This window comes from Pongo pygmaeus, chromosome 15, assembly GCF_028885625.2.
Source record: "Pongo pygmaeus isolate AG05252 chromosome 15, NHGRI_mPonPyg2-v2.0_pri, whole genome shotgun sequence".
NCBI classification, from domain to species: Eukaryota; Metazoa; Chordata; class Mammalia; order Primates; family Hominidae; genus Pongo; species Pongo pygmaeus.
The window spans coordinates 51,526,845-51,629,420 of NC_072388.2; the positions used below are offsets into that span (position 1 = coordinate 51,526,845).

The 102,576-nt window shown below is 39.3% G+C and overlaps 1 protein-coding gene across 3 annotated transcripts; it reads right to left on the bottom strand.

Moving 5' to 3' along the window:
• Nucleotides 1–1,033: 1,033 nt before the first annotated feature.
• Nucleotides 1,034–94,741, bottom strand: FERMT2 (FERM domain containing kindlin 2). Of its 3 annotated transcripts, XM_063651600.1 has the most exons (17): nt 94,556–94,687; nt 94,048–94,213; nt 62,465–62,698; nt 36,956–37,090; nt 24,992–25,217; nt 24,784–24,886; nt 22,328–22,435; nt 18,996–19,130; nt 17,948–17,997; nt 16,572–16,696; nt 8,493–8,599; nt 8,139–8,360; nt 5,323–5,346; nt 4,767–4,787; nt 4,094–4,218; nt 3,331–3,472; nt 1,034–2,302 (listed from the first exon to the last, which is right to left on the bottom strand). In XM_063651600.1, the coding sequence occupies exons 2-17, from the start codon at nt 94,202–94,204 to the stop codon at nt 2,129–2,131; spliced, it is 2,088 nt and encodes a 695-aa protein (XP_063507670.1). In that variant the 5' UTR covers nt 94,205–94,213; nt 94,556–94,687; the 3' UTR covers nt 1,034–2,128. The 3 variants fall into 3 exon arrangements, with proteins under 3 accessions (XP_063507670.1, XP_054303347.1, XP_054303348.1); XM_054447372.2 differs by lacking the exon at nt 5,323–5,346; XM_054447373.2 differs by lacking the exons at nt 4,767–4,787; nt 5,323–5,346 and having other exon boundaries at nt 94,556–94,741.
• Between the last annotated feature and the right edge of the window lie 7,835 nt (nt 94,742–102,576).

Consider the following 102,576-nt stretch of genomic DNA (forward strand, 5'->3'; position numbering starts at 1 on the left):
TGATAGATGGATGAGTGCAAAGTGGAGAATGTGAGCTGCCCAGCTGGACTGGAATGCAGATTGTTGGGAGATAAGGATGAAAATGTGGGCTCGGAGACCATACAAAACCTCTGAGCACTTTACTTTGGTTTTTATCCTGTAGACAATAAGGAGTCGTTAGCGCTGAAATGCAGCCAGCACTATGTTGGGGCTGGATTAATCTCAAAATCACTGGGAAGGCAGTGGGGCAAACCAGAGGTGTGGCAATCAGCACGGAGGCTACTCTCACTTGTGTGGAGGCCATGGGACTAGAAAGCACTTGAATAGGTGTGGTTTCAATCAAACATGTTTTGGGGCTTTTAGTAAGTGACATTTGAGTTGCTGACTATGTAAGTTGGTGACTTGCAGTCACTTACTAAAGATGAGGAAAGGGAGTATATTTTAAAACGTTTAGTGGAAAGGAGCTCTTAGATTTTGGAGCAAGGCCTGTTACGGCTTTATAGTACAAAGAAAAGTCATGGAGAATGTCATCACAGCCTTAGCTTAAGATGGTGCCACACTACAGCAGGCACAGGACAAAGAACTGAATTTGGATGATGGTGACCACAATGACAAGAGAAAAGATGCAAGGCTGTGTGAGGGGAAAATCAACAGGAACTGATTACATGCGAAGGGTAAAGGACTAGACATCTGAGTCTTGAATGATGACAGCAGTAATGACTGGGAGTAAATTCATAAATGTATTTTTTTTTTTGTAAACCAAGAATAATTTTGTTATTTAAAACAAATTCTGCCACAGCCAACTTCTATTTATAAGTACATTTCTAACATTTAGATATTACACATTCATTTTTAAGTATTAAGAAAATGAGGGTTTTTCAATTGAGGTGAAAGACTATCTTTGAGATAAAGTATCTCTATCTGGCGATGCTGTGGAATACTAACCAGTTGTTTTCACAAAATAACATGCAGGCAAAGCAATTCCAAAAGGCAGAAGTTCATTTCTACTAAATTAATACTATGTAAACATTAAAAACAAGTACAAAAATAAATATTAAATAAAAGTTTTGCTTTTATTTAAAATAAAATGCATTTATACAGTCTTTGAACCATGGATTATTGAACAATACTGGTAATCCACCTCTCCCTCGCACCCTTTTGGGCTATGTGAGCTAGGAATTTTCTGACTAGCACCAATACAGATTGTAACAGCGCAACAGACTAGAACATGGCCAGTCCAGGCATTAGAGTTAAGGACATTGTGGCAAATCATGATCATAATGAAGTCATTCTTAATTTAGTAGATATTAAAACTGCACGTTAATTATATCTCTTAAAGGCATTTAATTAATGCAGAGATTGCTACATTTAAGCCATTTGCTAGTTGTGAGTAGTTTTTAAAAAACTGTACAATTTTATAAAATTTGTGTTTGTACATTAGTTACACAAAATGCATACTTCATAGAACTTTACTTCATATTGTAATGCAAAGAGTTGCATATTTTAGGCAGACAGTGATTATGCTGGTGAATACTAAAAGTGTAATACAATATGGTGTAAAAATAAAAACACGAGACAATATACATAACATGCTTATTCAAGGACAAAAACAAATCAAGCACGACGGACTAATAGCATTTTCCTTCAAGGTCAAACACAATGACATTACTAAATATCAGGCCTCCTGCATGCCTGATTTATTTGGGGGTAGGGGGAGGAATTAAATGGCTACCAGAAGTATGATATTTTAAAACATGATATCAAATTAAACATACATTAAATCACATGCATTAGACATGATAAATAGAGTTCATATAGGTTAAGCCCTGGATAGCTTTAAAATAGATGGCTTGTTTCTTTCTTACAGTTTGGCTAGCTTAAATCAGTGATGGTTTGTTCCTGATTTGCCCACTATTTCAGTTTTCAATTCATGGCCCTAAGGAATGTGTGCCAAATTCAAGTTTATTATATCATGATAGATTAATAGTCGTGCTTGTTTAGTGCACATATTAACTGGTCTGGTAAGGCAAAGAAGTTTTCATGATAAAATGATAAATTTCAAGCTTACTTTATTAAGCAGCATATAACAAACAGCTTTTAAAGTTAAATATTGTTATGGCCGTGGAGTTTCATTAAACAGTATTTCTATTCACACCCAACCACTGGTAAGTTTGTAGAACATCTCTTCATCTAAACTCTCATTTTGGTCTTTTGCACGTGTTGAGAGAAATATGTAGCCACCAATGAATTCATGAACCACTTTGCAATCTACTTCAGTACAAATGAAGGACAATCGTACTTCATCTGCAAACTCTACGGTGACCTGGAACAAAGACAAGAACCATCAGTGCTGTCCCAAATGCTAGGTGGCTGGGTCCACACAAAACTACTGTGCTACTTAAAGTCTGTCCTATCACAAAACACTTGTTGATCCTCAAATAATCAGTCTGTCTAAAACCTAAACTAATAATGCCTTTAAGTCCCAAAGAAGAAGCTAAGTTTATTGCCCTTCCCCTACACTTTTAAGTTTTCATGTTCCGAAAAGGAAGACTAGGAATGCAAGGGTTTTAGGTCGTTCAGTTCTCAAATGGTCTCTGGTGATTCAATTAATGTGAATGCCTCTCTTCAAGTCGTGGAGGAAAACCTACTTCCTGTGTTTTAATATTCGCTTCAGATATTTAAACTTTAGGTATCACCTTTGAGTATTTCAGAAATATAAGATTCTTTGAAGTAATAGGAATTGATACAATAAATCCAATATGATCCTAAATCAAATGACTTATTAGTAAAAGATGGTTCATTTTAAATGATATTCGTATACTCCAAGACCGGGGGCAACATGATGATGTACAGTGGTAAATGTGCCAGGTTTTTAAGCCTAAAGCAGCTGAGTTTGAAATGATTCTGTAGTTACTTTGTGCGTGGTCATAGATGGCCCTCAGGTCTCTATATTGCAGTGTCTTCATTTGTAACGTACGGTAATCCAACTACCTTAAAAGGCTGTGATGAGGTTTAGAGACAGGGTACTAATGTAAGCCTCTAGTATCATGTCTGGCACAGGGTAGGCATTCAACAAATAGCAGCTGCTATTTCTGAGTAGACCGGCTTTATCCATTACAGAAAGACAAAAAAGGCAACACTCTAAGCAAATTATGCACTTAGAATTTTAGTAACTGGGCTAATTATGAAATAGGCAAATTTAAGTGAGAAATGAATAGTCAACCATGGTCTGTCTGTACTTTAAGAGGTGGTGGTACAAATAATCATCAGAATTTATAGGCCTTTTTATTCTTAATGTACTAATTTGTATCAGAGAAGGACTATATTCAAGTAACATTGTTACGAGTTTACCATTTTGATTTCCCAGTTGACATTCCACTGTTTCATGTTGCTGAAACGCCATGTTTTAATTGCATCTCCAGTGCTGGCGTCCATCCGAATCAGTCTGTTGTATGCAATTCCAATAAGCTCTTCTTTTTTGCCCCCTTGGAACCTATAACATTTAAGAAAAGAACAGTTAAAAACATGTTGTGGGGGAACATGTTGGACTGCTTTTCTTCAAGATAAGTGTTCTCTCTAACCCTAAAAGAGTACTATTTTTTTTTTTTTTTGAGACGGAGTCTCGCTCTGTTGCCCAGGCTGGAGTGCAGTGGCGCGATCTCGGCTCACTGCAAGCTCCGCCTCCTGGGTTCACGCCATTCTCCTGCCTCAGCCTCCCGAGTAGCTGGGACTACAGGCGCCCACCACCACGCCCGGCTAATTTTTTGTAGTTTCAGTAGAGACAGGGTTTCACCATGTTAGCCAGGATGGTCTCGATCTCCTGACCTCGTGATCTGCCCACCTCGGCCTCCCAAAGTGCTGGGATTACAGGTGTGAGCCACCGTGCTTGGCCGAGTGCTGTTCTCTTAGTAGTAAAACAAACACAATTATCTTGAATTTTTAATGTAGAAATTAAAAGCTTACAAAATACATTCTAACAATCTTAGAATTCTACTGTAATATGAGTTAATGGGTCTACATAGGTATGCTTTAAATGTTTAATATCTAATTACATGATGTAGATTAAGCAAAAATGCAGATTAAGGTTTACACATAGATGCTTAGAACCACTGACCTTGCAATGAAGTGAGTGATGCCAAATTCAGGTAATGACTGCCAAGCTTGAATAAATCTCATCTTGGCTTCAATTAGACTCATCTGAGCTACATTCTGATGGGCCTCCAAGATTCTCGCTGTTATCTAAACATGATTAAACATCACCTTTACCATTGAACATTATTCTCTCATGGGAGAACTGAGACGAAAGATCAAAAGATTGAATTACGCACCTCATACCCCAAAATCATATTGTTTAAGAGTTGAAATCAAAATATCTGAAGCTACATTTGGACACTGTAATAACGTAATGTATAACGATTTTTCAAAATAAGTCAATTTCAGTTTTCATATATCAACAAAAAGTACTACTAGGAGTACATAGTTGCCACACTTGAGACATATTCCAAATGCATACACATAACGGTACTACTATTACAGAACAGCACATTCTAATCCACATATACATGAGTTTTAATTAAATTTAGCACTACATCTATAATCAGAATGAATACCTGGAATACATGTTTCTAGCAGGAATATTTGTTAGCAGCTTTAAGGTACTTGAAATCACCATAATCATTTCTATTTTAAATTTAAATTTCACTACTGGGGTAAATTCCATGAGGGAAGGTTGTGGCTATGAATTTTTATTTATTCTTTTTCTTTTTTGGTAAATATGGTGAACTTACCAAATCTCTTATATAGCCTGGCTGTAGATGGCAATGCGAGGAAAGAAAAAGGAAGCAGAAAGAAAAAAACAGGCAATCAGAAAAAATGGCAATGAAGCAAAGAAAAAGCTGCGGTCACCTGCAAACCAAAATTCCAGCCAAAAGTCATGCAAAAAACTACTTTAGGTAGAAACCAAGCAAAGTAAATGCAAGAATGAAAAATGAAAATGAGGAAGCAGCAATTACTTTCCATTTAGAACACTGAGAAACGCTCCACATTATTTTAGAATGTTAAATGTTGCTAAAGAACCTAAGGGTAGAAATTTGTAGGGAGAAGATAAAAAGAGCAAATACTTCTTTCCCCCTACATCGTGTACCCAGTTCTCACTGGTTAGGGTAAAGCCAATTATTTTAGTAGCAAAATAAAAGTATCCAAAAGCCTTTAAAGTCTTCTCAGATTTAGTCAGATAATATAATCCATGCACTGCTTTTCAGAAATAAGAATTTGAAGGCATAAAATAAGTGCAGTGCCCATCTGTTTCTTTTTTTCCACAAGAAAAGCAAACCTCTCAGTTACCATGTGTTTTTTGCATCCTTTTTCCTGGAAGGGAAAATAAAAAGATGCCGTATACTACATGAGGAATTTCAGCTTTATGGCATTAGTCATTTCCATTTAGATGAACATAAATCAACATATAGAATAATTCTTCAAAATTTAAAAATCCAGTTTGAGAGTCATATTTATATTTAAAAATACCCATAGCATGTTTAGTTAATATATGTATAATTGAAGGCAATTAAAGTAGGTTAAATACAACAGGTTATTTTGATAGACCCAAAAGAAAACTACGAGTCTATGCCCTGGTAGAGAAGAATGTCCTTGTGGCCAGCACATCTTCCTACAGCCTCCAGAATGCAACTGGATATAGCTTAATAATTACTGAGCACTACGTCCAGGTGACTAGTGTGGTATCTGACACACAAATGTCACTACTTACTAGGCACCAGGGCAATAACATCATGGTCGCTACTCTCTGGAAGCAATTTTTTTTTCTTTTTTTTCTGAGACAGAGTTTCACTCTTGTCACCCAGGCTGGAGTGCGATGGCGCCATCTTGGCTCACTGCAACCTCCACCTCCCGGGTACAGGCGATTCTCCTGCCTCAGCCTCCCAAGTAGCTGGCATTATAGGCGTGCACCACCACTCCTGGCTAATTTTTGTATTTTTAGTAGAGATGGGGTTTCACCAGGTTGGCCCGGCTGGTCTCAAACTCCTGACCTCAAGTGACCCACCCGCCTCGGCCTCTCAAAGTGCTGGGATTACAGGTGTGAGCCACTGTGCCTGGCCAACAATTTATAAGTCTATTCCAGCAGAGTGTGGTGGCTCACACCTGTAATCCCAGTGCTTTGGGAGGCCAAGGCAGGCGGATCACTTGAGCTCAAGAGTTTGAGACCAGTCTAAGCAACATAGCAAGACCCCGTCTCTACAAAAAATACAAAAATTAGCCTGGAGTGGCAGTGCGTGCCTGTGGTTCTAGTTACTAGGGAGGCTGAGGTGGGAGGATTGCTTGAGCCTGGGAGATGGAGGCTGCAGTGCGCTTGAGCTATGACGGTGCCACTGCACTCCAGCCTGGGAGACAGAGAGACTCTGCCTCAAAAAGAACAAAATACACACCAAAAAATCTAACCGATAACTCTAATGAGAGAAAGGAGGGTTAAAAATGTGCATTTGATTAGATGGCAACATGAAAGGCAAGGCCAGAAGGATCTTTAACCATGGACCACACACAAACTGTCCTCCTGTCAGTTAAAGATAAATCTTCAGTTGATAGTTTCTAGTCAAGAACTATCATTTAAAAGGCATCTGAGAAAACAAATAGTTGACAGTGAAAACAATGTGTGGCAGTTCTCGTTTAAGCTCTTTCATCTCCCTGATACCTTACTGTGAAATGATAAAATTGGTCAGGTTTGAAATTACTTATTGCCTTTGAAGGCAAATAAGTTCACTTTTAGAAACAAGATTCTGTATAAATAATTTTAAAATATTTAAATGACTACGAATGAAAAATGAAATTAGCACTTGCTTTACTTTCCCTTTTTAACTTACAATCTACATTCCATACAGTTCCCCAGGGCAGCATTTCCTCCATTCCTTACTACTCCCACATCATATGAGCATGGGATAAACAATTTCTAGGCTTACACAACCTCTGAGACTTAAAGACAAACATTCTGTGATTAAAACTTCTGAACATTTAGGTAGAAATAATTTCAGACCCATATAATAAATATTATATTTAAAGTTAAGGAATTAATAAGTGTTCTGGGCATTTCATTGAGCCTTTTTAGTATGTTTTAAAATTATTCCTTAACAAAGATTAAAGCAAAATCAGATAAAAACAAAATGTTTATTTTAAAGGTCTTCGTCCCCCCACCCCCAAACTGAAGCCTTTTCCTTTTATGGCATGATGTTGGGGGCAGAGAATACCAGGGCCTATCCCAAGTGAAATTCCCCTGTAAAGAACTTTTTATGTTGTACCAAAGAACCATTTTCCTAAGTAGCAGCCCTTTTATGGTATTAATTTCCAAAGAAAAGAATTCTAAACAGAGTGAACAAAAGCCAATTTCAATGAAAATTTACCAAACTGTGTAACTTTGTAACTATGTGTAAAATTTTGGTTAGGTTCTGACTGATAATGTTAAGAAAAGACATGGCTAAAAATGTACTCTTGTAAAGTTTCTAAAGCTGGAAAAGCCAATTTCAACAAGAGTAGGTATTATAGATTTTGTTGAGAAATGCTAGCTGCACTTTATGTCACATTTACTTAATTATATACAGAATAAAATTAAATAAATTAAGGAACACAAAGCATTGAGACCATATTCAATTCCCTAAAATGTCTGAAAGAACACCATGTTAACCGAATGATTTCTGCAAGTTGTTTAGAGTAAGTTAACTATTCTGCGTCCTTATCTGTTCTATTAAAATGATAAAGATTTTTTTTTTTAATGACCAATTTAAATTGACTAAAGGTTACTTTATTTTCTACAGATTGAGTATCCATTATCCAAAATTCTTGGGACCAGAAGTGTTTTGGGTTTCAGATTTTTTTGGATTTTGGAATATGTGCATTATACTTACCAGTTGAGGATCCCAAATCTGAAATCCAAAATGTGCCAATGAGCATTATCATGTTGGCACTCAAAAAGTTTCGGATTTTGGAGGATTTCAGAGGTTTAGATTAGGGATACTATAACTGTATTTTATATTCTAACCACCTGATACAAAATTAAGACTAAAAAGTTTTGTTCAAGAGCGGAAAAACAAAGTTATGTACAAAATTATAAAAACAAACCAGCAGAAAACAGTAGATGAAGTAAAATGAGCAAGTACCTGCTTGTTCTTATACTTTTTTAGATAGCGGGGAGACACCAAACATTCAGGATTTATATCAGTCGTGATCTGCTCTGGTATTAACTGAGGATCTGGGTTTAAATGCTGCATCTTCAGAAAGGAAAGGATATTCTGAACTTCTAAGTTGTAAGAACTGTCCGCCATGGTCTTGCCTTTGGAGGCTAATCTGCAGGCTGCCATCCAGTGTGCATACTGTTTTTCCTGGAGAAAAGAAATACTGATGTGTGCAATGTATCACGAGGCGGGTCTTTCAAGTATAAAATATAAGGATGACTGGTCAACTCATTTAGAAATACAAGAAAACTGAAGTGTATTTTTAACTGGAAAACTTACATTGTCACAACGAAGCCAGATTTCATTCATGCCTTCTGCAACTGGAATCAGGAGTTTAATGTTAAATTTTTGGCCTGAAATGTTTACATCTGGGGTAACTTCACATCCTGTAACAAAAAATTTTTAATTATTAAAACGGCTAAATTTACTTTTAAGAAATCTCAAGTCAATATAAGCAGCCCTAATTTTGTGGCATCTTAACATGTTGGATTTTGCCATAGTATTTTATGAAGGCATCTGCTGCAGAAGGTAACATACACATATACTTGGGAAGCTGGAATGAAAACAACTGTATTCAGGCCAGGTGTGGTGGCTCACGCCTGTAATCTCAGCACTTTGGGAGGCCGAGGAGGGCGGATCACCTGAGGTCAGGAGTTTGAGACCAGCTGACCAACATGGTGAAACCATGTCTCTACTAAATACAAAAAATTAGCCAGGGGTGGTGGTGGACACCTGCAATCCCAGCTAACTGGGAGGCCGAGGCAGGAGAATCGCTTGAACCTGCGAGGTGGTGGGTGCAGTGAGCCGAGATTGCGCCGTTGCACTCCAGCCTGGGCAACAAAAGCGAAACTCTGTCTCTTCAGAAATTCACTTTGTAGGAGGCTTTACAGAAAGGAGTGCAGATTTACTGAACTAGGTGTTAGATAATGGCATAATAGTTGGCATAAACAAGTAGTAGTAACAGTATAATAAATATAGCGAAGTAGAGCTCTGCAGTCAGAGAGACTTGGGTTCCAGACCTTTCTTTGTCATTTATTAATAATCATTATGGGCCATTTAACTTCTCTAAGTCGACATTTCCTGACCTTGAACTCTACCTCACAGGGATGATTTAAGGATAAATAAGATAATACACATGTCAAAGCTTCCTAAAGCTTATTCCAATTGTCCGAGAATGACATGAACAAAGCACAATGTCATATGATCATGCAGTAAGCTCTACGAAGAAAATTTTAAACTGTTAGTAGGGCTTGATTTTTCAATTCCTCTTGGCACAGAATATAAGAAGATCATACACACTCCATATCCAGAAGAACAAATGTTAAAATTGTCATTTTCCCTGTCTACATAAATATTTTAGTATTAAATAAAAAGAACACTTTAGATAAAGGAGAGGCCATCTTTATTCTCCTCCCCAGAAGCAACTCCTACCATGAATTTGGTAGATTCCCCCCTGCCCTTTGTTTTCTTTTTAAAATATTTACTACATATAAATTTCTTCTTTTATATCTCCTTTTATACAGGCTTTAGAATGAAGAGAACATGTGTGACAAACTGTTTAACATGCAAAGTTGAAAACAGTTGTTTGAAAGTACACAATCTGTTGCATAAATATCATTAATAATTCAAGAGGATTTACAGTACACAATTCCATAATAATTAGGCCTCTTTTAAAAAAACAAGAAAACTAAACAGGGAGAGACAAAGTGGGTGGTAACTCAGGCACTAGTGTAGGCTCAGAGGCCTACAGGGGCCACATCTCAAACACCCATTCCATGCCACCTCGGCTACCTACTTCCACGGCAACCACTGGACTTCCTCAGTTACCCAATTAGTGTACTTCTGAAAGATGAAATGCAAACAGCCAATTCTGATCACAATCTCTAATCCTAACTCTCATCAAACTCTTTGAGGAACCCTATGCTGCAACCCCTCCACTTTCTCCCCAACAGCAACAGAAGGAAGCAACAGCCCCCTCCTTCCCAACGAGCCTGGACCACATTCACTGGACAACAACTCCAACTGCCGAGACTCACTGTCTCTTCACATTATACATTCTCCTAGCAAAATCTGCACCCTAGGTAAATAAATCCCTCTAACTTTTCCTTGCCTATACTCAGGCTGCTTAGCACTGCAAGATGGGAAGGAGCAAGAAAAAAAGGTTTCACTAGAGACTCATGGATACCAACCTCAACTGGACCCTTTATGCTTGCATCCTTCCGTGCTTATACAGACATTTTCAACAATGCCTATTTCAAATCTTCTCAGACATTCTACAATGTCACTTAGTCTCAAGGGACAACTCTACCTCTTATGTCTCCAAGAAAATGAAAGCCACCAGAAGTCCATCCATTTCCTGCCACCCTACAAGATAAACTTAGCTGTCCTTGCTTCTACGCAGTGCAAGAGGCATCCCTCATCCTCCAGCTTTCCTATCCGAGTTCATTACCATCCCAGCAACCCTGCTCCACCGAGATCCTCCCTCTCAGACACTAGATTTCCTTCTTTCTACTACCACATTTCCATCGGCATTTAATTTCCTTGAGTCTCTCCCATCTTACACCACAACATACCTCCCTTTTCTGTTACCTCTTTCCCCCTTCCTTGTCATAGATAAGGTTCATTAAAAAGCTTTGCCTCCTTTTTTTTTTTTTTTTTTTTTTTTTAATTAGAGACAGGGTTTCACCATATTACCCAGGCTGTTCTCAAACTCCTGAGCTCAAGCAATCCACCACCTGCCTTGGCCTCCCAAAATGTCAGGATTATAAGCATAAACCACCGTGCCCAGGCATTTTTGTCTCTTATTTACTTCTCAATGACTGTACTTTGGCTCCATACTCAATAAACCACTGAAGTCTACTTAACTTGTTCTTATCAAGGTCATGAACTACATGGCTAGATACTATGTTGGCCTAATTACCTTACTTTACTACAGTACTGGACACTGTTGACTACTCTGTCCTTTTGAAACAATTTTTATCTTAGCTTTCATCATACTTCATTGCCATAGTCTTCCTTTGCATTTTTTTGTTTCCTTTGCAAGGTCCCCTTCTTCTAACCTGCCCTGTCTCTTAAACATGGGTGATCTGCAGGGTTCTATTCTTCGTCTTGTCTTCTCACATTACAGACAACCATTGCAATGGCTGCACTTACCATTACTGCTAACTGCTACCCTAACAGTATCTGTAGCATGTGCATCTCTCTCCTAATCCAATGTCTACAGGCTAGCTCCAAACAGATATCCCACAGGCACCTCAAATTCAAAATATCCCCAAATTAAACTCATCTTTCCCCCCAAACCCAGCTCCTTTTTCTACATTCTTCTCATCTTCTACATTATCTCAGTATCACACTATCCACCCAATTGCACAAGTCAGAAAAATGACCTCACTTCAACCTCCTCCCAAATAAATCACCCAGACTATTGACCAAACTTCCTCAGTATCTATTCAATCTGCCCCTTTTCTCATTCCATGTTGATTACCTTAATTTGGATTACTATCATCTCTCTAAAATGACTCCTTTGCACCACAACTGGTATAAATATGGATCTTGTCATTTTTGTGTTAATATTCTTTCAGTGACACGTCACTGCTGCCAGTTCAAAAAACAATCTCCTTACCATTTTTATCATCTAACGTCTGCCAGTTTCTTCTGCGACTATCTCTCATGTTAGCAGGAATAAGATTCAATAGCTATTAAGGAAGTATTCATCCTTCCCCTTAAATTCTATTTTCCAGCAGCACAAAACTCTCTAGGCTTTTTTTTTTTTTTGAGATGGGGTCTGGCTATGTTGCCCAGGTTGGTCTTGAACTCCTGGGCTCAAGTGATGCTCCCACCTCAGCCTCCTGAGTAGCTGGGATTACAGGCATGTGCCACTGTGCCCGGCTCTCCATCCCCGATGAAGTCTCTCCATCCTCACTGAAGATTAAGTTATAGAACACCCTTACCCCTTGCTCCTTTCCTTTCCTTTCCTTTCCAAAGTACTATTTATTACCCCAATTGTAATTTTATCTCCCCAACATGCTCTAAACCATCCTGAGGATTGAGACTGTAAGTGGTTCTTCCTTGTATCTCTAGTACCCAGCACAGTTTGTGGCACAGGAGTTCACTTAGTATTAGCTGAAATGAATTTTTAAGAACTTTGCATTTTAGATCTCTATGAAGCCTTGGCATCCAGTCTAACACTCTCATTTCTCAGAAGAAGATACTATAGGCCCAGATGTGCTATCTTTCCAAAATCACAGATCTAAACCAGGTGTAGTAGTATGCACCTGCAGTGTCAGCTACTTGGGAGGCTGAGGTGGAAGGATCGCTTGAGCCCAAGAGTTTGAGATAAGCATGTACAACATAGTCTCAAAAAATGAAACAACAAAAATCATAGGGCTCGTTTAGTAGAAGAGCAGCATCCAGGCCATTTGATTCTTGGTCAAGGTGTTATCAGTGTGGTGCCTGTGATGAGTGTGATGATCAGTGTGATGAGTCCTTCGAGAGGACTTGGGAGCAGTGGGATGAAAACTGAGAACAGCTTATAAACTTATTAATTCCATGCCAGGACTTGACCTCTTAGTTATACAGGAAGAAGGTTAAGATATAACAGGGACAGTGAGAACAGGGGCCAGAAGATAGATCTAGTCTCAGAGTCAATAGTGGATCATTTATGCTGGTCCTGGGCAGCTGAAGACGGAAGCAGGAGAAGGCTGCAACAGATCCTGACAGCCAACAAAGAATGACAGAGACCCAAAAGTGAAACGCCCATGACTGAGAGAGAAGGTAGCGAGCCTAATTAAGAGTTTCAGGTAAATTACAGAATTCCAACATGTGGGAATAGCAATTGTCTACCCAGGACTGAGTTTTTCTATTTTTTTAAAATTTGTGTAACTTTAAAAGCAACAGTTTAAGTGACTACTAGGCAGAGCTCATGTACTAGGGTACAGATTTCAACACTGTGTTGAACTACAGTAAGTCTATCCTAATGTACAATATACAGTCACACATTGCATAACAGCATTTCGGTAAACAACAAACTGCATATACGACAGCGACAGTGCCCTCATAAGACTATAATGGAACTGAAAAATTCCTACTGCCTAGTGACACTGCAGCTGTTGTAGCATCATAGCTCACATCTGTGTAAACAAACCTATTCTGCTGCCAGTCATAGAAAGATGTAGCATGTACAATTACAAATAGTACATAATACCTGTTAATGATAAATGACTACGTTACTGGTTTATGTATTTACTATACTATTCTTTTCATCATTATTTTACAATGTACTTCTACTTAAATAAAAAAGTTAACTGTAAAACAGCCTCAGACAGGTCTTCAGGGGGATTCCAGAAGAAGGCATTGTTACCAGAGGAAATGACAGCTCCATGCTTGTTCCTCCCCCTGAAGACCTTCCAGTGAGACAGGATGCAGAGGTGAAAGACAGTGATACTGATGATCTCAATCTCATGGAGGCCTAGGCTAATGTGTGTGCCTGTGATTTAAGCTAACAAAAGGTTAAAAAAAAAATGAAAAATCTAAATACAAAAAAAGCATATAGAATAAGGATATAAATATTTTTGTATAGCTGTACAATGTTTAAGCTAAGTGTCATTAGAAAAGGGTCAAGATGTTAAAAGTAGTTATAAAGTTACAGTAAGCAAAGGTTTGAAGAAAGAAAATTATTGAATAAAGTCTATAATAGTGTATAGTAACGTCCTAGGCCTTCATATTCACTCACCACCCACTCACACCCAGAGCAACTTCCAGTCCTGCAAGCTCCATTTATGGAAACTGCTCTATACAAGTGTACCTTTTTTTTTTTTTTGGAGACGGAGTTTCGCTCTTGTTGCCCAGGCTGGAGTGCAACGGCATGATCTCGGCTCACCGCAACCTCCGCCTCCCGGGTTCAAGCAATTCTCCTGCCTCAGCCTCCTGAGTAGCTGGGATTACAGGCACGCACCACCATGCCCAGCTGATTTTGTATTTTTAGTAGAGACAGGGTTTCTCCATGTTGGTCAGGCTGGTCTCCAACTTCCGACCTCAGGTGATCCGCCAGCCTCAGCCTCCCAAAGTGCTGGGATTACAGGCATGAGCCACCGTGCCCAGCCAAGTTGTACCTTTTCTAGATTTAGATATGTTTAGATAACAAATACTTACCATAGTGTTACAGTTGTCTACAGTATTCAGTACTGTAAAATGCTGTACACGTTTGTAGCCTAGGAGCAATCAGCTATACCATATAGCCTAGGTGTGCAGTCAGCTATACCATCTTGGTTTGTGTAAGTACACACACTCCATAATGTTCACACAATGACAAAATCACCTGCTGACGCATTTCTCAGAATGTATCCCTACTGTTAAATGATACATGACTGTACTAAGTACAATTCAGAAATATGAATCAGGAAAAGCACCTCTGTGTTTTAAGTGTTAAATGAAATTGTTTTGGGAGTCATTTTTGTGAAATCAGTCTGGAGCCCCTTTCCCTGGTGCTGTTGTCAGGTCCACATCTGAATACTTCGAGTTAGAAAGGAATATACTGCCTTATCTACAAAAATATGTGTACGTACAAATGTACCCAAAGAAGAGATGGGCTGGGCCACTAGGAATAACTCAGAACTGGCTTGCCAAGGGTGGTGCAACCTTTGCTATAATCAAGCAGGTGGGAAATCAGGAAACTATGGCTGCAGGTGTTAGCTCCAGTGCCTAGAAATACCTCCCTCCTTTCATTTTCTGTGTCTCTAACCCCTTAGCTCTATTCCGAATTTAAGTCTCCCATGAATGCACCTGACTGGAATCTAAGTCTCATTGGAGGTGAGTCTAGAAAGTGTATTTTAGTTTTTCAGTCTTTGCTCTAAGGGAAGATACAGTAAGAGGACTGTGGAACAGACAATGAGGAGCCAGCTGATTGCATCATCCAAAAGGCATGCCACGTGCCAAGGGTGTGTGCTCACGGGAGAGTGGTCCTCAGGGGATACAGCTTTCTGGAGAAGTGGTATCTAAACTGAAAGTGAACCAGGTGATTTTATTGAAAAGTATTACCCCAAGCGAGAGGCTCATTAACGCTCTGCAAAGAAATCACAGTGAGCAGCAGAATGCCATCTACCTGCAGAAGAACCAGACTAATCTGGAGAGGAAATTCGCCTACCAGCTGAGCCAGGGCATCATCAGATGAAAAAGGTGAAGAAGCAGTATGAAGAACCAATAGAAGAAATCACTGAAATAGAAAATTAAGCTGTAGGTCATAGACCTTACTGAAGAAAAGGAAAAACAAAATCCAAAACAAAGCCAATAGCTGAGGCTTCATCCAGGCTTAGCCCAGGCTGTAGGAAGCAGGCCTGCCACAAACGCCCTGAAGGAAAGGAAATGAGCAACCCAAATACCAGCCCCTAGTTCTGAGATTGCTTTGGATTTGAAAAGACAGGACAAGAGAAAACCAGTGAGACTCAAGGTGTCAGCTAGAAGCCTCCGAGGAATATGCTGAAGTGGCCTCAGAAGCCAGGATGAGAGCAAAGACAAAACTGTGTGAGGAAGAGGTGTTGGGAAAGGGAAAGAGGAAGGACTTGCCCAAACCCTGAAAGTGTCAGCTACCCCACTGGCGAGCCAGGAAAATTCAGAGGCTGAGGACCCTGAGTGGGACCAGCCTGTCATCAGTGAGGGTGAGGAAGAGCAGGATGTCAAAGACGAAAGCCCAGGGATGACTACAACGTGGCTTAAAATAAGGCAGAATCCCAAAACAGACAAAGAGGCAGCCCCTGCAGAATAAGGAAACTCTAAATGTCCTTAATGCTGAAGATCAAAAGACAACGTAAGCTTACTTGACAAGTTAGAAATGCAGAATCAGCTTGGCGTGGTGGCTCACGCCTGTAATCCCAGCACTTTGGGAGCCTAAGGTGGGCAGATCAATTGAGGCCAGGAGTTCGAGACCATTCTGGCCAACATGATGAAACCTTGCAGCTGGGCATGGTGGTGCACACCTGTAATCCCAGCTAATGGGGAGGCTGAGGCACAAAAATCGCTTGAACCCGGGAGGCAGAAGTAACAGTGAGCTAAGATTGCACCACTGCACTCCAGCCTGGGCAACAGAGCAAGACTCCCTCTCAAAAAACAAAAAAGAAAAGTTGAATCATACATTTCAGGTCAAGTCTGCACAGAGATTACAACAAGATATTTATGTGCAATTGAATACTTCAAAACTGTGAAAAAGGACTATGTAAGAGAGACATATCTAAACATTTTTCAAGTACCCAAAGGACTAAAGAAACTGATTTTTAAAAAAACTTGTTTATACCAGCAAGTGGCTCATTGACTATTAGGCCAATGGGGATGCCACCATCAACAATAGCCGTGCCAGGCTCTCCTTACCCCTGAGGTTCATCTGATGAGCTGGTGTGCCACTGGATTCTTCTTTGCTCTTATAACAAGAAATGGATGTGTCTTTGAAGGTGCACCAATATTGCTTGTAACCTTTCAGAGTCAGCTTTTTTGGCCTATGTATCAAAGAGAATTAACAACAACAAAATCACTTTGAAGTAACTTTATTAACACTATATTAGCAAAGTTTCACACTATTAAGTCTGGGGTCAAGTTTTACATGTGCTGAAATCGATCCCCCTTGGTCAGTGTCTTATAGTCAGTGCTACTGTTACTGGATGCGAGCCTCTCTTCTCAATCTACTCTAGAAGATCACACAAACAGCGTTCAGAAGAGAAAGGCAGCAGGGCCTGTGTTCCAGTATTCTGCAGCTGTAGCCATCACATCTATCACTAACTAGCAGATCACATGGGAAAGGTAGGAAAAGAAAGGTGAAGTAAATGTCAGTAATTGGAAAATTCCTAGATCCTGTAATTACCTCCAGGTTTATGGGTGTCTGCAGGATTGCCTTGGAGCCTCTATAAAGATGCAAATTTACCGGGCAGGACTGAAAGTGGGGGAAGTGCTTCTTTCTCCGGGGTAAATTCCAATGGTGACATTAACTTGCCACTCCAATATCAAACACAGAAGGAAGATGACAGAGCGGTCATGAGGGTGTGTACGGAAAGGTGCAGGTAGATGAGAACGGGGGGTCACGGAGGAAGGAGACAGGGTAGGGTAGTGGATCTAAAATCATGCCCTTATCTCAGAAGTTCCATATTTTGAACTGTTGTATGTTCAGCTATGGTAAATGGTTTATTCTAGAGTAGTTCTATATCTTATATAGTAGAAAATAGTACTTTCCACATCACCTCCTTTCCTTTTTCTCCTCTCTGCCTTAATGCCGAGCTCTCTTGATTCTGTGGAATATAGCTGGATAGAGTGTTAAAAATCTTGATCAGATACACTAGAACTTTATATAAAATGTTCCATGAACAAATGAACAGAGTTCAACAGAATCTTGCGCTCTGAACGAGGAAATAATCGCTGGCAGTGACACAGTTCATTATGTACTGCTTCCAACTGAGGCCCGGAGGGGCTGTGCCACTGTATTACTACGTTTCAGCATCTGTATGATGCAATCTAGATTTCACAATCTTTTTTTTTTTTTAAACAAATATGTTTATCTGATAAAAGAATGAGCATTGTGATTTTAATTTCGTAAAGTGGTTATTTTCTCTCATGGTAATTTGGTGTTCACCTAACTGGTAAATCCTTTTACAGTAGATGTGTTTGTTAGTCAAACTTACAGTTAGTTTCAATAATGTGACCATGACTATAAAACTGACAGTATTAATATTTGGAATCCCGCCTCTTTTTGTACTTACTTGAAAACTTTAATGTAGTCAGCAAGTTCAGGAATAGAAGTAATGTCACCCTGGGAGAGAGTTAAATCCTTTTTTAATTTTTTTAATATTTGAAATTCTTTCTAATATTTGGTATCCGGTATCAAGAACTAGCTTACTTAATAAACAGGACAAAATATAGATGATAAAGATTTAAACAACAAAATCACATTACATAGTCTTATGGACCATATTCTTCTTGGTATAAAGGCATTTTCAAATAGCATAAAAGGTTAACAAAATTTTCATCAAAATGGCAATTTATACAACCCATAAGAATATGTGATCTTTAATACTGCTGAAACTATTTGTAGCTGCATATAAATCTGTACCTTGTAAAAGGCCTGAAGTGTTTCTTCAGCAGTAACTAATCCCTATACTTAAAAACCAAACCCAGCGTTTCACAATTTTCCCGAGATCTATTTTTTTCTTTTTGTAGTATTTCAAATGTGCACATCGCTAAGTGGATTTTTACCATGACTTGAGATTATTTTCCTCTGCAGAAATGTCTTCCCACCACTTGTAAAAGAATTTGCAGAGTATTAGAGTATTAGATCTATTCTTACTGTTGAATGCATTAGAGACTAATACATTATTACTTTAAAAACAAACAAACTTCCCAGTGGTGGCGGGAGCACTGCTTAAGGCCAGGAGTTTGAGATCAGACTAGACAACACAGTGAGACCCCATCTCTTAAAAAAAACAAAAAATTAGCCAGGTGTGGTGGTGCATGGTTGTAGTCTCAGCTACTCAGGAGGCTGAGGTAGGAAATGGCTTGAGCCCTGGAGTTTGAGAATGCAGTGACCTATGACGTGTGCCACTGCACTCCAGCCTGGGCAACAGAGCGAGACGCTGTCTCAAAATAAAACAACCACTTTGCTCAAAGTTCCTGAAAAATTAACATCTAATTTCTCTCTCTAAAGCATTAAATATTTCTCTCCACCACCCCCAAATACTTTGAACCTAAATCCACAAAATGGAATGCATCAATTCAAGCTAAATTAGTAGGTAAAAAGAAGATTCACCCTACCAAAATTGTTGACGTTTTACCCCCTTCCAGAGTAATCTCCAGGTCTGAAAGGGCAGCATCAACTTCATCAACTTCTTTGTCACTGTTGTTCAAATGATTCTCTGATGTCATGATTGACAGCTTATTGATATGATACTGAAACCAGAATTATTTTATTAAAATAATTGCTATAACTGTAAAACTCTAAAATGAAATTACTATCTGAATCTATATTTAATGCTTTTCAGTACCTAATTTGAAAAGACAGAAACGTCTGGGAACTAGAACGATAGGAAATAAAGGAGATGGCACCTGAAATCAATATCCTAAACCTGCTAATAAATATTTATCCAAAAGAAGTAGGGTCTTTGGACACATACCAATGAATTCATCATTTGGGGGCCCTAAGACTTAAGAGAGTTAACTGGTCCTCAACTGTACTTCACATTAACAGAGATTTTTGACTTTTTTTTTTTCATTGTATTCTGCCCTGTGTCTATAACAGGGCCTGTTATCAAGAAATATTGAATGGACATACAGAATATGCATAAGGTCTTTTGTAGAAACTGATGAACACTGAATGCTGTACATTGCTATTACCCAGGAGAAAGTCATCATTATTATGTCGAAAGCTAAAGCTCCCCTTTTTCCCCATCCTTGATTCATGCTCTGTATTCTCACATGTAAGAATGTTTGTACGTGAGTACGCACATGGACACCCACATAAACGTGGGTGGGGAGGGAGCAGAGAGAGAGTAGTGAGTAGTGATGACTACTCATATGTAGACAGGAAAATTTTGGGATACAGAATAGTTATTGATTTTAAATATACTTCAGTAAGTGACTTAGAACAAATATTATGTTAAGCCGTAGGTTTTCTACAAAGGTCAGCAGAACCTTTAAATTTTAATCAGTTACCTTTCAAAGCAACAAGTGGCACTCCAAATGTCTAAAGTATTCATTTAATACATTCATTTCATGGGAACATTTAGTGAACTAATCTGAGGCCACTTACCAATGTTCTTCTGTGTTTTAAGGTTTAGTGATTGGTAATGAATAGTCTCTGACTACTTCAATTGTGCTGAAATGAGATCTTACAACGGTAGAAATGTCAATGTTCATAAATTATGGGAAATGAGGTAGAGGTTGAGGCCCTCAGGTCCCAAATGTCAGAGTATATTAAGAGTCAGGTGAAGAATTGGTCAAAAATACAGATCCTTAAAGGGTTTACTCCAGAGATCCTGATTCAGGAAGTCTGGGGTCCAGCCTGGAATTTGCATTTTTACTCACTGCTCTGGGTAATTCTGATGCAAAATGTCTTTATGAGTCATACTGGAGAAATCCTGGCTGTGAATGGGACTTAAAAAATCCAGCTTTGCTTTCAAAAGTGCAAGGGATATCTTAAATTTCCTAATACATACTCTGACTTAAATGCTTTAAAAACAATGTTACTAATTCATCTACTTTACTTTTTATCCCCACCTTCTTGTTTTGTATTATTTTGCTTCTTTTTACTATTGTAAATTTACTTTACACAAGGATCCAGATGTCCCAAGGAGAGTATACTTCAGAGTATAGGCTCTCTCTGAAAGAAAAAATTCTAGGCATCTTCTCCTCACCATACTTTCACAGTTTATTCTGGTACTAGATGGCTTCCTACAAGCTTAGAGTCAGTCTCTGAGAAAGCATCCAACAACTCAACTGTATGCCAACAACTCAAATCTGTATGCCAAAATACTCTCATTAAATCTAGATTCTAAAATGGTCCTGGAGGATGGTTTGAGACCATTCCATTTCCATGAACTAAAACCTGCAGTCTCTGAGGTGTTCCTTCTGTACTGATATGGAATGCCCACGATACACTCGGGGAGGTGGGCTGCAGAATCATGCCATTCCTGTGAGAACACAACTGTGTGTACTCTCATTTTACAAACACGTTTTGAGCACCTACTATGTGCCAGGCATATAATAGGCATCTGTTGGTTTTAAAAACAATAACCATAAACATGTACTATTTTTTAATACAAAAATAAAGCAACAGTATAAAATCTGTGGTCTTTCACACATATTTTACAGGTATTATTATTCTATCATTGGCAAAACCTCCACTAGAAAATCCTAAGCCTGTATCAAAGTAAGAAGGATGCAGGAAGAAAGCCATAACCACTTGAGGGGACTCCCAACAAACTGCTCCAGAATGTAATTCAAGAAATTCACCAGAGTCAGAATTATCTGGAAACACAATATAGGATCCTAACTGGCTCATTAAGCAAGTCCCTAGAAAATAACTGATTAATCCATCTGTCACCTGGGATTTTCCTTGTCTATGCTTCTTTGTCACTCCTTTCATTATGTAAACTAAGGTGAAAATTAGCTGTTCTTGCTTTATTTATTTATTTATTTTTTGCTAACCTCACTCCCCATTCTTGCTTTCTAATGGCAACTTTTTGGGTCACGACTGAAAACTTTTCTGGATGCATAAAAGAAGGCATTTGGAAGACTGAGAGCATTTTTGTTTGTGTTCTAAGGAAAAACAAAATCCTTTCTACAGTGAAAAGTTCTTCAACTGAATGTCAACTCTGCTTCCTGTACTTCTGTTATTTATAGAACACCAACTTCATCAGGACTTTAGGCTGAACCTAGAATCCCGTCATAACTGGGAATACTTGCCAAAGCATTACTCGGGTATCTGAAATTTAAGAAAGATGAATTAATTTGGTCATCAGACCTCAGTATCTGTAAGAATGTGGATGTGTGGATGCCACCTTAAAGTTATTCATGAAGTGGATAATTAATTTTTAAATAAGCTCCTCTATAATTCTGAAGGAGGTGGTATGTAAGAACCACATATGAAAAAACTGGTTTAATCTAAGGACAACGTTAGCTATCTACTTAAGGATTATCATTGTAGAAAAACGTTTGGTTCCACTAGCCTCTCTAAATCTTATCACCTAAAAGCATCGCTTTGCTACAGCCCATTTTATAGTGTGTTGCATCATCCCTGGCTATTTATGACATTATGCAGGTAAGCTTCAGATTAGATTTCAGAAATCTGATTTTTAATAAATATTTTCTTTCCAAGGAAAAACGGAGGAGCTTTGAGCAGACATATATTTGGGGGTGAGAGGATAATTTTTTTCCTACAAAATAGAGAAAAGTACTTAAGTATACCACTGAACTCTTGGAAAAGATAAAAAATCAAACGAAAATATATTTGTTTTGCTTTCCTAAGTGTCTACTCACTTTCTTCATGGTAAAAATTCTGTCTTGTGAAATGTTCCTGGAATTACTGTTTACAAACACCTCCCTACCCTTTACCCGAATAAGCCCCAACTACTAGACCTTTCAACTACCTGCAGGGCTGCAAACATCATCATTTCTTCTTCTGTGCATTCAATCTCTTCCAGGAGAATGGCCCATTTGGCCTGCTCGTAAAGCTGATTTATTCTGATTGCATCATACTGCAGCAAGAGAAATAGTTCTTTTGTAATATATAACCTTTACCATTGAAAAATTTCAAACTCTGAATATTCAATTGACAAGAAAAATTTAATACTTTTTTTCCTGGGATTTTAATTTACAAGCAAGAATTTTTATTTACAATCAAGTATTACTAGAAGGATACCTATGGGGTCAGACATGCCTACATATGCCCACATCTAATTTTCCATTAAAAATGACATTAAAATATGACAGAGAATAATTGATTGTACAGTATTAAAAGTAGATTCTGTATGTTATTTTTCAGGGAAATAACCACTAGACATTATAGCCTTTAACATAAGAAATCTAATTTGATGACATTAAAGTAAGGCGGAACTACCGATTATTTTTCAGTGTTGTTACTGCAACTTGCCATACCAACATGTAATCAGAAAGCAAATTATTTTGGGGAACATTTTGTTCACTGTGGAGAAGCATACCCAGATAAAGTGGCAAGTCCTTGGAAATGGCAGTTATTTTAAGTATGCAAAATACAGGGCAAATATACTTGTGGAAAATGTTTACTTATATGTTATTCAATTATCCATTTAATTATATAAATAAAAGTCAATAGTAATGCCTTAAGAATACTGCAGATTGAGTATCCCTTATCCAGAATGCTTGAGACCTTCTGTTTTGAATTTAGAATTTTTATAGATGTTGGAATATTCCATTATACCAGTTGAGTGTCCCTAACATAAAAATCCAAAATGAGCATATCCTTTCAGCATCATGTCAGCCCTCAAAAGTTTTAGCTTTTGGAGCATTCTACATTTTCAAATCAGGAATGCTCAACATGTATTTTAGGATGTTGACAAAATACATCTCCATTCCTCTCACAAATGTAACTATTCCCAAAGTAGCTTTGGCTTTACTAAAAGTAGATATGATGTGGCCTGAAAATGAATTAAAATTATTTTCTATAATTTTATTATAGAGATTTTACTGTTGTATAAAGAATTACTTAAGCATATAATAAAAGAATGTAAACATAACATTAAAATCTAGACTATACTCTAAACATGAAAAGGATGAGAGGGTAGCCAAGAGAGGTTTCTTCCCCCAGGCTGAAAGAGAAGTAAAAGATTCAAACCTCTGTGCCAAGTGTTTTCTACGGGGGAAAAAAGCTCCAGATATTTATGGCAAAGTTAAATCTTACCAGAAAAGTGAAGTACTATGGTAGCAGAGATAATACCAATCATAGTAAAGACAAATAACAGTGTTTGTCTGTTACAGAGGAAAAAAATGTAGACCTAAGAAAAATTTGGCTGGGCATGGTGGCTCAGGCCAGTAATCCCAGTACTTTGGGAGGCTGAGGCAGGAGGATGGCTTCAGCCCAGGAGTTTTGAGACCAGCTTGGGCGAAAAAGTGAGACTCTGTCTCTGCAGAAAATAAGAAAGCCAAGTGTGGCTGGATGAGCCTGTAGTCCCAGCTACTTGGGAGGCTGACGTGGGAGAATGGCTTGAGTCCAGGACTTTGAGATTGCAATGAGCCATGATCACACCACTGCATTTCAGCCTGCGGGACAGAGTGAGACCCCGTCTCAAGAAAAAAACGTTTTTTGAAGCAACATCCTTTGGCACGTAATTAGTAATCTAAAAGTAATTGAAAAGGTAACCTTTCTGAAACTTTTCTTTTATTTAAATATAGTTGAAGAGAGGTCTTAAATTTTAAAAATGAACTTTGCCAATTCTTTTTTTTGTTTGTCTGAGATGGAGTCTTGCCCTGTTGCCCAGGCCGGAGTGCAGTTGCATGATCTCGGCTCACTGCAAGCTCCACCTTCCAGGTTCAAGTGATTCTCCTGCCTCAGCCTACCAAGTAGCTGGCATTACCAGCGTGCGCCACCATGCCTGGCTAATTTTTGTATTTTTAGTAGAGACGGGGTTTCACCATGTTGGCCAGGCTGGTCTTGAATTCCTGACCATGTGATCCACCCACCTTGGGTTCTCAAAGTGCTGAGATTACAGGTGTGAGCCACTGCACCTGGCCTAAACTTTGCCAGTTCTATAGTACCAAAAGAGTACCTTTAAAATACAAATCATGACACTCTAAGAGCTTAGAGATAAAAAAAGATAAAACCAAATCAGCCAAAAGTTTCATTATCTTAATAACAACAATAAAAAGGTTTAGTTATGCTTCCAACCTACTAAAATAGACATATTTAAAATAAAAATACCTTTGCCTAAAAGTTTGGGTTTTTAATAATTATTCAAGATTTCCTATATACAAATAATTCCTAGTCCACCGACTTCCAAAAACAAACATCCATGTGAACAAAACAAATAAATGGGGGAAAAAGAAAAAGATCCCTTTAAACCCTCGGTACCTTTGGATTCAAATCAAAAAAGCTGTAATACTTGAATCGGAGCAGCAAGGCCTCATTTTCCTTCACATCTTGTTCCATGAGAGATCTTGAGGAATCAAGCCATCTGGACAAATTAAGAACAGTAGAACAAAACAACACAGAATGAAGACAATATTTCTACCTCTAGCTGGATGAAGAAATTCAATTTTATCTATATCTTAAAACTTACCCTTGGTTGATTTTTGCTTTATCAAGAAGAGCCTGAGGCTTGAACATTTTTGCCAAGATTTCTGGTGACGTGATTGGTTGACTGACAGCAAGTATACCAGGATTGCCTTCTGACAAAGCACTGTCACCAAACCAAGCAGAAGTTGGTGACAAGGGGCTTCCATCATGAGCATCATAAGTGGGGGTCATTGTTTTACTATATAGTCCTGGGCTTGAATATATACTTCCTAATAAGTAACATGAAAAACAGGTATTAAGTATGCAGTACAGCATCTTGTTTTTCAATAATAACACATACTATGATATAAAGCATATTGTGAAACAAAAGTTTTATTCTGAAAGAAAAGCTTAGTATATTATTTTACCTGTTATGAGAACATGTGTAATTAATTCTCCTTGTATAACATTAAAACACGTAATAACAAAGCCTTAAGAATATAATTAAGTTGGCAGAAATTCTGGGGAAAAAAAAATCAGTTCAAGAGAATTAGAAAATAAGGATATAGCTGAAGCAGACAGACCAACACTTTTTGTCTTTAAATTGTGGCAAGGCTCACCTTTCAGAGGGCCAATGTAAAGAACATCAGTGCCTATAGGAAAGGAAAGAAAGGAATTCAGAAGGTAAAGGAAAGGCAACAACAGAGGACAGAAACAAAAGAATGAAAAGAAAATGAGAAAAAGAAAAAACAGATTTTCCCTAATTGTGAATCATAAACTGAAGTACACATTTCAAGTGGATTTGAGTAAAGAACCTTAGAAGCTACAACCTAAGTAAAACAGGGTTTTTTTCTGTTCAATTTAAAAGAATGAAGTTGTGCTCTAGTCAAGTATATAGTGACAAATATGTCTACAACTTTTACCACCATTTGAAATCCATATAATTTGAAGGTAACACAACAGAACTGAATTAATTCATATAGATTAAGAATAATTTTATAGTAATGTCTTCTCAGTGAATAAACAGGTTTCAACAAATTTACAAATAAAGTTTTTTTAATTTTTAAGTTCTGGGGTACAACAAATAAAGTATTAGTGCAAAAGCATAGATAAAAGTTTGCCCTAGAAAGAGTCTAAACAGAAACAGAGATATATTTAATAGTCAAATCCCAAAAGGAAGGGATATTGTCTTATTTATCTTCTGATTTCTTAGTATTAGGGCTAGACATATAGTAGAGGCTACATAAATAAGAATTTGTTACATTAGTCAACAGACGGTATGTGCTCCTTTATTTAAACTACAAAAATTAAGGAGATGAATTTAAGGCATTTAAAAATGTTCAGAATGACATTAAGTACAAGCAGCTCCCCCAAGTCCTAGCTCTGTTGAATTATATTTTGTCCTGTAGTCACAATTTTTCAAAAGAAAATGTGTAATGGGTATAACATTGTTAACGTAAAGAAAATGGCTTTTCCATTGCCTAAATTTAGGGTTAAGCTTAGGAATCCATCTCCTTTCCTACTATTTTTAACTCTTCTCCCCATGCAATGATAGAAACACCGCCTGTGAAAAAGTGGCGCTAACGCTAGAGATTTTTGTAGCTGTCATGACCTAGTCTAGGAAGCAAAGGCAAAGTTAAAAAAAAAAAGTTTTTACTGAAAATATGTAATCTCTTGCTGGACACAGGATATTTGATTTGATGTCCCTGACATGTGTTCTTCCAATGTTAGTATTAAAAAAACTTGTAAAATCTAGGCCAGGTGTGGTGGCTCACGCCTGTAATCTCAGCACTTTGGGAGGCTGAGGCGGGTGAATCACTTGAGGTCAGAAATTTGAGACCAGCCTGGCCAACATGGTGAAAGCCTGTCTCTACTAAAAATACAAAAATTAGCCAGGAGTGGTGGTGCACGCTATTCAGGAGGCGAAGGCTGCAGTGAGCCAAGATTGGGCCAATGCACTCCAGTCTAGGCAACAAAGCAAGACTCCATCTCAAAAAAACAAACGAAAAAAAAACCCTCTAAAATCCGAACACTGTTAATCCTAAAACACAGAGCAAAGTTGTGAACTCTTTATCAGCATTTAAAGAACACTGGGATCATTAGTCTTGGGGCTTTAAAAGCTAGATCCTTAAACTAGACAGGTATTTTTCAAACTTAAAATTGTGTGACACCTTTTGAAAGGACTAATTGGGCACCCCACATTTATTAAACGGGCTGAACACATTACTCCAACTCAGTTGGGCAAAGGGTATTTCTGCTACAGAGTGTGCATGTAGATAAAGTGTGAAAAAACATTAACTTCTAGGCAAAGTCTTGTTTCTTTCAAAGATCTATTAAATAATCTGCTACGAAGAATGTCAGAATACTGAAAATATGCACCTGGTGAGATAATAATTCCTATCCAAAACTGAATCAAGCTAGAATGGACAATTTGCTTTATAAAGTTTCTAATATAGAAAAGATACTTCCCTAAATCACTGATATGGTTTGGATCACTGTCCCTGCCCAAATCGCATGTCTAATTGTAATCCCCAATGTTGGAGGAGGGGCCTGGTGGGAGGTGACTGAATCACAGGGTTGGAGTTCTCATAATGGTTTTGCACCATCCCTCCTTGGTACTGTATAGTGAGTGACTTCTCATGAGATCTGGTTGTTTAAAAGTGCGTGACACCTCCCCGCTCCCACCCCTACCTCCTGCTCCAGCCACGTGTAGTACTGGCTCCTCCTCCGCCTTCCGCTGTAATTGTAAGTTTCCTGAGGCCTCCCCAGGAACTGATGCCACCATGCTTCCTGGACAGCCTGCAGAACTGTGAGCCAATTAAACCTCTTTTCTCCTAAGTTACCAAGTCTCAGGTATTTCCTTATAGGAATTCGAGAATGAACAAATACAATCACACATTTAATAGAATCAGCCACCCACCCAAATCTCCCTTTCAACTTCCTATAGTTTGTATCTTCTTCAATTCATACTTAATCACTTCATTGTTCTTATTTGTTCTGTAGGCACTATGTGATAATAACTCACTTAGCGTTCACAACAACTCTATTATTCTCACTTCAGAGGAGGAAACTGAGGCAAAGCAAGGTTAAATAACTTGTCCAAGGTCAAGAGCAAGTAAGCTGCAGCCAAGCTATAAATCGGCCAGTCTGGGCAGGCACGGTGGCTCAAGCCTGTAATCCCAGCACTTTGGGAAGCCAAGGTGGGCGGACTGCCTGAGGTCAGGAGTTCGAGACCAGCCTGGCCAACATGGTGAAACCCCCGCCTCTACTAAAAATACAAAAAATTAGCCGGGCATGGGGGCAGCATGCCTGTAATCCCAGCTACTTGGGAGGCTGAGGCAGGAGAATCACTTGAACCTGGGAGGCGGAGGTTGCAGTGAGAGATTGCACAATTGCACTCCAGCCTGGGTGACAAGAGTGAAACTCCATCTCAAAAACAACAAACAAAAAAACCCCAGCCCGTCTGGCTATAGGGCTACACACTGCCTCCATGTACTATAACTTATGTAAGCCATTCCCAATTGGTGTGCACCTATTTTTTAAAATTCTGTTACTGTAGGGTGGCTCATGCCTGTAATCCCAGCACTGTGGGAGGCCGAGGCGGGCAGATCACCTGAGGTCAGGAGTTCAAGACCAGCCTGGCCAACATGGTGAAACTCTGTCTCTACTGAAAATATAAAAAATAAGCTGGGTGTGGTGGTGCATGCCTATAGTCCCAGCTACTTGGGAGGCTGAGACAGGAGAATCGCTTGAACCCAGGAAGTGGAAGTTGTAGTCAGCAGAGATTGTGCCACTGCACTCCAGCATGGGTGACAGAATGAGACTCTGTTTCGAAAAATAAAAACAAAAAAAATAAAATTCTGGCCAGGTGCGGTGGCTCACGCCTGTAATGCCCGCACTTTGGGAGGCCAAGGCAGGTGGATCACCTGAGGTTAGGAGTTCGAGATCAGCGTAGCCAACATGGTGAAACCCCGTCTCTACTAAAAATACAAAAATTAGCCAGGCATGGTGGCATGCCCCTGTAGTTCCAGCTACTCAGGAGGCTGAGGCAGGAGAATTGCTTGAACTCAGAAGGCAGAGGTTGCAGTGAGCCGAGATCATACCACTACACTCCAGCCTGGGTAACAGGGCGAGACTTAGTCTCAAACAAAAAAAAAAAAAAAAAAAAAAAAAAAAATCTGTTACTAATGTCATTATTGCAAACCAATGCTTCAATAAACATTTTTGTAGTTATTTCTCAATTCTAGCAGCACTGCTGGGTCAGAGGGTATGGGTATTTTAAATTCCTTCGTCGTGGTTCAGAGACAATCCCAACTAAGTTGTTTTCTTGAATGTCTGGTTTAAAATACATCTGAGGCAGAAAACTAGTAAAGAGTAAGATAAAGTAGCAGATTTGGCAACAAAATATGAGCTTACTAAACAACATGGAAAGATAACTTAAAAACTTTTAGGAGGAGAAATAAAGAGTTCAAAAAGCACTACAGTCTGAGTCCACCTACTGTAGATATTTAAAACCCGATATAATCAAACAACTCCTAAATATTGCTATATTTTAACACAGTAAAATTTACCTAACTTATTATAAACTGTGTATTTTTTAAAAAGAGTACTAAAGTAATACATTTTACAAAATTTTCAACAAAATACATATCTTATACCATATTTTATTAAAAGGATTTTTATGGTATTATTTTTATATTTTTGGAGAAAATTTTCCCAAGCAAGAGTAAACCTAGAACTACAAAGTAAATCGCTAACAGATATAAGACCACATAAAAATGTAAAACAATATGGTTTAAAAAAAAAAAGGCCACAAAATGCCAGTATATAAAGGGAAGTAACACATTAAAATTCTAATATCACCAAAAGCAAAAATATAAATAAAATAAAAAAATCTATCATTTGAAAATTAATAGATAGAAATGGCTAATAAACATATAAATTATTCAACTATCTTAGTATTTATCAGGGAAACGCAAAATAACTGAGATACTACTTATTGTCAAACTGGCAAAAATACAGATTTACAACATTCAATATTGAGCAGAATGTAGGAAATGGGGCATTTTCACGTACTGCTGATGGAAGTATAAACCACAGAAACTTTCTGGGGGCAGAGAGAGAGAGAGAGACACAGTGTGTGTGATATAGTGTATAGATATAGATGTATCTACACATACATGTATTTTTTTAGAGACAGGGTCTCTGTTGCCCAGGCTGGACTGCAGCAGTGTGAGCACCCAGGTTGAACTCCTGGGCTCAGGAGATCCTCCTGTCTCAGCCTCCCAAGTAGCTAGGACTACAGGTGCACACTACAACGCCCAGCTCTGGGATATATGTGACAGAAAAATTAGATACCACCTAGGTAGAAAAACAGGTAAATACAGTTTTTCTATAGGTAAAACTCTGATGTCATTTTATAAGAACTAGGGAGACTTCTCTGCTTTGACACAAATCACCAAAACACTGATCACCAAAAATCAAATTGCAGAGCATAAAATAATATACTAGTATCTCATTTATGTATTAAAATAAGACTAGATATGCAAATTTTATACCCACATGTGCATATAAACACACAGAAAGGGTACTGTCAAATTGAACTCCAAACTTACAACCTTGTTATACGTAGTAATCAAGAAATGGCTCCCTCTTGAGGACTAGCAGCCAGGGAATAAGTTTAAAAGGAACTCACCTTAATACATTTTTTTATATTACTTGAGTTTATGATAAAGAGACTGTATTAATGTATAAATTTTGTAATAAAAAAATATGAGGTCCATCAGCATGTATCATCAAGTAAGAAAACACAATGTGTGTATAACACAGTCCCACTTTTGTTAGGACAAAAATGAATATGTAATTCTGTAATATTTGAATATTTACTATAAGCATGTGATACTTTTGTACTTAAAGAATAGTTTTAAACAATGTTTTGAGGCTAGGTGCAGTGGTTCACACCTGTAATCCCAGCACTTTTTTTTTTTTTTGAGATGGAGTCTCGCTCTGTCACCCAGGCTGGAGTGCAATGGTGCGATCTTGGCTCACTGCAACCTCCCTGCCTCCCGGGTTCAAGGGGTTCTCCTGCCTCAGCCTCCCAAGTAGCTATCCCAGCACTTTTGGGAGACCAAGGCAGGAGGATTGCTTGAGACCAGCCTGGGAAACATGGCAAAACCTCATCTCTACAGAAAATACAAAAATTAGCTAGCCATGCTGGCATCTGCCTGTAGTCCCAGCTACCTGGGAGGCGGAGGGAGGAGGATCACTTGAGCCCAGAAGTCTGAGACCAGCCTGGGTAACATAGCAAGACCCTGTCACTAAAAAAAAGAAAGAAAAAATTTAGCAAACATTCCTATTATAATTCATAAAATAAACATTACAGCCAGGCATGGTAGCTCATGCCCATAATCTAGCACGCACTTTGGGAGGCTGAGGTGAAAGGATTACTCGAGGCCAGGAGTTGATGACCAGCCTGGGCAACATAGGGAGACCCTGTCTCTTAAAAAAAAAAAAAAAAAAAAAAAAGAAGAATTGGTTACTTAATGGTTAGAAGCATGAGCATTGGAGCCTAAATGTGAATTCTAGCTCTACTCCTTATTAGCTTTGTGACCTTGGGAAAATTACTTAACCCTTGTGGAGTTATTTCCTCAGAAGTGAAATGAAGACATCACCAAAACTCCTGGTATTTTGTGGCAGTCAAGTGAAAGATTATGTATTCAATAATACTTCTAACTTATTTACTATGTACGGAATTGTTGACCACGGAGGAGGAAAAACCTGACATGATACACGTTTATTTCTAAGTGGCTAAATTTTCTCCTAGAATATAAATTCATATATTTATTCTGTTTATATCAACAATATACCCTACTCTCCAACCATTAAAAATCAGAGACAACCAAGAGGAAAAAAACAAACCATAAGGCTTATTTGTGATTTTGGTTTGCAACCCACTTTCCTACCAAACAGAAGTATTTTTAAAATATGGATTAGTATTCATATTAGATGTGACTTATAAAAGGAAAAGTATTAGTGGGTTGCTCAATCTAAATTACTATGTCTTAATCAAGGCAGCCCAGCTTAAGAATTCAGTGAAAAGACTGATGCTAACTCAATCATGATTATTCATTAGCTTAAGTTATATACTAACAAGCTTTCCTACATTTTGTCATTATCACCAAGCTGAAGGGAAGAGAAGCAAAAATTAGTAAGTTCTGGAACTATTACAAAATTATCCAATGCTTCCAATTCTACCAGTAGCTTCTTGTCTTTCTGTTTTGTAAGATCTAAGCTGATAATTTTAGTTTTCATACTCACAGGGTTTGCTTCTAGCCATTTCCGTATGATGTAAAAATTTTAAGATTTCCTGCTTCCCAGACCAGCATACTCTCAAGAATTTCTATGCATACTGGTCTTCACCTACGGTTTCCAGGCAACAAAACCTCCTCAGCTTCCCAAATTCTAACTCTCTAAGACTTATAGAAACATTCAGCGTTATCGCTTCTAATATTGAATGGGATGATTCTGATTGCCACTACTCACGTAGAGTACAGTATAAGGATTTGTTAGATAATTTAAATTTTAACTAATTTTTTTTTCTTTAAGGTAAACAAGGCTACAAAAATTAAGTAAAAGCTAGGTTGTGGCATATCTGGCCACTGACATATTTGCTAAAATTATGGGTCTGTGTGTACTCGTGAGGGACAGAAGGGAGAAGGAGACGGGTGTGTGCACAGTGCAATGGTGAAAGCTCTAGCTTGGAAGCGGGATGAGCCTGGGCTTAAAGCTCAGCTCTACCAGTTACCAGGGATTAGCTCCCAGACAAGTGATTTAGCCACTCTGGGTTTCTCTTCTCATGCTACCAATTTTTCAGAATTGCTCAATTAATTAATATATTTAACCGTGTGGATTAAATATATTACATGTAGTGTTTTGGACAAGAAGTTGCTCAATAAATGTGGTTGTCAGTAATAGCAACGTTTTAATAAAAACATTAGTTTTCTTTCTGAAAAGGATCTCTTACAAATAAAGAGGCCACAAATGTCCCTTAGGACATTCAAAGCTGTCCAAAGGTCAAGCCTCTGAAAGGAAAGAACTGAGGAATGGTACACAGACCAGAAATAAAAGCAGCTGCAGTCTGGGTGAAAAGGGAACTGGGTGAAAAAGAACAAGGGAGCCCAAGATTGGGGAGGGTAAGAATTGGTGAGGATGCTCTTCTTGGGCACAAGCTGGCAAAAAATTGGGTAGCACAGGAACAGCCCAATGATGCAGTGACAAAGGTGCAAGTTAGTACAGTCATGCACCTACTAACAATAGGGATAAGTTCAGAGAAATGCATCATTAAGGGATTTCACTGTTGTATGAACATCATAGAGTGTACTCATACAGGCCTAGATGGTATAGCCTACTACACACCTAGGCTATATGGATGGTATAGTCTATTGCTCCCAGGCTACAAACCTGTACAGCATGTTACTGTACTGAATGCTGCAGGCAACTGTAAAACAATGGTAAGTATCTGTATCTGTGTATCTAAACATCTCTAAACATAGAAAAGGTAGAGTGAAAATACAGGGCCAGGTGCGGTGGCTCACGCCTGTAATCCCAACACTTTGGGAGGCCAAGGCGGGTGGATCACTTGAGGCCAGGAGTTCAAGACCAATCTGGCCAACATGGTGAAACCCCATTTCTACTAAAAATACAAAAATTAGCTGAGTGTGGTGGTGTGCGCCTATAGTCTCAGCTACTCAGGAGGCCGAGGCAGGAGAATTGCCTGTATCTTGGCTGCAGAGAGCTGAGATTGCTCCACTGCACTCCAGCCTGGGTGACAGAGTGAGACTGTGTCTCAAAATAAAATAAATAAATAAATAAAAATAAAAAAGGCCGGGCGCGGTGGCTCACACTTGTAATCCCAGCACTTTGGGAGGCCGAGGCGGGTAGATCGATCACGAGGTCAAGAGGTGAGGAGTTCGAGACCAGCCTGACCAACATGGTGAAACCCCATCTCTACCAAAAATACAAAAAATTAGCGGGGTGTGGTGATGCACACCTGTAATCCCAGCTACTCAGGAGGCTGAGGCAGGAGAATCGCTTGAACCCAGGAGGTGGAGGTTGCAGTGAGCCGAGCCGAGATCGCCATTGCACTCCGGCCTGGGCGACAGAGCGAAAAAAAAAAAAAGAAAAGAAAAGAAAAGACAGTATTTTAATCTTATGGGACTACCGTCACACATGTGATCTGTTATTGACCAAAACATCACTATGCAGCACATGACTACACATATTTGTTACTATGTCACAATATTACATAGACATAATCTTTTATCCTCTTTTTTTTTTGAGACAGAGTCTTGCTCTGTCACCTAGGCTGGAGTGCAGTGGCGCAATCTCGGCTCACTGCAACCTCCGCCTCCCAGGTTCAAGCGATTCTCCTTCCTCAGCCTCCAGAGTAGCTGGGATTACAGGTACCCGCCACCACACCTGGCTAATTTTGTATTTTTAGTAGAAATGGGGTTTCACCATGTTGGCCAGGCGGGTCTCGAACTCCTGACCTCAGATGATCCACCCACCTCAGCCTCCCAAAAGTGCTGGGATTATAGGCGTGAGCCACCTGCGCCTGGCCCCTTTTATTCTCCTTTCCCTCTTCCCAACCTACAGGCTTCCACTAGTATCGGCAACCCGTCCCCACATTCCCTCCTGTACAAATTACCGACTGGAAGTAAATTTGATACTCTTTCTACAACAATGATTTGATAATTTTGTAAAATATTCAGAAACCAATGGTTCTACAATGCCCTAGTCTAAATTCTATCGTCTATTGTTAAATATGTTCCAATGTTATCCTGAAGGAGCTCGGAGGTCTATTCCCCCATAAACTGGCTCAACTCATTTATTCACATCTTGTATTTTTGCAAGGATGTTCTTTGTTAGTATCATTCTTTCTGCTTGGACTGCCTTTTCCCATCAAAAACCTAGCCACTGGAACTTAAAAGCTGAATTCACAAACTTTGTTTGGAATTGTTTTCTGAATTTCAAAAACATTATCTTCCATAAAAGTAATTTAACATTTATATATTACCTCCTTAAGTATAGTAACTGTTTTTCCACTAACCTATAAACTACTTAAGAGTAAGGATTGTCTTATTTCTTTGTATCTTTCAAAATGCAATCAGTACATAAATACAGAAAAGTTACAAGGCTTGTGACCTTAGAAGACTTTTTACTGTGCCATAATTTCTTATCCTCAAAATGTGGGTATTAACAGAATCTACTGCAAAGAGCTGTAGTGAGAATTACATGGGTTTCCATTGGTAAAGTGCATGAAATAGTGGTGGGCACTGCACAGTAAGTGCTCTGTAAGTGTTGTTTTCATTATTAGTACCGTCATCATCTCAGATTTTAAAAAAACAGAATGAACTAAATTAGTAAGATTAATTTAGATATTTGCTGAAGGGACCCATCCTAAGTAATGGATTTATAAATTTGTGGCTGATGGAAATGTGGGAAACTGCAATGTTCAGTCCAGGTGTATGCCCATGATTAAAGAACAATATAACCTAATTAATTAGCCACTTAGCTTCCCAACAGACATCACCTGCATGCCTGCTGAATGCCATATGCTGAGTTAGGTTCTGGTGACAAAAAGGTGACACAGCCCCTTCATGCAGTGAGCTCACATTAACAAGGAAGAACGCACAGTATAACAATACCAAACACAGAAAAGTCTGCTGACTTATGACAGAAGGATGCCTAATTCAGATTGGAAAAGTAATGAAAGGGAATCTAAGAAAGCTCCTCAAAGGGGCAAAACCTTTAAGGAAAAAAGGTAGGAAGGCCAGGAAACCAGAATATGCAAAGCAGAGAGAAGGCTGTTGTGTTTTTTTGTTGTTGTTGTTTGCTTTTTTTTTTTTTTTTTTGAGACGGAGTTGTCACCCAGGTTGGCTCACTGCAACCTCCGCCTCCTGAGTTCAAGCAATTCTCCTGCCTCAGCCTCCCAAGTAGCTGAGATTACAGGTGCCCGTCACCATGCCCAGCTAATGTTTGTATTTTCAGTCAAGACGGGGTTTCACCATGTTGGCTAGGCTGGTCTCAAATACCTGACCTCAGGTGATCTGCCTGCCTTGGCCTCCCAAAGTGCTGGGATTACAGGTGTGAGCCACAGTGCCCGGCCTGGTGCTGTTTTGTTTTTTGTTTTTTGTTTTTGTTTTTTGAGATGGAGTTTTGCTCTTCTTGCCCAAGTTGGAGTGCGGTGGCACGATCTCAGCTCACTGCAACCCCCACCTCTCGGGTTCAGGTGATTCTCTTGCCTCACCCTCCCGAGTAGATGGGACTACAGGCACGTGCCACCACGCCTGGCTAATTATTTTTGGTACTTTTAGTAGAGACAGGGTTTCACTGTGTTAGCCAGGATGGTCTCGCTCTCCGACCTCGTGATCCCCACCTGCCTTGGCTTCCCAAAGTGCTGGGATTACAGGCATGAGCCACCGCGCCTGGCCTAAGTAAGGTTTTAAGGAACAATGCATTAACTAAATAGTGGTGGTTTTCATGACCTAAATACTAAAAAAATTTCCAATTTCTGCCTGAGTCCAATTATGATACTATTTCTTTTTGACTCTCTGAACAAGAGAACTGGGCTTCCTCTTTATTGATTCAACTATTAACACCTGACATGATGATTTGCACATGAGAGAAACTGACACTGGATAGTGATTTCAGGACAGAGAAAAATGCTGAAGGAGAGTTTTTGTTTTTTTTGAGACGGAGTCTCACTCTGTCGCCCAGGCTGGAATGCAGTGGCACGATCTTGGCTCACTGCAACTCTGCCTCCCGGGTTCAAGTGATTCTTCTGCCTCAGCCTCCCAAGTAGCTGGGACTACAGGTGTGTGCCACCATGCCTGGCTAATTGAAGTTTTTGTTTTTTTAACTTGACCACTCTTCCTGACCTACATGATCCATTTACCCACCACCAGAAAGACAAAGGTACACAGTCCACAGTTCTTACTTTGAGTCCATTGCTTGGTAAAAGTCTTACCTGATCCAGGAGTGATAAGAGGCCCCTCTAATTCAAGTGCCTCATCTTCAGACTGGTCATCTAGCTTCTTCTTTTTTTTCTTTGTTGGATCTCTGGGTTTCTTTAAGAGAGAAAGTTCTTCGGGGTGTCTGATATCTGTTAATAAAATAGATTGTTTTACTAGAACAAAGGAAAATTTAAACATTTTACACTTAGTAACTATCTATTGTTTCAAGATAAGAATTTGTAACTTCCTTCTGTATGTCTGACTTGTGTCAGACATTGATGTCATGCAAAACACTGATTATGACACTTAAACTACCCAAAGCATTCTTAATTCGTAACTATATAATAAATGTAATGACCTCAAAGTGGAAATAACAATCTACTAGGGTACGGAAAGAAAATATTAGAAGCCCTTATTTATATATTTATTTTTTAACTAAAACTGGAAGAAAAATTGAGTTTATATTATATGTCCTTCACTCATTCTGTATGTCATAAGGTACACATGATAAATGAAGTAAATGTAATGATACTTTTAAATCATTACCAAATCCCTGGTTTTTTTTTTGTTTTCTTTTTTTTTGAGACGGAGTTTCACTCTTTTTACCCAGGCTGGAGTGCAGTGGAGCAATCTCGGCTCACCGCAACCTCCACCTCCCAGGTTCAAGTGAATCTCCTGCCTCAGCCTCCTGAACAGCTGGGATTACAGGCATGTGCCACCATGCCTGGCTAATTTTGTATTTTTAGTAGAGACAGGGTTTCTCCATGTTGATCAGGCTGGTCTCCAACTCCTGACCTCAGGTGATCCGCCCGCCTTGGCCTCTCAAGTGCTGGGATTACAGGCGTGAGCCACCATGCCCGGCCCCAAATCTCAAATTTTACTTGATTCAAATATTCTGCCCTGTATCAAATGGCTACAAGTTTCTGATCTATTTTCATTTGAGGAGTCTAATAACAAGGAAAATGGTTAAATGAAAATAACAAAAGAAATTAAAAATGACCCAACACACACACACACACACACACGTAATATATGTTCACAAATTCCAAGACTCAATTTTGTTAAGAAGTCAATTCTCCTCAAATTAAGCTAAAGATTTAATGAGATGCCAGTCAAAATTCCAATTTGCTTTTCTGTAGAAGTTGATAGATTGTAAAATTTATATGAAAATGAGAACAATCCTAGAATAGTCAGACATTCTTAAAAAGAACAAAATTGGACGACTTACACTAACTGATTTTAAGACATCATAAAGCTGTATCAATCAAGCCACTGAACTTACTGGCTAAATGATAAGACGTACGATGAATGAAACAGAAGAGGGCCCCCAAAACAGACCTACATATGGGTGATCAGAATTTTTTGACAAAGTTACCAAGGCAATTCAAGGAGAAAGAAAAATCTTTTCAACAAAGTGCTGAACAATGATTCATATATATATTTTTTAAAGACCATTAACCCTTATAAAGATAGCAAAAATTAATTCTAAATGACCACTGATCTAAATGTAACAGCCAAAATAATGAAACTAGAAGAAAGCGTAAGACGACAAAGATTTCTTAGATAGGATGCACAAAAAAAGGAACCACAAAAAATTGTCCTTTATTTAAAAAAAAAAAAAAACAAAACCAACCTACCTACTCTTTAAAAGACACTGTTGAGAAAACAAAAAGGCAAGCATATAGTGGGACAACATATTTGCAGCACACATATCTGACAAAAGTCTTGCATTCTGAATATATAAAGAGCCCAAACAACTCAAGAAGACAAATGAACTAAAGATCTGGACAATCACTTCATCAAAGAAATATGACCAAGCAGCACATGAAAAGATACTTGACATTATCAGTCATCAGGGAAACACAAATTAAAACCACAATGAGATAGCAGTATCCATACATCAGAGAGGCCAGCATTAAAAAGACATTACTACTCAGTGTCAGTGAGGATGTGAAGAGGAACTTGAATTCTCATAAGCAGCTGGTAGGACTATTAAATGAGACAACTTTTTGATAACAGCTCAGCAATTCTGTATAAACATGCATGTACCACACAACTCAAGACATTCTACGCCTAGTTATTTACCCAAGAAGATGAAAAGCACATTTGTAATAACTTGATTTATAAAAGCCAAAACTGAAAATAACCCAGATGGATAAACAAAAATGTGATATTTGCAAACCAATGGTATACTACTTAGACAATGGAACACAACTCACCAATCAGTAAAAAGAAACAAACTATTGACACATGCAATAAAATGAATGACTCTCAAATTTATTATATTAAGTGGAAGGCAAATTAGAAAAGAGTATATGTGATTCCATTCACAAAATTCCAGAAAATGCCAACAAATCCATAGTGACAGAAAGCAGATCAATTTACTGGTAGCTGAAGTTTGACAGGAGACAGAAATATTCTGAATCTTGATTGTGGTGGTTTCAGAGGTATAAATATCTGTCACAACTCAAATTTCACACTTTAAACGGATACAGTTTGTTGTGTATCTATTATACTACAATAAAGTCAATTAAAAAACAGTGTGAAATGATGAAGAACCCAAAAATTAACAATAAAAAAGAAAAGCCGCAGAAAGGAGAAGCAATAGGTCTACAGTCATGCGTCACTTAATGGGGACGTGTTCTGAGAAATGTGTCCTTAGGCAATTTCATTTTATTTTTTGTAGAGATGGGGTCTTGTCATGATGCCCAGGCTGGTCTCCAAACTCCATGGCCTCCCAAAGTGATGGGATTATAGGCGTGAGCCACTGCACTTATTTTAAAAATTTATTTAAAAAATAAAGTAATTGCACTATGATGTTACAAAAGCTACATCATCACAAGGAGACAGAAAATTTTCAACTCCATTATAATCTTAAGGAACTGTCACTGGATATGTGGTTCATCGTTGACCAAAATATTGTTATGCAGCACATGACTGTATATCACAATGTCAGGTAGCACTACACTATATGTCAGAGTATGAAGAGAACAGACAACACAATTCATATCACTACAAAACTTGTAAAGCTATAGATTGCTAATGACTGGATCAAAATTTTACATGTGGCAGTTTACAGCTGTAGGAGCCCAGGACATCCACTAGATTCAACCCAATATAAATTCAGAAAGCTTTTTGTTTGTAGGGGACCTGAAACCAGGATCCTACCATGTTGCTACAGAGTTGATGAGGCACAATTTAAGGTGGAAGCACACAGCCAAACTACCTAGATTCAAATACTAGTTCCACTATTTATTAGCTGTGTGACTCTGGGCAAGCTACTCAGCCTGTCAGTGTCTGAGTTTCCTCATCTAAAATGAGAATAGTGCCTCAGGAGGTAGTTGTATAAATTAAATGATACATAACAAATGCTTTGTAAGTATTTGTGTCTTAATGTTTTTCCTCTAATTATAAACCAGCTAACAACAGAGACCTGGCACAGTGGCTCACGCCTGTAATCCCAGCACTTTTGGAGGCCAAAGTGGGAGAACTGTTTGAGCTCAGGAGTTCAAGACCAGCCTGGGCAACCTAGGAAGACCTTTTCTCTACAAACAATTTTTTTTTTTTTTAATTAGCCAGGCATAGTGGTGCACACCTAGAGTCCCAGCTACTCAGGAGGCTGAGGTGGGAAGACTGCCTGAGCCTGGAGGCTGCAGTGAGCTGTGACTGGGCCACTGCTCTCCAGCCTGGGTGACAGAGCAAGACCATCTCCAAAACAAATAAAACACACAAACACACACACACCATGGCAGAAATTTGGAAGTTACCCCCACCAAAAAATATAAATAACTGAATCATTTAAAATGTGTTATTTCAGTACCATAAGACAGGGCAAAAAATAAAATGTGTTCATAAAAGATGAAATATGACTAGTAAATCATTTTAACAACTGCATATTCTATGTAAATAAATCATAATTTAATCACTCTTCTAATACTGGGCCCATTATAAATAATATTTAATAATTCTACAAACATCTATGTCCATCTTTTTCCATATTTTATTTCAGAATTCACTGGAGTAGAATTACTGGACTAAAGGTTATAATAATTTTAAGGCAAAGATGGAACAAGATGGATATATGTTCTTGTTTTATGTCTTTGATTAGTAACATACATCTTCTCATGTGTTTTTAATAATTTATATATATTTTCTTCCTTTTCTCATTTTTCTGTAAGATTTCTTCAAATCAAAGTTCATTTGCATGTAAAAATTTACATGGTAGCAATTACTGCAAACCACACTGGACTTCTTTTTTTAAAAAAAATTTTTACATAAACATTGTCCATGTTTAAATAAGAAGTCCAAATAAATTATTTTAATAAGTATGTGGGTTTTGGTCAGGTTTTCTGTTGGTTATTTGAACGTTACTCTTAGAAACACTCGGTCAGGCACGACGGCTCACGCCTGTAATCCCAGCACTTTGGGAGGCCGAGACGGGTGGATCACCTGTGGTCAGCAGTTTGAAATCAGCCCGGCCAAGACGGTGAAACCTCGTCTCTAGGGACATGGATGAAATCGGAAATCATCATTCTCAGTAAACTATCGCAAGAACAAAAAACCAAACACCGCATATTCTCACTCATAGGTGGGAATTGAACAATGAGAACACATGGACACAGGAAGGGGAACATCACACTTCGGGGACTGTTGTGGGGTGAGGGGAGGGGGGAGGGATAGCACTGGGAGATATACCTAATGCTAGATGACGAGTTAGTGGGTGCAGCGCACCAGCATGGCACATGTATACATATGTAACTAACCTGCACATTGCGTACATGTACCATAAAACCTAAAGTATAATAATAATAAAAAATAAAAATAAAAAATTAAAAAAATAAAAATTCAGTTAAAGCAAACAACAACAACAACAACAACAACAACAAAATACAAAATTAGCTGGGCATGGTGGCGTGTGCCTGTAATCCCAGCTACTTGGGAGGCTGAGGCAGGGGAATCGCTTGAACCCAAGAGGCGGAGGTGGCAGTGAGCTGAGATCGAGCCATTGTACTCCAGCCTGGGTAACGAGAGTGAAACTCCGTCTCCAAAAAAAAAAGAAACACTCTGGGACATAACTAGGTTTTTATTTTGTTCTGTATTTTACAGGCTATTTTCTGATCGGTTTCTGAAACCTGAAAATGGAATTAACAGAAGAACTATCCTGAACGAATATGTGACCACAGAGCAGGTGAATATAACTGCTCTTTAATTATTAATAAATTTGGGGTAAGTATATCTAATAAAGAGCAGAAATCATGTTAACAAGTAAATACTTGCTCCTTAAATTCTGCCACTTTCTTGAAAACATCTAGGCACATCTGATTTAAAAAAAAAAAAAACTACAGCATTTTTCAGCTAAAGTTACACAATTAAAAATCAAATATTTTCTTCATTCTTGTATATTTAAGATATAAAGTTAACCCACTTATCCTCAAATGTTATTTTTGGGGTTTCATGGATTAGCAATAATTACTATAATTAGGTAGGTTCAGAAACTAATAAGTGATTTCAAGTATACCCTTTGAACCTAAGATTTATCTAATACAACTGCATCATTACTTCCTAGAGTTATTTTTAAAGGAGTAAGATTTAACATGTGAAGAGATCTAATGGTTTATGAATTCTACTTTTAATTCACAACGTACCCTCAGCTTTAAATGCCATTGGGGCCATACTGGGATAAAATAAAGGCATTAGAAAATTCCAAGCCTCTGAATAAACAGTTGTCTACACTGCTTCAACATTAAGTGGAAGCAGGGTGGTGGTGGTAATCTCTCTCTCCACCCATTCATTTCTCCAAAGTAAATCAAGTACTAGTATGTGGTGAAAAATCTAAAAAGTATTGAAGGATAAATAACAAATCCTTATATAACGAATCTCATGCCTGAGATATCATATGCTTCTAACAAAGTCACCACAGGTACTATTTAGTGGGAGACAGTAAGGCAAGCAATACATTTTGAAAAGTTCTCCCAAATGTTTCTGGCATATCCCCCAGGTTTGAGAGTCACTGTACTACATGACTCAAATGTATTTTTGTTCCTAGGTCATTTTCTGTCTGGCTCACAAACCAGGTAGTATTAAATGTATATTAATATGCATATTTACATTAGTAAAAGAATATTATTAAGTAGCTTTTTTGTCTGTCTTAAGTAGATAAAGCAGTTCTTAACTAGATGGGCCCATGAGAATTGCTTGTAAAATCAATAATAATAATATTAAAAATACATGCTGGGACCATATCCCCAGATTTTTGCAGTAGCTCAGGGCTCCAGCAGCTTGTTTTATAGAAGTTCTGTAGGCAATTCTGATTCCAGCTTTTTTTTTTTTTTTTGAGATGGAGTCTTGCTCTGTCGCCCAGGCTGGAGTGCAGCGGTGCGATCTCGGCTCACTGCAACCTCTGCCTCCCAGGTTCAAGTGATTCCCCTGCCTCAGCCTCTGGAGTAGCTGGGATTACGGGTGCCTGCCACCACACCTGGCTAAGTTTTTGTATTTTTAGTAGAGACAGGGTTTCACTGTATTAGCCAGGATGGTCTCGATCTCCTGACCTAGTGATCTGCCCGCCTCGGCCTCCCAAAGTGCTGGGATTACAGGTGTGAGCCACTGCGCCTAAGCCTCCAGCTTCTTGATAATCACTAGCTTAGGGAAAGGAGAGAATGAAGGGTAGCAAGAATGACTTCTTATTTTTCTAATGGTAGGTAGTTCCATATCGGAATTGGGTGGCCAAAGGCTGCATATGAAGTGTGAAAAAGTGGTTTTCATTTCATTACAACAATAACAAAGTAAACCTAACTCTCTACATTAAGATACTGATTATTTAATTGACATGAGAATTTAGGACTTACTGATTTACTGTATGCCTTGCATCAAGAAGTAATTAATAGATTTAGAAATCTGTATAAGATGTCTACATGTGTAAGAGTGGGGCTGGAGAAGAGCATAAGTAATTAAACAAGATTTATATCAAAATAAAACATACCCAGAGAACTGCGAGACATGAAAACTTTAAAATGGTCATACCAAAATACTATACTAATTTATGCTCAATTTTACATTTCAATAAGGATAAGCTAGCATTTATGAGGCACTACACAAAGCAATGCTCCAGAACCTCTATAACAGAATATATAGCAATGAATTTCTTTTTTTTTTTTTTTTTTTTTTAAGACAGGGGCTCACTGTCACCCAGACTGGAATGAAGTGTGTTAGTGTGATCACAGCTCACTGCAGCCTTGACTTCCTGGGCTCAGGCAATCCTCCTGCCTCAGCCTCTCAAAATACTGGGAATGCAGGCCTGAGCCACTACACCCAGCGATAGCAATGAAATTTAATGTTCATTATAATTAGCATGTTATCAAACAGAAGACGAATCTAGTCTAATCTACACAGGCTATATAAATACTATACATATAAAAAAGCATGGGGGTGAGGAATTGAGAAACTGAGGTAAAGAAGGGTTCTCAGGGAAGATAAAGCATTTCTGGTTAAAAAAGTATATTGAATATGTGCATTTATTTTCACTCCTTTTCAAAATCACATAAAAAATAAAGAAAACATAAACCTATAAGGGCCCCCAAAATGGAAGAAAATATCGGATAAGAAATCTCAGAAAAGTTTTGGGAGGCAGAAGTCAGATGGAACAGTAACTTTGTAAACTGGAGAAATATAAAACTAAGGTGTTTGTAGACAGAGGTACCAATGGGAAACACACTGATTCACTGTTCTAATCATCAAACTGAGGCACAAAAAACAGATAGACTACCTGAAAAAATTTAGTCTGCCCCAACATCCCTTTCCTGTTCCATTACTGAATTAAACTCAGGTAACCTATTCCACAGACACACACCCTTTAGGATCCTTTACAAACAGAACCTGAATAGCCCTAGGGAAAAGATCTTTTAGATACTGATGTTTGAAAAAGCTTGCTCAATATGTCTAAATACCTTACAGAGGGATGATGAGCTAAACTCCATCCAATATAGAGCTTCCTATTAGGTACTGATATTGCCCCAGGCTGGGCGCAGTGGCTCACGCCTGTAATCCTAGCACTTTGGAAGACCAAGGCGGGCGGATCACGAGGTCAGGAGATGGAGACCATCCTGACTAACATGGTGAAACCCTGTCTCTACTAAAAATACAAAAAAAACCCAAAAATTAGCTGGGCGTGGTGGCGGGTGCCTGTAGTCCCAGCTATTCAGGAGGCTGAGGCAGGAGAATGGCTTGAACCCGGGAGGCGGAGCTTGCAGTGAGCCGAGATCGCGCCACTGCACTCCAGCCTAGGCGACAGAGCGAGACTCTGTCTCAAAAAAAAAAAAAAAAAAAAAAAAAAAAGTGCCCCAGCATTAAACGTAGGAACAGCCAGCCAATGATTACTAGACACTTGAGAAAGGCTTCTGCGGTGGGCAGAATACTGAAGGTTTAATATCCCTACCCATGGTTACACAAACACCAATCTAGGTACTGCTGTGAGGAGTTTTTGCAAATGAATTAAGGTCACTTATCAACTGATTTTAGGGAGATTATCCTGGGTTATCTGGGTGAGCCCAATGTAATCACATGAGGCCTCCAGAACAGAAGAGGCAAGCAGAAGAGAGATGAGAGACAGAAGGAGTGGTCAGATAAATTCAGAGAGAAGACCTTGACTTGCTGTTACTGGCTTTGAAGTTAGAGGAAGGGGGCGACAAGCAATGTGGAGAGCCTCTAGGAGCTGAGAATGACCCTTGGTAGACAAGCCAGAGGGAACCTTAGTCTTATAATCACAAAGAACCAAATTCTAACCAAGCAAAATTCATTCTCAGAGCCTCCAGGAAGGAACGCAGCCCTGCTGACACCTTAACTTCAGCCACTTAAGAGTCTATAGATGACACAGGTGAGCCACGTGCACACACCTTTAACCTACAGTGACTGTGAGATAAATTCGTGTTGTTTCAGGCTGCTAAATTTATGGTAATTTGTTATGGCAGCAATGCAACACTAACAAACCTTCTAACAGGAAAGACAGAGACCAAACAAAAAGAAAAATAATTTATGAGAAACAGACACAATGCAGACTACAGAGAACAAAACACAACGTGCTTAATGAAGAGGCTGAGAAAAAGACAATGACATCTAGAAGAGATAAATAGGATAATATAAAAAACAATGAGAGGCCACACGGTGGCTTACACCTGTCATCCCAGCACTTTGGGAGGCTGAGGTGGGTGGATCACTTGAGGTCAGGAGTTCAAGATCAGCCTGGCCAACATGGTGAAACTCTGTCTCTACTAAAAATACAAAAATTAGCTGGGCATGATGGCGTGCGCCTGTAGTCCCAGTTACTTGGGAGGCTGAGGCAGGAGAATTGCTTGAACCTAGGAGATGGAGGTTGCAGTGAGCCGAGATCGCACCGTCGCACTCCAGCTTGGGCAACAACAGCAAAACTCTGTCTCAAAAAAAAAAAAAAAAAAAAAAAGAGATTAAGAGACTTTAGATATTAACAACGGAGGGGGAAGGGTCCTTTCCATTATTTTCACTATTCTGTTGAATTATAACATATAAAGTCCACAAATCTTAAATATATTTAAGAATATCTGTATAACAAACATCCAGATAGAAATATAAAACACTGAAAACTGGCCAGGCACAGTGGCTCATGCCTGTAATCCCAGCATTTTGCGAGGCCGAGGCAGGTGGATTACCCAAAGTCAGGAATTCGAGACCAGCCTGGGCAACATGGTGAAACCCCGTCTCTACTAAAAATATAAAAATGAGCCAGGCATGGTTGTGAGTGCCTGTAATCCCAGCTACTTGGGAGGCTGAGGCAGGAGAATCACTTGATTCCGGGAGGTGGAGGCTGCAGTGAGCTGAGGCCACACCACTGTACTCCAGCCTGGGTGGCTGAGCAAGACTCCGTCTCAAAAAAAAAAAAAAAAAAGCAAAAAAACAAAAACCCGAAACACTGAAAATTAAAATGTGATAGCCACCAAAAAAAAAATCCAATATAAAGTCAAAGTCAAGCAAGTGGATCGATCCAAGAATAATGTCTGACTAACAGTAACAGAGAGAACAGAGAAAACAAAGAGGAGGAAATTATCAAGGAAATAATATTATGAAACAACTCCGCAAAAATACAAGAAATATCCCCTGGTCAGAAGTCTCCAGCACAATGAATGAAAACAAAACCCTAACCAGGCAGGGCACGTTGTTAGAAAATTTCAAAATGGCAGGGAAAAGAAAATATCCTAAAAGTTTCCAGTGAGAAAAGGCAGTCTACAAAAAAGATTAAAAATAAAAATCAAGAACACTATTAGGAGGCCAGGCATGGTGACTCATGCCAGTAATCTCAGCGCTTTGGGAGATGAAGGTAGGAGGGCTGCTTGAGGTCAGGAGCTCAAGACCAGTCTAGGCAACATAGTGATACTCCATCTCTACAAAAAATTCAAAAATTAGGCAGGCATGGTGGTGCACACCTGTAGTCCCAGCTACTCGAGAAGCTGAAGCAGGAAGATTACTTGAGCCCAGGAGTTAAGAGATTAGAGTGAGCTGTGATTGTGCCACTGCAGTCCAGCCTGGGCAACAGAGCAAGACCCTGTCTCTTAAGAAAAGAAAATAAAAGAAAAGAAAAAAGAAAAAACAAAACAAAACACTACCAGGACTATTAATAGCAACATTGGAAGCCAAAAGATAATTTAACAATGACTTCCAAATTCTGAGAGAAAAATAATTTTTGATCCAACAATTCTATCAAAGGGCAGAATAAAGACAAATACAGTATCTCAAAAATTTACATCCTGTTCACCTTTTTCTTACTACCGTGATGGAGAATATATTCCACCAAAATAAGAGAGCAAATCAACACTGAGGAAAACTCAAAGATCAAATACAAGAGAGAAGATAATGCTGAAGGTAAATCCCAGGGCTGTGACTGTACACCTTGGTCAAGAAAACATCCACCCCAGAGTGCAAGAGGATGTCTAGGAAGAAAAAAAGAAAAGTGGGGAGATTGACTATAATCCGAAAATGTATTTGATCATGTTGAAAATTAAGGACAATAACAGAAAGTAAACAAATCAGCAACAGATATATGTTACAAAAGCAGCAAATGACAAAAAAGATATACGACACTTTGGGAAACAAAGATGGGAAAATTGCTTGAGCCCCCAGAGTTAGAAACCAGCCTGGCACCTGTAATCCCAGCACTTTGGGAGGCCGAGGTGGGTGGATCACCTGCGGTCAGGAGTTTGAGACCAGCCTGGCCAACATAGTGAAACCTTATCTCTACTAAAAATACAAAAAGTAAGCTGGGCGCGGTGGCTCACGCCTGTAATCTCAGCACTTTGGGAAGTCAAGGTGGGCGGATCACCTGGGGTCAGGAGTTGGAGACCAGCCTGGCCAACATGGTGAAACCCCGCCTCCACTAAAAATAAAAAAATTAGCTGGGCATGGTGACACGCACCTATAATCCCAGCTACTCAGGAGGCTGAGACAGGAGAATTGCTTGAACCTGGGAGGCAGAGGTTGCAGTGAGCCAAGATCGCGCCATTGCGCTCCAGCCTGGGTGACAGATAAAGACTCTGTCTCAGAAAAAACAAACAAAAAGACAAAAATTAGCCAGGCATGGTGGCATGTGCCTGTAATCCCAGCTACTCGGGAGGCTGAGGCATGAGAATCGCTTGAACCTGGGAGGCGGAGGTTGCAGTGAGCCGAGATTGTGCCACTGCACTCCAGCCTGGGTGAAAGAGCAAGACTCTTTCAAAAAAAAAAAAGAATGAAGGAAAGAAACAAACAAACAAACAAACCAGCCTGGGAAATATGGTGAGACCCAAGCTCTAAAAGGAGGAAAAAAAAAAAAAAAAACACGGCATACGAGATGGGAAAGGTAAAAATACACATTTTGGCTCAGGAAGTAAAAATGTCTGCTTTGTTAATGTAAACAATGACAGTGATTCAGCCAAAAATTATAATAGTTATAATAAAGAAGAAAGGGTTGAGGCCAGGTGAGGTGGCTCATGCCTGCAATCCCCAGCACTCTGGGAGGCCAGGGCAGGTGGATCACTTGAGGTCAGGTGTTCGAGACCAGCCTGACCAACATGGTGAAACCTCATCTCCACTAAAAATACAAAATTAGCTGGGTGTGGTGGCGGGCGCTTGTAATCCCAGCTACTCAGGAGGCTGAGGCAGGAGAATCGCTTGAACCGGGGAGGCGGAGGTTGAAGTGAGCCAAGATTGCGCCATTGCACTCCAGCCTGGGGGACAGAGCGAGACTCCATCTCAAGAAAAAAAAAAAGAAACGGTTGAGTGGAAAAACATCAACGGATACCTAAAATTGATAAATCAAGAAGTAACAGTATAAGCACATATTTAGAATTATGAAAATAAAAGCCAGAAACAGTAAAAGAGTAGAAAGTGGTAGGGAATGCAAGCAGGCACTGGGGAGAAATAGGGCAGGAAAGTAGTCTCATGGTATAAGCCTTTTTTACTTTAATTCAGCATTTATTGCTTTGATTAAAAAATAATTTCAAAAATCTTTCTGCTTACTGAATAAAGAATGCATTGGAAAGAACAAGAATGAATAAAGGAGACTGCTTAGGAGGCTCCTGGAGCAGGAAGAGGTGGTGGCGAATAGACTACTGGAGCAGTGGAGGGTGGAGATGGAGAGACATGGAAAGACTGAAGACATATCCTCAAGGCAAAACGAACATTTCGAGGTGATGAGATGTGTAGGTGAGGAAAAGGACAACGCTAAGGATTTCTCCCGTGTTTCTGGTATGTGTACCTGGGATGGAAGAGCCTTTTACTACTATGGTGATTGCTTGGGGGAAGGGCAGAAAGGAGGGAAGAGGGAGCACAGAGATTTGGAAAGGAATACCATGAGTTCAGCCTTGAGCATGTTCAGTTTAAAATTTTGGTTAAAGAAATGGTTTTGTTATTATATGTAATGCTTCAGTGAGCATATGATGGCTTTCTAAGAAAGATGCAAGGCTAGAAGAAAATCTAGGAAAAATTAAGAATGGAGGATTTCAAGTAAGCTGCGGTAACAGGAACTTGATTTACTCTCCTGTTTTATTTAAACAATAAGAAATAAAGGAAAAGAAAAAGAAACACTTTCAGACATTAGGCAACAAGACGCACAAAAGAAAGACCAGAAGGATGAGCTGAGTGCACCAGCTTACTGCCTATGGGCAGGGGAGGGGCGCATGGGGCCTGGTCTTGCAGAGTTGAGAGATCTGGGATGGCATTCAGGGATGACAAGGTGGCTAGAATGTGTGGGGCAGGGGACAGGAGAGAAGGGAGCTCCACAGAGAGTGCTCTGGAGGTCTGCAGAGGTGTTTCCTGGAGTCTAGCTACCAGAGACTGTGGAAAGAACCGACGGCTAAAAGAGTTAATGTTCCTGTCAAGGAGAGCAGAAAGACCTCTACACAGGGTACTGAGAAGAGTCCCCAGAAGACTATGACCTCAGTAATGAGGCTAAACTAGTGCTAAGGCTAATGTTGCCTCTGGTCTATCCTAATAAAGCTTCAAAGCAAAAGAATCCAACTAATTCCAAGTAATTTGGTGATGAGAAAAAAATTCAAGACTACTCAATACAAAAAAATCCAGTCACTATGACGCATAATGACACAGAGCCAGGAGTAAAGGATGGGGGCGGGGAAGCACAAACAACTCAGATGATAGATAAAGAATATTGAAATAGCTATATAAAGATATTCCACATGTTTAAGAAACTAGAGGAAAACACACATAATAAAGAGAAAAATGAAAAATCTATATAAAAATGAAGCCAAAATCAAACTTCTAGTGATGAAAAATACATCTCAAATGAAAAAGGCACTGGATGGGATTAACAGCAGATTAGCAGCAGAAAGATCAATGGACTTGAAGATATGAATAAATCTTAAAAAAATTATTTCAGGATACATCATAATCAAATTGCTGATAAGCAGGGTAAAGATAAAATCTTCCAAGGCAGACAGAAAACATACAGAGGAACAATAACAGACTTCTCTGAAATTATGCAAACCAGAAGACAACTGACATCAATTATTAGGGGGGCGGGGTGGGGGGGGATTTAAAATTCTTCTCCCAGCTGCAGTATCTTTCAAAAATGAAGGCAAAATAAAAAAAAAATGTTTTTGAGACAGGGTCTCCCTCTGTTGCCCAAGTTGGGGTGCAGTCACACAATCTCGACTCACTACAATCTTTGCTTCCCAGGCTCAAGCGATCCTCCCCACTTAACCTCCCGAGCAGCTGGAACTACAGGTTCATGCCACCATGCCCAGCTAATTTTTTGGTATTTTTTGGAGATGGGGTTTCACCATGTTGCCCAGGCTTGTATTGAACCCCTGGGCTCAAGTGATCTTTGGCCTCTGAAAGTGCTGGGACTACATGTAGGCATGAACCACTGTGCCTGGAACAAATCAAAACTTTTATAAACAAACAAAAGGTCAAAACTTCATAACCAGTAGACTTGTACTATAAGACGAGAGGCACATGAAGTTCTTCAGGTAGAAAAAAAAGGAGACTACATGGAAAGGATACTTACAAAGAGCACTGAAAAATGGTGAATATGTGATATGAAAAACCATTTTGCTCATTTTTAAATACTTCATTGCTTTAGGGGGAAAATAATGTACTGTGGGGTTTAGCATATATAGGAGTAAAATACATGACACAAAAAGGACAGGAAGGGAGAAGTGAAACTAAACTGCTGTAAGGTTATTATACTATGTGTGAAGTAGTATATTATTTGAAGGTAGGCTGAATAAGTTTAAGTCATATACTGTAAACCCTAGAGCAACCATTAAAATAGCAAAACGAAGGTCGTAATAGCTAGTAATTCACAAGTGGAGATGAATGTAATCAAAACCACCCCTCCCCCCAAAAAAAAACCCCACCAAAAACCCCTTAATCTACTAGAAAGGGGGGAAACAGAAAAGAAATGGGACAACAGAGTTCATAAATTGGTCTTCACCAAAATGAAAACTTTTGCTCCTAGAAAACACTGTTAATGAAATGGTAAGCCACAGATTGTGAGAAAATATTTGCAAAACATATCCAATAAAATTTCCATATCTGGGATATGCAAACAATGCTTACAACACAATCAGATGACAGCCTAATTTAAAAGACGGACAGGCGAAGGACTCAAACAAACACCTCACCATTATATGGGTGGCAATTAAGCACATGAATAGATGCTCAACATCATTAGTCACTAGGGTAATGCGAATTAAAGCCACAAGGAGATAGGCTCTCACACCTGCTAGAATACCCCAAACTGAAAAACGTTTCAAGGACACAGAGCAACTGGAATTCTCAAGTACTGCCCAGCAGAACGCAAAATAGTACACCCACTTTGGAAAAGAATTTGACTATTTATTACAAGGTGAAACATCCACTTATCATATGACCCAGAAACCTACCGTAGTTTTTACTGTTCTTGAGTAAATACCTATGTTCCCACAAAGACCTGTAAGTGAATGGTCATAGAAGCTTTTTTTTTAAATAATGAGCCCAGCCCTTCGACTGGTGAATGGATAAACAAATTACGGTATATCCATACAACAGAGTACTACTCAGTAATAAGATGGAGTTGATAACACAACATGGATGAAGGTCAGAAGCATTATGCTAAGTGGAAGAAGCCATAAAGAAAAGACCAAATACTATAGGATTCCATTTATATAACATTTTAGAAAAGGCAAGACTATAGTAGCAGAGGGCAGATAAGTGGTTGGCAGAGGTCAGAAGGGTAAAGAGGACTGCCAGCAGAGGGGCATCAGGGAACTGTCCTACTTCTTGCTGGTGGTCCACTGGTCAAAATGCACTGAATCTTGCCATTACGATTATTTTACCTTAAATTATACCTTAACAAAGCTGATTAAAAGGATAAATAAAATTAAAGGACACAGCTTATAAGACACCCCTTGGGTCCTCAATAAAAATTTCATTTTTTATTTCTTTAAACTCCTGGCTCTATTGCTCAGTTTGACTGACTAGATACTTAAAAGGGCATGTGGCAGGTCTGCTGATGGGCTAACTGACCTGCCATTTCTCAGCCCTCTTCCTTGCGGCTAGCATAAGGAAACTGGAAAAGTCAAGTCATATTCATGTTTTCCCAGTCTCCCTTGCAGCTAAGGGCAGCCCTATGACCCAAGGTGGGCCAGGAGGATGTGAGGGGGGCTTCTGGGATGTTTTGCTTTGCTGTTAGGACACAGGTGTGGAAGAGAAAGAGGTGGAAGAGAGAGAGGTGCCTCCTGAATGCAGCCATAGGTTGAGCATCCCTAACCTTGCTCATTGGAGCATTTCCTTTGAATGTCACATTGGCAGTCAAAAAGTTTCAAATTTTGGAGCATTTCAAATTTCAGATGAGGGCTACTCAACCCATGTATGCCTGGAGCTCTAGGAAGCATCTTGCAATCATGAAGCCAACCTGACATGCTGAGGGGTGAAGAACTGAGGGATGGAAAGAGCTTGTCCTTGAAGACACAACTGAACAACGAATCCAGTTCCAGCAACCACTTCATTTTCTCAAGTAACTTCTTATGTGAAAAAGAAGGCTCTTGTTAGTTTAAGGCACTGTTAAATCTAGATTTCTGGCTGGGCATGGTGGCTAATGCGTGTAATCCCAGCACTTTGGGAGGCTGAGGCAGGTAGATCACTTGAGGTCAGGAGTCCAGGACCAGCCTGGCCAACAGGGCGAAATTCCACCTCTGCTAAAAATACAAAAATTAGCCAGGTATGGTGGCGGGCACCTGTAGTCCCAGCTACTCAGGAGGCTGTGGCAAGAGAACTGCTTGAACCCGGGAGGTGGAGGCTGCAGTACAAAAAAGTAGTTTAAGTGATTCTTCATTTCCTTTTCATCTTTATTTAAAAATCCCTCATGCCTATTATCCCAGCACTTTGGGAGGCCAAGGTGGGTGGATCACGAGGTCAAGGGATCGAGACCATCCTGGCAAACATAGTGAAACCCTGTCTCTACTAAAAATACAAAAATTAGCTGGGCGTGGTGGAGCGTGCCTGTAGTCCCAGCTACTCGGGAGGCTGAGGCAGGAGAATCGCTTGAACCCAGGAGGTGGAGGTTGCAGTGAGCCGAGATTGCGCCACTGAACTCCAGCCTGGCGACAGAGCGAGACTCCATCTCAAAAATAAATTAATTAATTAAAACAGAGTAAATAAAAATCCAATCTTTATTGTTACCAATAAAAGCTTTTGTACAGAGTCCTTATTTATGTACAGCTTAATTTACCTAAATCACTTTTATAATTACAAAGGTTTTTAAAACACAACTGAGCTTTAGTCAATCTGAGTTCTGTTTCCACTAGCATTTTGTGCTTCTCCATCCCTATCAAATAGATTCTTCTTCACAAGGCTAGAACAGTAACAGAAAAAATAGGAATGAATTAGCATGTATCTAATGCCGAAAGACCCAAATGACATGTCCTATTGATAACATAGAATGGTAACAAGCTCTAAACACAAAATATGTTATTTTATAGTAGCTCTCTGTTGTCAGATTTTGGGAGAAAAAGTTTCATTTCCTCTTAAGAAGGGTCTTCATTTGTGAAGCCTGCGTGCCAGAATACATTACATTAAAAAAAAAATGACGTTCTTTGACAACAGTCTTTCTGTCCAAAAGAGAAGGAAAATGCAACAAAAACTTCATTTAATTATTACACAGAAGCACTGATCTGAAAGTGCGTTTTTGGAAGAAAAAAATTATTAGAAGCATTTTCTCAAGAGTTAAATTATAAAAGAAAGATAATTTTTACCAAATAAAAAGCTTGGAAATGATGTCAGTGTTCAGCAAAAGTAGGTTATTTCCCTTTAAACAGTGTTCTGCTGGTCTTGGATCACTGTCCTTTTTCAGTGTTTGGCACACCCTTCACATTTACTTGGTAACCTTAGGTAACAATACATTTTGGTAGCAATGGAAATGTCCTCATCTTTCTTAGTTTTAATTCTACTGCTCATACAGTAAGTAAGCAAAAGCCAGAAGAGTAGATACAAGAGAGTTACTCAAGGGGAAATATTTAATAACTTGGGTTGAAAATCAAGTAATCCAAAATAATTAACAGAAAAAACCCTAATTATTCCTGGGAAGAGTTACATACTGTCACTTCAGTGTTCAGTTTCAGTGGTGAAAAAAAAATATAAACCACTAATGTTTCCCATAATGTAATTCCGGGGTTGGCAAACATTTTCTGTAAAGATAGTTAAATATTTTAGGGTATGCAGCTCTACTCAACATTGCTGCTATAATGCAAAAGCAACCACAGACAATACCTAAGCCAATGAATGTAGCTGTATTCCAATACAACTTTATTTATGAACATGGGAATTCGAATTTTTATAATTTTCACAGCATAAAATATTATTTTAACTTTTCTTAACCATTAAAAAAAGTAAGAGCCTAATTATAATTAGTTCTTGAGCTACACAAAAGCAGGCTGCGGGCTGGGCGCAGTGGCTCACGCCTGTAATCCCAGCACTTTGGGAGGCTGAGGCGGGCGGATCACAAGGTCAGGAGATTGATACTATCCCTGGCTAACATGGTGAAACCCCGTCTCTACTAAATAAACAAAAAATTAGCCGGGCGTGGTGGCAAGCGCCTGTAGTCCCAGCTAGTACGGAGGCTGAGGCAGGAGAATGGTGTGAACTCAGGAGGCAGAGCTTGCAGTGAGCCAAGATCGCACCACTGCGCTCCAACCTGGGTGACAGAGTGAGACTCCATCTCAAAAAAAAAAAAAAAGAAAAGCAGGCTGCGGGCCAGAGTTTGCCAACACAGTTTAATCACTTGGCAAATCAAATACCCTTCCCTCTTTTCTAACACACATATGAAAATTTTATAGACTTCCAAGGAATATTTTATAGCAATAACAGTGTTAAAGTATGTATTAAATATGCATTTATTAAATATATATTACATTATTATTTAAGACCAATTAGCTGTTTTCTTATTTACTTTTGTAGCCAAACCTCAACTGTGTAACTGTTTGACTGGATCTTTACACCCTAGTTTTTCTCCTGGTTTCCTCCAAATGGAGACCCCATCTTAGGAACCCTGCTCTGTGTTACTGACCCCCACCCTACCCCCAATTCTTCATGATGTTAAGTAGACTGCAGCACAGAGCCTGCTATCAGATACCCCCCTTCCCTGTTGTGCTGCCAGCATGAGAAGACATCTATCTGTTCACACAGGTCAAGTACTTGGACTCTCACCAAATACTGTGATCATCTAAATTTTATGTACCTCCTAGATTTCTGAAATCTGTGCCCTTGGTATCTGCTCCTTCATGTAAACACGACTAGTCTATAAAGCACAATCACTTTCGTTTCAGACAATTTCATAATCAAGTGCCTTAGTTCTTGGAGTATTCTCTAATATATCTACAAATAAAATTACCACTCATTAAGACCCTCTCTTTTCTGCAGGAAAGACTTTAGTCTTATAATTTATCAAAATATTATATACATTTCTACTCATTAATACTGACAGTTCACAGACCCTTAACAGCTGTTAAGACTGTTTAGAGGAAATATAATGTAACTACCCAGTGAAGCAGAAATTCCCTGAACATCCTGTAACAGATCACTACCTTTTTTTTTTTTTTTTTGAGACAGAGTCTCACTCTGTTGCCCAGGCTGGAAAGCAGTGGTGTCATCATGGCTCACTGCAACCTCCACCTCCCGGTTCAAGCGATTCTCCTGCCTCAGCCTCTCAAGTAGCTGGGACCACAGGTGTGTGCCACCATGCCTGGCTACTTTTTGTATTTTTAGTAAAGATAGTGTTTCACCATGTTGGCCAAGCTGGTCTTGAACTCCTGGCCTCAAGTGATCTGCCTGCCTTGGCCTCCCAAAGTGCTGGGATTACAGGTGTGAGCCATCATGCCTGGCCATAGATCATTACTTTCCATTCGATCCCAGTGACAGGATTAACTGATCCTTATTTCTTTATTCCATCATTTTTTCCTCTTATTCATTCAATTAATGTTCTCTAAGGTTATGCCCTATGCTGAGAATACAAAGACGGAAAGGCATGTTTCTGACTTTAGAAGTTTACATTCTAGAGATAAAAACATAAAAAGCTAAAAGTGATTTTGATCCTTGAATGAAAGATAGCTTTCTTTTCTTGTTTATACAAATATTACATATTAAATTGTTAAAAACAGCAACAACAAACGATTGCAAAAGTGTAAGAACACAATTGGGGATAAAAAGCACATACTTGAAATAGCACCCTGAGATAACCTCTGTCAACATTCTAGTGAAATACCTCTGAGTATATCTCTAGGTGGATATTTAAACATAAATGGGATAATGTAGATATGCTTACTATATAGTATCTTTTTGTAATCTAAATTTCAAACATTGCAAATGCAAAATTCTAACACTATGAGATCCCCCGGGAGTAAATGGGCCAATATACTCAACGCATGGATGAGCGCTCTCACTGGATATGGCTTCTCTGTCCTTAGAAGCTGGATGTTGCTGCCACTTATGCCACTAGAATGAGGTATTTGTTATCCTGGCTTGAGTCATGAGTTTCTGATTCAAAGTTCTAGGAGACATTTTCTGATGTGCATGTAACCTAGACTTGGCCAACTGCCTGCACTCTATCTATGAGGAGGGTTGGGAAACAACTATCTGGACTTTATGGTTGCTGTAGGAGGGAGGTGGGCTTTGTCTCACATTTTGGAAATGTCATAAGATATTTGCATCAAGGATGCAACGAGCTGTGTTCACACCACTGCACTCCAGCCTGGGCAACAGAGCAAGATACTATCTCAAAAAGCAAAAAAACAAAACAAAACAGGAAAAGATCTCCCCCCAAAACAACAACAAATATTAAACTGAATGTCAAATGTTAAAAGCATTTCCATTTAAGTCAGGAACAACACAATAGTCATCATTACTGCTATTATGCAATACTGTACTAGAGGTTTAATCCAATACCATAAGAAATAAGATGTATAAAAATGGGAAAGGAAGAGAGAAAAGTTATTATTTAGAAGAGACATGATTGCTTACATAGAAAATCCAAGAGGAGGCCGGGCGTGGTGGCTCATGCCTGCAATCCCAGAACTTTGGGAGGCCGAGGCAGGAGGATCCCCTGAGGTCAAGAGTTCCAGACCAGCCTGGCCAACATGGCAAAACCCCATCTCTACTAAAAATACAAAAATTAGCCAAGTATGGTGGTGCGCAACTGTAGTCCCAGCTGCTTGGGAGGCTGAGGCAGAAGAAGTACTTGAATACAGGAGGTGGAGGTTGTAGCGAGCCGAGATACCACCATTGCACTCCAGACTGGGTGACAGAGGGAGACTCTGTCTCAAAATAAATACATAACAAAAAATAAATAAAAATTAAAAAAATAAGAAAATCCAAGAGAATCAATAAATTATCAGAATTTATCAAAGAGTTCAGTAAGGTATCAGATATTAGATTATAAGAAAAAAATAAACAGCATTCCTAATAGCAGTATCCAATTAGAAAAAGTATAAAGCCCCTGGAAGAAACCTTTTTTTAAAAAGCACAATATCTTTCTAGACAAAATGTGATTTAAGGGCAAAAAAGATTACTTCAACAAAAGGAGACAGATGTTATTCATGAATGGTAAGATCTACATAACATTAATGCATGCATTTCCAATCAATTACTATGGAATTTCCCCTAGAAATTAACAAACTGTTTCAAATTTCATATAGAAACATACAATTCCAAAATCAACTCACGCAATTCTGAAAAACAGCAAAGAAGAGGTACTTGCTCTATCAGATACAGAGATTTATTATGAGGCTATAGACATTCAAACAGTGTACTATCCATGTAAGGACATATAAATGGATCAATGGAAAAGAAGAGAGCATACAAAAACAGATCCACACAACATGGAATTTTGGTTTATAACAGAGCTGACATTATGCTTATGTGGAGAAATAACAGACAATTCAATAAACAGTGTTGGCTAGCATTTTCTCCTAAAATATGCTATACTACATCTCTATTTCACAAAACACACAAAAGTAAATTGTAAGTAGATAAAAGCAGTAAACATGAAAAACAAAACTCTAAGAGTACTAGCAGAAAATATAGATGATACCTGTAATTCAAAATAGGAATAGCTTTTTTAAACAATACCCCAAAAACACAAACCAATGTTAACTTCTACATGACCAAAAAAGACAAAAATAAAAAGTAAATAAAATCAATCATGAACAAAGGTTTATAACAGACTAGGAGAAATTATTTGCAGCACATATTAGAATTTATAAAGAACTACAAATCAATGGTGAACGATAAAACAAAAGAAGAATGGACAAACAGATGTATGTCCACTTGAAAGCCTGCATACAGATGTTTACAGCAGCTTTATTCAAAATGAAGCAACCAAAATATCGTTTGGTGAGTGGATAAACAAGCTGTGACACATCCAGACGATGGAATATTATTTAGCACTAAAAAGAAATGAGCTGGCCGGGCTTGGTGGTTCACGCCTGTAATCCCAGCACTTTGGGAGGTGGAGGTGGGTGGATCGCCTGAGGTCAGGAGTTCGAGACTAGCCTGGCCAACATGATGAAACCCCATCTATACTAAAAATACAAAAATTAGCCCAGTTTGGTGGCAGGTGCCTATAATCCCAGCTACTTGGGAGGCTGAGGCAGAAGAATTGCTTGAACCCGGGAAGTGGAGGTTGCAGTGAGCCAAGATCATGCCACTGCATTCCAGCCTGGGCAACAGAGCGAGACTCGTCTCAAAAAAAAAAAAAAAAAGAAGAAGAAGAAGAAAAGAAAAAAAAAGAAATAAGCTATCAAGCCACAAAAAAACATGGAGGAAACTTAAATGCCTATTATGAAGTGAAAGAAACCAGTATGAAAAGGCTACATACTGTATGAGTCCAAACATATGATATTCTGGAAAGGGCAAAACTAGGTAAAAGGATGAGTGGTGGTGATGAGGAGAGAGGGATGAATAGGCAGAGCACAGAAGATTTTTAGGACAGTCAAACTATTCTGTACAATACCACAATAGTAGATACACATGAGTATATATTTTCCAAGCCCACAGCATGTACAACACCAGAAGCGAACCCTAACGTCACTGAGTGATAATGGTATGTCAAGGTAGGTTCACCAGTTACAATAAATGTACCACTCTGGTACAGACTTTGAGAGTAGGGAAGGTTGTACATGTGTGAGGATAGAGGGTATGTGGGAATTCTCTGTACTTTTGCTCAACTTTGCTGTGAACCTACAACTCCTGTAAAAACTACAGTTTATTAATTTCTCAAAAATGGACAAATGATATAAACAATTAAAAAAAGGAACTTATATGTCCAATAATGATTTAAAAACATATTTAGCTTTGTAAACTAAAACGAAATACTGTCTTTTTCTCTTGGAAACAAAAACAACAAAACAAACCATAATCAAGTGTTAGTGAGGATTTGTGGCAACGGGTTTTCACACATTGCTAGTTGGAATATAAACTGGTATAACCAAATAGGAAACAATTTGACAGTACTCTGAAATGAATTATGTACATATTTAAAACACAGCAATTTTACTTCTACTTCTAGGTGGATACTCGAGAGAAATTCTTGCACACACGTACAAAACTTAGTAAGAAAATACCTACGTGGTAATGGCAATAACATATACAGTTTGTGGATATATACACACAGAGATACGTGTGTGTGTGTGTGTGTTTGTGTGTCTGTGTCTGTGTATTTTACAGTACTGTATACACACTGAACTTATGATAGTAGTTGCTTTGTAAAGGGAAGTTAGGATAATGAGACTCAAGAATTTTACCAGTATTACTTTGACTTCAAGTCATATTTGTCATTTGACAAAATGACAAAATATCAACAATTATTAATTCTAGATAATGGGAATTTGGTATTCTTTGTACTTTTCTCTATTTTAATAATAATAATAAAAAACCTGTTTCATATAAAAAAAATTTCAAGGGCATTAGATCAAAAAGGCAATGTGAAGCTACCTGTATCTCCCCTCCTACATCCCAAATCCCCTGAAATGACAGCAAAAGATATTTAAAAATTGTAGGCAGGGAGGGAAGATGAACATCCATAACATTGCTAGGAGGCAGGAAACTACAGTAAGAGGGTAAATAATGAGTGATTCTTGAAGACAGAAAAAAGTTGGTATTGGTTTAAGGGAAGCCACAGCCCAAACTAAATGCAAGAAATGGGTGAGGATTCAGACTCCTCCAAGCTCCAAGCCTACAAGCATAAGCAGCAGGCAGGGCTCTGGGTTAAGAGGTAGGTAGTCCTAGCACCTCCATACTGTCCACAGGCCAGTGCTTGAGACATTGTACAGGAGCAGCATTTGCCCACAGGCTCTAGCAGTGAGTGTGGGTGCTGACACCAGCAAGGAAGACTGGGTACTCTGGCGCTAGCCCAACCAAAATATTTTCAAATGTTTTCAGCAATATTTAAAACATTTGAAAATGTTGCAGCATTTGCTCTAAGAGTGAAGCAACCTAACTGATCATTAACAGGGAAATGTGGTTATAAATTATACTTGATCTTAGTCAAAAAGGCCAAGAAGTAATTGGATGTAAATTAATAGTACATCTATACTCTGAATTACAGCTTAAAAGAATGTATAACACATAGAAAGATCTCTAAGACATTACTAAGTTTAAAAAATACATATAAAATGCTCCTATTTATTAAAAAAAAATCCGATATGTATGGATAAATAAATGCATAGAAAATCACCAAACTGTCAAGCATGACTACTTAGGGGAAGGGGGAGTTTTCTATGTATGTCTATATTCATTGATTCTCTTACAACAGAGTGTATTTATAAATTACTAGTATAATTTAAAAATTTAACATGAATAAAAAACTGTAGTTCTTTATTTGGAATTAAAATATGAGAAGTCACTAAATGTATCTTTAACCAAGAATTTCTCAAATAGGAAAAAACACAGCAGAGTTCTGCACTAGTGGTAGTGACAGCAGTTCACATTTTCTCAGATGGTTGAATACTTCCTGTCATATGACATAACTGGGTCAGCCAAAGTAACCCACATCTCATTTCAGAATGCATAAATAGAAATACTACAGGGATGTTCAAATTGTAGACTGGTGAAGGAAGACAACACTCATAGTCATTTCCTTAGGAGCTGTGTCAGGCCTTCAATGGAGGAAGTGACACAATCTGTCTGAATCACTAAAATCAAATAGTGACTTATGTGAAGGAAACATTGCAAAGCCATGTATGTTCCCCTGAAAATAGTGCCTGTTCCTTTACCCTCTCCATAAAAATAAAGTATTAAATAACAAATATCAGATACAATTCTAGTAAGGAAAGAATCTTTACTAGGTTCTTCCTGTTCCACCTTAACCCAGCATTTATCTTAATATAAAAACTTTAATAAAGTAGAAATTTCACACACATACATATATACATAGATAATTCAGCCCACGCCCCATCCCTTGGGATAAGCTATGTCAGTCATTGGTCATATGTACATCACATAACTCGTATTTTAAGAAGAATTTATGTAATACTTACTAAAAGTCTTACAGATGTCAGAAACAGCTTTGAAGACTCTATCAGAGAAATTCACTTTCACCTTCACATACTTCATGTTGGGAAGCTGCAGGCGGAGCAGTTTGTGCTGAGGGGTGAACTGAAGCTTAGCATCTGCCTGAATACCATACTTATCTAAGGTCCAATGTGTCTTCAGAAGCCAAGTTCTCTTCTTTTCCCACCAGAGAGCATGGTCAGACCAATCTTTTTTTACATCTATAAAAAACAAACAATAAACAAATCACTTAAAAATCACCAAGGTGATTTTGAGAAATTAAAAGCAGAAAACTAGATAATTGGGTATTTAACAGCAATAATTAATTAACTACTAAGTTACTGTTATGTGACAGGTACAAAAGAAACATTAACAACTGAGAAAACACGCTCTGTCCTGAAAAGCCAGTACACAAGGCAGCTGAGGCAGAATATATAGGACAACTATGAATGTTTGAGTCAACTACAAAATGGGACACATGGATGACAGAGAAAGTATCCTCTTGTTCTCAGAAAACAGAATCCTGAGGGCTAGAATAGGAAGCATTAATAAAGACAAGGAGTTGGTGGGCTTGGAACTCGTCCTATAGGAATGGACAATAACATTCTGATGAGAAACTGAACAGACTGTGGTTTATGAAGTTGCAGAAATGTGTCAAGGTGAATAAGGGGTGGTGAAAAGATGGGGAACCAAAGTGAACAGAGACCAATATCCTAGGTGAAGAGGAGGAACAGGGAAAACACCCATGAGAAACACTATAACTTAAGAGAAAGCTCTAAAAATAAAAAATAAAAAACTACATTCTGGCCACATGTGCTCTCCCAAATAGATCCCCGAAAATGGATCTAAAGTCACACTGCCCAACATTTTTCTCTGAGCATGTTTTTGTACAAGTATAACAGGAAACATTAATATCTGTTCAACTATTTAACAGCCTTATGCAACTAAATGAAACCAAATAAAGAAAAGAATGTAATTTACACAAGATTTAGCTACCCCCAGATAAGGCAGGTCGTAACAATAAACTTGTAGCAGTAAAATCCAACTTCAACTAGTTATTTATTTACTTATGACTAGGATAGGAAGTTGCTTTTTAAAGCTGCAATCAAAGTAAAGACTTTTGGGATCAACTGTATGTTAAACTTACTAAGTGCCAAAAAAAAAGGGAAAGTGATGTTTCAAAAAACAAAACAAAACAAAACACACACAAAAAGAACAGGCCCAGCGTGGTAGCTCATGCCTGTAATCCCAGAACTTTGGGAGGCTGAGGCTGGAGGATCGCTTGAGCCCATGAGCTCGAGACCAGCCAAGGCAACATGGTGAAGTCCCATCTCTACAAATTTTTTTTTTTTAAATTAGTCAGGCATGGTGGCATGTGCCTGTAGTCCCAGCTACTCAGGATGCTGAGGTAGGAGGATCACTTGAGCCCAGAAGGTCAAGGTTGCAGTGAGCTGTGATATGAAACTACATTCCAGCCTGGGCAAGGGAGCAAGACTCTGTCTCAAGGAAAACAACAACTTCCAGGGGAAGGAAAAACATGTGAATGCTTGGCACAGTGGCTCACGCCTATAATCCCAGAACTTTGGGAGGCTGAGGCGGGCAGATCGCTTGAGCCCAGGAATTCAAGACCAGCCTGGACAATGTGGTGAAACCCCATCTCTACAAAAAATTAGCTCGGCATGGTACATGTGCCTGTAGTCCCTGCTACTCAGGTGGCTGAGGTGGGAAGATTGCCTGAACCTGGGAGGTAGATCAAGGCTGCAGTGAGCTGTGATTGCACCACCGTACTCCAGCCTGGGTGACAGAGTGAGATCCTACCTCAAGAAAAAAAAAAAAAAAAAAAGTGAATAATTTTTTGCAAATAAAAATTAAACCTATCATGCTTCTGAGATAAAGCTCATTTTAATATAGTCATACCTTAAAAGAGTTTATCAACTTTAAGACATTTAAAGGTATGTATTAATCTAGAACTTGAAACACACACACACATAACTAGTCTATCCCTAAATAAAAAATCAGATTTCCACATTGATTATATGGCTGAAACACCTTCTACAATGGTGAAATTTACTTGATATGACTGAAGTTCTCATTATAGAAGAAACATGCCACAGGTAGAAAAAGATTTTCAATTCCCCAGACATTAAAAACCTATTTTAATCAGTAAGTACTTTAATGGGAGAATTACGGCTACAGCTACTTGTGATCGTATTACCATTTTGAAATTTCAACATCTGTGGTTTTGGCAAAGTCCTGCCAATCATGTTATTTGAAGTTTGGCAAAAGAATGCATGTAACTGCTATTTTATAACTACTTGCTTAATAGTGATACTTAATTGTATGTAGTACCCTACACCCTACTTTCTAGCACAGAATTTGCCAACTAACTTTTGGAAACAGAAAATTCTGATCTACCTTAGAGAAGACAACCAAGGTTAGATAACTGATCACATATTACTTTTCTTTCCAGGAACAGAAAACTAACGGCAGAAAAAGATAACCTGCAAAGAATGCTGGTAACCAAGTAGAGTTACTGTTGAGCTGAACTGAATGATCAGTAGGTAGTATATATAGGCTGAGCCTCCCTAATGTGAAACTCTGAAATCCAAAATGCTCAGAAACTGGGAAAAAAAAAAAAAAAGTTTTAGACTTTGGAACATTTCAGATTTCAGATTTCAGATTTTTGGATTAGGAATGCTCAACTGGTAAGTACAATACAAATATTTCAAAATTCAAGATCAGAAGCACTCTGGTCTCAAGCTTTCAGATAAGGAATATTCAACCTGTAATACTTTCTTTCTCACATCTAGTGTCAATGTCACCCACTAAGGAAGCTCCGTCATATACTCCCCGTGGGGAGGAAAGGAGAAAAAGAGCTGTAAGAGCACTATGAGTCCACCAGCACATGTCACTTGGGTTCCTCCAGAAGGCATCCCTGACCTAAGAACTTGGGTGCAAGCAGCTTATTTGTGGGAAGGAAATCCCAGGAAGCACACTTGAGGGGGTCAGTGAAAGTGAGATGGGGAGAAAAGCCAACTGGAGGTTCCTCACTGCTGTGAGCACCTGCAGTTCAGTCCTTCAGGGCATGCCTCAGAACTCTCCCACAGAGAAGAAAGATGAGGTATCTCTCCACTTCCTTGTTAAGGGTTACTCCTGGAGCCATTACACTAAAAACTCTTAACACTTCTTGGCTGCCAGCATGGGGCTGGCTGCCCTGCACTCAGGCAGAGCAAGCTCAGAGATCCCTGCACCTAAGGAAAAGAGCTTGTCAGCATGTTGGGGATCTGCCCACCAGGAGTGCAGGTGAACTGCAGTGAAAGAGGGGGGCCTCCATAGCACCTGTTACAGCCTGAAAGGAATGTTTATTAAATTAAAAAAAAAAAACAGCTGTTTTATTGTAGAAGCAGGGCAGAAGCAATGCTGCAAAGACATAATAAAAGACAGGCTGAAACAATGTGGCCCAGGAGTAGGTGCTAAAACATAGAGGGCAAAGACACCAATGTGATAAGGTGCTTTTGGGTACAAAATTTACATATGGACACTAATAAAGAGGTAATGTGCCACCAACCACAAAATCTAAAGAGTTTTTATAATGTGAGGTATGAAAAGGACTACTGTCAAGAACTCGACTTTCCAAGTCAAAACTACATAAATGTGAAGCTGGAGGTTAGCAAACTATGAATGGCCCAAGGACCAAATCCTGCCTTCTGCCTTTTTATGGCTCGCTAGCTAAGAACAGTTTTTGTACAGTCATGAGTCACTTAACAAGCGGGATAAGATCTGAGAAATGCGATGTTAGGCAAGTTCACTGTTGTGTGAACATCAACGAGCGTATTCACAAACCTAAACAGTATAGCCTACTACACACCTAGGCTATATGGTATGACCTCTTGATCCTACGATACAAACCTGTACATATGTTACTGTACTGAATGCTGTAGGCAACTGTAACACCGTGATAAATATTTGTGTAGCTAAGCATAGAAAAGGTATAGTAAAAATAAGGTATTATTAATCTTATGGGACCACGGTTGTATAAATAGTCTGCTGTAGTTGACTGAAACACTGTTACATGGCTCCTGACTGTATTTTTAACTGGTGGGGAGGGGGCGGGGGGGGGGGGGCGTGGAATCCAAAGAACAGTATTTTACCTAATTTTACATAAAGTTCAAATTTCAATGCCCATAAACAGTTTTATGAAACACAGCCACACTACTCTGTTCACACATTGTCTATGACTACTTCTGCACCACAACATTAGACACAGACTGCATGGTGACCCACAAAGCCCAAAAGCCCAAAATACCTACTATCTATACTTAAGAAAAAAGAAAGAAAAGAAAAGAAAACTTTGCAGGCCCCTGCTGTAAGCAGTGTTATCTTGCACTTAGATAATGGTACAATAAAATCTCAATTTTCCATCAATTAGGCTTCCAACTGTGACCTCAGAAACATATATCTCCCCTGATACTCATTCTTCCCTTTAAAACCTGACCCTCCCCCATGAATTCCACCTCAGTTTCTCAACAAAGGAGCTATCAACCTGCACCCAGTAAGAGAAGGGGATAGGATCCAAAGATTATGTACTGGATATCCTATGAGTGGTCTGTTTACCCACAGAAAAAAAATAAGCTCTCTTACTGACTGGCAATGCTGGTAAAACTAGTCTTTTTTACCCAGAGAAACCAGTGGATGAGCAACAACACAGAAAAAAAATTACACAAAATAAAAGCAAAAATAGGAGACCAGAAAAAAATCAGAAGTATCAATACCACTCATGGCAAAAGATAAAAACAGAAAAGTAGGTGTTCTGACAGCAAAGTAGAAGACAGTGTTAGAAGATGGATAAGCTGACTGTGGGGGCTTGTGACTTATGTTCAAATACTGGGCTTTTCAGTAGCATTCCTGAAGACTCAACACACTACCAACCTAGTCAGCATTGCTTGCAGGGTAATCACTACTACAGAATAAGAACATCAGACATGTTGAATTCGTGAATTCAACAAATACCTGTTGAACATGTACTGTGTGCAAGAAGGCACTGTTCTAGTGCTAGAGATATGATGATGAACAAAACAAAGTTCCAGCACCACTGAGGGAGACCAAGGTGGCTAGAGGAGAGGAAACGGAGATTAGTAGGAGGTGGCATCAGAGAGCCAGGCAGGAGCCTTGTAGGTCACAGGGCATGGTTTAGCTGTTACTATGTATGAGATAAGGCCCTAGCACAGTAGTTTTCTGCCTGATTGGCATTAGAATCATCTGAGCAGCTTTTAAAAACTACTGATGCCTGGCCCCACCCTAAACTAGGGCTATTTTGGTTTGTGAACAGCTGTCTGTATTTTTTTATGGGCAGATACTCCACCATCTTGGTGACGTCTCTCAAACCAAATATATCAGAATCTCTGTGGGTCTAGGAAATGGTTTTAAACAGGAGTCATTTGTTTCAAAATCATGACTGATAATTTTGAAGAAATGTGGTGATGGGGGTATGCAAGAGTTCACTCTTTCAAGAGAGTGTGCAAGAAGTTAATGTGAGAGTAGAAATGACAACCCTTTTAGTTATAATGGTTGAGAGGTGAGGAAGTACAAATAAGAAATACAGAAAACTTCCTGGATATTTTACTGCAGCAAGGAGAATAGCGATCAATAGATAGAATAATAGCTGGTAGATACACAGAATAATAGCTGGTAGATAGAAAGGAAATGGCTGACCCAAGGAGTATTTCTAGCTTCATTTTTAAAAAGGGAAAGCTATTACGGCATTATTTTAAAAGTGGCTGAAATGATTTCGTATTTCAGATCATTTATAATTATTCATAATTATCATTCACTAATTTGCCCTTCAGCAGAGTATCACTTCAAAACTTTCTAAAGACCTGAGTCCCCTCAAACAGGCAAAGCAATGTTTTCCCAACTTCCAGAAAATTAGCTCTTTCTTTGGTGCTGGCTTTATATCACACTACCTATCTTATTTTGAAACTAACAGGATCTCCATATCAAGTCACACAATTGGCTCTACTCAGAATATCAGAAGAACATACCTATTCTATTCATTAGTAGCAAAAACAAATTGTACACACTGATGAAAATCCTGAGAAAAATGATGGTACACCAACTGAGAAGCATTTGCCCAGGCAAGCATAAAAACTAACTGCACATCAAAAAGCACTTAAAGGCCAGGAGTGGTGGCTCACACCTGTAATCCCAGTATGTTGGGAGGCCAAGGTGGGCAAATCACTTGAGGTCAGAAGTTGGAGTTTGAGACCAGCCTGGCCAATATGGTGAAACCCCATCTCTACTACAAATACAAAAATTAGCTGGGCCTGTTGGTGCACACCTGCAATCCCAGCTACTTGGGAAGGCTGAGGCAGGAGAATGGAGAATGGCTTGCACCCAGGAGGCAGAGGTTGCAGTGAACCAAGATTGTGCCATTGCACTCCAGCCTGGGCAACATAGCAAGACTCTGTCTCAAAAAAAAAAAAAAAAAAAAAAAAGCACTTAACTGCACAAATTGTGTATATAGATGTGTGTGTGAAGTAGTTTATCTCGATGCAGTAACTCTTTTTTCATTTGAGATGGAGTCTTGCTCTGTTGCCCAGGCTGGAGAGCAGTAGTGTGATCTCAACTCATTGCAACCTCCACTTCCCGGGTTCAAGTGATTCTCCTGCCTCAGCCTCTGGAGTAGCTGGGACTACAGACAGGCACCACCACACCCAGTCCAGCTAATTTTTGTATTTTTAGTAGAGGCGGGGTTTCACTATGTTGGCCAGGCTGGCCTTGAATTCCTGACCTCAAGGGATCCACCCGCCTTGGCCTCCCAAAGTGCTGGGATTACAGGCATGAGCCACCGCGCCCGGCACAGATGCAGTAACTCCTGAAAGCACTTAGTTATCTAGTGTATTACAGCACAGCTTGTCTCTAAAGTGGCAAGTTAAATCATAACAGACTATGCAACTGTAACTTGAAAAACCCACTATGTGCAGAACAGATTTCAGACATCAACATACATTTCAGTTTTCCTCTAGCTAAAGACTGAGTAGAAGCATGAACACATTATGATGACTTTAAAAGGAAAATGGTTATCTACAAATACTTATAAATAATGGCAAGCAAATGAAAATACTACTGGATCACTAAAGTAGTGGTTTAGTTTTCTGTGGGGCATCAAAATCCATAAAGAAATAACTATTGAAATTCCCTGAATTTGCATAAACTAAAGCTTTGGAAAACTTTCCATACAGGAACTCCCTTACACGTTCTAATCTAGACTCTGGACTATGTTCTAAATAAACATTTCTGCTTTCTAGAATGGCAGGCTTGGTATTTCAAACATTAGATGACTGAATGCAACCCGCGCGCACACATGCGCACGTGCACACACACACCCACACACACACACACACAATATCAGCCTGGCACTTGGCCAGAAGTTAGCAAACATCACCGGAGTAGATTCATTCATCTGCATTATAAAACCATTCAAGGCATAGACTACGCTCAAAAACTTGCTCTGAGAGTCCATTTCTCCAAGGTCATGATTTTCAGTTATCCTCCAGGTATAGGCCAACTTTTATTCAGTATATCTTATATTTTAAATTTCGATTTTAAACTTTCAGAAGTAACCCATCACAAATATAAGCTTTCTCAGAAAGGCTCGGGGGTGGGGGTTGGGGGGTAAAAAGTTGTACTATTATGAAGCCATCACTTGTTTTCCTTCTCTGGGGAAGAAAAGCGATTTTATGATTTACTTATAAATTTGGCTTGTTTAGTAATTCTTTTAAGTCAAGAACTACTTAGATTATAGTTTACTATACCTAGCAAAATTCTAACTTCTATAATAAATTTTAGTAAAATATGTTAATTCTTCAAAACATTTTGCCAGCATTCTGGAAAGAACTATTTCTGTGTCCCTCTCTTATTTAACAGATCCCATCACACCGTATCACGTGCACATAACAGTATCTGACAGACACTCCAACTCCTATCATTAACATTGCAAAGTGCTACAACACTGACTGAATCAACAAAAATATCCTCCCTCAACTGTAACAGAATGCTCCTCAAATTCAGGAAGTGGTCGTACACTTGCTTTACAAGTATAACATCTGTGTATTCTAAGGAACAGAAGCCTTGGGTTTCTCATCATTAGAGGCTGAGTAAATACTGCTTAGTCTACCAAACAGCTTTTGGTATCACAGTGCTCTCCCACTCCATGAGTCACCAAAAAAAAAAGAAAAAAAATACATATTTCAAAGCTTTTTGCTAGAGAAAATATTATGCCCCACTTTATGCAACTCCAGCTCGCTTACACTCTAGAAAATATGAGCGCAGAGAAGGGAGACATTATTGAAAACATCCTATTTAATGTTTTCCTAATAAGATTACCAATTCGTACTTGACTGTTTTGATACAGGCTACTAAGATGCAATTATTTGCCAGGCTCACACCTGTAATCCCAACACTTTCGGAGGCTTGAGGTGGGTGGGTGGCTTGAGCCCAAGCATTCAAGGCCAGCCTGGGCAACATAGCAAAACCTCATCTCTATTAAAAAAAAAAAAAAAAAAAAAAAAAAAAATCCAGGCATGATGGCCTGTGCCTGTGGTCCTAGCTACCTGGAGGCTGAGGTGGGAGGACCCCTTGACTCTGGGTGGTCAAGGTTGCATAGAAAGCTGATCAAATCCCACTCCTGTTGTTTCTGCATGAGAGCTGGAGCCTATGCCTTACCACACATCCATGGACATGCCCCAGATTTAACTTGGGCCTTCAAACTTTGCACAGTGGCTGCTACTAACTTTTTGAGATGATATTCAGATTCCTGGAGACTCAGTTCTGCCTCATCTAAACCACCAGAGACCAAACAAGGACCAGCCCAATACCTCTTGGACTTTATTTAATGCCATAATGTTGTCAGACTAAAGAGAAAAATGAAGTAATTCTTTTAAAAAAAAAGAAAGTTGATCAAATAACTTATTTTTTCTTACCTTAAGTAACCACATCTTAAAAGTAAGCAAGCAACTTAGAGTTTGGAATGAAGAGGAGGTTAAAATATTACTTTTAGGGAGGATAAATTTCTAGTTGCATATTTTTAAAGTACTAATTCAGGAAAGAAATGCAAAATTTGTTTAGTATTCTCACATGTCCATAAACTAGAAGAAAAGTTTACATTAGATAATCTTTGCTAAGGCAACATGTCATTGTGACTTATAAGTACAGATAACTTTTCTGGGCACGTGACTTATTTCTGATAAATATATATTTTTGTATTCTGCTAATACTGTAATTCTCTGTACTGTTTTCCTTTTGTTTTAGGACCCTCTTGAGCCCCAAATGAGATATAACTATCACCATAATCAAGAGTTGACTGGAGATAAAGAACACTACAATCCCAGTGTGCTAGCGACAAAGCCACTAAAGAAGCTGGTTCTGACCTACTATAAGCAAGCCATGCAGACTCAGCAGACCAGAAAACGTCCTTCTCCTGCTTTTCAGGCTACTTGCTCATACCATTTACCTATACCACTTAGTTGCTCATCTATTAAACTTAGAGGACTTTTCCCTCTTTCATTTCACAGCCAGGCAGACTGCCCAAGACACCCTTGGGGAATCCTACTATGTTTTTTTCTGTCTACCACTGTATTTTGAACTTCTCACACTTCTGAGAATCCTCCTCCTTCTCAGTAGACAACCATGGATTCTACTGCAGAAAACACAGAAGCCATCAGATTCAAACTCTTTCGCCTTCATGCCAACCCATCTATAAGCCTTCTTAAATTTGTACCCAGATGGGCCTCCTGTCTTTGTGTTAACGTGAAAAAGTGTCTCTTCCTGTCTATCTAAAGCTAATTCCACCTCCTACGCTCTGCTGCCCTTCCCATCTTCTAGGAACTGTGTGCTTCTTTCCTTACATTGGCTCTCCAGGTGTCTCATCCATTCTCATGGCTTTAAAAGACACTTATTTTCATCACTGGTGTCAGCAGCCCAACCTTCTACTCAGACCGCCAGCCTATACACCCTACTGCCTATCTCACATCTCTTCTTGACTCACATCTCTTTTTGATGTCCCACAGATAACTCAATTTATCTAAAACGTAACCCAATTTTTTTTCTTATCCCTACTCTTATTATACTAATTAGCACCAACCGTCAACCCAGTTGCTCAAGCTAGGAATCTGAAAGTCATTGATTTTCCCTTTCCCTCATTCCTTACGTTTATCAGCAAACTGTCAAATCCACTTCCAAAAATCTCCACTCCAGTCTCCACTGGCACCACCCTATTTCAGACTGCCATCATCTCTTGCACTGACTACTGCCACAGCCTCCTAACTGGTCTCCTTCATTCCATTCAGCACTTTGCATACAACAGCCAGAGTCATCTATTCAGCACTTTCATGCCATTCCCCTGCTGAAAAACCTTTGCAACTGCTTCTAACTGCACTTAAATAAAATCCAAATGCCTTATCAGGTCTACAAAGCCCCAAACAATACGGCCTATCTACTCCTCCAAATTTATCCTGTGCTGTTCTTCCTTTGCTCCAGCCACACTGGCCTTTTTTAGTTCTAAGAATCATATAACTAAGTTCTTTCCTGCCTCAGCGCCCTTGTACATGCTACTCCACTCCTGGAATGTCTAACTCTCTCTCATCTTCCAGATTTTAGCATTAATTCCATATTCTCAGAGAAGCCTTTTTTAGCTACCCTAGCCCTCCAATGTCCTATGTCCCTCCATACTGTTCTATTTCAGTATCCTTTGATATCACTGATCAAAATTTATATTCATTTTGTTTGTTGTTGGTGGGTGGGGGAGGAGGGTGCTATCTTTCTTTCCTAATAGATTATAAACTGTCTAAGAAGACAAAGGCAATGTCTATTTTGATCACCATTGTATTTTCAGCACCTAGCACTGTGCTGGGCAGGCAAGAAATATTTAACAAATGAATTAATTCTCATTTTGAAAATTTTAAAGATCTCTCATTACTCAAAACAATCTCAACAAGAAACTTATTTTTAAACCATCAATAAAAGTAAATACAAGTTTTACTAATTTATAATTAGTAAAATTATAATTTACTAATACAAGTTGTATGTCTGAAGAATCCATTTTATCTTCAACTTCACAGTTAAAATACACTTCAATACTAACTAGAAGAGTGGCAAAGATTCCCCTAGAAAACGGAAATAAAACTGAACAGACATCCTGTTCTCTCTCACATCTTCTAAAAAGAATGAATTTCTTTGCTCAAGACAATCTCTATTGTGCAAAGTGTTTATGTTCCAAAAGTCCACTTGTAAGTCTGAGAATTCAGATTCATCACAGAAAAACACTACATAAATAGATAGGTTCCAAATCATACAATAAGTTACCCAACTAAAAATAACCTGACCTATACGACTAGCAACACTCTACCTTACCATCTGTATCATAAAGCCTTTTGCAGAACGTTTCAACTTGAGAAGTAAGAAAAACTGCAAGCAATGGCACCTGCAGAGAGTGAGCTGGATGGGGTAAGAAAGGGAATGCTGCTGCCAAGTTGTGAGGGAGACAATGGCTTCCTGAGGAATATCAAATTGTAGGGCACCTGGCTAGTCCCTAGTCATCTTTCCCAGAATACCAAGAATTAACCTATTTCCAGTTTCCCAGATACAATTTGTTGTTGTCTTAGGCCTGGGTTTCTTTTCTCTACTAAACAATGACAATAGAAGAGTTTTTAACTTGCTTTCCTTTCCAATGCCTGAAACTCTTCTGATGTTTCTACTGAGACTCTATTGCCAATAATGTGTAAAGACAGGGCCTACAAGTAAAATTAATGCTTAAGTTTGTAAAAACGATGTTTATATTATCCCTAATATTGATTGAAATGTAAAGGACGCTAGACATTAATCTCAGTATTCAATCACACACTGTCCTTACTCTCGACTCCTTTAGGTCTTTCTCCTCCCAAACTTCTCTTTCAATTTTAAAGTTGGGGATCATGGGGCATCCTGCTTTTAGGATGTGCCCTCCTGTTCTGATCTCTTCAGTCACTCAGACCTTTAAAAAGGGAAAGAGGAGGCAAATGGATGAAGAGTGTGGCTCTTCAGGTGTATAATCAATGCACTAATTAATAAATATTTTCCAAGTAACTATCATATGCCAGGCACTAAGTTGGGCAATGGAATATAAAAATTAATAAGAATTACCATCCCAGTGGCACTTACAGTCCAAGTGAGAGACACAGACAAGTAAAATGAGCTAAAAAGATAAAAGAACGAAATGTCACAGAGGCAACCAACATTAAACATGAAAGATTAATTAGGTTAACATGGCATTTTTTACCTGGGTCTTAAAAGAGTGGGAGTTCAAATGTGCTAAGAGAAACCATCCTGTAGACAATGGAGGCTCTCAGATTGTTTTATTAACATAATTTTGATTTGATTATGAAGCACAAATTAGAGTCTGGCAGAAAATTTACCGCAATATTCTAGAGAGCAGGGCCTGACATAAGGCAGAAGGTGAAGAGAAGGAGGCAAATATGAGGGAGTTGTCTAAGCTAGAATCATGGGTCTCAAGGACACTGATTTCAGATGAGAGAGGACAGCTGGAAGGTGAAGAGGGGAAGCTAGAAAGTTCCTAGTTTGATAATTAAATGGATGACAATAATAGCACTAAGATTTGTTTACTGAACATTTAGTATGTATCAAGCACTTAATACATTCTCATTTAATTCCCACAAAAAATGTTAAAAGGGGCGGGCGCGGTGGCTCACGCCTGTAATCCCAGCAACTCTGGGAGGCTGAAACAGGCGGATCACGAGGTCAGGTGATAGAGACCATCCTGGCTAACATGGTGAAACCCTGTCTCTACTAAAAATACAAAAAATTAGCTGGGTGTGGTAGCACACGCCTGTAGTCCCAGCTACTCGAGAGGCTGAGGCAGGAGAATCACCTGAACCTGGGAGGCAGAGGTTGCAGTGAGCCCAGATTGTGCCACTGCACTCCAGCCTAGGCGACAGAGCAAGACTCCGTCTCAAAAAAAAAAAAAAAAAGAAAAAGAAAAAAATGTTAAAAGGTAAATACTATTATAATCTCTTTGTTTTATAGATGAGAAAATGGGGGGTGGAGCCAAAGGACAGAGAAGTTACATAACTTGGCCAAAGTTCATAAAGTTAGCATATGTAGGAATTAGGATTTGACTCTAGATGAGTGTGATTTCAGAGGTGGCACTCTTAAATAACATGCCATTAGCCAAGATAAAGTTACGCAGAAGAAAAGCAAGTCTGGGTATGTTGAATATGAGGACAAATGACTAATGTTAGAACTCATTTACATTTCACAGTAAAATCCTAATGATTATCCTGCACATCTCTTATAGGAAACAGGTATTTAGGAGAAAGAAGATAGACAGAACATCCACAAGGAGGCAAAGAGATTATTAAATAAAGGAATATTTTTATTATGCATGTCTTTCACTGATTTAATAATGGCAACCACAGACAAACTCAAAAAGGTTATGGTTAGCAGCCATATAACTACTTGAAGAATGCATATACTAATATGCAAAATTAAACAGATTTTGAAACAACCAAAGATCACAAACGGCTATGAATGCAAAGAAGCAATTAAGAAAAATAATAATGTACTCACTTTTGGTTTTATACTAGAAATTAAGACTTCTACTATCCAAAAATAATTGGAAAAACTTCTGAGTCATTCCTCTCTTCCTTAAGACTGTTCATTGGTAATTAGGTTATTCTAAAAGACCAGAAGTGAATTCCTAAATTACTCTTAATCTATTTCTAGAGGGACAACCCTCCCTTCTAGAACTACTCTGTATTCTAGAGGAAAAGAATTCTCAACAGTGCAATCTACAACACTATCATCCAGGACCTAACTGAAGTTTTTATAATATGAGTTTCCACAACCATGAAAAACAGGAAAAGAATACCCAACATATACTTTTGAACTCTGCTGAATCTTATTCTCTTATATGGAGTTGTTATTCATCAACAAAATGTAAAACAACAAATGAACAAAAAAAACACTGGCGATGAAGCATACAAATATTTCCTCCCTACACTTCTGCCCCACCCCATCTAGCAAAGTAAGGAAAGGCCTACACCAAGATCACAGAACAGTCATTATAGTAATCTAATCCTTACATCTTTGAAATTAGATAATATATATCTCTACAAGTTGTATTTTACTTTTTCCTCTCCCTCAGCTTTTCTTTCCATCCAAGTATTACAGAGTCTATCCCTTAAGCAGCTGTGAATTTGTTCCTTCCTTTCCTTTTACATTGCCTTAGTTCAGGTCCCCAACATCTCTACCCTGAACTACTATAACACCATTTTCTACAACACTATCCAGAGTTATCTCTTAAAATGCAAACTTGATCAGTTTATTTGTCCACTTAAAAACTTTCCAAGTCTGGGCCAGGCATGGTGGCTCACACTTCTAATCCCAGCACTTTGGGAGGCTGAGGTGGGGGGGAATCACCTGAGGTTGGGAGTTCAAGACCAGCCTGACCAACATGGAGAAACCCCGTCTCTACTAAAAATACAAAATTAGCCGCGCATGGTGGCACATGCCTGTAATCCCAGCTACTTGGGAGGCTGAAGCAGGAGAATTGATTGAACACGGGAGGTGGAGGTTGCGATGAGTTGAGATCGTGCCATTGCACTCCAGCCTGGGCAACAAGAGCAAAACTCCGTCTCAGAAAAAAAAAAAAGGAAAAGAAAAAAACCCCAAAACTTTCCAAGTCTGTTACTGAAGTATCTTATAACCCGTTAACAGGTTCCACAAATCTGTGCCCCACATTGCCTTTTTCTAGTAGGCTCTTACCACACCCAGATGCAGCTTTTGTTCTGGCCTAGTTTGTGGGACAAGCTGGTGTTTCAGATCTCCTTGATAGGCACCTTTTCCTTTCCCCCTTTATCAAACTGGCAAAATCATGTACCAGTACCAGCTCAAATATTACCACCTTTGAATCTTCACTGACCCACCTGTCAGAGCAGCAAAGTATACCTTAGCACTCTGAATGATATAATTCATTTATGTAACTAATTTCCCCACTAGATTAAGAGTCTTTGATTTTATTTATCCTGTGTCTCAAAAGCAGAGACCAGAACCAATAAATATTTATAAACTACTACTTGTAATATACAAATATTTGTAATATACAGGCAGCATGTAAAGCAATCTTAATAATCAATTGAAAAATTATAATTATTCCAAGACAAAAGTTCATGTTAAACATTAAAAACTCTTACTGTTGATTATAAATGTACATATGGAAATGGAAAAAATGGCAAAACTAGTATTTAGTGTACTGTAATTAAAACATTAAAAACATTGAGAAGTGTTACTTTTCTTTGTGAAAACTTAACAAGAATAGCTTAAATAGTGCTTGTCTTCTCCTCATATAACTTATGACGTGGAGCAAGTATCTTTTATGCCTTGGCAAGCTGTCACACTCCTTCCTAAGTCTGGATTAACTTAAAACATTTTGTCCTTTGCTCTTTCAGTATCATGAAATATCTCTGACAGCTCCTTCAGTATGCAAAGTTTTTGCTAGTGTCACTTCCTCTGGGACATCGTCATCCTTTTTATCATACCACTTGTATCATGTATGCAAGTTTACCTTCACTAAATTCCTTTGGCTGTGTATCTATAGTCTTTCAAATGGTGAAAGCATCCACATTTCCATGGTGAGTTATTTCTTCTTTAACTCCATTTATATTTGATTCAACTATCACTTCTAGTATTCCATGATCACTTTTTGTTAATTCATTGCAGTTTTATCTCTGTTGGTCAACTCTTTCAATTATCCATTTTTGTAAAACATCATGAGTTTCTCATGGGGGACAGAGAGGCAACACTAACACTTCTGTGTGTGAACTGTATGCACAGCGGCCAATCATAGATAGACTTTGAAATAAGTGACATGACTTGTCACTGATCGTGATGAGCTTCTGTTATTTACATAGTGCTTTGTGGACTGAAGAGTTAGCCAGCAAGTTTTGTACTTTATGCAGTTACATTTTAGTTAATGTATAAAGTTAAAAGATAAAGTATGGTGGCAACTAAAATGTGAGCCATGTTGTTAGATGATTAGTGTTATTTAATAAGTAAATGTGCAAATTGCAACTGTCCAAAGTGCTGTTTTCAAAAATGTCTGATATGTCATATTAAAAAAAAGTTTTTAATCTGCTAGCAGAAGCTGTAAACTTCAAAGTTTACATATTCAAACTGCAAACATATTTCAATTAAAGTACCCCATTCCACTTTAGGTTAAGGAAATTATTTTACATTAAGGCTCCAATGGCTAACTGAGGCTGTGTCAAATTATGGGAAACATTTAGAAACTGCTATGGACTAAATGTTTGTGTCCCCCCAAATTCATATGTTGAAATCCTAATCCCCAATATGATGGTATCTGAAGATGGGGCCTTGGGGAGGTAAATCAAGTCATGGAGGTGGAATGCTTCTGGTGGAACTGGTATCCTTAGAAGAAGAGACAGGGGACAGCTGGTTTCCTATCTCTCCTTCTTTCCCTCCCCCATGCGAGGAAACCAGGAATAGGGTCCTCACTAGAAACCAACCATGCTGACATCCTGATCTTAGATTTGGCAGCCTCCAGAACTGTGAGAAATAAGCGCTTACTGTTTAAGCCGCCCAGGATATGTTATTTGTTATGGCAGCCCAAGCAGACTAAGACAGAAACTAAACCTCTAACCAAAAGTGACAAATTGCAATTTCTTCTACATAGCTAGTTGAAAACTGGGGAATTCACTCTTCAAAATAAAGAGATCAACTAAGTTTACAAATAGCCTTTTGAAGTTATGAATCTGAAATAATGTCTATCAATTTCAATCTATTATCTGATACTATAAGACATACTAACTCAAAGCCGTTAAGAAGTTTTTTCAGATCACATAAGCCATGCAAGCAGTTACAGAATGCACAAACAGAAAGTATGCCGATTATTCATTTCCAGAGGGTGGGTAACTTTCTATCCAATCCTGAAGGCTGGCTTATTGCTAATTTGGTTCAACCTGGCTTCATTCCTAGAAGACAGGGCTCGGAGTCCATGCAATGAAAAGGTCTGACAAATTCTAAGAGAGTAACATCAGGGCAAAATTCACCAGCTAGTATTGGACTTAGAGAAGTATTAGTTGCATTTGTGTTTTAAATGCGATCAACGACACTAGCTATTCTAAAGTTCAAAAGAAAAGCAATTTAGTAAGAATATTTAATTGGCTTTCACATTGTAAGCTTATCTCAGAAAATACTAACAAATTCTAATATAAAACTTCAATGTATACTGGAAAAATTATTTCTTGAAATCCAAGAGGATTATCATTGCTTACACCTTATCTGCAAGTTATTTTATATGAAACTGATGAATTTCCAATTTGTAAAAATCTGATGTCTCCCCCTATTTAAAGTCTTTTATGGGCATCTCACAGCTCTGGGGATAATGCTAAATCTTTTACACCTGGTTCAGAAAGCACTTTAGCATTATTTCTTCTTGAGCCTCATGTCAAGCCACTGGTTCCCTAGGATTGCTCCCCCATCATCACCAGACTTCTTTCAGTTCTTCAACTGGCCACCCTCCCTTGCTCCACTTCCCATGCTGGGAATTCTCATCCTCTTCCCAGCCTGTTGTTCTGTCATCCTATCCCTTACCCACATCTCCTCCCATTTTTTGCCTGGCTAATTCCTACTCTCAGATCTCAGCTTAAAAGTCATTTCCCTCCACAAACCCTACCCTATATGCTAGGTTCCAGTTGCCCAGTACAGAATCCTATAACTATTTCAATTACCATAATACTCACTACATTATAGTAATAATAGTATTTACTATTTATAGTAGTAAATATATATAGTAAATATATATAGTATATATATAGTATATATAATATTTACTATATAAACATATATAGTAAATATAATAGTAATTACTATTTAAGGATTGTCTTTAGGTCGGGAGCAGTGGCTCATGCCTGTAATCCCAACACTTTGGGAGGCTGAGGAGGGCGGATCACCTGAGGTCAGGAGTTGGAGATCAGCCTGGCCAACATGGTGAAACCCCGTCTCTACTGAAAAAAAAAAAAATACAAAAAAATTAGCCAGGCATGGTGGTGCGTGCCTGTAATCCCAGCTACTCAGGAGGCTGAGGCACAAGAATTGCTTGAACCCTGGAGGTGGAGGCTGCAGTGAGCTTAGATCGTGCCACTGCACTCTAACCTGGGCAACAAAGCAAGACTCTGTCTTAAAAATTAATAATAATAATGATAATAATAATAAAGACTGTCTTTACCTTATGAGTGCAAATAGAGTGAGGGTAAGGAATGAGTTAATTTTGTTCACCCCAGTTTGTAGTATAGTCTCTGGCATTCAATAGGCTCTCATTTGTAAATATTAAGTGGATAAGTTAAGGAATAACAGAATATCATTTCACAGTTACCTATGTCCTTCTTCTCTATAAGCTTTCCTTCTATTTATCTAAGCTAGTCTATAATACACCATGAACAATGCAATCCCCAACCTGGAATGCCTTTCTTCCTAACTTTACACCCTGTCTCTCTTTAAATAAGGCCAGTTCTTACTCATGACTCTAAATCTCTGTCTTCCTTTATTCAAGGGCTACTTATTTGGCACTTCTCAATCAGATTACTGACTCAAGGTAATTTCCTTTTTTCACTTTGTTACTAGCAAGCTGCTCATATTGAGAGCCGGGACTATGCCTCACTATATAATAGTTGACTCTCCCTAAACGTTTGTTGCTGCTACTACAGTCCAGTTCATGTACCTTACATTCCCACACATGTCTCATGTTATATACCTCTGTAACCTACCAAAAATGGAGCATGAGTGTATAGAATTATCTCTATGCAGGAATGTTTACACATCAATGTCTCATCTCACTTAAGGGCTTTCTTTGCTATTTTAAGTTCTTTAAGGAATTTACTGCCCAAACTCATTGAGGATCCTCAATAAATTTACTGCCCAAACTCCAAAAGGATCCTCAATAAAACAATTATTAGTCTAACTACTACTTACTATGTGCCAAGAACTGCTCTAATTGCTTTACACATCTGTATGCATTTAATCCTTATGACAACCCTAAGTGGTAAGATTACTACCCTTATTTTGCTTATAAGGAAACTAAGTCACAAAGATGTCAAATAACGTGGCACAGGCTCACAAAGCTTATAAGTAGTGAAGCTGGTATTCAAACCCAGTCAGTGACTTCAAGGAATGTATTCAGACACTTCAAAACCATTAAACAGAATTTACAAAGGCAAGAAAATCTTTTAAAATGGTTTCAGCAAGAGATTAGATAAGAAGGGGTTTACGGTTAAACGCTACATAAATAAAATGAAAACAAAGCAATCAGAATACTGAAAACCACAGTTGAAATTTATATTTTAAGTTTACATGGTATTTGAAGGATAACTGTAGATTACATTTTATTGAGCTCTTAGTATAGTTATTCTACTAATTATCAGGAATTGTTAATCCTTTAAATACCATATTTAGTCAATACATTAGCCTTCCAAAACAAGTAAACTAAAGCTAAGCGAGATTAAATAATCAGAAGTTAAAATAACTTGCTCAAGGTCATATGTAACCAATTAGTTGGCCACATCTTAGAGTAAGTTCTTAGTCACTAACAAAGTTTACTTATTTATTTATTTATTTTTTTGACAGAGTCTCACTCTGTCGCCCAGGCTGGAGTACAGTGGTGCGATCTCGGCTCACTGCAACCTCCACCTCCCAGGTTCAAGTAATTCTCCTGCTTCAGCCTCCCGAGTAACTGAGACTATAGGCATGAACCACCACACCCAGCTAATTTTTGTATTTTCAGTAGAGTCAGGGTTTCACCATGTTGGCTGGGCTGGTCTCGAACTCTGGCCTCAAGTGATCTGCCCACCTTGGCCTCCCTAAGTGCTGTAAAATTCACCTTTTAAAGAAGGTATTTGTCTAACCAGAATATTAAATTTATGGACACACTCCCTATCTTAGCATAGTGAGTCTATAATTTTGTATATGTGGAAGCATAAAATCTGCTTCTAGATGATCTTCATACTTTAATTCTTTATAGTACTACTAATAATGATGCAAAGTAGCACAATAAACTTAAAATCAATTCCTAATATGGTAGAGAGTAAGTCAGACCTATTTGGCTTCTGGCTGGGTGTGGTGGCTCACACCTGTAATACCAGCATTTTGGGAGGCAGAGGTGGGTGGATCACTTGAGGTTAGGATCACCAGCCTGGCCAACATGGTGAAAACCCTTCTCTACTTAAAAAAAAAAATAAAAAAAAAAAATAACAACAATTAGCAGGGCATGGTGGTAGGTGCCTGTAATCCCAGCTACTCAGGAGGCTGAGGCACTAGAATTGCTTGAACCTCGGAGGTGAAGGTTGCAGTGAGCTGAGAGTGCATCACTGCACTCCAGCCTGGGCGACAGAGTGAGACTATGGTCTCCAAAAAAAAAAAAAAAAAAAAAAAAAAGAACCATTTGGCTTCCTTTTAAAAGGCACATTCTCAATCTTTTATAAAATGCTGTTATTTATCTGGCTCAGCATAAGGAGAAAATCTACAAACACTAAATAGCTGGGACTGTAATTGTCATCATCATAGCTACATTTCCAAAAGCTATTCTAAACACTTCATGTGTATTAACTAACATAATCCTTATAATAATCCAAAGATACTGTTATTATCCCCATTTTCCAGATAAGGAACCAGAGGCACAGACAGGTCACACAGCCCAAGGTCATACAGCTAGTATATGGTCAAGTCAGGATTCTGACATGGGTGGGCTGCCTTTCAGTCTATGCTCCATAACAAGGACATTCCATCTGGCAACAGAAGTCATTGCCACCTTGCATAAGACTTTTAACATTGATACAGGAATCATTTGCTTTTTTCAAGTTATTTTTTATTTCAAAGGTTATAAAATTCTTAGATCTGAACCCAGGAACTACATTAAGGAACATTAAGCTGGGAAGCACTTACCCAGTAGACAACTTCATCTACAATCAATAATGCTAGCACTTTATTGGTGTTTTATTCATAACCCTGAGTGTTCCATTAAGAAAAAGATATCAAAAACATCATTACACTGATGCTTTGAAATTACAATTGATTTTTTAAATACCTAATGTATTTTTTAGTTACAACATGATGTAAAAATAAGACAGTTAAATATCTGAAAAAAGACTCCCTTCTGATTCTAAAGTAGACGTCACCTTCTCTGGGCTGGAGGTTATCAGCCCAATAACCTCGATATGTGTAGAAAGGTCACCCAAGGATGCACTGACACTGGCTGGTCCTTATGTATCTAAACGTCAGATAATTGAGTCTGAAACCTGAATCATGGAAGGAAATCAAAACGTAAACCTCAAATTTTAATCATTTACTGTTTTATCTCTTTTTCTCATATACACGAATTCACTTCCAAGCAGCATTAATGAAGTTGAGAGAAAATACCACAAGACATCATTTTCAATTAACTTTCAAAATGTTTTACTATGTAACTCTAGGTGAGTTACTATGAACAATTATTCATAATATTCTCAAAGAAGGGAAATAGACCAGGATTTGTATACTGACCCTTTAAACCATGAGAGTATGGCTGTAGATATCTTATATTTAAAGACATTTAGATACCTTTAGATACCGTTTATGTATCTTCTAGTTTAGTTACCACATTTGAAGAACTATTTTCAAAGAATCCTAATACATTACACATTCCAAAGAGACAGGAACAAACTTAAATGATAGTTTATTCTGTGTTATCTATACTGAGATTCTAGAAATTGAAAAACCGACTTAGCTAGTAGGTTAGTTATTATGAAAATGCAAATTAAAATCACAATGAGATAGCATTACTTATTAGAATGGCTAAAATTAAAACAAATGACACTAAATTCTGACAGTAACAAGGGCAGGGGAGACCTGAGAGCAACTGTAACTCTCATACAAATTGACAGGAAGGTAAAGTGACGTGGCCACTATGGAAAAGTTTGGCAGTTTCTTCTAACTTCAAGCGTATACTCACTATACTACCCAGCAATCCCACGCCTAGGTAGTTACCCCATAAAAATGAACATATGCACTCATACAGATGTTTACAGCAGCCTTATTCATAATCTCCCAAAACTGGGAGTAACTCAAATGCCCTTCAATTGCTAAACGGACAAACTGTGAAATAATCCATTCAATGGACTACTACTCAGCAATAAAAAACTATTGATACAAACACATGAACAAAGCTAACATGTATTATGCTAAGTGAAAGAAACCAGATTCAAAGAGCTAGAACTGAATGGTTCCATTTGCAGGCCATTCTAGAAAAGGCAAATTATCAGTGGTTTTTAGGATCTGGGTTTGAGGAGATGAGATGGTTACAAAGGAAACTTTTGGGAGTACTGTAAAAGTTTTCTATCTTGACTGTGGTAGTTTTACATGTCAAAACTCAGAATATTATACTAAGAAGGATAAATTTTACTATATGTCAATCAGACCTCAATAAGCCTGACACTAAGAAAAAAAAAAATTAACAGGAAAAACTATTATATAATAATCATGCAACTAATTTGTTAAAGAATGAATTATAACGAATATGAATTTGTAACCACAAACCCAAATGCAGAAGTCACACTTCTTAATTACAAAATAAAAGAATTATTTAAAAATACACTTTCAGATGTATTTGTTTACTTCTCGTTGGGCATATATACCATTTTTAAATGTTCCGTGGCATAAGCATTAATTTGTCAGTAAAATAATTATTTAAATAGGAATACTGCATACATTAGCTTTTTTCTGAAACTACTTTCATTAGTTTCTAAATAGGCCCAATGTTTTCATGTGCCTTTGCTATAAATGAACTAAAAACACTGCTCTTATAGAATATATTAAGTAGAGAATTAATTTACCACTGATGCTTTCATGGTTTTAAATTTTTCAAATCCCTGGACTACCATCATCCACTTATTGGTCCCCTGCATTTCAGAAATCTTATTAAAATGGTACTTAAATAGCTCTCTGTTACACTGCAGAGGCAGGTGTGTGTTTGGAAGTTTGCGGGAAAGTAAAATGACAGCTATTTTTTCTTGTTGTTTAGAGGGTGGGAACAGAAAGCAATCCTAAATTAGGCTTTTTTTGAGGAGTGCAATTCCCCACTAGTAAAGCTGGAACTTATTAAATATACTAGATTATATTTTAACCTACTTTTCCTTTTTTTCCTTCCTACTTTCACATACTCAGAGACTCAATGCCACAGAGAAGTAGCCACTGTCGTTTGTACAACACAAATAGTTTATACAAAGTATATATATAAATATATATGTAGTATCACTATATATGTATTATCTCATTTAATTCTCACCAAAACCTATGAGAAATTTTTTTTATTTTTTTTGAGACAGAGTCTCGCTCTGTCGCCCAGGCTGGAGTGCAGTGGCGCAATCCCGGCTCACTGCAAGCTCCACCTTCCAGGTTCACGCCATTCTCCAGCCTCAGCCTCCCAAGTAGCTGCAACTACAGGCACCCGTCACCACGCCCAGCTAATTTTTTGTATTTTCAGTAGAGACGGGGTTTCATCGTGTTAGCCAGGATGGTCTTGATCTCCTGACCTCATGATCCACCTGCCTCGGCCTCCCAAAGTGCTGGGATTAAGGCGTGAGCCACCCCGCCTGCCCCGAGAAAACTTTTTTCAAATTCTATTTTACAGAAGTCAAAACCCACTCAGGTTGGATTCATTGTCCAAAGGTCATACAAACCAGTGAAGCAGCAGACAGAGCCAGAAGTTGAATCCAGATCTTCCAACACACTAGGCAACCTGTTATTTCTTAATAATCTGTGCCTCCATCAGCACCTACTACAGTCTGAGAACAGCTGACATTATGGGAAATCTACATCCAATGATGTCTAAAACTATTATTAACAGCTTATTTAATAGTAAGCTAAGAAGTAAACTACATTTTAAAAATAAAGTATGTGAAAAAGAACCTATAAAAATATCACTCTTGGCCAGGCGTGGTGGCTCACGCCTGTAATCCCAGCACTTTGGGAGGCCGAGGTGGGCGGATCGCCTGAGGTCAGGAGTTCAAGACCAGCCTCGCCAACATAGTGAAATCCCATCTCTACTAAAAATACAAAAATTAGCGCCTGAGGTCAGGAGTTCAAGACCAGCCTCGCCAACATGGTGAAATCCCACTTCTACTAAAAATACAAAAATTAACGTGGCGGCAGGTGCCTGCAATCCCAGCTACTTGGGAGGCTGAGGTAGGAGAATCACTTGAACTTCGGAGGCGGAGGTTGCAGTGGGCTGAAATCGTGCCACTGCACTCCAGCCTGGGTGACAAGAGCAAAACTCTGTCTCAAAAGAAAAAAAAAATCTCTGAAGTAAAATTTGCACTGATACTAAGAACCTTATTTTAAAAAGGTTAAACAATGTCTTGAAAGACCAAGGCTGAGGAACTGTTCTACAGGGTGGCCATAAAGTTTACAAACAGATACTATCATTTTACATGTATCTTAATGTAGTATCAATAAGCCATTTATTATATACTCTCCTATAGCTCCACACTTGGTGGCTGTTCTGCATATCAAAGGAGATTAAGAGGCCCTTTCAACTAAATGTTAAATGAGATTCTGGATGGGAAAAAAAACAAAGGCCATTATTGGGACAACTGGCAAAATTTGAAAATGGATGCATATTAGATGACAGAAATGAATCAATGTTGAATTTCCTAAATGTGATCACTATACTGTAATTATGCGAGAGAAGTTTCTTGTTCTTAGGTGATACATATTTAAATATTTAGGAATCAAAGGTTATGAGTAAGTCTGAAACTTCGTCCAACTGCTCCCCAACATGTGTATGTTTGTGTGTACAGAGAATTCAAATGGCAAAATACTAACTGGTATCTAGATGAAGATTACACAGTGTTCACTCAATTACTCTTGAACTTAGATGTTTGAAATTTTAAAAAATTAAGAGCCAAAGATAACAGGTAAAATTTTAAATATTTTCTTTCCATTCTCTTCAATAGCGATCAGACACTTCCAACAAGGCCTTTTATAAGTAATTGAATAAACATATTTTTAGCATCTCTATAAATAAGTTAACTCTAGTTGGAAACAAACAGTTTTTTACTTTAAAAAACTGGGTGAAAAACATAGCAGCAAAACAAAAACAAAAGGCAGCAAATAGCACATACTCTAAGAATAGCTCATACTTTATTAGCTGCCAACGGGATTATAGTAAAACTTGAGTACTGTCCTCCACTTTTAAAGAGCTTAAAATTTGCTAAGAAACAGATACAATTTAATTCACTTCCTATGGATCATGAACAGTGTTTTAAACACTGAGTAAACTTACTATCAGATTTAACCAAAACTGAATTCACTTTAATAAGTTTTTAACATTGTTTCCTACTCCACCCCCAAGATTTAAAAAAATTTCTTATAATGTTAATATATTTCACTATGAATGCAATGAGGCTGCATCATGTAGGCATTAATTTCCATGAATTCAATTGTGAGCCCTCAAGGGGAAAAACTAGGATTTCAACTGCATAGGCACCATTCCACCAAATAAGCACACATCTTCTCCAGGGAGCACTAAGCCAGGGTATAAGGGAGCTGTCCAGTTACGTATGCCTCTTTCCCAGTGTGCATCTTGCCAAGCTCTAATCCTAGTGTTTAAAGTATTTTTTTTGTGTAACGAAGCCCCTAATGTAAGCTAGCTTCTTCATCTGGTGCTCAACTAATGAAACTTATTTTTGGAGTTCCTAGAGGAAAAACTAGCTATTTTCCACTTCTGTGAGATGCAATGAATGTATACCATACTTAATGATCACGTTAAGAGATTTTTAGTGGCAACTTTATTAAAATCTATTTCTTTTTTTGGTCACACGTGCTAACTTCACAATCTAACTTGATCCTAACAGGCAACTCCAACAGAAATGAACTTTTTTCATTATTATATGGCAAGAACATGACACACTTTTAAAGCAAGGACTTCTTTCTAAAGGTCACATTCAGAAATATAATCCTAATTTTCTTTTTCTTTTTTTTGGAGACAGAGTCTTGCTCTGTTGCCCAGGCATGGAGTGCCGGGGTGCAATCACGGCTCACTGCAGCCACAAACTCCCAGATTCAGGCAATCCTCCTGTCTCAGCCTCCCGAGTAGCTGGGACTACAGGTGCATGCCATCACACCTGGCTAATTTTTGTATTTTCTGTAGAAATGGGATTTCACCATGTTGCCCGGCTGGTCTCGAACTACTAGCTCAAGCAAACAACTCCTGAGCCTCGGCCTCCCAAAGTGCTAAGATTACAGGCGTAAGTTACTGCGCCCAGCCAATCCTCAATTTTTCTTTTTTTTTTTTTTTTTTTTTTTTTGCGGGTTGGGGGCAGGGGGACGGAGTCTCGCTCTTGTCACCCAGGCTGGAGTGCAGTGGGGTGATCTCAGCTCATTGCAACCTCCGCCTCCCAGGTTCAAGCGATTCTCCTGGCTCAGCCTGAGTAGCTGGGATTACAGGCACCCGCTACCATGCCTGGCTAATTTTTTTGTAATTTTGGTAGAGACGGGGTTTCACCATGTTGGCCAGGCTGGTCTTGAACTCCTGACCTCAGGTGATCCACCTGCTTCAGCCTCCCAAAGTGCTAGTATTACAGGCATGAGCCACCACTCCCAGCCTAATCCTCAATTTTTCTAAAGCAACTTCATATGTTTCTTTTTAGTTACTTCTGAGTCCTCCAATTTGCATTTTTTTTCCTTGTAGATTGTGTGACTTGATCTAATCCAACTTCTACATTCTCTCTACTCATAGAATCAGAGCTAGAGGAAACTTAGAGATCACCTATTTTTTCCTCTCTGCTCACAGAGCTGGCTGGAGATTTCCATTCAGTGAGCTCCAAATTATAATAAATTCCTTATTCTCCGTTTAAGATGAATTTTTATAGAAAGGTGGAAATTTAATTGTACACAGAAGTTTTAAAAAGACATTTTAAAAAGTGATACTAAAGCTCAGTGAACAGATCCACTTGGTATTTAGAGTCTGCCAGGCTGGAGTGCAGTGGCACTATCTCGGCTCATTGCAACCTCTGCCTCCCAGGTCCGAGCGATTCTCCTGTCTCAGCCTCCCGAGTAGCTGGGACTACAGGTGCCCATCACCACGCCCAGCTAATTTTTGCATTTTTAGTAGAGATGGGGTTTCACAATATTGGCCAGGCTGGTCTCCAGCTCCTAACCTTCTGATCCGCCCGCCTCGGCCTCCCGAAGTGCTGGGATTAGAGGCGTGAGCCACCGTGCCCAGCCAAGGATTTAATACTTCTCAATAACCTCCAGAGGAATCCCACAAAATTGGGCCTCTTCTTTACAAAATTTATTTTTGAAGACAATTTTATTTTGATGTCTTGTTTTTATAATCCTTATCCCTGATGTTTCATATTTAAAATTTTTCTTTTAAAGAACACTATACCCGTTTGAAATTTGTCTTTGATAAAAAAAAAAAAAAAAACAGGCATGGCAGCTCACATCTGTAATCCCAACACTTTGGGAGGCCAAGGTGGAAGGACTGCTTGAGGCCAGGAGTTCGAGACCAGCCTGGGCAACAAAGCAAGACCCATCTCTACAAAAAAATTTTAAAAGTCAGCAAGATGTGGTGGTGCGTGCCTGTAGTTCCAGCTACTCAGGAAGCTAAGGCAAGAGGATTACTTGAGCCCAAAAGTTTGAGGATGCAACAAGCCATGATCACACACTCACTCCAGCCTGGGTGACAGTGCGAGACCTTGCCTCAAACCAAACCAAACAGTACTAAATTTTCACAATTCTTTTTTTTTTTTTTTTGAGGCGGAGTCTTGCTCTGTCGCTTAGGCTGGGTGGTATGATTTTGGCTCACTGCAACCTCCGCCTCCCAGGTTCAAGTGATTCTCCTGCCTCAGCCTCCCAAGCAGCTGAGATTCCAGGCACATGCCACCACATCCAGCTAATTTTTGTATTTTTAGTAAAGATGGGGTTTCTCCATGTTGGTCAGGCTGGTCTCAAAGTCCTGACCTCAGGTGATCCACCTGCCTCAGCCTCCCTACCTGCTGGGAGTATAGATGTGAGCCACCGTACCCGGCCTAAACTGGATTTTTAAAAAATAAAAGGGTGTTTTTCACTTTCTGGATGAAGTATAAACACTGAGGGGATCAATTATTTATGAAGTATGAGCCTAGACTAAGTCACAAATGCAAAAACTTTGTCACATTAGGATATAATTCCCTAAAGCCCACTTCATGACATATGCTTTTGCTTTCTTTTAAAAGATTAATAGCGAATGACAAATGTGTTTTATACTGAGATTTAAGAGAGACCTAGGACGGGCGTGGTGGCTCATGTCTGTAATCTCAACACTTTGGGAGGCCAAGGCAGGCGGATCACGAGGTTAGGAGATCAAGACCATCCTGGCTAACACGGTGAAACCCCATCTCTACTGAAAATACAAAAAATTAGCCAGGCATGGTGGCGGGTGCCTGTAGTCCCAGCTACTCGGGAGGCTGAAGCAGAATGGCGTGAACCCAGGAGGCGGAGCTTGCAGTGAGCCAGGATTGCACTACTGCACTCCAGTCTGGGCGACAGAGCGAGACTCCCGTCTCAAAAAGTAAAAAATAAATAAATAAATAATGAGACTTTTCAGATCTTTGAATTAAAGTCAAAATTCTAAAAATTGTGTTTTAGTGGCCTTAAGCGAAGTGTACACGTTATTTATAATAAAAGTCTAACTAAATACAAAGATATTACTGACACATACTAAGGAAGCATTATTTACATTTATGTCGTGCTTAATTAAAATGCCTCACTCTGGGATGAACACTAGCTTCAAGATGAACCTGACACACAAGGGCCAAACCATAAAATTGTGTCATGACTTTTTTTGTTACAGACCTCTTTGAGAAATTAAAGTGAAGAAGCCTCTTCCTAGAAACTTCATGTGCACACACACAATTTTAATACAATGTTGAGGGAATAGGTCATCCTGAGATCTACTGACTTCAGGGAAATAATTGCTGCTACTGAACGTTATCTGGGAAAATCACCTTAAAATATAATGCTTTCAGTATTCATACACCGTCCAAGAGATTAAGAAGGATATTGGACAGTCTGGAGTTTGAAAATGTAAGTGAATGCTCTGGTGTCTTCTGTTCATAACTGCTTCAAGGCCACAGTAGCCTGAGTCTGCTAATTTTCCATCACTGCTCTGCAAACCTGAGACAACAGACTCTGTACCATCTCATCCCTACCACCATCTCCACCTTTTATCTAGACTCTACAAGCTGCTTTGATCCTCTCTAGCCACTGTTGGCAAGTAGTCATCCAGTCTGCCCTTTAATACCTTCAGTGACATAAGTCAGGGCTTCAGAAGGCAGGTCATTCCAGTTTTACGCAACTCTGAAAAATTACAAAGTTCTTTTCTAATTTGACTAGCCTGATTTGTGGATGTTTTAAATGCTGCCCTACCGGATCTCTCCTCTATTTACCTGCCGACAGGCAACAAAATAGCTTACCATTCAAAGCATCTAATCCTAAAAACCAAAAGCATCACTTAGCTCTACTCTTACCAAACAGGAAAGTCAGAGGCACTTTCTATTTGGAATTCAAAATATAAGAGGAATCAGTATGAGTTCAGTTCAAAAAAGATGTAAAGTTTCCATATGCGCAGCATTTCCTACGTTGTTGGGGTTCTTTTCTCTGCATAAAAAATTAAAAATGTATCAGCATTGAAAGATTAAGATTGCAGTCACTTAAATTAACATCATTTCTGTCTGCAGTTTATTCTCTATATTTCTATTTATTACTGTGACTCTATAATAAACAGTCCTAAGCAATGCAAAATAAATATAGAAACCATTATTTATTCATCAGCTACAGCCTGGCTTTCGAGAACTACAAGTTGTCTCAGTCACCTTCAACAGCTCCTTTTTTTGCAATATAAAAAATATCTCCTATTGAGACCAATGTATTAATATGGTCCATTTACCATAAATTAGAAAAGCTCTAACAAAAATGCTTGTTTTCCTTGAAAACAAAATATCCAAATATTTGCTATTTTCCTTCTTAAATAATCTCATACCAGAGCTGGACAAAAAAGGTTCATAAATATTTTGCAAACAGTGACTGATTTATTCAAATCAGATAAAAATACTGTTAACTGCCAGTTAAATGGTTAATCAATACAGCAAAATCTAATTTTCACTGGGCTACCTAGGAGGATTTTCTTTCCTGAGCTGTGTCTCAGGGAGCCAAACAATGCAGTCTTAAGGAAGAGGCTACCTTGTAAGGAGCTTCTCTTTGGTCCTTCAATAATAAAACTTCCTGCAGGGGTACAAAGCAGGTCCACCCAAATGAATCCTGCCTTATTTTGCAAAATGCATCAGAGTGCTATTTCAGTACCTTTACATACAATAACCCTTTGGTAAGAAATAGAGTTCCTGACAAATAAGCACGTCTCTACTTTCCCAGTGTAGCTTGAAAACGAATGCTGTGTTTAAAAAAAAAAAAAAAAAGCGAAAAAAAACCCCAGAAAGTCCCCAACCCCCCTTCACCAAAGAAAAAAAACAACAACAACTCCAGCCTAAAAAGACAATGCCACACAGATAATCATCTTATCACAACTGCATTATGTACAAAAGGCACTTTAAAGCTCAGGAAGATAGTTCTCTGAGCATTTCTCTTATGATCAAATCACCCATTTAGCTGATTCTTCCAGATGAAAATGGTTTCATTCATCACAAAAATGTGTACTGCACACTCTTCACACACTTCATACTGTAAGATACCTTATTATTTTAAATCGGGTATCAATCCAATATATATTTGTACTCAAGCAAATACCGTCAACCTCAAATTAGCTTAACAAAGTCTGCTTTTTAACACAAAGTTCTTTCATTGGCTTGTTATTAATATAAAACTGAACGCTCGAAACGGCTTACATCGAGCATGGACTATGGATACCAAGTTTGTCAAGCACTGCCCCACCCCTTGTAAGAGTGGATGACTGGAACATTTTAATGCACTCCACCACGTAGAACAGCCACAGAAACTTCACACTGGCGCCAGTAGTTGCACATTTTCCAGCACAGATTTTTCTTAAATGGATTTTGCATCATTCTCTATACCAAACGTCACTAACATTCAGGTATGCTGAAGACATCGATAACCACGGACACTGTAATATCACCCTCCCAACACACTTTCCTCATTCTTTTATCGTTCTGTCAGTAAATGTTAAGAATTAACGAGTTCCCCGGCACACATCCCGCGTCCCCCGTAACTACGCAATTAAGGTTATAATTGGGAGGCTCGAATCATTACATATGAAAATTCAGAGAGTAACAAAACAAAATAAGACGCAAAGGGGAACAGTTCTATCTGCTTAAATACTGAAAGATTTTACATTTCTAAAAAGCATTTGCGAGATGCCAAGATTTCTCAAATGGGCCCCTCCCCCGTCGTGAGCCTCTTTCCTCCCCCCACCAATTCTGGGAAGTCATTAGTTGGACGCGGCTGGGATGCTACTCACCGAGTTTCTCCACCAGCTTAAGCATCACCCCTCCAATGTGCACCTCGCCGGTCACTCTCAGGGTGACATCGCGGTTCAGGTCCGTCACATGGACACTCAGTTCCCACGTCCCGTCCGCGTAGCAGCCATCTGGCATCCTTATCCCGTCCAGAGCCATGGCTCCTTCCTGCGAGCGCGGAGGAAATGGCTCTCGTAAGCGTCACTCCCCCAAAGAAAGGCGAATCCCACCGAATTCGCAGCGCCGGCCACGGGCTGGGAGGTGGTGGAGGACCCGAGGCTTTCGGCAGAAACTCGGGAGGGCGGCGGCGGCCGGGGCTGCGGGAGGACCCTGCGCCCCGCTCTCCCCGCAGCGCTCCTCGGCTCCGGCGCCGCCCGCCCCACACCGTCCCCGCCTAGCGGACCGCGGCGGGCTTCACCTGCCGGCCGGCCCCGAGACACGGCGCGGGCTGACTCCCCGTTCCCCTCCCCGCCGCGCCCCCTCGGGTCCCGGCGGGGTCCCGCTCCTCACCGCGCGCTCCTCGCGCTCCGGACCCGGGGCTCGCGCGGCAACAGGCGAGGAGCTGGAGGCTCGCGGGGCGGCGGTGTCCGCGTCCGGCTCCTCGGCAGGCGGAGCGCTGCTGTGGCCGGAGCCGCTAATGGAGTCCCGTTGTCGCGGCCCCTCGCCTGGCTCCCCACGCTCCACCCTCTCCCCGCCCCCTCTGTCCGAGCCCGGCTGGGCTGGGCGCGCTGGCTCCCTCCTTCGCCGCCCGCAGAGCCGCCCTGAGCGGGTCCGGCCGGCCTCGCCCCTGCCCCCGCCCTCTTGGCGCCGCGCTCGGGGGAGGGGGCTGCGGGTCTCGGGCGGGGCGGGGCGGCGCGGGGGTGGCGGGGGGCGCGGCGGGGCGGCAATCGCGGTCCCGCAGAGCGCTGCCCTTTTATGGAAATGAAGGACCCGGCTCAGGGATTGAATCCAACATCCGGGCTCTAGGCGGCGGGCCCTGAGGAGGGGGAGCGGGGGAGCGCGGGCGGCCTTTCCCGGGGCGCTGGGGGCCGGCGGAGCGTCCAGAGCTCAGGCTGGACTGGGGCCCCAGCGGCGTGTGTCCGCGCGGGCAGCAGGGAGAGGGGGCTTGTCCGTGAGAAACGGCCCCAGGAAATTCCCAGGGCAAGGTCGTTTTCGGAGAACAAAGTCCTCCCGCCCCCTCCCCACGCCTGGAGCGAGACAAAAAGCCTCAGGGAGGTGAGAGGTGCCGCACCCCAGGAACTGGAGAGAGGAATCTGGGATGGAGAAACTTTAAAAAGTAAATGCGCAAACCAACTCCTTGAATGTCCCACAAAAGAATGAGAAAACCCAGAGGGAGGTGAACCACAAAAATTGCTTTGCAAGCAATGTCCGGCACCATCAGCAACTCCTACTGGACTCCCAGGAGTTTGCAAGCGGTCTTAACCCTTTCGGACGCTCCAGCCAGATGCGAGTCAAACAGATGATGCTCTTGCTTGAGGGGAAAGGAAAGACACAACTTAGTGCCACAAGTTTTACTCAGAAACTGTTTCCCCAGCTTCTCCAGCTATTTGTACTTATTTGTGTGTTTTGTACGCAATTTAGAACTAACAGTCTATTAAAGCTGTTAGATGGAGATACCTGCTCCACCCCACCCTCAGCCACACCTTGGATTTTAATACTTCTGGAACGGTGCCTGCAGGTACCAGGAAGAGCTAAACAACTTCACCTGTTGAAGACTGACTAGTGATGGGGAACGGTCCTCCTGCTTCCCGCTTTTGTTTCCACTTCCCCCATTAACTGTTGTACTCTGTTGAGGGAACTCCTTTCAGAAACAGCAAACCAGAGAAACTGCCTCGCTAGCAAATTCATGGGCTCAAAAAATAAACGTCAAGAAGGCTCAGATTAAAATACCTTTTAATGATAAAAGACTCCAGTTCGCAGTCTCATAATCTTGTCGAATTGTCTCAAACGCTTGGAAAAGGAACTCGCTAGGCAGATAACCTTTTGTTCATTAACATTACTGGGAAACAAGATGAGAGGCCTCAAGAAAGGGGTGGAACTCAGAAAGGAGTGAAAGCAGCAAAATTTAGTCAGATGCCAAAGGCTTGGCAGAAAAAAAAATAGGGAAAACCACTACCGTGTTTTTAGCTAGTTATGGAGAAATTGATGCCTTCAGTCTCTTATCTGTCTACTCTCCAATATTTCTACTCGTGGACGTTCTAAATAGTTCACTTGAAAGCAATATGAATATCCGGAGATGAGGGAGTTTATGTAAATTATGGTGTTGAAAATATACAGGAAAATGTTTTTAATAAAATAAGGAATTGCTTGTTAGGGCACAAAACTGCAGAACTGGATATGCAGCTATAAAATTAAGAGCTTATTTACGTTAAATGTTCAGAGAAAAAGACTGTAAGGAAATACAGCAAAATGTTAAGAAGCTCTCTGGGTCTTGAGATCACGGAAGTTTTTTCTTTCTTCTATTCTTTATTTTCTACCAACTCGAAAACTTTACACCACCACCTAGAATTGCATCCAGCATTTCAGTTCTCTGTACATGCCATTACATTCACGATGGATAGACACTGGATAGAGCAGCTACTGACTGAACGATGGGCAGGATTTTCAGAGGTTTCCTTTGGTGTTTTTTAAATAGTTCTAAAGAAAACTTGAGTTCTTTAAGAGCAGAGACTTCAAATTATTTTCATTGTCCACAAATTCACAATAGCTTGGCACAGAGAAAATGGAAAACATGCTGGTGTCCAACACAAATGTCAAAGAAACAGTGGGTCTGTTCCATGGAGAAATCTCAGGGGCCAAGTACAGTGGCTTATGCCTATAATCCCAGCACTTTGGGAGACTGAGGCAGGAGGATCACTTGAGCCCAGGAGGTGGAGGCTGCAGTGAGCTCTATTCACACCACTGCCCTCCAGCCTGGATTGATCTCAGAAAAACAAAAACCAAATCTCAGTGGGAAAATCCCCACTTTAAAAATATACTTATTTATTTCCCCCACTTTATCCCCCAAAAGATTTATGGCAATGTATAAAGATGCATAAACTGTGAGATAGTATACATTATAAGTGGCACAAAACAAGAAAAAAAAAGGTAGGTGGGGATTGGGAGGCTTAGAGGGGTGGAGTAGAGATTTATTTATTTATTTTGGAGTAGGGATTTAAAATGGAGCTGGGAATGAAGCTAAGAATTGTATCTTATGACGTTTGCACATGCTCCAGTAAGCTACAAAAAAATTATGGCTTTCTAAACATGCCTTTCTAGAACCTAAAATATCTATGCCCTTTCTGAATATTCCCTTTCCTTCAGACAAAATTGTTGAAGCCAACTGTCATGGTTTAGAAACTCTTTTAATACAGACGGTCCCTGACTTATGATTTTTTGTTTATGATGGTGTGAAAGCGATAGGCATTCAGTAGAAACCGTACTTTGAGTACCCCTAGGACCTTTCTGTTTTTCACATTCAGTACAGTAGTCAATAAATTACATGAGATAGTCAACACTTTACTATAACATGGGTTTCATATTGGATCATTTTGCCCAACTGGAGGCTAATGTAAATGTTCTGGGTACATTTAAGATAGGCTAGGTTAAGCTGTGATGTTCGGTAGGTTAGGTGTATGAGATGCATGTTCGACTTACAATATTTTCAATTTACAGAATGTAACCTCATCATAAGTTGCAGAGCATCTGTACTTGGTTTCCACATTCTAGTTATTTTCCCACTTTCCAGTAAGAGTTACTTTCTGAACACCCCCACCACAGCACCGACTGCTCTAACTACCGTGCTTTCCTGAATCCACTTCTACGAATGTTCTCTACATTTAGTGACAGAGAGTGGGGGCAGGGAATTTTAATATTGTGAGTAACTGCCCTATTTCTTAACATTTGAAATCGCTTGAGTATAACTTCATAAGACACTTTACTAGCTTTAGAAAGTCAGCAGTATATATTTGAGCAATTAATGCACAGGAAGGCAAGGACCTTCAGTTAAGTACCAGTGGAAGAATAATTAGATTAGGTTGGGTGCAGCTGGTCCCTTCAGGCCTTCTTTTTGACTATTTCAAGCTGTCACTTGCTTTGAAGATTAAAGAGGAGTCAGCCTCACCTCTCTGAAACTGGGATTTTTTTTTTCCAGTTTATCAAGTGAGGCTTTCAAGTGCATTTCTTAAATATTCACTTCTACCTAAGATTTAGAATGTATTCAAATGTAGAATCTTATCTGAAATCCCCTGCTAGAACCACTAGGACAATGCAATGCTTGTGGTACTTACATCATACTGAAAAGTAGCTGAGTACGCCAGTGTTTGGAAGAACAGCTCAAGCAATGAAAGCAGCAATATCCAAATAAGGTACCAAGCACTGGACTTAGATTTAGACCAAGCGATGCCTCACAGATCTGCCATCAAATGCAGCCCTCGGGCTTGGTAATGCTCAGGTTGACTTTAGCTTTTTCTCTGTGCCTACTTGCACTGTGCTTTATATTTCTAGAAGGTCAATTCAAAATATAACCCCTGGGTTTGAAAGAAAGAGAGAGGATGGGGGTAGGAGAAAATAAGAGAGGATTTGTATGAGTGTGAATGTGTAAGGGGGGACTTGAAAATGTGACATGAGGCCAGCAAGATGAAATATAATGAATTATTCTTGTCAAATACCAGGTGGGTAGAATTCTTTCTTTGTCTTGGGGTTTGCCAAAAATGGCACACATCAATAATGCTACTAAAGAGGTAGAAACCCAGCGGTGTGGAATGCGATCTAAATGGGAAGGGAGGTTGCAAAAGCCACTTTTTTGATAGAAATGGGCAGTCACTGTAATTAGCAAGAAAAGGACTGGCAAACTGAGAAACAAGGAAGATTTGCCAGGAATATGGCTGTTTTCACAGACCAAAGAAGGGCTCCGAGATAACAGTGAAATCTTTAAGGGGAAAGAAATGCACTGCTTACATTTACTGCTCTAGTTACAGAAAGTTTTATGTGGGAAACCATGCTCGGGATACCTTTTCCCCACCTCACCCCACCAACTTAAGTTTGAACACCAGGACATCTTGTGAAATATTCTTCACCTCAACAAAAATATCAAATCTTCACACATACAAACACAGTAACTATGTGTCTAGCACAGTGTAGGACATTGAGACAGGCATGTAAATGTATAACACATGTCACAAATTTTTAAGGAACATCTATCTAGTACAGGAGGCTTATATTTAAAACATCAGAAAGGACAGCCATGTACAACATATACAAAAATTAACTAAATAGAGCATAGGCTTAAATGTAAGGTCTAAACCTATAAAATTCCTACAAGAAAACATAGGACTAAACCTTTATGACCTTGGATTAGGCAATGGCTTCTTAGATAACACATCAAGGCATAAGCAACAAAGGAAAATATAGTTAAGCTGGATTTTATCAAAGTTTAAAATAGTTATATTTTAAAGGACAGCAACCAAAATATGAAAAAGCAATTTAAAGAATGGGAAGAATATTTGCAAATCATATATATTTTCAGTGACTTGTATAAAAAATAAATAAAGAACTATTACAATTCGACAATAACCCCAGACAAATAACCTAACTAAAAATGGGCAAATAATATGAATAGACAGTTGTCCAAAGGAGACATACAAATGGCCACACAGAATATTCTCAACATCATTTATCAGCAGGGAAATACAAATTAAGGTACAATGAGATAACACTTCACATCCTACTAGAAGGACTATAATAAAAAAGAGGATAAAAAGTGTTGGTTAGGATGTAGAAAAATTGCAACCCTTATACACTGCTGATGGGAAAGCAAATGGTAAGTTGCTTTGAAAAACAGTTCGGCAGTTCCTCAAAAAGTTAAACATAGAGTTACTATATATATGGTTACCACATATATACAGTTATAGTATATATAGTTAGCATGTACATAGCTACCATGGTCTGAATGTTTGTGTCCTCCTGAAATTCATATTTTGAAATCTAAACCCCCAATGTGATGATATTAAGAGATGGGGAAGGCCTGGCATAGTGGCTCATGCCTAAAACCTCAGCACTTTGGGAGGCCTAGGTGGGAGGATCACTTGAGCCCAGGCATTTGAGATCAGCCTGGGCAACACGGTGAGATCATGTCTCTGCAAAAATAAAAGTAAACACATTATCTGGGCATCAAAGTGGGCACCTATAGCCCTAGCTACTCAGGAGGCTGAGGTGGGAGGATTGCTGGAGAACAGGATTTTTTTTTCTTTTTTTTTTTTCAAGACAAGGTCTCACTCTGTCACCTGGACTGGTGTACAGTGGCACGATTTTGGCTCACTGAAGCCTCCGCCTCCTGGGCTCAAGTGATTCTCCCACCTCAGCCTCCCAAGTAGCTGGGACTACTTGGCATGCCACCATGCCTGGCTAATTTTTGTATTTTTAGTAAAGACAGGGTTTCACCGTGTTGCCCAGGCTGGTCTTGAACTCCTGACCTCAAACTGCCTTCCTCAGCTTCCCAAAGTGCTGGGATTGCAGGCATGAGCCATTGCGCCTGGCCAAGCTTAAGAGTTTGAGGCTGCATTGAGTAGTGATCATGACAGTGCACTCCAGCCTGGGTGACAGAGTGAGGCCCTAAAATCAAATTAAAAATTTTTGTTGTTGTTGTTTTTATTTGTCTCTAAAATCAAACTTAAAAAAATTTTTAATTAAAAATAAAGAGGTGGGGCCTTTGATTAGATCATTAATCCCTTTAATAAGGGAGTAGCATACTTATAAAAGAGGCCTAATGGAGCTCATTTGCCCCTTCCACCATGTGAGGACACAGTGAGAAGGTGCCAACTGTGTACTAGAAAGCAGCCCTCACCAGACACAAATCTGCTGGCCTCTTGGTCTTGGACTTTCCAGCCTCCGTAAGTGTGGGAAGCAGATTTCTATTGTTTATAAGCTACCCAGTTTGTGGTATTTTGTTGCAGCAGCAAAAATAGATTCAGACATCACATAACCTACATTTCTACTCTTAGGTGTATACACCCAAGAGAAGTGAAAACATATGCCCACATAAAAGCTTGAACATACATGAATATTCATAATGTCTAAAAGATGAAAACAACCCAAACGTCTTTCAAGCAATGAATGGATAAACAAAATGTGGTATATTTATACAATGAAATATTGTTCGGCCGGGCGTGGTGGCTCACACTTGTAATCCCAGTACTTTGGGAGGCCCAGGTGGGCGGATCATCTGAGGTCAGGAGTTGGAGACCAGCCTGACCAACATGGTGAAACCCCCTCTCTACTAAAAATACAAAAGTAGCTGGGCGTGGCAGCACACATCTGTAATCCCAGCTACTCGGGAGGCTGAGACAGGAGATTCCCTTGAACCCAGGAGGTGGAGGTTGCAGTGAGCCGAGATCGCGACATTGCCCTCCAGCCTGGGCAACAAGAGTTAAACTTCATCTGAAAAAAAGAAAAGAAAAGAAAGAAAGAAAGATTGTTCAGCCTAAGAAAAGAATTAAGTACCAATACATGCCACAAAATGGATAAACTTGAAATCATGCCAAGTGAATGATACCAGACACAAAAAGTTAGGTATTGTATGATTCTACTTATGTGAAATATCCAGAATAGGCAAAACAATAGAGATAGAAAGCAGATTAGTGGTTGTTGGGAACTGGGGGCAGCAGGGAGGGTGGTGAGGAAAGAATGGGAAGTACTACTAATAGGTGCAGTGTTTATTTTGAGGGTGATAAAAATGATCTGAAATTAGATAGTGGTGATGTCTGCACAACTGTATGAATATACTATAAACCAGGGGTCCCCAACTCCTGGGCCACAGACCGGTAGCAGTACGTGGCCTGTTAGGAATTGGGCCGCACACCAGGAGGTGAGCGGCGGGCGAATGAACATTACAGCCTGAGCTCCACCTCGTGTCAGATCAGCAGCAGCATTAGATTCTTATAGGCATGCAAACCCTATTGTGAACTGCACATGTAAGGGATCTAGGTTGCACGCTTGTCATGGGAATCTAATGCCTGATGATCTGAGATGGAAAAGTTTCATCCCCTAACCATCCCCTCACCCCACCCTGCTGCACCTTGGTCTGTAGAAAAATTGTCATCTACAAAACGGTCCCTGGTGCCAAAATGGTTGGGGACTGCTGCTATAAACTACTGACATGTATCCTTGAAAACGCTGAATTTTATGGTATGTGAATTATATAATAATAAAGTAATAAAGAAATCAGAAGGGAGAAAAGGGAGCAAAAATAAAAGGCTAAATTGTGAAGTACAGATCCATTTTGAGGACTGTGATAGTCTAGACTCTGTAAGAAGCTGATTAACGAAGTCATGATATGTTTTCTGAAGACAATAAAGCTAAGCAGACAAAGGAGTAGATGGAGTTAGGCCTATCAAGACAATTAGCATGGGAAAATCACGAGGCAGAAGTGAGTATGGAATGCTCACCAGCCAGGAGAAGAAAGGAATAAATGCCAAGGAGATGCTTGGGGTTGGTGACCACAGAGTGAAGCCAAACCAGGAAGGACAGAAGTTTAGACTCTGAGGTTTAAAAAA

Coding starts and splice junctions, on each gene's coding strand:
- FERMT2 (XM_063651600.1), bottom strand. CDS start 94,204: ATGGCTCTGGACGGGATAAGGATGCCAGATGGCTGCTACGCGGACGGG. Junction 37,091..62,464: donor TGACATCTGTAAGACTTTTA/GTAAGTATTACA, acceptor TTTTATTAACAG/ATATCAGACACCCCGAAGAA. Junction 22,436..24,783: donor TTTTTGATTTGAATCCAAAG/GTACCGAGGGTT, acceptor CTCTTGCTGCAG/TATGATGCAATCAGAATAAA.